We start from the raw sequence: 144,179 nt of genomic DNA on the forward strand, positions 1-144,179 counted from the left end.
AAATCATATGAAAGTCTCATGTAAGTACTTCAAAACTCAATATTGATTGATTGAAGCTGCTAGGATATGTCATTGGACTTAGATACCTGAATTTATTCATGGAAAATATTTTCTTAAAGTCCAAATTGAGTTTTCAAATATAAGAATCAAGTTTGGAACCAAAAATATTGAAAAACAAGTTTTTCTGAAAGGCAGATGACTAAAGTTAGTAGGCTCACCAATGCTTGGGTCTGTAACTACCAAAAATAATATTTATAAAACCTAACTGTTCCCAAGTTTTGTAGAAAGTGGGTAAGTCGGGTATCAATCCACGAGGATTAGAGTGCAGTTATCAACCTTTTCGAGATTAGTTTAATAAATCTTTGTATAAAAAAAGTGTAAAGGTGGGATTTTTTGTGGTGTTTCTAATAACTACTGGAAAGTACGTAAAATCTAAAGAACCTTACTCCTACAAAGCGATGTTTTGACTTGAATCAGATGTTGGACGCCTTGCCTCTGACTACACTCCACTAGTTATTCATAGAAGTACTAACCTGAGGATCTTAGGCCAAGAAGGAGAGGGTCATTCGAGGGCACAAGGTAGCAAGGGTGCACCAACTATACAGAGCATGGTCGGGAACCAGAGTATACCTTGTTTCAACGATCACGAACACCTTCGCTGTTCCATAGCCAACTACTTTTATCTGGTAGAGACTATAGTAGTGCTTATCTTTATCTATAATCTTTCATCAAAATCAAAGCAGTAAATCGAAAGCAGTAAATGAAAGCGATTAAAAGAAAGCATATAAATGAATGCAGTAAATTGAAAGCATGTAAAAACCATCCCTTGGTATTTGAGTTGTCTTTCACAAACAACTGTCCCTGCAACGGATTGACCATCTAATCTACTTAGAAAAAATGAGAGTGCCGCTGGTTGTCATAAGCTATCAAACACCTCCTACACAATCTTGAACCGGTATTGAAATCTAATCTAACTAATATACATTGACTCTTGATTACACGTCAAAACTGCGTAATTGGGCACTTTAATCCGATCTTTACGGCTTATATTTTTAATTAAGTGTCCAAATTTGTCCAATATTTTAATAAAGTTTCAAAATTATCATTCTTGAGTTTTATTGTGCAATTTACGAGTTTTTGATAATTCTTTTTATCGCAGGAAAAGTCCTAGGAACCAAGGCTGACATCTGTTCGTATTTCATGCATAAATTTTCCTTCCAAACTCCGATTAAGACAATTCAAATTTCTAGAGAAAGAGAAAAGGATTATCTACAACCTTTATGTTTTGAGTTTTGTAAGAAACAGGCTCTAGAAGAGTCATATTTGCGATGAATAGAGAATGAAAAAAAATGAAAAAAAATCAAGTTGCCGGGTCAACCCTTTCCAAACGGGTCGGGTCATGGCTACATGGATCCTAGGGCAGCAGTATACCTCTCCTATTTAATCCCTCTTTTTCCCCTATTCTGGGTGTGCCCTGCGCATCATCTCTCCCACTCTCTTCTCCTCCTTTTTTCTTTTCTTCTTCTTGTCTTTGCATTCTCTGTTATCTCTCTTTTATTTTCTCCTACTTATTCTTCCTCTCACTCTTTTTTTTTTCCCAGCTAATCTCTTCTCTCCCTCTCTAATTTGTCTTTTCTTTTCTTTCCCTCTCTCCTCAGTGATCTCTCTCTTTGCTTCCTCTTTCCCCTGTTTCTCCATAGCTGCAGTAGTCCCTTCGGCCTTCATCTTGCTACAGCCCGCACAGCAACAGTAGTCCCTGAACTCTCCCTTGTATCTCCTCTGCCCCAAACCACCATCTGGAAACACCAGTAGTAGATCCTTCTCCAGCAGCAGCTCGTCTGCTGTCTGGTCCAGATTTTCAGCCCTCCAGCAAGCTTCTTCTCGGCTAGCCACCATAGCAGTCCTCCTCAGCCGCCCAGCATGCCAACTTCCGCAACAGCTCAAGGACCAGCCTCCCATCAACTCCACAGCAGACCCGAGAGCTTTTCCAGCAGGTCCTCCAGCAGCCTCCATGGCCAGCCAGCAGAGCTACAAGCTGCCACCGCTACAGCAGGCCAGCAGCAGCTCCTCCGCCGCTGCATCTTCTCTCTCTCTCTTTTCTTTTATCTTGCTTTCTTATTTTGTTATTTAATTGGATTTGGATACAAGTTTAGGTTTTGTTTAATATTTAATTTTTATTGAAGTTCTTTCTTTAATTAAATTAAGTTTGGCTCGGTTCTAAAATAAAATAAAAGAAAAAAAAAAGTATTTCTTGTTTTTTTTAGAAATTAGAATAGTTGTTCTTTTCACTTAATTATTTCTATTCGTAATTTTGCTAAAGCTTTGATTTTTATTATCTGCACATGTGTTTAATTGAGTTTTCATTCGTGCATATTTTAGTTATGTGTTTAAAGTTATCGTTTTTTGTCAACGCGTGTTTCGATACTTGTCTGATTAGACATAGGGTTCCCGTTTTTTCGGCTATTGCAAGCATGAGTGGCTAAGTTCGGTAACTCGGGTTGTGGGTCAATGTCGTTTGTTTTCTATGGTTTATTAGTTCTCCTAAGAAATTATTGATAAACTTTTATTTGGTTGAACCCGAAAATTGAAGGAATCGTTGATAAATCGCTAGCTCTTGCTTCTTGTTTTGTTGTTGACGTTAGGCACATCAAAACCTTGATTTAATCTAGGATTTTAATCAACTAATTTTTACATAAAATTCAGTTGATGCTTAATGTGAGTTTTTTTATTTTCTTCCGTTTGGATGTGGCCAATTTACTCGATCTTTAGTGATAAATTTCATCTTATTAATGCCTTGATTGGATTAACAAGAAGAGGAGTAAGGCCTGGAAATTAGTAAACGGTGGAAGCAAACAGACGTTGAACCCATTACTCGAGTGTTTGGTAAAATTGTTTAGTTTCGGTTGCGTTATTAGATTTACATTTTTGGAAAATTGATAAAATTTCAGTTTCATTTTGATAGTTTACTCAAGCTTCTCTCACTTTGTTTACTGTTTTCAAAATCGTAAAAGATCAAAAAGATTTTCAAACCCTATTTTTCAGCAACAGGATTTCACTAAACTTGCATAAATACTTTGATACTCAGTGGTCCCTATGGAATACGATCCTGGACTCATCCTTGATACAACTTGACACTTTTGCACTTGGAAGCACAACTCAGAATGAGTCAGCTCTCAATGGTGTTCTAGGTCTGTCACTAACTTAAAATCAGCCAAAGAGGAACCAGAGTTCGTGTTCATAGAGAATGCTTATAGGCTCTAGGGTTTACAAGATTTGTTTTACAATTTAGGAAAGTTTGTAGCAAATCTCGCACACAAGATCATCACTGTCGACCAAGTCACCCCTACGTCATTCTTGTGTGCACCTTAGTCGAGACTCATGGGAAATCAAGAATTCAAATCTTCAATGTCTTCGACTGTGTTGCGCCTCAGAGTCTTGCTACTCAAGCTAATGGTCAAGACTTGTAGTATTTCAATCTTCAGTTCAGCTCAGGAACTCGACCTGGTCTCCCCTTAAGGTCTTTTGGTCGAACACTTCATCGAGGCTCTCGGTAATTCTGCTCTCAGTTTTGTCTTAGTATCTTGACATGGTAGCCCCAGAGCGTTACTTGGTCAAACCTTGCAGCATTTTGATCTCAGTTTGAACCTTGGAGTTTGCGGTGGAAGACTAAGTTGCCCCTGTGTGTTTCTGGTTGCGCCACATGGTCGATCATCATCTTCTTGTCCCTTGATGATCTAAAGCTTCAGAAGCTTGGCTAAGCCTATGATTTGAGCTTTTAGTCCTTCAAATCCTCCTTGGCTTTTCGTAATGGTTAACTCTATGGTTTTAACCTATTTTTTTTTAAATACAAACAAACCTTACATATCTTTGAACAATAATAACTCTGGGCAAATACATAGTAAAATGAGGATAAACAAAGATAAATTAGGATCTAAAATCATGCATTTTAGGGACTCATCACAACCCTCAACTTACACCATGCTAGTCCTCGAGCAAAGCAAAATCTTAGAAAACTACAAAATCCTACCTACATCCTCTTTTGCGGGAAATACAGTTGCATTTACCGTATACAACAAGACTTTAAACCCCTAGTTTGATTCTAGTGGATGAGTTTTAGTTTCGTGAGGTTTTCTAGAGTAGTACCCACAACACCAGTTCAGTGAACAAAAGATGAGAACACATGCAGCATAATTATACAATTTTACATATAGAGATATAACCTTATTACATATAGGTTCCTTTATACATGACTACTATACACACACTCCGTATCAATTCAATCATGCAAATCTCAACAATCCACAACCATCTCAAGACACAACTCACAGAGAATCAACCCATGATTATAATTCAGAGTTAATACTAGCATGTAAATCCAGGTATGAGTAGGCCACTTCACAAGGCACGTGTAAGGTATATGATTTGTCTCACTCTGCATGCTCTGGGATACCTACAGAATGGTCATCTTGACTTAGCCCCACTGGTTTATTCCCTCAAAATTCACTCAAGAAAATGGGTTCACTCTCATATGTGAGGAAGAGTGTCATGATCAAACGCCCCACATATTTGAAGAACGAACGCAAAAAAAAAAAATTGGAGTGGACTAGTCTTATTGCAAAGGAATCCAACCTTTACTGAGGTGTCAAGTCCTTCACCCTAGCATCTTCTCACTTACTCGATAAATTCAATCAAGACCATCCTAGATGAACTTATTCGCAGACTAAGTGCGAATTCAACAAGTGCATTGGTTAGTAGAAGATCCTTCATATATGTAGAATTGTGGTGCCGTATCCTTAGTGTTAGCTTTACCGTGATCCCAAGAGGGGGGGGGGGTGGGTGAATTGGTATCTTAAAATTCAATCCCTAGGTGACTGTTCTAACACCAGTATGTTCACAACCTTAAGGACAATTTAGTGCAAATAAAGTAAATATACCATAATTTAAATAAAGTAATTTAATTAACACCACATGCACCAGAAAGCAATAAAGTAAAAGTGACACACATAGATGTTATTGAGGTTTGGCCAATTGCCTACGTCGCCACCTTGGCTAACTAGCACAAGGATTACCACTATAACTTGCTCACTTAAACGGGTGGAGCGGCACTTATACAAACTAAGTCAATTCAAGGGCTGACCTTAACCATTACATACAATCCTTAACGGGCTGGATTACTGCCCCCTCAGGCCATGCTTGGAAACACTCAAATTTTACAATCAAATGGTACAACAGATAAGTGCTTTCACGTAAAGCAGATTTGTACCCAAATGTGCACAATCACATACACATCAATAGCATGGATATAATGTAAGCTCAGTGATGCAAGATTTGTTCAATCAATACTCTACACAGTATAATCAATATGAAGCTCAAGAGTATTCAGCATAATACAATTGGTATGATGCACAAGAGTATTCAACGCAAGCTAAGTCTTGGAACCTAGACAAGATATTTCAGTAGCACATCAATATTCCAAGCAGGCTAAACATATAAGCAAACTAGTTCCAAAATAGTTTTCCTCAACGAAATAGGCACAATACTAATTTGAAAAATAAATTGCTTGTTTGAAAAAACTTTGCACACCAAAAGCAAAGCTCTTGGACACATGCAATGGAATGCAAATATCCTAAGCTTTCTTGGTTTAATCACACACAAGATTTATAAAGGAGAAATCCGTGGGATAAACCTAAGCTAAACTCCCAAAGAAATAATCTCACGTACACAAACAAGAGGGAGTATTAGCAAAGAATAATAATCACATAACCACAAGGGAAACTCTCACACTTTCTGATTTTTCGAATGGATGCAAAATACGAGAGTATTTGAATAAAGGAAGATTTTTAGTAGAGAGAGTTTTTGGTTAATTACTTTTTTCTAATGATACCTCTAATCATGCAAATGAAACCATATATATAGACAGATGAAAAATTATAACCGTTCGGGATAGAATGGGTATTATTAAAAAAGTCCCAAAAGGTTAAACTCCAATTAGCCCGAAATAACTCTCTTTTACCACGGTTAAACTAGTTTTAACCAGGCGAGGTTCGGGTGGCTGAACCTTGGTTCGGTCGTCTGATTAGACACAGTTCAAAAAGTTATTCAACTAAGTTCGGTCACCTGGATAGAGGTTCGGTAGCCTGAATCAAAGTCAGTATCTACGCTTCGTGACTTTGACTGTCCGGACAACTTTTCGGTGGCCCAAACATTAGTGTTCAGTTGCCTGGGATACAGTTGAACTAAAATCATAGGGCGCCCAAGTTGGTGAACAATCCCTTTCAAGGGGCTCAGGCGCCTGAGGAAGATGTGTGTATTAAGGATTCGGTTACTTAAGGGCAGGTCAACATTTAGACTTTGAAGGTTCGGGCACCCGAGGAGTTTTGTACTCCAAAGGTTCAGTCGCCCGAATCCTCTTAACTTGCTTAGATTTCTCCAATTTTAAGCACAATTATAACACACATATATTTTATGCTATGTGTGTGAGTGTTGGATCCTAGAGTCTTGCTATGGTCTAATTGAGCTTACGCTATATCCTGTATGTATGAAATGCAGGTGATAAACATACAACCACAGCCTAGGTTACTATTACAGACCCATATAAATTATTACAGACCGATATGAATTAAAATAACAAAAACAAGTCTTCGTGGTCTTCTTGTTTCTTCAAGTGTCCTTCCTTGGGATATTTATTTGAACCTGCACAAGTACTTGACAATCATCAAATATTAGTATTTGTCATTATCAAAATCAGGTGCACCTATGAGGTTAACACTTAGCTTGACCTCTTTATATTTGTTTGGAGCAAGTGTATATTTTTGTTTTCATTTCCTCTGCTCATCATTTTTTTTCCATTTTCTTTCTTTGCATGGTCAGCTAAGACAATCATTACACTCTTATATTGGCTTCATATTTCCAATGGGAATGCAACTCGAACAAGAGTCCATAGAAAAAGTTTGTCTTTAGAGGTGGCTTAACCTTCACATCTTGAGTAAGTTACAAGACCTAGATTTATATCTCCCCACTTGATGTCACTTTTAGGCTAACAAATGCAAAAACAAAGACTAGTTGGCAAAGGAAATCTAGCAAAATAAGGAAGGTTGAGTTTTATAAACTCAGAGTTTGACATCAATAACTCGAGCAATGAACAAATGACTCAATGGTACCTCACAAGGTGTCATAGTCGCCACAAGTGTTCTCTCAGTGCTCTTAAAGAATCCTAAGTGCTAAAAATCACACTTAAGTGTGTTTTTAGCTTCATGAAATACCATGCAAATACATGAGTTTACATAGTAGTATTAACCCAAACAAACCACTAGTTAGACTACCTGGAGTAATGCCAAGATATAGGCCATGCTATATGAATTTTACACAACTAATTCACTACATTGTTAGTGAGCATAATGAAATCATGTAACTGAGAAGCCTATGCATGTAACCCTAGGTTATATAGGTGTATGTAGAGGGTATAAAATATATGTTAGCATAGCCTGAACAAATAGAGTTCACTGAAAATTTTTCAAAAAATTTAAAATGTGTCATTTTTGTGCATGAAATGTGCCATGTAGTGTGCCACTCCCAACCCCCAACTTAGAACTTCAGTGTCCTCATTGAAGTGTATAAAGAAAGACAGAACCCAAGTATGGGAGAGGATAGTGCATGGTGCCAGAAATAACAAATTGTGTACCTGCAAATTATAGTATCTAGAAACAACATACATGCAAAAATACACTGTAGCACAAAAGGCACGTAGCAGCCAAAAGCACCATGTATATTCATTTCTTTTTAACTGGAATTACATTATAGCGAAAGTCAAAAACATGGTGGAGGAAGCAAAAAGAAAAGGTCAAAAGTGTGCCACAGCAGCATAACACATAAGGGGTCATACAAAAAGGAGCTGAATAAGTCATCCTAACCCTAGCCTAATCATTCCCAGGGGTCTTGCTAGAATCATTGTCACCAAAATCACTGGACGTCGCAGAGTAAGTGCGAGGAGCACCCTCCAGGCTCACGAGAGTACCAAAAACCAACTCAGGGGGGGTAGAGGATGGTACCCTAGAAGGGGCTAGCGAGGTTGTCACAGCTACCCGAGAGCGGTGTAAGGTGGCCTCATTGGCGATATGAGGAATGGTAGCAAGGATCCTCTGCACACCCTCATCAAACTGTTCCTATAACTCAGCATACGTTTCAAGGACGAAGGATCGGAGGAGTGTAAATTCTTGATGCAACTGGCAGAGTTCAGCCCATATTTGAGACACCGAAAGGAGGGAGTGAAGATGATGGAGCATCCGTGTGTGGGGAGCGATCGTGTGCGGAAGGAGCACCAAATGGTGGTCAAGAAGGCATATTCGGGAAAAACCAAGGATGCCCTAATAGCCAAGAGTATGGAGTAGGATAAGGGTAGGCGACCAGTGTTGACTGGAGGAGGGAGAAAAAAAGAGTCGGGTGTGGAACAGGTTTTAAATGAATTTTCAGTGTTCTCGACTAGGGTGCACACGATTCGGTGCTGGTCGCCAACATGGTTGACCCTCTTGGTATTTCTAAATTTCAGCACAATTCAAGGGCTGGACCTAGTCACCCACATGCGCGATGGTTGCCCATTTAGTCGCACCCCCAACTTATCTTAAGGTCTCCTATAAAGACTCAGAACTCTACTTAGTCTACCCTAAACAACCTATGGACTCAAAAGGAAAAGAAAAATTATCAGGTTGCCTCTCAGAAGCGCTAAGTTTATTGTCTTTAGTCAGATGCACTTAAGCTTATTTCAAACTCATCCTGGTTCGAAGGTGACATTGGAATCCCCCTCTTTCTCATCACACCTGGTGTTGCATACCCCCAACTTATTCTTGGGATGGAAGACCAAATCATGATTTGCAGAAGTGCAATCATCGATGCCTCCTAGTTCAGTCATGAAAGGGAGTTCAAGCTAAAGTGCATTATCCAAAGGTCCTTCCATAGAAGCGAGGGAGCCTCTTCCCCGAAAAGTGTATCAATTAGGTTGTCGTCCATAGTTTGGGCAACTTTAAGTGTTTGTTGTGGGGCAATAAATATGTTCAACCTAAGTTGCTTATGGCCCCATGAAATGTCCATAAACCTCATCTTACATTGAATGCAAGCATTGGCTGTGGCTAGGAATGGCCATCCTAGAAGGATAGGGATAGGATTTATGGAAGACTCCATATCTAAAATGATGAAATCAATAGGGTAATAAAATCCTCACAATTACCACCACATATTTTACCACACCCCGAGGTTGGTTAAGAGATCGATCAACAAGACTCATTGTTATTGAGGTGAACTTCATTTTCCCAAGGTCAAGTTGTTGATAGGCCGAGTATGAAAGGATGTTCATGCTCGCCCCTAAATCTAAAAGAGCCCTATCAATGGTGTAACCGCCAATTACACACGAAATAGTGGATGAGCCGGGGTCTTTCAATTTAGGAATGAGGTGCCTTAGTTGAGCTCATGTGCTCGACCTGCTTAATTAAACCATCCATATGCACCCTTAACTCTTGCTCCTACATTGATAAGTCCTTGAGGAACTCTATGAACGCAGGTGATTGCTTAATGCCATCTAGGAGAGGCTTTTCAATTCTCACTTGTTTAAACATGTCCCAGATGGACTCAGTTGAGGCCTTTTTCCTAAATATAGAAGGTACGAAAGGGGTTGCAGGATATGTCACTAAGGGTCTGTGAAAAACCCTATGGGGGGAAAAATGAGGTTTGGCCTTTCCAGTTGTGGGTGTGGGACTCAAGGGTTTGTGTATCCAACTAGAGGAAGATAGGGTGCACAAATCAATGTTAGGCGCTACCCTCTATTCATCTTCATTCTCTTTCTAGCTCAATTGCTTATTGTCTTGTTTATCTATTAGCCTACCACTTTGGAGGGTGGTCACTGCCTGGGCTTGCTTAGGATATGATGAGGGACTAGCGTCCAGTTCACATTCCACCCCATATTGTCCCTTAGGATTCATTATGGGCTGACTTGGCAACTTGCCCCCATCTCTTCAACTCAAGGTAGCAGCTAGTTGCCCCAAGGTGGCTTCTAGCTTTGCAATGGATTGGGAGTGAGAGTGAAGAAGTTTCTGATTTGCTTGGCGATCAGCCTTAATATTTTTAAGGGTTCTCAACACCGTCTCTTGAAATGTGTCATATTTAGGCGAAAGCGGAGACGATTGCTGAATGGTTGAAGATCTGGGGGTTGAATCGGGATGATTTTGGAAATTTTGGTATAGGCATGGAGGCAAAGTATTATGAGCTTATGGAGGTCTTTGAGATTGAAAACCCGAAACTTGTGACCTCTAGGAGAAGTTGAGATGTTGTTTCCACCCGGGCTTGTAGGTATTCGAATAAGGGTCATTAGACGACTTATCATATCAATTATGGGTGGCCTTCACTTCCTTTTGCACAAGCTCAAGTTGGGACTGCACGTGGAGGCAATTATAACATGTATAAGAAGAGTCAGAGAAAATTGCACAAACCTCTGCACACGCCATTGTTTGCGGTCCTAAGGACAAGCACTAGTCTAATTTTTTGGATATGGCCTGTAGGGTAGGGGCTAGGTATTGGCTTATGGCCAATCGTAAACTCTCTTAGGTTTAGAGGTTGATGGATTGGGTAGTCTATGAGCGGCAGCCATATGCTGCTGAGAATTTTTAGCCAAGTTTTCAAAGAGAACCTAAACCTTATTCTCGTGCTTTGTGAGGAAAGTACATTCGCATGATACATCAACCATGAACCTATCTCTCTTAGCTAGCACTTTGTAAAAATTTTGAACTAATTGCCACTTGAGAACCTGATGATGTGGGCATTTACGGAGCAGGTCCCGGAAACGCTCCCAGGTCTCAAAGAAAAGTTCTCAATCCGTTTGTGTGAAACTTGTGATTGTCCTTCGCAACTAATTAGTCTTCCCAATTGGGAAGTACTTTTTCAAGAATTCATGCTACATGGTGGCCTAGTTGGTCACCAAGTTCGGCCCTAAGGACGTCAGCCAATATTTGGCCTTCTCCTTCAGAGAAAATGGAAAGAGCCTAAGATGAAGGGCGTGATCACTAAAATTAGGTGTGCGGATGGTGGAGCAAATCTCCAAGAATTCATCCAGATGCTGATAAGGATTTTCAATGGGGTTCCTATTGGCCTAACACGACTTTCAAACTTGTTTTGATGATAACAATAAAAGGTTGATTTAACATGTGTTGTTAAGTTATGATGTTTTAGGAATTCTCAAATGACAAAGTTCAAAATATCGAAGGAAATGCAAGTTCAAAGATCATCAAGTACCACAAAGTCATACTCATTCTCAAAGTGATCTAAAGGAAGCTTAAGTGGACTAAAAAGATTCAGAGCATTAGGAAACCTAAATTTGACTCAAGCTTCAATTCAAGAGGACTCAAAGCAAAGACACCTATAAAGACTTCAAGTTTAGACTACTTAAGGTTTTAGGATGAATCAATGTAAGTACTTCATTTTGAGAAACTGATTTGATCTTTGAAAACTCACATCTTTAATCAGTTCTGGTGATATACTTGGAGCTTCAACTTTCATATTGTTATTTTGAAGTATTATTTTTGAATCTAACGTGTACTAATATGCTCGTTTGAGGAGTTTTTCATTGTACAAGCAAATTTTTGCTGTTTGTTGTATTTTTGACAGTTTAGGGATTGGATTGTTGCCTAGCAGGAGGGGATTCTCGTTAGAGAGGCAAACTCCACATTAAGGGAGAGAGGTTGTAACTTCACTTGGTAACAACATTGGTAAAGGAAATCCTCACAGCGGGTTGCTTAGGGCAAGGACGTAGGCTGCGGCCGAACCTTGTAAAAACAATGGTGTTCAGCTTCTTCTTCCCTACTCTTTTTATTTTCTGCTAGATATAACCTGTGTGCTTGACTAAATTTTTATTATCATCTTGCTAAGTATTGAACCTTGCTGAACATATAATTTTTTTGATTATCATATTGTGAAGAAAATCTAAATTTGTTGAATATTGTGTTATGCCGAAAGTCTGAACTTGTTAAATATTGTATCTTACTGAATATTGGATGGTTGTGAATAAATTTGTATTAGCTATATGGTTGAGTTGTTGGATTAAAATTTCAGATAATCATATGACTCTAAATTTGCAAGTAATTTATCCAAGGAGAAACAAGTTGTGAATTGATTTTCCAGACTAGAGCATAAGAGCTGAAGTTAAGCAAGTGATTTGCAAAATCTGTTTTGAAAGGAAAGTTATTGCTGAAATTCAAATCTTAATCTCTATTATATCATTGAGGCTTAAAACAAGTTGCAAAATTCATTCTAGAATATATTGTTGTAAATCGTATTTATTCCAGCTAAAAAGCATATTCTAAATAAGGGCTTAATTGAATGTATTAACTTTTCACTCCATAGTATAAATTTAGATTGTGTATTAATTTCTATATTCATATCTAACAACTTGTAATTGACATAGTTTTGATTGCTCCACACACACACACATTTGGAAGATAGAATAATGAAGGGTTAAAGTAAATAAATTCCGCAAATAATTTTTAAAGAACCCAATTCATCCCCCTCATGGGATTACATCCTAATTTTAATCAGTTTATGGTATTTGTTAAGCTGTCAATCCCATCATGCATGAATGCATTATTACAAATTAAAATACTCAATGCAATTACAAATGAAATAATAGATGTCTTCTTCTTCTTTGCTCTTTTGACTTCATGGAATGCGCGTGACTTTATAAGCTTTTAAGTCCTTCAGGCTTCCATATTTCATTTCCCTTATGTCTGATCTGAAATGTGATCTTAAATATGAACCCCTTCATATGCTAAATACACACATAAGATCTTTATGCTTTATCAGTATCAAAATAGGGATCGAACTTACAAAGTCAACAAGATGGATAATCTTTCCTTGTTAAAATTGTTTGCGTAACATCTGCATGCACACATGTAATCACTATACTTCTAATTATCTACTCATTAAATTAATTTAAGATATTTATTAAATTAATAATTGTTAGGAATATAATTTTAGAATTTATTATAATTGAAATAAAACAAAAAATTGAAATTTAACTAATTAATTATAAGCCTTTAACAAAGCGAATGGATAAAAAATAAATAAATGATAATGATAAATTATTAAGGAATTTTATATTAAAAATTATTTTATTTGTAATAGAAAATAAAGTATTACCATGTTACTTTGTTAATATATATATATAGAAACAGACTATCTTATCGATACGACAGAAATTACATCTCCTATGGCTAAAGGAGATCATATATTGGCACTTGAACCAAATTTTATAGAAGTTAGCATGGTGATTGCGAGATAAATGATGAAGCAGAAACATGAGCTTAGATAATGATTAGGAAAACATCTGCAAGACATAATTGAATCAATTACATTAAAGAACCCCAAATATACATTTGGATTGGGTTTCCATCCAACCAAAAAAGACAAGACATAAGCATACATCTAATGCAAAGAAAGAAGGCTGGTCAACTTTGAAGGAAGAAATCATAATGAGCCTAGACTAGTGATTCCTCATATCCGTTATACATTTCCAAAGCCATTATGCATGATGCACCACAGACTGGAGACAATTCCCAAGGAAGAGATCGAGCTATAGAACTGTTTCAAGATTAGATGTCCATCAGTGTGGTTGATCAAGAAAAGCACCATATAGATGTTCTAAATTTGCACCACAACAACTTGATAATTGGACCGCTAAGGTTCTATCAATATATGCATTATTTGCTAAAAAAAACTTTATCTCTGGTTTAATCTGTGGCCAAAGTTAGATAGTTCATTAACAAGTTTATCTTTCTTACTTTATCTTTTTAGGGTAGTTCATTTTATCCTTGCAAAAAAAATCCATCTTAAGCCTTGATAACATTGTTGATTGCAATGAAAATGCTTTGCCAAACCTCAGTGAAGGAGATGAGGAGTTAGGACCATCAGAAGAGATTTTAAGAATGTTGGAGCATAAGGAAAAGTAGATTAAGGCATATGCAGATGGAATAGAAGTGGTGAATATGGGAATAAAGGAAGCTCTATGAGAATTAAAGATTTGTACCATGGTGAATTAAAAAATAAGGCAAGAAGTAGTGAATTTTCTTCACGAATACAAGGACATATTCACTTGGTCTTATCAATACATGCTAGGCTTAGATACCAATGTGGTGACTCATTAGATACAAGTATGACCAAATTGTAAGCGTATGAAACAAAAGCTCAAAAGAATGCATCCAAAATAGCTAGTGAAGATCAAAGAAGAGGTTAATAAATAGTTTGATGTAGGTTTGCTAGAAGTTTATAACTATTCGAAATAGGTAGTGAACATTATTCTAGTTCCCAAAAAGTATGAGAAAGTAATAATGTGTATTGATTATTAAGATCTAAACAAAACTGACCCAAAGGATGACTTTTCGTTACCCCTGACATGTTGGTAGACAATATAGGTGGACATAAGTTTTCATTTGTGGATGGTTTCTCTAGATATAACCAAATCAAGATGGCAGAAGAAGATAAAGTAAAGGCCATATCCATTACCCAATGAGACACATTTTGTTACAAAGTAATGTCTTTTAAATTAAAGAATTGTGGTGCCACATATCAAAGAGGCATGGTTACACTATTCCATGACATGATGCATACGAAAGTTGAAGTATACATGGATGACATGATTTCTCAGTTAAAAATTGATGAAGTCTCAAGTGCTAAAAATGTCATTTGAAAGATTGAGGAAGTACAAGCTAAAGCTTAAGTGCGAAAGTTGTTAGGATTTAAAGTAAGTCAAAAAGGGATTGAAGTGGAACCAACTAAAATCTCAGTAATAGAAAAGTTGGAACCTCCATCCATTGAAAAGTAAGTACAAGGATTTTTGGGAAGGTTAAACTACATTGCTTGGTTCGTAGCCCAGGTAACAACTACCGGTGAACCAATATCTATATTATTAAGGAAGAATTATCCTTATATTTGGTTTGATGAATGCCAACAAGTCTTTGGCAAAATCAAAGAGTATTTAAAGATTCCACAAGTATTGATGCCACTAGTACCTAGAAAGCTATTGATTCTCTACTTGACTGTATCAAAGGAATCTATGGCATGCATGTTATGTAAAAATGATGAAACAAAAAAGAAGGAAAGAACAATTTACTATTTGAGCTAGAAGTTCAATCAATGTGAGTCTAGATGTTCAATGGTGGAAAAGACGTGTTGTGTATTAGGCTGGGTAGGTCATCAATTAAGACAATAGATGTTGTATCACATGACTCATTTTATTTCTCAAATGGATCTATTAAAGTAGATTTTTGAAAAGCTAGCATTGTTAGGAAGAATAGCTTGGTGGAATATGCTACTATCCGAGTATGACATTATCTACAAATCAGCCAAGGGAATCAAGAGACTAGTAGTAGTTGACAATTAGCCAATCACGCAATAGAAGAAGAGAGAACATCTAATTATTGAGTTTCCCTAATGAACATATTTTATCCATAGAAGAAGAAAATGAATGGAAAATGTATTTCAATGGCACAAAAATGCTTATGGATGTGGACTAGGGCAGTGTTGGTATCACCTCGAGGGGAATAGTTTCCTATTGTGACAAAGTCAACTTTTTCTTTTACTAATAATGTTATTGAATATGAGGCTTGCATAGCTGGACTAAAAGCCACATAAGAAATGAGAATCTAAGATCTTGAAGTATATGGGGATTAAGCTCTTATCATATGCCAAGTTGTTGGAAAAATGAAAAACCAAAGATTGGAAGTTGATACCTTATCAACAATTTATGGAGAAATGTGTCCAACAGTTCAGATTCATATCTATTGAGCACCTACCAAGGTTAGAGAAAAAATTTGTAGATGCATTAGTAACTTTGACTTCTATGATAAGAATTACTAATGAAAAGATGATCCAACCATTGAGAGTAGATGTACTAAATGATCCCGCTCATTGTATGGTCATTCAAGAAGAAGCAACTGGAAAGCCATGGTACTATTATGTCAAGCGATACTTGCAAAAGCAGCAGTACATGCATCGAATAATGATAGAAAGATAATTTGTAGATTATTCATGAACCTTAGTGGGGATACTATATACAAAAGAGGATTAGATATGACTGTTGAGATGCATGGATGTCAAAGAAACAACTAAAATTATTGAGAAAGTTCATGGAGGGTCTTGCTTTACTCACCCACATAGACATATGTTGGAAAAAAGGATCCTAAAACTTGACACCATTGGAATATTATGGAGATTGACTGCATTGATTTTGTCAAAAGATGCTATAAATGTCAAATATATGTAGATAAGTTGAAAGCTCCACTTGTTCCACTACATTCCATGTTGGCACCTTGGCTATTCTTAATGTGGGGCATAGATGTAATTGGGCCAATTCCACCCAAAGCATCAAATGATTCATTTTGGTGGTCACTGACTACTTTACAAAGTGAGTGACGTTGCATCATATGCAAGCGTAATAAGAAAGGTAGTAATTAAATTCATTAAGAAAGAAATAATCTACAGATTTGACTCCAAGATACATCATTTCAGACAATGCAACAGATTTGAATAACAAAATGATGGACTTATGTAAACAATTCAAGATCCAACATCGCAATTTTGTCACTTATTGTCTTAAGATGAATGAAACTGTTGAAATCGCAAATAAGAATGTCAAGAAGATTTTGGAGAAAATGACAATTACCTTCAAAGATTGACATAAAAATATTACCATTTGCTTTACATGCTTATCGCACAACTATCAGAGCTTTAATAGGTGCAACTCCATATTCATCAGTATATGGGATAGATGCAGTGGTACTAGTAGAAGCAAAGATACATCTCTTAGAATCCTTATGGAATCTGAATTGATTGAATTTGAATGGGTACAGAACATACTGGATTAGGTAAACTTCATCGATGAGAGAAGTTTAAAAGTCATACACTATGGACAATTATATTAGCACGGGATCACCAAAACTTATAATAAGATAGTCTAACCTCACAACTTCAAGAAGGGGATTTGGTACTAGAGAGAATTCAAGCCAAAAAAAATGACCCTAAAAGAAAATTTATTCCAAATTATGAAGGGTCCTATACAGGGAAGAATGCTTTCTTGGGAGGTGTAGTGGTCTTATAGGTGATATGGACAATAAAGTGATTGACCAACCTTATACTTCAGATGTAATTAAGAAGTTCTATCCTTTAACCTTGCATTATACCTACAAGACAATGTAATATTCATTTTAATGATTAATAAAATGCAAGTTTTTCCAGTTCTTTATGTCATCTTGTGTTATGTGACTTTAGAAAAAAAAATTGAATTGTTAGCTCTAAAATTGCATCTGATATACAAAAAAACTTAATCCCTGAAAAAGGGGAATGCAGGTAGCTTATTAAAAAAAAAAATGATAGGTTTAATCCAAACAATCACAAAAATTCAGCAATATTTATATTGTATAACATAAAATCTAGCAATACCTCTTATTTTATTTTAGTTTTTTTATAAAAAAAAAAAAAAGTATAAAGAAGTTGGCTAATTTTTTTTTTACAATATTTATATAAAACAAATGAACAAAAATATATAGTTTTAACTCTATTTGTTTGCAAAAATAGTTTTATTTTATATCTCTAATTTTTTAATTATTATAAAAAAAATCGACCTTATTTCTTAATTTTTCAAATTTATATAAAAAAAAAGTAGAAAAACATCTTTTTACTAGACTTTTTAACTCTTAGTTTCCTATGAGAGCATTAATTTCGATCTTTGACTTTAATTTGTGTACATTATATATTTAATTTCTTTTTAATCCATACAAATCTAAATTCAAACTTCAAAATCCATGATTCTATGTATTACCTTACATAAATTTTGAAATTAGAAAATATATATATATATTTTTTTGTGATTATTTTGAAATCTAATAATAAATAAATAAAAATTTATTGTATGAGTAAATAAAAAACTAACTCCTTTTTTAGGTCAGTTTGAATACTATATTTAATAACATAGCAACCTAGATAAAACCAAGAAAAAAATACAAATCGACTCAAGCAAAGATCAATAATTAATTATAAAAAAAATAAAAAAAATGTATTCATTTAACATTCATATTTTACATATAGATCTAATATTGAAATTTATAGTTTTAAATAATGAAATATAGTTTTTAAAATTATAGTTAACATTTTTTTTTTAACTCTGTGTTTTATAGTAACTTAAATTTAAAAATATCAAATCACTTTTCAGTTTTTATGATGTGCTTAATCATTTGATTTGTATAAGACTTTGCAAAATTTTTGCAACATTTTAATTACTAGGCATTTTAATAATTTATTAATAATTTTAACTATATATATATATATATATATATATATATATATATATATAGAAATAATATAATGATAGATGTATGTTGCCATACTAGTGTCAATCAATTGAGATTTCAAAACCAATTTAGTCTTTGATCCACTTATTTCATCTTCAAGAAATTATAATTAATTGACCAATTTTCTTAACTCATTAAACTGATGTCATTTTCTATCACAATTAAAGAAAAGAGGCAAAACATTATTATTTTGATAAGGGTAAATGTATTTTTTGAGACTTAATAATTGACTAAAGGAAAATTTATTTCGTCAATATATATATATATATTTCTAAAAATTTTTTCTTTAAAAAGTGAAAAGGTATTGATGAATTTTACCCAATTACAAAATGGCCAAAAACGAGTTAATAAGGAATGTCCCAAAATCCGTGAATATGAAATGTTTGTTACACTAGCATCAATTATATATATATATATATATATATGCTCTTAAAATTATTATTATTATTTTGATAATTCGAGTACTCCAATCATCATCGCGCCACTTTAGATAATATGGTGCGGCATCAAAATCAATGGGATAAAAACCATCCGGCCATTGAAGCACCCTTAGTAATTCACTGGGATAAATTCTTAATGAGGAATCAAACTCGTGACCTTAGGATCACCAAAATCACAAGACACCCTTACCACTTGAGTCAACCCGAACTTACTATTTTGAAATTAAAACATTCAAAGACCCAAGAGGGGCACCCCGTCCATTGACAAAAGTTTAAATGGTTCAATAAATGAGACAATGACCGACCACTGGTCCATTAGGAGAAGGTAGACAATATAATATGAAATTAAAAGGGAGGTTTTTTGTTAATCTCGCGTAGGCTGCTGCAGTACTCGTGAGCGGTATTCACCCAACGCCCAAATAGGGAAAATGTTCCTGTATGCAGCGTATGTGATCGTACAATTCCGGTTGAACACCCCCGTGATCTCCTGCCAACAACAGTACAATGTGTCAAATCACAACACAGGAATTTAACAATTGACAAAAACCTCTTATTGGAAAAAACAAAAAACAAACCTGTGAATGTAGTACTGGTAGTAGAATACAGGCACATATAACATACTCCAACCCAGCGGAAAAGAGGAAGAGGAGCACTGGTGGTAAAAAAACCAGACTCGTTCTCTTTTTGAAACCCTTATATCTATTTCTAGTCTTTGTTCAATTAGCTTTTCGGAAGTTTCATTGTATGACTTGTAAGCTCAAATCCATGATCAGTTGCACTTGTCAAGAGGACAAGGACCAAATAGGACGCAGGCACAGAGAAGGTCAATCCATGAATTTTTCAACTAATTCCATTACTAACTCAAGCATCTAACTACATATTTAGTACATAGAAAATGAATGAAGTCGAGGAGAATGAAATCAATTTTATTACATAATTTCGTCATGCTTTCCAATTCAAATTTTTATTTCATTACTTTCCTGCTCTCATGCCATCCGCCAGTTTTTGAAAAGGCTCAATCGAGCCTCAAGGCAAGGCATGCCTAAAATGCCTTGAGGCTCGATCTAAAATAATAAATTTAGTAAAGGCTAATGCATTACGTGCCGAGACTTGTGCATTTTTATAAAAGACATGTTTTTTGCACCTTTTAGTTGAGGTTTACGCATTTTAAGTGTGTGATTCTAAGTTGGAATTGGTAAAAGAGTTTAAATAGATGTTTTATTTTATAAAAAAGAATGTCATAATATGAGTTGATTTCAAAAACTCTTAAACCTCAACTTTTCTAAAATAACTGAGAGTTGAATCTTAAATCATGAAATAGTTTGAACTTTGCAATAATATAACTATTTTTTGTCGTGATTTATGTGATGTATTCAAGTTAGCAATTTTAGAATGAATAACAAGTAGTTTACAAAGTATATATATAATTTTTCTCTTTTACATTATACTTATGATTTTCTTAATTTTCCTTATTTTTAAAATAAATATAATTTGTTTACATATTTTTATCTTAAAGACAAATTATCAAAAGGCTTACGCCCAACGCCTTAAGGCTTACACTTAACCTCTTACGGGTTAAAATGCCTCACTTTACGCATTTAACTTTTCAAACATTGCCATCTGGAAATCAAACATGATGTAAGGATTTTCCCTGAACTTGAGCTTTAATTACCCCTTTTCCTTAAAATGTTCTTGGCAGGGAAACTTCTTAAGGAGCCTTCAAATTACCTTAAACAAGCCTTTGGATGGAACTTGCATCAACACTTGGTGCAATTTGTGGGAAACATTGAGCAAAATCCATGGTTTGCCTGCGTCTTTCAAAATACAGCAATAGTAGGACAATTCCCAAGAGGTGTTCGCAACATGTTTTAACATTTACAGGCATATGATGTTCGTAACATCTCATTCGTAGGTTTGCTTGGGGACAAGAATCCTACGTGTGACATCTTACCATTCTTGCAAATGATTCTTACAAAACATCAACATCCTATTCGCATCCTCTCCCATGAGTAAGTGTCATGAAAATTTCATTGCCATGAGTCTTACTTTTTTTGGACTAAATTGCCCTCACTTTTTAGCAAGTTCAACAACAATGCCTCTATAATATAGTGTTATTGCACACTACAATTAAATTTAAAATAATAAATAATTAATTAAACAAAAATAATATTATCATCATATTATAATAATATAATATAATGACTAATATTTAGTCAGCATATTGCCCTCAATTATTTCTGTTAATAGATTATTTAAATGTTGATTTTTTTTATTTATTTATGATTGTTGAAAAATTTAGGATGTGAATTTAATTAAGTACACATTCATAGTGCTATATTACCACTTTACCTAAAAGCTAAAGTTGCTAGGTTGTCGGCCAACAAAGTATATCAAGCCTTAACACTCCCATGCACATGTAATCCAACAACACGGGAGATGATAAACACGTGATAAATAATACCCATTAGAGGGAGTACAATAATTTGTTAAACACCAAACAATAAACATGGGCAAGGAGACTAGAACCTAGGACCTCCTTAGTAACCTGACTTTGATACCATGTTAGACTACCGTTTTACCTAAAAGCTTAAGCAATTAGGTTGTGGGACAACAATGTATATTAAACCTTAACACTCAGTATTATATACACTAGTGGTATAATGATCATCTTTTTTGAACAACTGTTAAGATTTTCATGTCTAACCAAGCATTAACAAAGGAATCATGTGTACATTTATGAGAATCTAACAACATGAACCAAATAAAAATATTCCCATGAGGTAGTTATCCTAATTCATGTATAAGATTCTTGGGAATGTCAACTATAAGAATATTTTTTATACCGCTAAACAAACAACCCCTTAAAGAAGAGAATGACCTCCCTTGAATGTTTTCTCACATCTAAGAACCTTTTGCCCAAGATGGCGTGTCTTCACAAGTGTCTCCAAGACATTTGCTTACACAAGATCAATTCCAAATGATGCACGAGCAAATGAATTCATTAGCATAGAATGTGAAGGCAATCTCACCATCCAATTCCTTGCATCAAGCACGACGCACACCTCAAACAATCATTGATGCACTAGGTGAAGGAAAGAAGCCCTATAATGCCCAAGGAAGTTCAAGCTCTATAGAGGAACTTCTCCACAAATCAAGGAAGCAACTTGTCATTTTTGAGAGAAACATGTGGGCTTTTGAGATTGGAGAACGCAACCATACAAACCAGCAATGCCAATGCTAGAGCAACGAATTGAGATTCCCTTTAAGAAGGCGATAATGGATGAGCTCCTCCTGGGGTCCCGTATGCTTAAAATCTTTTGTCAGTAGTTTGGATCCCATCAATCATTTGGAAACATTCTCGGTCCTAATGATCCTTTTTGGAGCATCCAACCCTATCATGTGCAGAGCATTTGCCACAACCTTAAAGAAATCAGCACATACATGGTATTTCAACTCAAAAGCTAGATCAATATGCTTATCTTGCCACTTCATCACCCTATTTGTAAACCAATTCATTAGGAGCGGTGCACAAGAAAGACCCTTTCAAGCTAGATGGATATTCAACAAGTGGAGGAAGAGTCCTTGAGCGAATACATCAAACACTTAAATTTCAAAGCACTAGAGGAGGTGTCAAACCTTGACCAAGGAGAGCCCATAGCAATATTGATGTACAAACTTGGACCAATAAAATTAAATTTTGCATTCTCCAGAAGCTTGACACTAGCTAAAGAAAGCTAAAGGATACGACAAGAGAAGGTGGAAACACTAGAGGGAAAAATAGGAGGATAAGGAAGGAAGGTTGTGCCACAAAAGCTTCTAGCACTTATCTTGCTAAATACATGACAAGGACATATCTTGATGCAAATTTGTATTTGGGAGCAAGGGGCAACATCACTTGGACACATACAATCAATCCCATTGAGATAATGGACATGACTTAGAGGATGGCTCATTGGGTAGGATTATCCAATGAAGAGAAGCACAAAAGGAAAGAATGGAGAAAGTAGGAGAATATCTAGTATGAATTACTCATGTGATATTGGAGGACTACTTGGAGTAGACCCATCTGCATTTCGAGAAGTTCAACATGGAGTCTATTCACCACACACAAGGCGAAGAGAGCTAGTAGGACCTGCCTCACCTACAAGCACAAAGAATGTAAAATCTTTGTTTGACCAAACCTTAAGGGGCTAAAGCTCACCTATAACAAATTTACAATGCCCTAGTTGTCAACCCCACCATTGCCAAGATGTGATAAAAAGGGTTCTTGAGCATAGTGTGAGCTTAGATGCTTAGTTGAATTCTTATAGACCATCCCAAATGAACATGAGCAAAGATTGACCAAAGTGAGTGAAAATGCCCCTTGTTGTTTTCATAGGAGAGATCATTCAATCTTAGGGAATTGTGTCCCTATCAGTTTCCCTTAGGATAGACTCTAAGGACCATACCTTGGTAGACTTCCTAGTAATGAAGACACTTCTACTTATAACACTATTTTGGGCCCAGCCAATCTCAATTGTGTAAAAGTCATCATGTTCACTTACCATTTGGAGATCAGTTTCCATGAAGAATAGACTCGTAGAGCTTTGTGGAGACCAAATCATTGGCAAATAGTGTTATGTTACTGCATTTAAGAGGAAGGATATAAAAAATGAAACATTGGCAATTAAAAACATAAAGCCTTTGCTCTTAGTACAAAGAAACACACTAGTAGATGAAATGGACTCTGTGGTCATTGGTGAAGATCTTAAAACAACTCATGTTGGGTCCAAACTCATAGTGGAGATGAAAGACGAATGCGCAAAATTCTTAAAACAGAATGCAAATGTATTTGTTTGGACCTTGAAGGAAACACCCAAAGTAAGTCTAGGAGTCACCAAATACTGCCTGGATGTAGAATCAACTTGCAAACCCATTGAGCAGAAGAAAGAGTTTTCGCTCCAGAGAAAAGCAAAACAATTGAGGAAGAAATTCAAAAAATTATGAAAGCAGGATTCATCAAAGAGTAAGTTAGATGGATTGGCCTTATAATGTTGTCTTAGTAAAAAAAAGCCAATATGGCAAATGTGCATAGACTTCACCAACCTAAATCTCAGTTAAAACATCATATTTCCTAATCCTATTATCCCCAAACTTAGTGTTCCACTTTTTCGAAACTCCTTTTAAATGTTTTGAGGTTTTTATCATAATCTTAAAAACTCTCACAACCTCAAACAGATGCCACATCCCAATAATTATTAATCTAAGAATGAAAAGCCTTATTATGATCTAACCACATATTCACATAACTAAAGGGGGTAGGACCCACTTTACGTTGCTAGATTCTAACAAGGGAAAGTGGGCTAACACTGATGTAGATAAAGATGTTGGGGAAAGACTAGGAAAATCATCCGCCCACTAACTACTAAACAAGAATCCATCTACACGACTAGCCATCAGTCTATCTCCACCCACAAACCAAAATAAATCAGATTGTCCATAGGGATATCCCTCAACCCAATCCTTGATGAATCTATCAAAATTCTGCAACGCTCAAGGTAAACCTACTTCCTGCTTTCTCTTTATTTCCCCTGGAAATCTTACTCCATAAAAATTATCGTCCCAGAATCCACCTAAGAAAACAAAAATCCAACACTGCATACAACTCTTCCTGAAAAACAGAATGAAGAAGAGGCCTAGGAGGACCATAGACTGAATAAAACCACCGTTGTTCCCTACCTCTAATATCTAACAACAAAAATAAAGAAAAGAAACCTAGTAGACTATCAGAACGACTGTCCCACAAAATAATAATAACTCCAGCAGCTCCTTGAGAAGGAAAGAGCTCCCAATCCTTAATCCTACCCTCTCAAGCACTCCTATTCAACCCCCCATCTATTTTTTCGAGTTTAGTTTCTTATAGGAAAAACAAAAAAAAAAATCACGTGAGTTTCTAGTTAAAACTTCCTCAATCAAGCTCCTTTCACTAACATCCCCTAGACCTCTACATTTAAACTAATTCACTTCATAACTTAACCAATTTTCAACCCCTCCCCCCCACTTTTATCCCGCCCCCATAGTTAACAGAAGTTTTTTACTTGTTCAATTAAGGTTCTTTCATCTAACTTCCAATTCACTCCATTAATATACTTCCAAGTTAGCAGGCCTCTGCTTTTAATATTCCTCCAAAGAGTACAAACTTGTATATTATTCTGCTAGGCAATTGGGGAGTGGGATGGTAAGGTTTGAACCCTGCTCAAATGTAGAGATGAATCATATTAGTACTCTTATGAGATGATAATGCTTCCTGTCTTAGAACCACAATTCTAATTTTTCACATAGAACCTTTTGAGAGAAGCTCAGTTCAATCATGACAGAACCTCACTTCCATCATTATAAACCTCCGAACACTTTTACTAGGCCATGTACCTAAGAGATTATATTTTCAGTTAAATAAAGATGAAGTTGCAATGTAATTTTGCAACTGCTTAGGCATTGTTATTTTAACTTATTATCTTAATGCAATTATGTTGGTCTACCTGTTAGGATTAGAGATTTCTTTGAGAATATCGTATGTTAGTTTATATTTTATATTTTAAGACAGACTTTTGTTTATATATGTATAATTTATAAAGACATTTCTAGATGCTTCTAACCTTGGACTCTTCATAGCCCTCTATTTCCATGCACCTTACATCCACCCATTCTGGGTCCACTTCATTAAGTATGGCTCATGGCTATCCATGTCCTCAAAAAACGAGAATATTAATCTAACATTTTTTGTATTAAAAAAAAAAAGTCACTAAAAGCTCTGATACTGTTGATATACACGAGAATAAACTAAACGCATGCATCCAACAAATAACACTTTAGGGGAGATTTGCAACATCTTTCAACATTTCCGGGAATGTAATGTCATGTCCCTAATACTATGCCTAGGCAAGAATTTGTTTTACAAATCATCATTTGAAACCAAGTTAAAATCCAATTAAGAGTGAACATTTGCTGAAAACACAAGACATATATAAATATTTCATGAGCAACTAAAACGTTTATCATTCAGTGACAAGGTCTTTACATTGAGTTGTACGTTACATACAATATTTTTCTCATTCCCTAGTCTTCATATATAACTGCCAAAACTGAACACACTCTTAGTATCCTTAATGTCTTCCTGCCAACCTGTAATATATGTTGAAATGGTGGTATCTTGGAGAACCTAACAAGAGGAGCTCTCCTTCAGTTTGAACTTAATTTTCAGCTTCTTTTCACGTAGTTTAACTCTCCCTTTGAATTTACTACATTTTCTCCTAATTTTCTCTAATTTCCTTGATTTTCTACAGAGTTATTTCTCACTTTCTCCCCCCCTCTCTCTTTCTCGAACTAGGATTTTCAGCAAGAGTTTGTGGTCTTCTTTTCAATGTTCAGGCTGCTGTGCAAGGCTAGAAAAATCAAGACAGCAGCTGGACACATGGCAGGACCATAGCAGCTAGTGGCAACAGGGGTCCTGCAATGCTGACATTTGTGCACTAGGTGTCTGCTGCTGATTTTTTAGAACTGCTAGGTGGCTGCTGTTGGTTTGTAGTGTTGCCAGGTGTCACACCTGGTTTCAACATGCCCCATCTTTATTTTTTATTCTCTCTCTCTCTACCCCAACTCTTATGCTATTTATGTTTTAGCTTGACCCTCATAATTTGCTTCATCTAAGCGCCTCCTATCCCTAATAAGTCAAATGGAATTTCCCATATCAGTTAACACAACTGAAATAAATGAATAACGTGGCTAGTATGAACTTGCTTATTGCAAAACAAAGCAAGTCATGCTAATTTATCAGAGTAGTTTAAATTTACCGTGACCTAAAGGGTATGGTTATCACAACTCCCCCCCACCCCCTCTTAAGAAATTTCGCCCTCAAAATTTTATCTGACCTTAGGCTGCAAATAAATGAGGATATATTTTGGCCATGTAGATTTTTGATTCACAGGTCGCTTCTTCGATGCCATGGTGTTGCCATAGTTCCTTGACCAAAGGAATAACCTTTTCCCTTAAGACCCTTTCCTTCTTTTCAAGAATCTGAATAAGATTTTCTTCGTAACTGGCATCCTCCTTCAACAGAATATTGGACCATTCAAGAACATGACTCGGATCTGGTTCATACTTTTGAAGCATCGGGACATGGAAAACATCGTGAATATGAGCTAATTCAGACAGCAACCTCAATTTATATGCTGCTGTCCCAACTCGTTTTACAATTTGAAACGACCCAATACAACGAGGTTGTAATTTCCCCTTCTTCCCAAATCTAAATATCCCCATTCGAGGTGACAACCTAAGGAATACAAACTCTCCGACTTCAAATTCTAGTGGTCATCTTCTTTTATCAGTGCAACTCTTTTGTTGGCTTTGGGCTGTGAGGAGAAGATTTCATACTAGCTTAATCTCCTCAATAGTTTCTTGAATTAAATCTGGACCAAGCATTTGACTTTCCCTTATCTCTGCCTGGTGATCTACAAGGTCTCCCATATAGAGCTTCATAAGGTGCCATATTTATACTTGATTGGAAACTGTTGTAGGCAAATTCTACTAAGGATAGATGCTGACTCCAACTCCCTTTGAAGTCTAGAATGCAAGCCCTCAACATATTCTCTAAAATTTGAATTACCCTTTCAGATTGGCCATCTGTTTCAGGATGATAGGCAGTGCTGAATTTTAATTGTGTACCCAGAGACATTGGAAACTTTGCCAAAATTGAGCGGTAATTCTTGATCTCTATCTGAGATGATGGATAACAGAATCCCATGTAGCCTTACAATTTCTTTTATTTACAATTGACTTAGCCTTTCCAGTGAATTTGAAATCCTGATGGGTAAAAAGTGAATTGATTTTCTCAACCTATCCATAATAACCCACACGGTATCATGACCAAGTGTAGTCCTTGGCAACCTTGAAACAAAATCCATTGTTACCTCATCTCACTTCCATTGTGCTATTGGTAATGACTGTAATAAACTTGCAGGCTTTTGATGTTCAACTTTCACTTGTTGACTAGTTAGACATTTTGTCACAAATTATCTCACGTCCTCCTTCATACCTGCCCACCAAAATTGCCTTCTTAGATCTCTATACATCTTAATGCTGTCGGGATAGATTCTGTATCTAGAACAGTGTGCTTCTCGTAAGACTTCCTTTTCAAATCATGTGGAACACAAAGCCTACCCAAATAACAGTCTTCCATCTGAAGATTTTGTCCATCGTTTAGAGTGTGTACCCTCTTCTATACCTCTCAATATTTTCTGAAATTGACAGTCCTGCTCTTGTCCTTTGATAATTTGCTCCAATAAAGTTGGTTGTGCCTTGAAGTTACATATACAAACCTCGTCTCCTTCATCTGCAAGTTAAAAGAATCTATTGTCTCCAACATTTTCCACCTTTGAATTTTCATGTTTGCCAATGTATGTCAAGACTTCCTACTTAGTGCATTTGCCACAACATTTGCCTCACTTGGATGATAATGGAGTTCAAAGTCATAATCTTCCAAATACTCCACCCATCACCTTTGCCTTAAGTTCAATTCCTTATGAGTAAAGAGATATTTAAGGCTTTTATGGTCTGAATACACTTCAAATTTGTTCCCATACAAGTTTGAATGCCATAATTTTAAAGCAAACATGACAACAGCTAATTCCAAGTCATGCATTGGATAATTATGCTCATGTGACTTTAATTGTTGAGATCCATACGCAACTACCCTTTCCTTATGCATCAACACACATCCTAGTCCGTTTAAGGAAGCATCTGTATATACTACACAACAATCTTCGTTGTTTGGAAGAGCTAGTATTGGGGCTATTGTCAATTGATGCTTTAATTCTTGAAATGCTCTTTCACATTCTTCACTCCACACAAATTTCTTTTTTTTCCTTGTCAACTCAGTCAAGGACATAGCTATCCTAAAAACTTTTGCACAAACCTGCGATAATACCCTGCCAAACCCAGGAAACTTAGAATTTTGGTCACATTTTTAGGGGTTTCCCAACTCAATACAACCTCAACTTTAGAATAATCAACAGATAACCGATCCTTGGTTATGACATGACCCAAAAATTTCACACTTGTTGTCCAGAACTCACATTTCTCACATTTAGCATATAACTAATGTTCTCGTAATGTTTGTAAAGCCAATCACAAATGTTCATGCTCTTCTTGAGTCTCTAAATATATCAAAATATCATCAATAAAAACTATAATAAATTGATCTAGGTATGGTTGAAAATCTCGATTCATCATATTTATAAAGACAGCAAGTGCATTGGTAACCCCAAATGGTAACACAAGAAACTCATAATGACCATATCGTGCACGGAATGCCGTCTTTGGGATGTCTGATTTCCAAATTCTTAGTTGATGATAACCTAATCACAAGTCAATCTTCGAAAAATATTGAGGCCCTTCCAATTGATCAAATAGTTCATCAATCCTTGGAAGTGGATACATTATTCATGATAGTAACTCAATTCAACTTCCTATAATCAACGCATAGCTTCAAGGAGCTATCATGTTTCTTAGCGAATAATACAAGTGCACCCCATAGTGATACACTAGGTCAAATAAATCCCTTATCGATGAGATCTTGTAGTTGCATCTTAAGTTCCCTTAAATTCATTTGGAGCCATTCTATATGGGGCAGTCGATATAGGTTCCATCCCCGACACTAAATCATTAGTAAACTCAATCTCTCGCTTTAGAGGCGATCCTGGTAAATCATCTGGAAAGATATCTAGAAATTCATCAACTATGGGCAAAGAAGCTCGGGTTTCATTAACTTGTGCACTTTCTTTCATTGTTGCATGATAAATGGATAACCACTTCATTCCCAGGATTATGTCATAATCCATAATATCTATGATTAATAAGTCAACTAAGAAGTCATGTTCATCAATATATAAAATGCATTTTAAGCATATTTTGTTCACATTTATAGTTTTTCCTACAGGTGAAGCAACATGTAGGACACTACACAAATGTTCAAATTCTAAACACAACATATTAAAAAAGGATGCAGCAATGTGGGAGCATGTATAATCAAATAAAAATCTTGCCCAAGTGTTGTGTAAAAGAATAACACCTTCCACCATAGCATTACTTGCCTCATTTAGTTGCTCTCCATAATGCCTATGTTGGGATGGTGCAACGCACAAAAATCTTCCTTTCACCTTATTCCCTAATCCTTCCCCTTTCCCTTATATGAAGCTACAACCTTAGATGGACTTGTAGGAGCATTCAACTCAATTGGTTGCACTAAATTTCGAGGAAAACTCAAACTTGGGGAAGGATGTGTTTGATAAGGTTAGGACGAGAGAACTAAGTTGTTGGTTGTTGTTGTCTTCATGGTATCATAGGAGATTGAGAGGTAGGATACTCCCTCCTTATATGCCCTTCTTGTCCACACCAATAACACTTTATAACTCTACGGAAGGGGCCATTGATTTGAGCACTTTGTTGTGGAGTTGGAGAGACTTTTGGCTTCTTTCCAGTTGATCCGGATTGGCTAAATGAAAACATCTTCTTCTAGTTATAAACTTTCTAAGTGTCTTCAATGTCTTGCTCTACTAAGGCAACCCTTTATTCCACAAGGAAAGGCCCAACATCTTCAGTCGTTTTGTAGGTGGAGAAGAAGTTGTCGACCTTCCCAGTGGATTTGAACCCAATTCTCAATAGATCAGCTCTCTTGTGCCCTTGCCCACATTGTGGCAAGCCTTTGAGTCTATTATTGAGTGGTGGCTTGACAGCCAACCCACCGGTAATGAGGAAGACGAGTAAGCACATACGATTAGTACGATTAGTGCTACAGGCAACTCTTTGGATTTCCTTAAGCTATATAAAGGTAGTCCCAAAGCCTTCGTTTTGTTTGAGGATGTCGATGTGGGCCCTAACGCAAGCCTTGGCTCTATAGATACGGAGATATTTTTCAGCCTAGTAATCTCACCTGGTGACTCAAAGCCTAATCCCAACTCTTTTTGTCCCTTTAAGCTACATGATAGTCCTTCTAAAGCTACCAAAAAAGTTAGTCCACTTTGGAAAGTTCGTCCCCCTACAAGACCTCCCCTCACAGGCAGCTACAACTCAAGAGGAGACGGTTTTGGACCAAGAACCCCCTAATTCTCCAAATGATACTAGAAGAATAGTCCTTGTCCTAGCCCTGAGTGTTGGCTATAACACTTTGTGCCAATCCCAACTTTGAGGATTTGGTTGAGAGGCCCAACTTTGAAGCTTAGAATGACTTGGACTTAGATAGCATTCACTTCAAGAATTAGGTATCTATTTGGGTTCTTCAGAAGCTGAAATCGGTAAGAAAAACCATAGGCGTGTCCTTCGGAGGGCCTTACAACAGAGTATTATGGTTGTTTGAGGATATTGAAGAAAAAAACAAAAGAGAAGAGAGGAAATGGGAAGCAATCACAAAAAACTTGCGGGCAATATCAGAAAGTTGGATACCAATGGGGAATTAAAACACTTAGAATGTACAGTGAACTATGGAAAAACTGGACGATGCTTATAAATGGAAGAGGCGTGCAGTAGCCAGAACCTTTCTGTTAAATCATGTTATGAAAAATCATTTCCTAAAAAGTGAGGGGTCTCAACGACAAATCCAAGAGTGTAATCAAGCCCTTCTTAAGGATTGGAGGGGTGAGGGTGTGTGCTTGCAAGAAATTATGGTGGAATCGATGTAGCAGCTTTTGATTAATGACCTCTGGAGCCGAGTAGCTTGTGATTGGATATCCCTTGGAGCAATAGGTAGCTTAGGGGGTATCCTAGTCTTGTGGAGGCCTAGTGTTATTGTTGGACCACTCCATAAACTCCTTTTTAGTCTGTTGTTTGCTAAAAAGCACGAATGATAACTTTTAGTCAATTTTTATAGGGGTGTATCACCCAGATGAGGGATACCTCGGGCCTCTTTTTTGGAATGAGCTCTTTAAGATTAGAGTAGATGGGATGCTCCTTGAATTATTGGAGGCAATTTTAATATGATTGTGTATCTGCATGAAAGAAGTGTGGGTAGCCTTGAGACTAGTAGCATGAGAGAATTCCTTCACTTTATTAATGTGAATGCCCTCATTGATCTCCCTCTCATTGGCAACTTCACTTGATCCAACTCCGAGGAGACGCCTTCCATTTCAAGGATTAATAGGTTCTTAATTTTGATTGAATTGGAACTTCATTTTCCTCATGTGATTCAAAGTCTACTTACTAGGACAATCTCCAATTATTTCCCCGTCACCCCACGGGTGTAGTTCAATGGGGGCCAACCCCTTTTCGCTTCGAGAATATGTGGTTAAAACATGATGGTTTTGGGGAGTTAGTGAAAACTTGGCGGACTTCTATTTTGGTAACTAAAAAGATTGTTATGCTTAATGGCATAAAAGAGATTGATGAATAGGAAATAATCTAGGGTCTTGATTATGAATAGAGAGCCAAAAGAGCTATGCTTAAGAAGGAATTAAAATGAGGTTACTAATCTTGAAGAGATATCTTGGAGGCAAAAATCAAAAGCTTTTTTGGCTTAAAGAGGGGGACCATATTACAAAATTGTTTTATTGGATAGCAAACACTCACTATAGAAGTGACAACTTATTCAACATTGAAATTAGGGAAATCGCCTTAACTAGGGAAGAGGATTTCAGGAGACATTTGTGGTTTTTATAAAGACCACTACATGGAACCCTAGGCTTGGAAACCTATAGTGGATGGCATGAATTTCATCTCTCAGCTCTTCCCCTGTAGGGTGGCTTGAGAGACCCATTGAAGAAGCAAAAGTCCTCCAAGCTATTAAAAATTGTAATGAGAATAAAGCTCCTGGACTGGATGGTTTCTCCTTGGCTTTCTTTCAGGCTAATTGAAGCCTCCACAAGCACAACTTGTTAAACAAGTTCGAGGAGTTCCATAGATTAAGAAAATTCATCAATTGCATAAAAACCATTTTTTTTAGGCTACCAACATCAAAGATTTTCGCCCCATTAGCTTGGTGGGAAGCATTTATAAAATCATTGCCAAAGTACTAGCTGAGAGGTTTTAAAAAAAAAAAAAAAACAATACTAGAAGTCATTGGTTTGTATCAACATTCTTTGTGGCTAGAAGATAGATTATGATTACTGCCGTTATTGCATAGGTTCAAAAAAGCAATATCAAAAGTCATTGGTCTGTATCAGCATGCTTTGCGGTTGGAAGACAAATTATGGATGATGCCCTTATTGCTAATGAAGTGGTGGATGCCTATCTAACGGAGGGAAGAAGGGGAATAGTGTGCAAACTAGATATGGAGAAAGCATTTGATCATGTCAACTAAAACTTCCTCCCTCATCTCCTCAGGAAAATGGGCTTTAGGGAGCTATGGTGTAGTAGAATTGTTCAAAGCATAAAAACCCCAAGCTTCTTAGTGTTTATAAATTGCTGCCCTTTGATTTCTTTCGCTCCTCAAAAGGCTTGAGAAAAGGAGATCTCTTATCCCCTTTTATTTTTATTGTGGTCATGGAGGTGCTTAGCCTCATGCTGATGAAAACTATTGAAGGAGGGATTTTTAGAGGTCTCAAGGTGGGTGAAAATGGAGGGCTTACAGAAGAATCTTATCTTCTTTTCGCACATGATACTATTATTTTTTGTGAAGATAACCCCCTTCATATCCTCAACGTCCGATGCATTTTGTTAGGGTTGAGGCCTTCTCATGCCTAAAAATAAGCCTTGGTAAAAGTGAGTTTGTTCCAATTGGGAGGACTTTTCTTGCTAGTCTTTTGGGTTGCAAGATGGGCACCTTTCTCATTAATTACCTTGGTCTCCCCCTTGGAGCCAGATTCAAAGACAAAGGAGTTTGGGACCCACTATTGAAAAGTTCGAAAGAAGTTTGACAAGATGGGAAAGAAATTTCTTATCAAAAGGAAGCAAACTTGCTCTTATTAGGAGCACTTTGACGAATCTTCCAATTTACTTCATTTCTCTCCTTACCGACCTTAGTTGCTAGGATATTGGAGGGAATTCAAAGATGATTTCATTGGATAAGCTTAAGGCAGGAGTTTAGATATCACTTTGTTGGATGGGTAGTGGTCAAACAACCCGTTTGTTCGAGAGGTTTGGGGTTGAAATTCCTCCTCACTTTCAATAAAGCCTTCCTCGTAAAGTGGTTATGGAGGTTTATGAAGGATTAAGACCACCTTCGGTGGGACTATTGTTTCTAAATATGGGCTTGAGCACAATGGTTAGATAACTCACAATAGAAGGGGTCCCTACAGAGTGGGAGTTTGGAAATTCATCAAGGATGGGATGATTTGTTCCAATTTGTGACATTCCAATTGGGGAATGGGACCAATGTTTATTTTTGGCATGATGTGTGGCACAAGAACAGTAATCTTAGAGCTGCCTTCCCCCCATCTACAGCTTGGATTGTGACAGAAATGCCCTTATCAGTCATCATCTACATATCACTGATTAGGGAATTATTCGGGACATTTTACAAGGAATGTGGCAGATTGGGAACTTCACACAGCCTCTGACTTCTACAGATTTCTTTACAAATTCCATCACCAAAGCATCCCCAACCAGCCAAAATGATCTTTAGACAAAAATGGTATTTTCAATGTTAAACCTTTATTAGAAGCTCACACCGTTGAGAACCAATTGCAATAACTTCCCTTGGATTCGCATTAGGAGTACAACAGCCCCTTCAAAGGTTGCCTTTTTTGCTTGGGAGTTTTTACATGGAAATATTTTAACCCTTAACAATTAATGGAAAAGAGGGATTACAGTCATGAATCAGGGTTTTCTCTATATGGCTGAAGCAAAATCAGTCAACCACATTCCTCTCCACTGCCCCTAGACAACGAACTTGGGGAATGTGGCTCTTTCCTTGGCTGTGCAGCAGTGGATTACAGAAATTTCAATTGGACAGGAGATTTGGGATTGGAAAGGCATCATAGCCACAAAGGAGAAGCAAAAGGCTTTGAACCTCATCCCTCTTGGCATCTTTTGGTGTTCTTGGAAAAAAAAAAAATAAGAGAGCCTCCAAAGATTCATCTACTTTGCATCATACTTGCAAAGACCAATGGATTGCTGATGTCTCCAGCTGGCTTAGTGGGAATGTTAATGATAATTTTGTAATCCTTGATGTTTGCGACACTCTTCAGAGTGGTTAATATGTTGTACCACAGGTTGGCAGCCCTTTGATGCCTTGCTAATATATTTTCTCTTTGTTGATCAACCGAGTGCCTAAAATATCAACCAATCATGCATACCATATAGCAGTGTTAGAAAAAAAATACCTCTTGTGGAAAATCTCCACTCTCCATTTGGGAATTTATCAACAGTTTTGCAGCGCGATGCAATGGCGCCGGGTCTCTCTCAGCCTGCACCAAAGATTCAATAAATAAGAAAAACAATTATAATTCCAATTTTTAAAAAAGTATGAAAATATATTTTAACATGTTAAAATCCTGATAACAAAAAATAAAGAAGATATTATAAAATCTCCTTTTGTATAGATGCGAGTTGCACAGACAATCAAGCTTATCACATTACGATAATTATTAAACATTAAAATTTAAATTGACAACTGAAAACATAATGAAATTTCTATATTCCTTCGATTGAAAATTGCGTACATCCCAATCTTACAATATATAATACAATCAAGGATTCTAAATAAGTAAATAATCTCCCTACAGAATAATATACAATCTTCTACATTTACTACTTTCTTAATTTACTCAATATACAAGGATACTCAGGATTTCAACACTCCCCCTCAAGTTGGAAAATAAATATTAATTATATCCAACTTGCCAATGAAATCATCAAAGTTTTGTTGTGCTAACCTTTTAGTTAAGATGTCTGTAGTTTGTTCCTTGGTAAGTACATAAGTCATACAGATGGTTCCTTCTTCAACCTTCTCTTTGATAAAATGTCACTCCACTACTACATGTTTAGTCCTGTCATGCTGAATTGGATTGAGAGAGATATTGATGGTTGCTTTGTTGTCACAATAGAGTTTGATAGGAAAATTTCACCGAAGTTTGTAACTCTTCCAAGAGTTTCCGTAACCACAGTCCTTCACATATTCCTTGTGCAACTGCTCTGAATTTGGCTTTAGCGCTACTTCAGACCACTACATTCTATTTTTTGCTCCTCCAAGTTACCAAATTTCCCCATACAAAGGTGCAATATCCAGTGGTAGACCTTTTGTCTTCCGCTGATCCTGCCCAATCCGCATCTGTGAAGATTTCTACTTCTTTGCTTTCACATTTTTTGAAGAAAAGTCATTTTCCCGGAGAACCTGAGGATCTTATACACAGCATCTAGGTGAGTCTTTTTCGGTGAATGCATGTGTTGGCTTACCACACTTACCGCAAATGCAATGTCAGATCTAGTATGCGATAGGTAAATTAGTTTACCAACCAATCTCTAATACCTTTCTTTTTCAACAGGTGTTCCACATTCTTCGACCCTCTTTACAGCTTCAATCGGAGTTTCACTAGGTTTGCAACCAAGCATACCAGTTTCGGTTAGGAGATCACTAATATACTTTCATTGAGAGACACTGATACCTTTTTTTAATCTAGCAATTTCCATTCCCAAGAAGTACCGCATTTGTCCTAGGTCTTTAACTTCAAACTCAGAAGCTAGGACTTTCTTTAATCTTTCCATCTCCACTGTATCATCTCTAGTTAGGATTATATCATTAATATATACTATCAGAATTGTTTTCTTACCACTTTCAAACTGTTGGAAGAACATAGCGTGATCTGATTGCCCTTGTCGATATCCCTGATTTTTAATCACTTTCGCAAACTTGTCAAACCATGCTCTGGGGGATTGTTTGAGTCCATACACGGACTTCTTGAGTTTGCATACTCCGTTTTCTTCACCTTTCTTACTGAATCCTGATGGTATAGTCATGTAGACTTCTTCTTCTAGCTTGCCATTTAGAAATGCATTCTTAATGTCGAGTTGCTGTAGTAGCCAATCTAAGTTAGCTGCCAAGGACAGGAGTACCCGAACTGTGTTCAATTTTGCCACTGGTGCAAATGTCTCCGTATAGTCAATGCCATAAGTCTGTGTAAACCCTTTTGCAACGAGTCTGGCTTTATATCGTTCAATTGTCCCATCAGCTCTATATTTCACTGTGGAGACCCATTTACAACCAACTGGCTTCTTCCCTCTCGGCAAATTCATAACGTCCCAAGTTTCGTTCTTTTCCAGAGCCCACATTTCCTCTATGACAGCTTCCCTCCATGTAGGAATCTCCAAGGCTTCCTAAATATTCTTTGGAATTTTTAGACTATCAAGGTTAGAAGAAAAAGCACAATATTTTGAAGACAGACTTTTGTAAGACATGTATTTTGACCAGGGATATTGAATACATGACCTCGTTTGTTTTCTGACTACAATGGGTAAATTGATGTCATCAAGTATAGGCTTATCATAAGGGAGTTCATGACCATCTATTACCTAATCGGGATTGGGCGTGGACTCATGGTTGCTCAGAGCTATCGCCAGTTCCAACTCTCTTGGTGCCTCAGGTATGAGATTCTCCCTGTTCTTTGGGTTTGGCTTTTTAGAGTAGACAAGTATTTCTGTGTTGTTTTGCTTTTCTGCATCTCCCCCTGAGGTTAATTGATCTTTTGTACATGATAGGTCAAGAAATGATGCAATGGTAGACTCAGTGTATGGCACGGATTCATCAATAGAGAAATTAAAGAACCGATCTTCACTCCATTTCTCCCCCTGAAGAGAGGGCTTTGGGAAGTAAGGAGTGGTTTCAAAGAACGTGACATCAAGGCTAATAAACAATTTTTTTGTGACAGGATCATGACAGGATCATAACATTTATAGCATTTCTAAGTAGGAGAGTAACAAATGAAAACGCACTTAATAGCACGAGGTTCCAATTTATCTCGATTGTGAGCATGAACATGATCAAAAGCAGTACATCCAAAGATTTTCAAAGAGAGATTGGAGTGGAGCCAAGTGTTGGGAAACCATTCCTGGAGTTTTTGGAGAGGAGTGGCAAAAGAAAGAACTCGACTAGGCATTCGATTAATGAGATGTGTAGCTATTAAAATGGCACCGCCCCAAAAATATTTTTTCATATTTGTAGTGAACATCAATGCCCAAGCTACGTCAAGAATATGCCTATTTTTACGTTCAGCGACCCCATTTTGTTGAGGGGTATCCACACAGGAACTTTGATGAACAATTCCATTTTCTTGAAGACAAAGTCCCAAGATATCATTGAAATATTCCGTACCATTATCGGTACGTAAAATTTGAATGTGAGCTTGGAATTGTGTTTGAATCATGGAATGGAAATTGGCGAAAATAGAACGAACTTCAATTTTATCTTTCAACAAGTAAACCCAACAAATATGAGTATGATCATCAATAAAAGTAACAAACCATCTCGTGTGAGTGCGATTAAGAGAGCGTGAGGGCCCCCATAAATCACTGTGAATCATAGTAAAGGGTCTAGATGGTTTGTATGTGGATTTTGGGAAGGAATTACGTTGGTGTTTTGCAAGTTCACAAATCTCACACTGAAGTTCAGAAGATGTTTTATTTGAAAAAATGGAAGGAAATAAATGTCTTAGATATTGAAAATTTGGATGACCCATCCTAGAATGCCATAACAAAATTTCACTATCCCTAGAAGTAGACGTAGAATCACAAATAACAGTTTTACATTGTTCACTCACATTTGCCTCCTCAAAGTAGTAGAGTCCCTCACATTCCTTCGCACTAGTAATCGTTTTCCCTGATGATAGGTCCTGAAAAACACAATGAGATGGAAGAAATTTAGCAGAACAATTGGAGTTTTTAGTTAACTCGCTAACGGATAGTGAGTTGCACGATAAATTAGGAACATGAAGAACGGACTCTAGTGTGATGGAGTCAGAGAATCGGATATTCCCTTTGCCTGCGACAGACGAGAGTGATCCATCTGCAATTTTAACTTTCAAATTTCCAGCACAGGGTGAATATGATGAGAAAAGATGATAGGCATCGATCATGTGGTCAGAAGCACCAAAATCAATAATCCAAGGAGTTTTGGATTTAGAGGTTATACAAAAGGCTTGCAAAAAATTACCTCTTTGGGCTAAAGAACCCGAAAAAATGTGTGTGGAAGATGAAGTTGTACAATAACTAAATGAGGTCTGGTCCGCCGAACTAGGTAGGCCCTGCCTCAACATTTTCCAATCAATAAAAGGCTTTGCCTCGGTGACTTTGGGAACAGGGATGGAGATGCAGATGGCCTTCTCATCTAGCTTCTTCAGCGACTTCTCAAGGCTTATCTCTTCCTGCTTGGCCAGGTGTCACGGGCTAAGCTTGTTCAGGGCATTATGCTTGCCTATGACCGCTTATCTCGTGTGTTTGGGATGGGTTTCCATCATGTAAATACTAGTGTAGGGTTATTTTCTAGTATTTCTTTCATTGTAAGCCAAATAAGGCAGTATGACTCCTCGGTCACTTTGATGTTTCCTAGTGCTAGAGTGAGAATGGCCTAGAAAGCTCTTTAGGGGAGGGTGAGTGTTCATCAATCATTGTAAAACTCACTAGCAATTGTCAACGTGCTTAGCCTACTTGCCTCCCTCGCTAAGTACAACATGTCAACGGAGGATTTGTTAATGAATTACGTTTGCTTCAATATTTACTGCTTGGTTGCCATGGCTTTCATGAATTGATTATAATTTCCGCTGCAATCTGATTGAATGTTAATGAAAGTGTTCCGTGGATGAATGTTGGTAAACAAAAGGCTGGCTAGTTAAGCAAGAGTGCTTTAGCTAGCGCCGCACGGCCCTTCACAACGGTGTGAAAAAGGCGGACCGTGACACCAGGCAACGAGCCTTGGCCTTGCATGCGGCGGCCTCAGCGCCCTTCTCAGCATCCTCCTTGCGCTTCTTGGCAGCATGGGACTTGGTGCCCTCAGCATCGCGCCAGTACTGCTCTTCCTTCTCGCGAGCCTTGTGGTCGGCCTCAGTGGCGCTCTTGTGAGCTCTCGCCGCTTCGACTTTGCTGTTCATGCCCATCTTCTTGAGATGGATCTCCGACCAGGAGTCCATTGTCACCGATTGGACGAAGCTATTGTGAGCAATGAGGCCGCGGTGCATGCCAGAGCACTCAAGACACATGAAGATGCTATACGATACCGACACCCACCACGGGTTTTTTTGCGAGCAATCGACGCAGATCTTGTTCGCCGACTGCGATTGGAGTTCTCCGAGTCACCGCGATGCCACCATTGGACCCGATCCGAGAAACCCCACGATGGAGGTGGGGTCAGAGTCACCGTCGAGAGTTTCAAAGGAGCACGACCCTTTGCTGTTGACGGCGCCGTCAGCCATTGCTAACTAAGGTTTAGAAACCCTAGCTCTGATACCAAGAAAACATAATGGAATTTCAGTATTCCTTCGATTGAAAATTTGGTACATCCCAATCTTACAATATATAATACAATCAAGGATTCTAAATAAGTAAATAATCTCCCTACAGAATAATATACAATCTTCTACTTTTACTACTTTCCTATTTACTCAATATACAAGGATACTCGGGATTTCAACAACAACCATGCCAAGAAATCACCTTAGGCCAAGCCTATGGGCCGCATTTTACACATGGCACCCAAAGTAGTAGAATTTTGAAAGTATAGATACCCAACTACCAACCAGCAATTCAAGGACTATGCACTTGTTTGGACAAGGCAATGGTTGAAATCAAGGTCGAATATCTAAACAAACACCAACTAAATGTGAAGCCAAAAAACAAAAAAATCAAACACACATCTTCCATCTTATCAAAGGACAATGAATCATGTGAGCAAAACTACAGTTGCGATTTATCCCACTTTAGGAAAAAATAATCAATTAATCAATATTTAATGGAAATACCAAGGGAAGCAAAACTCATGACTATAGATTGGGCATTAAGCTATTCCTCAGCATATCGATGAAGTTGTTGAATCACATGTATCTGTGTAACAAAGGGTCTTAAGAGGAGTGGAGTGTCAATTCTATAGACCTTGGGGGTGAGAGAAACAGTCGAGACCTTCAGACCATGTTACTAAATATGGGTATTAGATTGGAAGCCCTTTTGGGCAAGATCTTAGAGTCTCAATTACTCTTAAGTATGCAAGAGAGAGAAGAAGACGGAACAAAGAAATGTAAAATTAGCTTTGCCTACTAATTGTATAGGAGTAAAGGTAAGGTTAAAGGGAGTAAAATGGTGACACTATAAGGATCCTGAGTTTGAAAGCTAGAGGTCTAGGAGGCATTAGACAGTGGAGGATGATTATTGAGGTTATTATTTGATACTTAGATCTTCGCCCAATGTTGTTATGTTACAAGAGGCCAAGCTTAAGTCAATGGATAAGGTTGTCCTTAGATGTGTTTGGGGTTTACATTTCAAGGATTGGGAGTAATTACCACCTTCTAGTTTTGCTAGGAATATTTTAATTATTTTGATACTCATTGCACTTCTAGGATAGACTGGCTTCTTAAGTCTTTCTCCTTGAGTGCTCCAGAGCTTAAAGGTAGGGTTTGGTGGTGGCATTCATCATTTTGGTGGTCCTTCTAGATCTAGTCTTAGTTAGGCCTACCCCCACCTCCCCCCCCAACACCCCAGGTGGGGATGAGTTGTATGTTGTTTTCAAGTTATATTTGCTTTGACGGATTTTTCCTAATTGGGGGATCTCTACTAGTGCGAGAGCTTTTGACAACTTTATTAGGTATTGTGGATTAAGAGATTATCCTTTGACTAACACTCTGTTACTTGGTTTGTGGGTGGTAGGAAGTTGGAGAAGGGGGAGGAGCATTCAGTTCTTGATAAGTTTCTTTTTTGTGGGTATTAGGGAGATGAGTTTTCCAAATCCTTCTTAGTAATTGCTTTAGATTTGTTTCTAATCATTTTGCTATTCTTTTAGAGTCTAGTAAAGTCAAATGAAGTCCCATTCTTTTCTGGTTTGAAAATGTGGTTAGCTTACAGTCTCACCATTCTTTTCTTAATTTGGTTGATGAGTTGGAGGGAATTTTCAATTGAAGGGTAGAAAGGGTTTAAATTTATGAAGAAGTTGGAAGTATCTTAAGAATATAGAAAAGTAGAATATTGGGGTGTTAAGGACTAAAAAAGGCTAATATTTTGCATGAGATTTAGTGCTTAGATAAATTGGATCACTCTGTTGATTTGTCTGAGGATTCCAGGATAGTGCCCCTTAAAAATGAGCCTGATGAATTGCTTTTGAAGAAAGAGAAGAGTTGGAAATTAAAAATAAATAAATTAAGGTTCAAGTGGGTAAGGAAGGTGATTGTGATTCAATGTTAACCATAAAGATGGCAATGGTAGGAGGACGAATTTGATAAATGTGTTGGATATAAATTATGGAAATATCATTAAAATTTGACTGCAGATGAAAATACTAGATTTTTTTAAAAGTCATTATTTCAGAGGAGATTACTTAAAGATATATGATTGAGGATTTTGTTTAATGTTCTATCAGGTGTTATGGCTGAAAGGCCTTTTGAGAAGGAACAAATCAGGTGAGCATATTTTGGGATTGATATGCATAATGCACCTTGCCTGAGATGGATTCAATACGGCTTTTTTAAAATGTTGTAGTGAAAACAGATTTATTAAAGGTTTTAGTACTACAATTATAATAAGGTGAACTGGCAAGAACATCAATTCAAATATTTTTTATCACTTAGTTCCAAAGGACTGATGTTGATTTTTCAAGGCAAATGATTTTAGGCCTATTACCATGGCTACCAGTGTTTATGTGCTTGTTTGTTTCTCAAGACTAGTTATCCAATCTCATGTTTGGCCCACCACCTGTAAAGGACAGGATAAAGATATGGGTAGAATTGTTTCTTCTTCTTTTTTCTTTTTTTTTATAGTTATTATACCAGCAAAAACCTTAGCCTTTGCTGCTTGAGGGGTGAGGTGGGGGACCAGCAGCTCCATACCTTGGACATGGGCAAAGGATCCCTCAGCCTATACAATTCCTTATTTTGGTTGCACTAAACATGGTTTATAATGAGCTAGCCAAGCTTAGCCAAGCCTAGCCTTCCTTAGCTTGAGAAACAAACATACCCTATAAGATTATTGTGGGATTTTGACTGATAAATTGTGCATTTTTTTTGGGGGGATGCCATTTCTATTTTGCTGTGTGTTTAAAGATGGGAAGGTGATATTTTGAAAACAAGTATGATGGCCAATGAGACTGTTGAGGATGTGAAATGAAGTGAGTTGGAGATTTAGTCAAGGTTTAAGATAGAAAAGATTTTGGCTCTAGATGGAGTAGTTGGGTTAGTGGTTGTTTGTCTATTGCCACTTTTTACATTATTAATGTAGAACAAGAGTTAGTTTCCATAGGGGCAACACAAAGAGATTCATTCTCACCCTTTTATATTATGCTTATAGTGAATATGTTGAGCAGGTTGGTTGATAAATCAGCAAAGAGAGGTCACGTGCAAGGATTTTCTGTAGATAGAGAAAACCCTATTATTTTTTATTTGCAGTTTGCTGATGATGGCATGACACCATTTTATTCCTGTCAGGCGATTGAGGCCAGTTTATATAATGTTCTTAGCATTATCTAAATTTTGAGTCTCTAAGAATTAAGAATATGGGCAATAGTATGGTGTGATAAATTTGAGCCTGGTGGTGAATTCAAACTCTCCTTCTTTAGCCGGTTGTGCTATCCTGCACTGGCCTTTGATTTCTTTACCAGTTTCATTGGGTGGTAATCCTTGATAGTTTCCTTTTATGGGATCCCGCCAAGAGGTGGTGTGTAGGTTTAAGGCTGAGGGGGCTTATGGGTCTCAGTAATTTGGTATCTGAAAACAATGACCATGTGGGAAAGTGATTGGGGGTGATTTCATTTGAAAATTAACTCCCTTGAGCATAAGGTGACTAAAAGCCCAGAAATAAATTTGGATTGAGAAGGAATATATGGGATGCTAATATTGGTATTATGGTTACTCGTGAGAGTCCTTGAAAACTTATTTCGTAGTTACTTTTGAGAGTCCTTGGAAATTCACTTCATGGATTTCCTTATATTGAAGACATGGAGCATTGGCAATAGTTCAGCACATATCCATATATCATAAGTTGAATATTAGAGTTACACTTCCTACTAAACTGATAAATCACAATCAACATTAACATTGACAAAGTACAGAAATTTTATGCATACCTGACCAGCATCAATTAGAGCCAGCACAGCCCATCCAGTGTTTACAATATGAGATCTGTTGCCTTCAAGATTGGAATACACCTGTATGGAAAAAGTGTTACAAGAATGGCTACAGGAACTACATGACAAAAGAACAATCAAAATTTACATACATTTCAATTTTCTCAGACTAAAGACAGTCTTAGGATTTTGAACTCATTTCTACCAAGCTAGTCCAGAGTCTTTTGATTGACAAATACAACAACAACAAAACCAAGCCTTAAGTCCCACTAGGTGGGGTCGGCTATATGAATCTTTTTTCGCCAATTTATGTAATCATGGATTATTTCTTTTGAGTGATTCAGGGATATTAAATCATTACTATCTCTTTCCAAATTATTTCAGGTCTACCCCTACCCCTTCTACTGCCCCCCATAGTAACTAACTCACTCTTCCTCACTAACGCACTATGTGGCCTACGTAGCAAGTATCCATACCATCTGTGTCGTCCATCCCTTATCTTATCTTATCTTCTACAGAAGCTACACCCAACTTACCGCGAATATGTTCATTCCTTAATTTATCTTTCAATGTCATACCACTCATCCATCTCAGCATTCTCATCTCAGCAACTTTTACTTTTTGGATATTTTATTTCCTTGTCGCCCAACATTCTGATCCATATAGCATAACTGGTCTTATAGATGTCCTATAAAACTTCTCTTTTAATTTTAAAGGTATTCTATGATCACAAAGTACACTTGAAGCACTTCTCCACTTTACCCAACTTGCTTTAACTCTATGATTACACCATCTTCAATTTCTCCTTCAGTTTGCAATATAGATTCAAGGTATCGAAATCTACAAGTGCTATTTATTTCTTCATCATCAAGTTTAACTTTGTCTCCAATATTCCTCCTACCATTACTGAAATTACATATCATATATTCTGTCTTATTTCTACTTATCCTCAAGCCTCTAGTTTCCAAAGCTTGTCTCCATAATTCTAACTCAGTCTCTATTCCATCCCTAATTTTATCAATTAATACAATATGATCTGCAAACAACATACACCATGGAACCTCCTTTTGAATACTCTTAGTTAGTTGGTCCATCATTAAAGCAAAAAGATAAGGGCTCAAAGCAAATCCTTGATGTATACCTATAGTGATTGGAAATTCTCTAATTTCTCTATCTATAGTCCGTACACTAGTCATTACTCCATCGTACATATCCTTAATGACATCAGTATACCTACTACATACACCTTTTTTTTTAAAACCCATCATAGAACTTCCCTAGGTATCCTATCATATGCTTTTTCTAAGTAAATAAATACCATATGCAAGTCCCTCTTCTTTTCCCTAAACTTTTGATTGACAAATGCATCACATAAAATACAAGATGAAAAAAGTTAACCTGGCCTCCACTTAAGATCCCAAAAATTGATTGTTTTAATTTGGTATCAGCCAGATGTCCCATCCAGAATTGAAGAGTTTCTGGGGTACTTATTTTCTAATATCTATGTGAACCTATGTCTCAAAGGTACTTAAGAGCATAATTCTTTTCTCCATGTATTAACACCAGAAATCACTCAAGAACTTGTCACATGATCATACTGCAAAATGCACAGGGTCTAGAGAGAAGTGTTCTGATCCTTCTGGAATGTAATCCTAACCTTCAGCAGTTTCACATAAAGTTGCCAGTCTCAAGACTAAAACTTCAGCATTTTCCCTTGTCTGCCTGTAATTGATGAATTCCCTATATGCTAGTGAAAGAAGAAATAGAGATAGTTTCAAGAGTTATAAGGCTAATATCACCTCCGAGGTAGTGTTATGCTATTCCTATTCTTCATTGCCAATTGCCAAATTGTCTACAATAAGCAGTGAATTGGGCGATAGTGACAATAATTAAGAGACTTGAATAAAAGCATAAACAATGTTCATTTATAAGAAGAATTTGACATCACATTTTAAGTTCAAAATGAAGAATAATTGTTTTTAAAAAAAAAAGACATTTAATTCCTTATAAAGTGTTTTATTCATTTACAGGTTATATTGACATTTACAGTACCAGGTAATAACTAAATATTTTGATGACACGTGAAAGAAGAGAACATGTAAATGCATGGAGACGACCATGTAAACAGTTTACACGACCTCAGCCCATAATATGTTTAATGTCCTAGTATGTTTAGGCTCCAAATTCTAACTTACATTCAAATTCAAAACAACTGATATTCAAAATAAATATAGAAAGTAGCCCACTTTAATGTGCAGGTGGCATGTGTAAACGATGTTGGAATTAGAAAGCTACAGAAAGAAGATAAATATTGTAGAGGAAATAAAAAAAAAAAACAAAATAAGCCATCTAATAGTGTTCTAACTAAAAGTAGCACCTTAAAAGCAAATGTATAGTACTATGTTCGATTAATTTTTTTTTCCTTAGAATTGCTGGAAAAAAGTTGAAAAGTGCATGTATCCTTTGCAATGTATGTACAGTGTTGCATAAAACATAATGTAATTAAGTTTGCTATATATATCAAACTATACTCTATTGGGTATTGCAGGAAACTCTTCTCATCACATGTCTTTGACAACAAGAGGCATAAGGAGAGCATAACAAATAAAGAGCAATTTTTACAACAGCTTAGAACCACAGATTAAAATGTTCAAAGACTAATAGTCTTACAAGAATGAAAGAAATTGCTAATGCAAATCTAACAAACTTAACCTTGTTCTGGCAAGAAAGATAGCTCTCCCCCCAACCACCAGAAGGAAGCTGTTTAGACAGCAGAAAATCACATGCTCTACGAATGCTAAAGCAATTACTGAAGTTCTTTCCAGCAGCCACCAATCCTTTTATTCCAAACCATGTAGCATAGGTAAAGCAGACTCCCCAAGAGCCATACCTGGTCAAGATTTTTAGATACCAAGTACATTTTAACAATGTGCCAAATAAAAACGAAAATTATAGTAACTTGAAAAGACCACGAATGGTGATTATACAGGAAAAACAGATATGCAAGAAAATGGTAATCAAAAGAGAACAGTGAGATGAAATGTACAGGCTAACACAAATGGTCCTCTGAAGAGGGTACAAGGAAGAAAAAGCTAACCATGAACCATCTGATACTTGTTGCTTTTCAATGAACACAGCAGCCTTTCTAATGCAATCTTCTATTTCTTCCCTCCGATGCCCAGGATATAATTTCCTAAATGATGATAAGGCTTGAATTGCTGCTGAGGTACATTCCACATAGCTACAAAGAAATTGTTATAAACAATAAATCACAAAGTTTCACAAAAAGGAGATTATTAAAAATATCATAAATCAGGAGCTAATATCTTACGGATAGTCAATAACAATGTCACCAAAAGTTTCAGCGGGGTTGATTTTCTGAAAACAGGAAAAAGATGAATTGAAAAGAGAGAGAGAGAGAGAGAGGTTCCAATATTCAAGATTGCACAGAGAAAAAAACTGAAGGCCAGTTTGATGACAATTGATTTTGTAAACTCAAACAGGATATTATGTATTTACTGCTAATTGCCAACAGACATCTACAATATATAACTTTTCCTCCAAAATCATTGTAGTTACATAAATGGCATAAAATAGAAAATTTCTCATTCTTTATTTGAATAAATGGCAGTTGCACTATCATGCCTACCTGCATGATATGTTGGAAACTAAACTCAAGTTCATTCCTCTTTTAGTATTTTTGTGATTATGTGAACACATCTTTTAGCATTTTCCGTATGTGCAATGTGCTCAACTACTCAAGTATTTGAAACGTCCTAGCTTTAAAGTGTGTGCTATTCCAAATTTTTCTTCGCTTACATGTATCAAAGCTGTCTAATTTTTTCCAACATTGTAGACCACGAACCTGTGAGCAAATTTTTTAGAAGTTCTATTACTTCATGGAGACATTGACATGAAAGAGAGGAACTATTTCATCTCATTATGTATAGCAGTATAAGACTTCAACAATTTCAACAATAATAAGGCTTATGTGCTTTGAAGAAGTCATATTCTAAATTAAATAAGAAGGCATAGATTACTTGGTTAAGATAGAGAAGCACAATGAAAAAGTTATATAGTTCAAATTAGGCAGCAACTACAATGTAAATAGGTCAGTTAGAAGCTGAAAACACTGAGCTCATTTGAAACCACAAACAATAAGAATGTATTCGCAATAAAAATATAAAATAAATATATAAATAAATAAAAAGGAAAAACAAAAAATGGATCTGGTTACATGCAAGTACAAAGAAAAGATCAATTGAGAATCAAGAACCTTTCAATCAAGTAACATTTGCAGTAAGATAATTTGAAATAATAAGGAGATTTTATGAAAGTCAATTGGTAATAAACACATTATAGTCTTTCATAAGGATATGACTAGCAGGTAATATTTTATTGACCACAAACAACTTTCAGGCAACATACGGAATCCATAGAATTAACTAGCTGAAATATAGCAGGCACAAGCATTTAATGCACGTCACCTCCAACCAAGGGTAGGACCTTGTGAGTTCGTATGTTGCTAAACCACCATCACCATTCTGCAATAAAACCAAGAAAATGTGCTAATCAGAAAAATCACAATATTCTCCTACAAAAATATGTCACTGTAAGGAAACAATCTGAAAAAAAAAAAAAAAACAAAGAGGTAGAACATCAAAGCTAAACTTACAATTAATTGATTTAATAGAAAATGTAGTGAAAAAGAAGCTTTTTGCATACACACAGACATTGGTGTTCACATGCTCAATGTCAAGTTTTAAAAAACATCAATTCTTACAACAACAGCCTTTGATTAGTAATAAGCTGCTCCAAACTTTAAAAATGAGAAATTCCCAAGTTGGAAACTCAGATATATTTCATTTAATAGTGTTTCCTATCAACAGAATGCTATCCACTCATGCAGCAAGAGATGTAGTCTTTCTTCAGATTCCATACTTCACTTCCATGACAGACACTTTGAACTCAGTTAGCACTTTCAAATGAACCTATTTCACAGAATCAAGAAGATAAATAATCTTTTCATTAAAAAATTTCAACTTCCAAGAAACCACCTAGATTAGGACAGGAGGTAACAAGTAGCACAGAGCTACCAACTAATTTATTTATGCCACATGAACAACTTCATGATATGTTCATATGTTTATGTCATCCCTTGGTTACAAGATTCACCTTAAGTTGTTCAAATATTGTCTGGTTTGCATTTCACGCAAAACAGTCACACAAACCCAACTTTCTAATTTCCTTTGTGTGAATTAACTAGCAGTCATGTCAATCAACATGCCCCCATTCTCCAAAACTTGAATGATAACTTCATGAGGATTTAACTTTTTACACACCACACAGTGATATGGGTGCTTGGAAACTAGAAAGCAATTATCCGTAAACCTTGTTCAAGTTCATGAGTTAAATATCTTTCATCCAGAAACATTGACTTGGAAAGCTAACTTCCCCAAAATTAAAATTGTGGTATGCTAAAGGGGTGAATAACAATGGATGTGGGAAAATAACATGTTATCAAAACAGTGTCACCATAGCAGCCAATTATCTCCATAACTAAGTCTAATGGAGTGTGGGAAAGTGGGCAACATCCCCATGGTCTAAAGATAGTTTCTAACTTCCATATCCCCCCCTCCCCCAAAAAATAAAAAATAAAAATATCAGAACTCATCTACTTCCCAAAATTAAATAGGCATCCACCTTCATGCAAGTCATCAAGGCATTCAGCCTAATTGGGAAGAAAACGTTTTTTTTTTTTTTTTTAATAGACAATTTAAGAAATATGTCAACATCAACCCAATTCTTCATATCCTATGATTTCATCAGCATAGAACAAGCTCGCTCGCTTTACATCAAAAGCATTTAGTTACAACATAAACCGAAATCCAGCTCAATGAAGCAGGGCCAACTAATCCTGCTGCAGATCTTCCAAAGAAAGGGGAAAAAGAAAAAGCCATTAGCCGACACCCACAGTGATCCAAGATAAAACATTCTACTCCAAAGCAAGTCATTAGTGGACACCTTTGAAAATTCTAGCTTTCCTCTCCAACCAGATGCACCAAATAAGCCATAACAGAGCATTGCCACAAGGCTTTCCTATCCTTTCCATTGCCAAAACCCCTACAAGTGATATTACATAAAGCCTTCAAATTAGAGGGGAAAGCCCAGTTTTCTCCAAACATACCAAATAATGTTTTCCAAAAAGCCAAGTAAAAGAGCAGTGAAGAAACAAATGAGAGCAAATCTCTCCACTCCTCAGACAAAAGACACAAACATCGGGTGACAGATTCTTAATAGGCCTTCTCTTCTGAAGCATTGGTATGATCCTTTCAAGTATCAAAGTCCAAATTAATGATTTTACTTTTGAGAAAGCTTGAGCTTTCTAGATCAAAGAGTACAAAGAAAAAGGATCCGCATTAGAATCATGAGAAAATAAAATATAAAAAATAAAAAAAAATATTTACAAGACAAATCCCAAGAAGGATTTAAACTCCGCATCCTTTTATCACTCTCCAAATGAACATGAAAAGAATCGAGCAAACTGGTTAATAGAGCCAACTCATTAACCTCCATCTCATTAAGGTTGCTCCCAAAACGGAAGCTCCAAGCAATACCATCCCCTCGCAAAAGAAGCAAAGCAGAGAGGGGTATCATGAAGATTCGAAAACCAAAAAAGACAAGGAAAATTGATAACCAAAGGCATCCCCCCCACCCAATGGTCCTCTTGAGGGGATGGCAACCAGTGGTACAAAACATCAACCACTCTGTAAAGTGTCACAATTAAAATTTGCCCACTAAGCCAGCTGAAGACAGCAGCAATCACTGGACTTTGCAAGTTTGAAGTGAAGTAGTTGAATCTTTGAAGGCTCTCTTATTTCCTTCTTTCCAAGCACACCAAAAGATAGCGAGAGGGATGACGTTCAAAGCCTTTTGCTTCTCCTTGGCGGCTCTGATGCCTTTCCAAGCCGAAATCTCCCCTCCAACTGAATTTGCTGTAACCCACTGCTGTCCAGTCAAGGATAAAACCGAATTCCACAGGTTCCTAGTCCAGGGCAGGGGAGAAGAATGTGGTTGACTGATTCTGCATCAGCCATACAAAGGAAACACCTATTTGTGATTCTAAATCCCCTTTTCTGCAGACTGTCAAAGGTTAAAATATTTCCATGCACGGAATCCCAAACAGAAAAGACAACCTTTGAAGGGGCTGCTGTCCTCCATATGTGAATCCAAGGGGAGTTCTTGCAATTTGTTCCCATTGATGAGAGCTACTTGTAGAAAGATTTAACAGTGAAAACACCATTTTTGTCCAAAGCCCATTTTGGTTCTTCAGGAATCTTTTGGTAAGGAGTACTAATAGAGAATTCTGTAAAAGTCAGAGTGCATGAAGTTCCCAATCTGCCACATTCCTAGTAAAAGGAATATTCCATAAAATTCCTAATCGGCGATTTGGAGATGGTGACTAATAAGGGCATTTTTTTCACAAGCCAAGCTGTATATGGAAGGAAAGACAGCTCTAAAATTACTGTTCTCACGCCACACATCACCACCAGAAGTAAACATTGGACCCATTTCCCACTTGAAATATCAAAAATCGGAAAAAATTATCCCATCCTTTCCTAATGAATTTCCAAACCCCCACTCCATAAAGTATTTCTATTGTGTGTTCTCCAACCATTATGCTCAAGCCCATATTTAGAAACAATAATATCCCACAAAAAGTGGTCTTTCTCCTTCATAAACCTCCATAACCACTTCCTGAGGAGGGCTTTATCGAAAGTAAGAAAGGATTCAACCCCAAACCTCCTGAACAAATGAAAGAATAATAAATATGAAAGAATTTCTTGGAGACAAAATTCTAGAGCATTATGGCTTAAGTAAGGCGAAGATAAGACCAAAATTTTTCAACAGACAACCAATGCTCAAAGGAGATACAACACTTCGGACAGCATCATCATGGTGAAACTTTTGATGAAAAGGAGAGATCAGAGAAGGTATTTGCAATTTCTACATAACCTTTCCTCCAAGCCTTCAACATGTAGACCTCAGATTAAGCGGTTCAAATTCAACAGAAACCGTGCATTGGGTCACTGCTGAATCTGTGGGTAAAGAAATCTGGGCTTGGAAGTGTATTTCTGCAAATAGAGAAAGGAAAAAGCTTTGTCCTTGTTCCCTCTCACCATCGTTTGGATCATGCGGAGAGAAAGAAATGCTACAGCTCACAAAGGAACTCCCACTTCTCCCACAATCTCAAGGACCGATGGCTTTCAATGCATGGATATAATGTCACTTTTGATTGTTCTCTTTTGTTTTGTTTTTTCTCTCTTCTCTAGTTTGTAAATGGGTGGCAGTGGCATCCCCTTGTTGCCCTTTTAATGAATTCTCTTTTTTCTAGTCAAAAAAAGGAATATTAGGATACAACCTAGGAGAGAACAGGCCATCCTCAAAAAGGAGAAACCAACAAATGAAAATACCAAAAAAGGAAAATAATAATAATAATAATAATAATAATAATAATAACTAAACTAGAAAACCCCTATATAAACCCTTTCCATTGTAATTCATAGAGCACTGCAAACCCTTTCCACAATTCCTATATCTTTTTTCTATATTACTCTTCCTCTCTGCTATCTACAACAGTGAGGGATTTCCATAACAATGGTGATGGACAATTCTCTTATCCTCTCTTCTCCCAGTCAACAAAACAGACTGTCTCAGGTGCTGCTGCCAGATTTGTTCTGCCCTTATCTGCTGCAAGCACAGTGGCAGCAACATGGATCTGCTGCAGTTGCTAGGTTCAGTTGTTTCCAATTTGCTGCAATAATTGAATTGTCATAACAAGAATAGATAGGTTCCTTGTTGTTGATCTGCTGCAATTGAAAAGGGCTTTTTCATTCTGGATTTTGGGTGGATCTAATCTATTGTCTTGGTTTGATTTTGGACGAATCTGCTGCTTTTTTTAGAAGATGTCATTTCAATCAGTGCAATAGGGATTTGAGGTTTTGATTCAGGGAACTGAGAAGAAATTGCAAGGGGATTGGGTTGATGATAGTCCATTTCCTTGCAGATTGATTGTGGGCAAGGTTTCTAACTCATCATGGATGTTGTTTTACGCAGAAATAGAGAATGATAAGAAGGGTTCTCCTCCGTGGATATGGAATTTCAATGCATTTGTGATGCAGGGGGCAGCATCAAGGTTCTGCAGCCAGGGGAGAATTTAGAAGAAATAGAAGAGAGGAAGGAAAGGGAAGGGAGGAGAAAGGAGATACCTGGCAGGCCGGTAGGGGGGGTGAACTCACATTCAATTAACAATTCAAATTCATCAACAACTGACTCATCATGGCTTTCATACACTATTTATAAGAAAGCCTCTAAACCCATGAAATTACAAACATAACCCTAAAACTACATTGCATTACAAACATATCCCTAGAATACACAATTACTACAAACAAGTCCCCAACATAAATAATCCTAATACAAGCCAACTACACACACATACATAAACAACTAACTAAGCACATATGGGTTTCAGACCCAATAAACCATTCACACTATTCTAAGACTTAGGCATCCCAATTGGGTCGAAATGACCCATCCAAATAGTCGCTTCTTGTCCTACATCAATTCCCTCCGTCGAATTAGGGAAAGTACCAAAGATTCCATCACCATGAACAGTGTCATCTCATTTCATAAGAAAGGAACCAACAATATGCTTCAACTTGGTGAGTAGAAGAATTCGTGATGGCATCAACTTATACTTCTTGTTGTCAATGGAGAGGGAGTAAGAGTTCTCATATCCATCATGCTTCACCTTCCTATCAAATAACAATGGTTGACGCAAAAGGATATGAAAAATTTCGAGAGGAAGGATATCATAGTGTATTGTCTCCATAATGGAACCAATCTTGAAGGTAAACAGCGATCATGGACCTTCAAGTTGGTATTAGTCACCTAAGAAATTTTGTATGGTCCAAGATAAGGCAACTTCCAAATTTAACTTCTTCACAGCTTCTTCAGAAACTACATTTGTGTAACTACTAGGATCAATAACCAAAGTTAAAAAGCTGTGTTTGGCATAACACTTAGAGTTTGAAAGATGTTAGTCTGCCTCTAATCCTCTATCTCTTTGACCTTGTGGGAAGAGAGCATATGTCGAAGCACTAAACAGGTTCTCAAATTGCCATCATCATCTAAGTCACTTGGAATTTCTGTTTCAGCTTCAACTAAAGTATCATCATCAACTTCTTCTTCCTTTTCTGCAACAACCATGAATTGGTTAGGACATTGTGAAGCTCAATGTCCAAAACCTTGACATTTAGAGCTTTTTGAGTGATGGTTGGCTCTTAGAAGTTTTCCGGAATGCTCAAGAGTCTTTCAAGAGGTATTAGTCTGAACACCTTTACCCAATTGCTCAACTGTCTTCTCTCATACAACTCCACTAGTACTCTTCTCAAACCAAAAGGCTGATGTAGCTCTAGGAGTTGTTCCGGAATGCTCAAGAGTCTTCCAAGAGGAATTAGTCTAAACACCTTTACCCAATTGCTCAATTGTCTTCTCTCATACAACTCCACTAGTACTCTTCTCAAACCAAAGGGCTGATGTAGCTCTAGGAGGATTGTGTTGCATGTTCTCCTTAATCTGAGTGGCAACCTGTGCTGCAATCCCCAACTGTGATGAGACAACATGCAGCAAGCTTGGAGGCAACAGCTGGCTTCAACCCTTTCTTGTACAAAGCTATCACAACGTCCTCTTTCCATTCTATATCGACACAAGTAGCCCAATGATAGAATCTACTAGTGTACTCCATCACTGTCTTTTCTTCTTGCTTCAAATCAAAGAGCAGGAGATGAATACGCTGCTGATAATTGGGAGGCACAAATTGCTCCTGCGTGGCTCATTTCATCTCATCCCACATTGTAATCCCACCAAATCTCCTTCTAAAGATCTCCCTTTGTTTAATCCACCAAATTCGAGCAGTTTCCTTCAATTTTGATTCAGCAAAGTACAACTTTCTAGCCTCATTCATGTCATGCCATCAGAAATAGTACTCCAAAGAATACACCCAATCATCAAATTCATCAAGAGAACCATCACCATTAAAATCTGAGACTTCTAGTTTAATTCCCTTAAATGATTATTTCGGCCTTCACACAACGCAAAAGCATGAGGGACAGCTTTCACCATCTAGGAAATTCCATGGGCCTTTTAACTAAGGCTGCAACTTTGGTTAGCCTATTCAAAGCACAAGTAATAGTCTCCAAAGCATTTTCCACATTTTGTACCCTACCAAATAACAACACCACCACTGCAGACAATTCAACATAGGTCACCATGATGCAACTATATGAAGCAAATCACAAACTTCACATTCAATTATTTAAGAACAATCAAGTCACCTTTAATCTTGAGTATCACACAGAAATGAAACAAATTCACTAGCAAAACTTAAAAATTGTAGCAACAAAACCCGATGTTTGATGCTGGCAGGGCAATTTTTTTCTTCTCGCAGTAAATTATCGCGCTACTTGCACAATTTCAAGTTATGAATCAAAATATCATGCTGAAAATCAAAATATCATGAGAAAACACCAATTTCTCATGGCTGGGAAGCAAATTCTCACAATTCTGGCAGCAGGAGGGGAGTAATGCAGAATCCCACTCGCAGTCGCCGGCACGTGGGGCGCGTGAGTTGCCAGAGGCGACTTTCTGGCAATGATTTTATGTTGAGTGATGGATCGAAGGGTGGTGAGTCGAATGGTGGTGGTGGTGTGTCAAAAAAATCTCCAGCAATGGTGGATTTTGAAGGGGGCGGCAGCTGGAGAATTTCAGGTGGTGCATGGGGCTTCACCGCTGGTTGGTTGGTGATGAAATTTTGAGGGTAAGGGTTTTGGGGGATTCGGTTTTTGGTGGTATGGTGGTGTTTTGAAGAATCGAGAATGTAAATGAGGATTTCGAAAAATGGGACATGACTGGAATTTCTGAAAAGGTTCAGAAAATGCAGAACTTCTTTTCAGTTTTTTTTTTTTTTATAACTGAAATTTCAGAATAGAAAAGAATCATAGAAAGAGAATGATGAGAGGAAAAGACAAGAAGGAAGAATGTAGAAGAAGAAGGAGAAGAAGAAGAACAGAGAAGGACAGAACCGAGAAGGGAGGGTTAATGCAGAGCAGAGAGTGAGAGAACAGAATAGAGGCAGAGTGGAAAACCAAAGAACAAGAAGAGAAGAAAGAAGAAGCAGCAGTAGAGAGGGACGGAGAAGTTACAGAACAGAGGAGGAGAAGGAAAGAAGGTGAAGAAGAGAAGGAGAAGAAGCAGCAGCAGAGGGAGATAGAAGTTGCAGAACAGTGGGGGGAGGAAGAAGAGAAGCATATGGAGAAGAAGAAGATTAAAAAGAAAATATAAAGGAATTGAAATGGAAGAAAGAGATAGTGGTTGGGCTCTGATACCAAATGATACAGGAGCAGCATCAAGGTTCTGCAGCCATGGGAGAATTTAGAAGAAATAGAAGAGAGGAAGGAAAGGGAAGGGAGGAGAGAGAAGACACCCAGGGGGAACTCATGTTCAATCAACAATTCAAATTCATCAACAACTACCTACATCATAGCTTTCATACACTATTTATAAGAAAGCCTTTAAACACATGAAATTACACGCATACCCCAAAAACTACATTGCATTATAAACATACCCCTAGAATACACAATTACTAAAACAAGCCCCCGACATAAATAATCCTAATACAAGCAAACTACACACACATACATATACAGCTAACTAACTAAGCACATTTGGGTTTCAGACCCAATAAACCATTCACCCTATTCTTTGACATAGGCCTTCTAATTGGGTTGAAATGATCCCAACAGCCGCTTCCCGTCTTACATCTATTTGTGTTCAATTTTTTTTTATTTTTTTGTCGAATACAATCTGTGTTTAATCACTGGAAAGTGTGAAAATAGGGAAAAAAAAAAATCCCTTATTTTTGTAATTGTTAAACAGGGGTTACATATTCAAAAGTTTGAACAGCCCAATGATCAGACAGATAAAAAGGATTCAGGGATCTAGACATTAGTTTCTCAACCAGTCCATCAATTTATAAGTTCATTCATTCTTTGTAACTCAATACCTAATTTTATCAAAAACCCCTCAAACAAAATTTCCTCAAAACATGTCTGGTATACAGCATCTTTCAATATTGTCGGTGTTAGAAGAGAATATGTTATTTCAGTAATTAGGTTGTGTGTGTGTGTGTGTGTTTTGGGGGTGGGGGTCTTTAAGACTTTTTAATTATGACTAATATATAAGGGGGCAACCCTGCAGCTCCAGGAAACTGCCACCCCTTCTTCTCTTGCTTTCTTCTTTTCTTCTCTTCTCTACTTTTCTTCTTCTCTGTTCCATTTCTAACTTTACAACATGGTATCAGAGCATTGATCTCCTCCAGATCTGAATTATAAGATCTGTTCTTTTAGACACTTTATATTTCATTTTTTTCCCTTATCTTCCCTAATTCTCAAATCTAAATTTTTTGGTTGATCGGAGAGTCATTTAGGGACCTCTTTTGACCTTGGTTAGGCTGTGGGGCATCCTTGGTAGGATGCTGTGTCTTTGTGATGGTTGCTGATTTGAAGCAGTTATTCTCTGTTTTGGGTATACTGCTGGTGCTGTTCTACTGTTCTGGCTGGTGTTGGCTTAGTGATGCTGTTTTAATTCTGCATGCTCGTTGCTTGCTGGCTTGCAATCTTGTATCGGTTGCCAGTGGCTTCGATTTCTTGCTTTGCCCAAGTTCTTTTCTCTCTAGTCGCTGCTGACAACAATGCTTGCAGCTGCTGCGTTGCCATTTTGTTTACTAAGAGCCTGTGGTGCTTGTTGTTATCGCTCTTCTACTGTGTAGTCAAGTAATTCCTCATAGGATTGTAGCTTCACTTTATGGTAAGAGCTGCCTCTTGAAGTTCTGAAGTGCTGGTCTGTGTTTGTGTAGGGTGCTGATTATACACGGTTGCTGTGTTTTAATTCCTCATACTGGTGTGCTCTCATTGTAATGTATAGGGGATAGTTTTGATGGCCTTTATACATAGAGCTTTGGCTGATCATGTTAATGTACAGATCACAGCCATCAAATTGGTAAAATCCTCCAACTACATGATGTAGTCTTAGGCAGTGTGTGTGCATATTAACACGAAAGGGAAGTCCTAATATTTGTTGCATTCTCCTCCATCTCCAGACTCCAAGTATTATGAAGATAGGATGAAAAAGAATGACATATTGCTTATGTGGTTGTGGAATAGCATGAATCAATGAACTGCTGCAAACGTGATGTTTCACAGAACAGCCAAGGGTGTATGGGATGATCTTCGAATCAATTCCATGTTTTTGGCCTATATGAGAAGTTCAAATATGACCAAGAAGGTACGTCCATTAGGGAGTATTATACTACTTTGAAGGGGGTGTAAGAGGAAGTCAACATCTATCACCAGTTAGTCCTAACATTGAGATTAAAAGGCAAACGGCAAAGTTTTAGGCAGCCAAGTTTCTTTGTGGGTTGAGTTCTAAGCTTCAACCAATCCACAATCAGATTCCTGACAGTGAATCCATACTATCCTAGAATGAAACATATGCTAGAATCCAACAGATCACCAAGATGGCTCTCAACCTTCTGCTCAAGCTTTTTCCCATGATAGCTCAGCCATGTTCAGCACCACCTCCAACCATGGTAGGGAAGTTATGGAGGACGAGGACACAGTTCGGAAAGCGGCAAGACTAGAAGCTTGTCCTGGCAATTCTCACATTTGCACACATTGTGGCAAGGAAAACCACATTGTTGGTTGCTATTGGGATCTCCATGGAAAACCAGCCTGTGCCAATAGTCTGTTGCTAAGGGTTATTCCATTATTGAAAGTGAAGTTGAGTATATCACCTACCATGTTGTCCGCATGGTTCAACAACTCCAAACTCATTCTTCTAAATCAAATGCTACTACGGCAGTGTGGCCCATTTCGGTTCAGGCCCATTACCCAACCAGGCTTCTTGCCATCCTCTTCCCCTTGGGTTATTGATCCTAATAGGTAGTCCTAATATATTTCATTCCTTGAAAGCCACTACTTTATACTCTAAGGTTACTCTTGTTGATGGTTCAGTTAAATTAGTTTTCGTTTGTGGCAATATTCTCTCATTTCCTTCCATGTCTTTTCGTCTCTGTTATGTGCCTAAATTTCCCTTGAACCTATTGGTAGTTAATTTTGATTGGCCCTTATACCAATTGGATGTGAAAAGTGCTTTTTTGCATGGAGATTTGCTGGAAGATACAGATATGGAGCAACCTCCTGGGTATGTTGCTCAGGGGAGGATGGCAAGTATAAAGTTTGCATAAGGTCATTTATGGTCTTAAGCAGTCTCCTCAAGCGTGGCTTGACAAATTTACTGTGGTGGTCTCTACATTTGGCTTTATCCAATGCAGCAGTGCTCTTCTGATCATTCATTCTTAATCCTCAAAAAGGAGGAGTGTGGTAGTTCCTATAGTTTAGGTTGGATGATATCATCATCATTGGCAATGACCAGAGTGGGATTGCACATGTTAAGCAATGGCTTCAAGCTATATTTCAAATCAACGACTTGGTACTCTGCATTACTTTCTTGGTATTGAGATTGTACAGTGTAGGAAAGGGTTGAATCTCTTAATGAAAGTATACCTTGGACTTGTGAGACTGGTTTGTTGGGAGCTAAACCAATTCACACTCCTAGGATCCTAACATGAAGTTGTCTAGGGATGTCGGCTTGACTTTGACGACAAACATCAATATAGGCAGTGGGTTGGCAAGTTGATCTACTTGACTGTCACTAAACATCAATAAAGGCAGTTTTTGAAAAATCAAAAATGACCATACTAGGATGCTATTTGTAGGATATTGCAATATCTCAAAGGCTCTCCCAACAAAGTTTTGATATATATAAATGTAATAAAAACTATGAGATCATAGGATCCTCTGACGTAGATTGGGCTATCTCTTTTGATGATCGAAGGTCTACTACAAGGTATTGTTTTTTTGTGGAAGGTATATCTTGTTACATGGCATAGTAAGAAACAAACAACTGTGGCAAGATCCAGTGCTGAAACAGAATACTGAGCTATGGCTCATATTGTGAGTGAGCTTATGGGGCTAAAGTCTCGTGTCAAAATATTGGATTTTTGGCAATGTAGCCAATACCTATGTTTTCAGTAATCAAATTGCCATTTATATTGCTAGCAATCCATTATTTCCAGAGAGGACAAAAGCACACTGAAGTTGACTATCATTTTGTGAGGGATGTTGTGTTGAGGAAGGTCGTGAGGATTCCTTTCGTGAAATCTGTGGACCAGTTAAGCGATGTTTCCAAAAAGCCTTTATTTAAGCATGTCTTGTCTAATGGTTGTAACAAGCTGGGGTTGGATGAAATTTATACACCTCCATCTCAAGGGGAAGTGCTAGAAAAGCATATGTTATTTTAGTAATTAGGTTGTGTGAATGGGGGTATTTTTGTCCTCAATCTTTTTTTATAATTAATACATAAAAGGGCACACCTGGAGTTGTACGTAAGGCTCTAGGAAGCTGCCACCTCTTCTTCTCAAGCTTTCTTTCTTTTTTTCTTCTCTTTTTCTCTTCTTCTCTGCTCTATCTCTAACTTCACAACACTCGAGCATGTCATGTCCATAGCATTCTATTTTTTATGTTTGCTTTAGACTAGAATTTGACGTGGCAATAATCTTATATTCCCTGGGAATGAAAGATTCTCACAAAATATGGGAATCTCATTCCCATGCTTTCCCATGGGAAAGTTTTAGAGAATTCCATTTCTATGGGTATCCTATTATTGGGATTAAACTGCCATCATTATTTTGGCCAGTTGGTCATCAATGCCCTGATAATATAGTATTATTTCACGCTATTATTATATTTATAATAATTAATTAATAAATATGAATCTAATGTGTTAATAATATAACATAATGGTCTAACTTTTGAGACCATATTGTCCTTATTATTTTGGTTAATTGATTATCATATGTCCAAAAAGATTTTTTAAATTATGGTTTAAATTTTTTGGACGTGAGATTTGAAGCACGTATTCTTTGTAGGTTTTTGCACTGAAAATATGATTATTCTTCTATATTGTTCATATACGGGTTGAAAGCAAAATGATGATCTTTTTGAAATATCTACTAGGATTTCCATGTTGAACTAAACACCAACAAAAGCATCCTACGTTCATTCCTAGGAATCTTATCATGCAAAAAACAAACAAAAATATTCCCATAACGCAGGCATCCATTCATGGCTTTAAATCATGGTAGCGGGTAGCGTAATGTAACAATAACGGGTGTAATGAAAAGTGGAGTAGCGAATGTTACATAATGGGAAACAGGCGTAACAGCCGTGATTTTTTTCAAACATACACAACCTTGTGCATATTAGTGTTTTTGCATTTTTTTTTTAAGCTTTTAAGCCTTCTTAGAAAGAGTTTTAGTGTATTTTGGATCCATTAGTTCAACTAAGTTGTTTGGTAAGGGACAAGAAATTTACATTTGTTTTAAACCACCATTGATAGAAATATTACGTGTGCGTGCGCGTATTTATACTTTCCCATTGTTCTTATGTGTGACAAATTAATTAATAAAACAAAATAAATTATACACTCCATTAATCTATTAGACACAAACGACACACGAATAATACAAATATACAATAACTAGAAAAAGAAAAAAGGTTCATGTTAATATTATCAACATAAAATAGTTTCCTAACAAATTAATATTTTGTGTTAATTAATACATCTCTTGTGAGTATTTAAAAAAATAGAAACTTTTGTATCATTATCATCCTCATTATAATCTTTTTCCCCCTCTCACCACATAGCATATTGAGAATGATTTATGAAAGGGGGGAAAAATAAAAGTGGAAAGAAAAAGTAAAAAATAAAATAATTTTTTTGGTGTAACAGTCTTGTAGCAGTTACGTAACAGCCATAGTGGCCTTTACATATAACGGTTGCGATCTGTAACAGCCGCTACGGCTATGATTTTTCTTCCCACCGATTTCACGTTATGTAACAATATCAGGAACCCAAAAAACTGTCATGTGACGACATTATGTAACGGTTGTGACTGTTATTTAAAAACCATGTTTCCAGGAATGCGATCCTTGGGAATGCAATTCTATGGGAATATTTTTAATCCAATGAACCAAATGGCACATAAGAGATTACTACCTTAAAAAAATGGGAAATAGAAACTGATGAGGCACAAACTAATAACCTCAAACAACGCATTTTAAGTTACCATGAACTGTTTTTCTATAAGCCAAAAAAAATAAGATGATAATTTAAGTGCAGATAGAGGTTTAAATGAAACTAAATTAGCATTTCAAGGAAAACTTTTTTTTTTTTATAGTAATTTATAGAAAAAGAAATTCATTAGATAAAGAAAGAAAGTACAATCAGGAGAGAAGACATCTCCTTAAAGAAATCTGGGAAATCCCAGGAATAGCAAAAAAGAAAAACACAAAAAATAAAAACAACAAAAGAAAATCAACATGCCCTAAGAAGAGACTGCCAATCACGCTGTCGCCTTGAAATTTTCATATCCCACCACACCGTAAAGAAGCCATAAAAAGAACCTTTTCCCACACCAACCAATATGGTACCTTCTTCCCTGAAAATATACACAGGTTATGTTCCTTCAACAAGCCCCAAATCACTGCAAATAAAGCACAATTCCATAATGCAATTCCTTCCTTCTTCCTCCCAAAACCCACAAAAGAAATTGCCATGAACTCCTCCACCTTCTAGGACAAACCCAGCTTTCCTCAAAGTAATTGAATAACTTGTTCCAAACCTTCGATAATCGCAGTGCAAGAAAAAACATGAAACAGATTCTGAACAATCAAAACAAAGCATACATATATCAGGAAGGAGAGCCTTTAAAGGTCTCCTCACCTGCAGCAAGTCATTAGTATTTATCCTTTAAAGGTCTCCTCAAGGATAACTTTACACTCTAAAAATGATCATTATCAAAGATTAAATATTGAATAACTAATGGAATAGATAACTCTTGGATACATTGTGGGCTTTTCAGTTTTGACCCGAACTTAGGTGATTAAGTTGCAAAATAACAACAACAATAAAAATAATAATAAAGTTGGTGGATTTATATGATTTAGCCCATAATATTTTCGAATCTTTAGGGATGAGGAATAAATCTACATAAACTATATACTAGGGCTGTAGAGGGGTGAGGGGATGAAGATTTAAATGATGAATGATTATCAAGCCATTTGCAATATTTTCCATCTTATTTCCTCTTTCTTTTCTCTTTCTTCTCTCTTTTCTAATCTAAATCCCAATTTGGCTGTTTTTCTCTTGTTCTCTCATTTCCTCCCTCCTATTCCATTCTTCACCCTATTTTTCTCCTCATGTCTTTCCCAAAATTAACTGTAACCTCCTCCCCATGTTAACCAGGCAAGTACAATTCTTCTTGCCAGGAACCTCACAGTTCATCCACCTCCCACTACCTTAAATGTAGAAATTTCATTCACTGATGACCCAAGTTCACAGGATGTTGACCTCCCTCCAATATGATAACAAGGGCAGTACTCTAACATAAAAGACATCATTCTCCTAAAAAAGCAACAAAATATAGTGCAAAAAAATCTCAATACAAGTATCCCAAATAATATTTACAATGTTATCAGCATAATATCCTCTGTATTAAGCTGTTCATGTTGAGAGGCCCACCCAAACTGTTTCCTTGCCACTTAAAAAATTAATATTGATGCAAAAATAATTGCAATGCAAGTGGCAAACAAACTACAATAATTATCTAGTCTGGATGATTAAGATGCCAATTACCTGCCAGGAAAGGATCACATTGACAGCATCAAACATCCGCTTCACATCTAATGGTTCACCAACAATTTCTGATGGAATTTTGGACAATAAGAGAATAGCCTGGTAATGGAACAAAAAGAAATTATAAAGTGAACATAGTCAAATAAAATATTAAAATGCGGTCAACAATTACTTTCAATCCTTCTGCTGTACAGTCTGAAATGGGCCACCCATGGTCTGCAGTTGAAAAGGGCCAACAACCTTTGGAAATGTGACGATACCAGGATGCAAGATCACCCGGGCAATCTTCTAAAACCTTCAAGGCACACACGAAAAGAAAAGGTTCAAAAATGAAAAGCGTGTGATTCAATTATTAAAAACACTTGAAACGGACCTATTGAAATAACACTCAAAAATTAAGAGATGACTACCTGCGAATTTTTTTATGAACGTGTGTGCTTTTCTAAAAGTTGGGCTTCAAAAATTAAGAGATGAAAAGGTACCTGTGAATTTTTTATGAACGTGTGTGCTTTCCTAAGAGTTGGACCATATTCTTCAACAAGGTTTGTAGAGATAATTGCTTGAACAGCAAAAGCAGCATCCCATAATTGGCTTCCATTATACCCCTGCAATATAATCATCGCATATCATAGATGAGAAAACCACCCCCAATATGCACTGCAAATACATGTAGTCATCACCAGTAAGTCGATCCAACTATTATGAACTTTGCCACAGAACTGGCAGAAAAAAAAAACCAACCCTGAAAATAATTGAAAACTGGAATGGGACTATTACTGGACCTGCATTTTCATGCCATCTTCAGCGATCCACAGATAATCAAAGATTCTTGGAAGATGTAATTTGAAAGCTTCTGAGTTTGGATCTTTGACCCAACAGCAAAGCATATTTAACACCTGAAGCCACAAATTTATCAGTGTAGCTATCAGAAGAACAGATAAAGTGCTACATCACAGAGAAGGAGAAAGCAAAATGAAAAAATGAGGCAAGTGAAGATGACCCAAATAATGATCCTGGAAGCTACCGATTAAATGAAAGAACAACTGATTCAATAGAAACCCTGTGGATTTTAATAATCCTCCTCAACAGTTCTGAGTTAAATGCTACTAATCCAAAATAGTTCCACAGGTTCTCTCTTTCCTGCATGTGTATGCATTTAGAATTTTTATTTGAGTACCTTGTTCACGGGCCCTATGCATATATACCGAGTATTCTCATCTTCATAATGTATGTGCTCAATCACCATGCGAAGAGCCTTCTCCCTTAACCTTTTCCCGGGCCAACGCATTAGAATAGGTTCAACAACCTTGTGAAGAGATGCCCAAAGTATGTCTTGTATTAAGGGATGTGGATAATATAGATCTTCCTGCGAAAAACAAAAATGAAAAAAATGAAGTAGATAATGGAGAACTATGGCCCACATCTAAATAATTCACCCACCCACACACACACACACACACACACACGAGCAGGTTTCTATCTATATTGTCTCAATGTCAATAAAGTCAAACAACTAAGTTTTTTTTTTTTTTTTTTTTTCAATAGTTGATTAGCAGTGGTGATTTTTTTGTCTAGGATTTGTAGGCTTAATATTTGTTTTTTGTGTTTTCATTCGCAAGTCTTGGAACATAAAAAAATTTATTCTTTATTTTTTATCTTTTTGTTCAAAAAGTACTATTGCGTGGATTTTAGTCTAGCTTGGATGCACACTCAAAGTTTTATGTCCTAAAAAAAAATTTAATGCATTGGATTATGTGAGTAGTTTCTACTAGTTGTAAGGGGTAACTTAGAAAACTATTTTTGTGAAATAAGTTTGCTAAAAAAAAAAACGCAAATGTGTTCTTTGCTTGTGTAACGCAGTCTTTGTACACACAATCAGTCCCAAGCCCGGATAAAGGAGTAAGATTGTGTTACATAGCTGGCAACCAACGTAAAACTTTATCAGATCTTTTTATCATGAATTCTTACCAAAATCACCTAGATCAAGGGAATAGACCAGGTCAGTATAAAAGGGAGAGGGTTAATAAGTTAGTACAAGAAACTAAGATAAGATTGGAGACTTGGAATATAGGGACTCTTATGGGAAATAGCGGAAATAATGTTTAGAAGGAAAATAAATTTAATCTGCCTTCAAGAGACAAAATGGGTAGGAGAAAAAGTGGGGAAATTAAAAAATCAGTACTTAAACTTTGGTACACTGGCAAAGAGAAACATAAAAACGGGATTGGTATTATTGTAGATAGAGACCTAAAAGATAATGTAGTAGATGTTAAAAGATAGGGATAGGATCATTAGGATCAAGTTAGTTTTAGGGCTAGAGATAGTGAATGTCATTAGTGCATATGCTTCCCAAATAGGCTTAGCAGAAAATCTATTCAAACAATTTTAGGAAAATATGGATGATATTTTTCAAGGGATCCTGATGTCTGAAAAGACATTCATAGGAGCTGATTTGAATGGTCACATTGGAAAGATAATATAGGATATGCGAGGATACATGCAGGCTATGGATATGGAGATAAAAATGAATCCAGGGATACAATTTTAGATTTTTTCATGCCTTATGGTTTGGTTATATTGAATACTTGTTTTATAAAAAGAGAAGAACACTTAATAACTTTCAAGGGTGAGTAAAATAAAAGCCAAATAGATTTTTTTTTAAATAAGAACAAGGACTGCCTATCTTGTAAGGATTGTAAAGTTATCCCACGTGAAAGTTTGGCTACACAACATAGAGTCATAGTATTAGATATACATATTAAAGAATGGAAAAGAAGGAGTAGCATAAATCAACACAATAGGACTAGATGGTGGAACTTAAAGGGAGATAATATAGTAAAATTCAAAGATAAAATGAACAAAGAGCGTGATTGGACAATAGAGGATAAGGTTGATGCAAATATTGTTTGGAATAAAATGGTGAATTCTATCATAAGGATAGCAAAAGAGATTTTAGATAAGTCCAAAGGAAGATACTTGGGTAGTAAAGAAAGTTGGTGGTAGGATCAAGAAGTCCAAAAAGTTGTTAAGACAAAAAGAAATTGGCATAAGATATGGAAAAATTGTAAAATATAAAGTAAGAAAAAATGCAAAAAAGACTATGAATGAAGCTAAACATAGAGCTTACGATACTTTATATCCTAAGCTAGATATGAAAGAAGGATAAAAACACATTTATAGACTTTCTAGAGCTTAAGAAAAAAAAAAATGCAAAGATTTAGGTTTTGTAAAATGTATAAAGGACGAGAATGATAATGTCTTAAATAGAGAAGAAAACATAAAAGAAAGGTGGCGGAGATACTTTGATAAGTTGTTCAATGAAAACAAAAATGAAAGATTGAACTTGGAAATGACAAATGAAGAGAAGATTAAAAATAGGAGCTTTATTCATAAAATTAGAGTCCTTGAAGTTAAGATGGCATTAAAAAATGAGAAGTAGGAAATCTATAGGACCAGATAAAATATCAATTAAGTTTGGAAATGCTTAGGGGAGAAAGGAATTATTTGGTTAACTAATCTATTCAATGATGTTATAAAAACCTGGAAAATGCCAGAAAAATGGAGGAAAAGTACGTTAATACCTCTACATAAAAACAAAGGCGACATTCAAAACTATAATAACTATCATCGAATTAAGATTATGAGTCATACGATTAAACTATGGGAAACAGTAATTGAACATACAACAAGATTAGAAACGAAGATTTTAGAAAATCAATTTGGTTTTATACCTGTGAGATCAACAATAGAAGCTATTTATCTTTTAAGAAGTTTAATGGAAAATTTTAGGGAAAAGGACTTGCATATGGTTTTTATCGATCTAGAGAAAGCTAATGATAGAGTAACTAGGGAAGTGCTTTGGTGAATATTAGAAAAGAAGGGAGTTTGAAGTAGATATATAGAGGTCATTAAAGATATGTATGGTAAAGTAGTGACTAGCGTCAGGATCGTAGGAGGAGAGCCTAGAGAGTTCCCAGTCTCAACAGGTGTTCATCAAGGCTCTACTTTGAGTCTTTATCCTTTTACTTTAGTAATTGATGAAATTACTAGGAATATCCAAGATGAGATCCCTTGGTATATGTTTCTTGCAGATGATATCGTGTTGATTGATGATAGTAGGAGCGGAGTGGAATCTAAGCTAGAACTTTGGAGAGTCACACTAAAGTCTAAAAAGTTTAGGATAAGTAGGAATAAGACTGAATATATGAAATGTAATTTCAGTAATGTAAAGAGTAGCAACAGAGAGAACATTAAATTGGATAATCAAGAGATTAATAGCATTGATAGATTTAGATATCTTGGATCTATTTTGCAATGTAAAGGGGAAATTGAAGAAGATGTAGTACATAGAATTAAGACAAGTTAGGTAAAATGGAGGAGTACGTCAAGTGTGTTGTGTGATCGTAGAATACCCTTAAAATTAAAAGGGAAGTTTTATAATAAAACGGCTATAAGGGCAGCTATGCTTTATGATTCAGAATGTTAGGCAACTAAGAAACAACATATACAAAGAATGAAAGTTGCCGAGATGCGTATTCTAAGGTGGATGAGTGGTTTAACATTAAAAGATAAAGTAAGAAATTAACATATATGCAAAAATTTAGGCATAGCAACAGTTGAAAATAAGATAAGGGAGGGGCAACCTAGATGGTTTGAACATTTAAAACGCGAGCCTAATAAAGCACCTGTGAGGAGGAGTGAGTTAGTTATGGTTTCTGGTATGAAAAGGGGTAAGGGTAGGCCTAAAATTGCTTGGAATGAGGTAGTGAGGAAGGATTTATTAGCTCTTAATCTAATAGAGGAAAATGCTCTGGATTAGGTGGAATGGCGGAAAAGGATTCATGTAGCAGACCCCACCTAGCGGGACTTCAGGCTTGCTCTTGTTGTTGTTGTTGTTGTTGTTGTATCTATCTTGAGAACATATATTAGAAAAACCACATCACTGACTTCATAGCAAAGAGATAATTTAGTTAGATAAGATATACAGAACATCCAAACGGTCTGCAAATAATAAATCTAAGAAGCTTATACAACATAGAATAAAGAAAGACCAAGCACTATTCAAACTTTTATTAGCGTTTCAAATGCAAGCAATGGACGTTTACAAAAATATAAGTTGTATGTTATGTGATGAAGAAATCTTGAAATATGAAACTGCCCTAAATGTTTGAAAAGCAAACAATCAAACCTTAATAATCATGCGTACACACCTTTTCAAAATTGACTCTGACAACATATAGGCTAAGAAATTGCAAGATCTAATAAGTGAGAAATTCAATTGTTTTCAAGCACTCTTACTGAATGCTACATAGAAGCCTAAAAGTCCTAAACCCAATAGTACAAATAAGCCAGCTTGTCATAAAAATGTGACAAAAACACTTCTAACATTAGGGTAAGAGGAATTTCAACCCCAGAAGGCCCAAAAAAGGACAATAAAATTTTACAAGGAAAGAGTCTGGGTGAATCAAAAAATGGAGAGTGGAAACAAACTTGACTTTCTTGAAATAGGATCATAACTTTAAAATTTTATTATACACACTTCTAGGTTACATTTGGTTTGTGGAATACCTATTCCTAGCAAGAGATGAAATATGGTGGGAATGTAATATAAATATGTAGGAATGTAATAATTTAGAAAGAAGTGACTCGTGCACATGCTTGTCTTATTCCACCTAACATGGAATAAGATAGGAATAGGCATTCCCAAAGAAAATTTTGAGAATAATCATTCCTTGTCTACCCCATGGTATGGATGAATAAAAAATTTTGCAGTGTGATTTTCCTTATTGTAGTATTAGTATAGGGTCCAAATTTTTTTTTTAGGGGGGGCATTTTAGTTTACATATAAAACTCTTTATTTTTTCAAAGCGGGGGCAACTGCCTCACAACAATCATTTTAGGTCCTCATTGCACACATCCTTTTTAGAGACCCCAAGATTCATGTTTGAATGGGTTTAAACATTGTCTGCTGATTTTGAGTCAATGTAGGGTCTTAGATTACCACTTTACCTAAAAGCTTAAGTTATTAGGTTGCCGCCAACAATGTATGTCAAGCTTTAACAATCCCCTGCACGTGCAGCTTAATAGCACATGAAGAGAAAAGAAAATGATAAATAACAACCATTACAAGAAATACAATAATTTTTTTAACACCACACAAACACAATAAAATGCAGGCAACAAGAATAAAACCCAGGACCTGCTGGTAAACCAGCTCTGATGCATCGTTAGATTAACACTTTACTAAAGCTTAAGCTAGTAGGTTTTTTCCTATCAGTAAAAGAAATTTATTGAAAGGGCATCAAGGGGATGCCGACCTGGAGTACAAACAGACAACCATCTTATAGGGTGTCATAGAAATCAAAAATTGCATTGTATTCATTCCCTACAGACCCCCTATGCAAGGTGGTAGCAGCAGTAATCCACTGCTCTATCGATTTGAAGCGGTGTGGTCGAATTTTTGAACACTGTCTTGTTTCTTTCTTTCCAAGTGCACCATAAAATTGCAAGAGGGATGAGAGATCATGCCTTTCTCTTCTCCTGCTTGCCTGAATCCCTTTCCAGATGAGCTCCCTTCCCACAAAGTTGGAAGTAACCCACCATTGTACGATCAAGTTTAGAGCCATATCTGAGGTTCTTAGTCCGGGGTAGTGAAGGAGGATGTGCTCAACTGATTCTACATCAACCATACATAGAAAACATCAGTTGGCGACAGTAAACCCCCTTCCATGCAAGTTGTCCAGGGTTAAGATCTTTCCATGTGCTGCATCCCAAGCAAGAAAAGCAACCATTGTAGGGGTAGTTGTTTTCCAAATGTGAGTGCAAGGGGAGTTACTGCTGTTAGATTCCAAAGGAAAGAGTTTCCTATAGAAGGATCTGACAGTGAAGACCTCATTCTTATCAAAGGTTCAAATTTGGGAATGAACGGGTGTCGGAAGTTGTTAAGATTGCTATAGAAATTGGTGAGTTGATGGAGTGCCCAATTTGCACGTTTATAAAGAAGGGAATATTCCAGAAGACCCCCTGATCTAAAATTTGAAGGTGGTGACTGATGAGGGCTTCTTTCGCAGGCCAACTTGCAAACGGCTGGAAATAATACACTTTGCCTCTTGCTCCTGTTACACATCATGCCAAAAGTAAACGTTATCCCCATTCCCCACTTGAAATCTAATAAAAGGGAAAAAGTCTTCCAACCTTTCTAGATGAAGTTCCACACCCATACACTGTATCGTGACTATAGTCCTTTACCAGCGTAAGAATTCCAATCATTATGCCCTAGCCCATAATTCGAAGCAATGATTCGCTGCCAAAGGTGATCTTTCTATATCATGTCCACAACCATTTCCCAAAAAAGGCCTCTATTGAAAGCGTGGAGGGACTTCAACCCAAAACAATAGGTTGCTTCACCATGCCCATTTGACAAGGTGGAACATGGATTCTGCACCCAATCACCCTCAAAAGAACCTCCTCTGAATTCCTTTGAATCTCTTGGCAATAGAAGCCAACAGTGGAAGGAAGGACGTGAAATAGATTGGAAGGTTTTTTAAGGTGCTACTAATAAGAGTTTACAGCCTACTAGTCTTTTCCATCTCACTAGTCTTTTTTTGAACTTCTCAATAATGGGGTCCCACACTCCTTTATCTTTGAATTTGGTTCCAAGAGGGAGCCCAAGGTAATTGATAGAGAAAGTTCCCATCTTGCAACCCAAAAGACCAGCAAGGAAAAAGGCCCTCCTCATCGATTCCCAATCGGGATAATTTCACTCTTTCCGAGATTTACTTTCAAGCCCGGGACAGCCTCAAACCCTACCAAAATGCATTGCACATTGAGAATGGCGCAAAAGGTCATCCTAATTGAAAAAAAATGATAGTATTATCCGCGAGCAAGAGATGTGATAGACCTGCTATCCCTACCAACTCTAAGACCTTTAAGAAGCCCTCCTTTGGTAGATTTCTTCAGCATGAGGCTCAACACCTCCACCCCCACAATGAACAAGAAGACCCTACCAAAATGCATCGCACATTGAGAATGCACAAAGGGTCATCCTCATTGAAAAAAAATGATAGTATCATCCGCGAGTAAGAGATGTGATAGACCTACCATCCCTACCAACTCTAAGACCTTTAAGAAGCCCTCCTTTGGTAGCTTTCTTCAGCATGAGGCTCAACACCTCCACCCCCACAATGAACAAGAAGGAAGACAAGGGATCCCCTTGTCTTAGACCTCCAAAGGAGCGAAAAAAAAGATCATATGGGGCGGCCATTTATTAGCACTAAGAAGCTTGGAGTATTGATGCATTGGGCAATCCAACTACACCAATGCTCCCCAAAGGGTTGTACCCATAATTTGTTTTCTGGCCACAAAGGCACAAAAGAAGTATGCTCTAGACCTTTTAGATGAGATTGAGCTGCTAGGTTTCAAAATTTATCAATACACCCACAGATCCTAACAGCATGTTAGTGCCAGATGTGGGTGATTAGTTGACTAACACTGTAAAATAACAAAGACTAGTTGCAAAATAGAACTATCTCATAATCACTCAATACAATACCTTTTACAACAAGTGTTACGAGCCAAATTCTTGCTTCTCCAAGAAAGTTCATTGGATTGCAGTCATTCGTATCTTTTACATGCCTCAAAGGTAACCTGGGATAGATCTCTTATATGAGGACCAGGGACACACTAATGGTCTAAGATATACATATGCAAGTAGGGCTAGTCACCCTCCAACAAAAGACCCATATCTAGGTATTGTGTTTTTGTTAGGGGTAACTTCGCATACTAGAAAAGCAATAAACAAACTATGGTGCCCCATTGAGTTCTAAGTCAAAGTATCAATCCATGGCCCACACTAAATGTGAGTTTATTTAGATAAAGAACATATCAGAAGAACTTAGTTTTACACATTCTCGACCTATGGAGTTGATGTCTGATAATCAAACTGGTTCTTATATTGCCTCGACCCAATCTTCCATGAACGGTAAAAAACATTGAAGTTGATTGTCACTTCGCCAAACAAAAACTAGTGTGGAAGCTCATTACAATGACTCGTGGATTTCTTATCATTCTATAACTTTATCTAGAATTTTCCCGTGCTTGTTAAAGGAGAAGAAAGCAAGTTCAACTGCTTGCTGCTTGTTCTCAAAGCTCCATTTTGCAAGCCCTAGCAGATTCGATTGTTCCCTACTTGTTCCAGAAGCTCAATCTTGAAAAATCTAGCAAGTTCAACTATTCAAAGCTTCATCTTCGAAGCTTCAATTTGTTGTTCTTCTTCGAAGTGAAGGTCATCTTCTTCGAACACTCGAAAGTTGTTTGAAGCTTTCAAATAGCAGGTTTTGCACATGGAAAAAGGTGCAAACAAAAAGTTTGAAAAAGCTTCATCTCACAAGCCCTAGAAGGTTCAACTATTCCCTGCTTGTCATCAAAGCTCCATCTCGCAAGCTCTAGCAAGTCGATTGTTCAAAGCATCATCTTCAAAGCTTCAACTATTCTTCTTCTTTGAATTGAAGGTCAGCTTCTACAAAGATTCAAAAGTTGTTCTTTGAAGGCTTATTCAAAGTTCTAGCAAGGTTCATACTCCGAAGCTTCTTCTTCTTCTCTTCAACAGATGCAAACTTCAAATACTTTTAAAAACCAAAGGATGCGCATCTTTTTATCTAATGCAACAAATCTCTCATCCTCACATGAACACAACCATGGATCTATTAGCAGGAAGCAATGTTAAAGCATTCAATGTAGATCGAAGGAAAATCCTTCAATCTAAGATTAAGATGGGGGAGACCCTTTACTGTGCATGCTTGAGAATAACGTTTCTCGAGATGGGTGGGTTAGATTCACAAAGGAGGCAATTTCCTAGCTCTTCGATGGTTTATCAAATTTAGTTCAATTGGAAAGGGGCTCCAGAAGCATTTGCAAGGAAAACCTTCATTACTGGATGGCAATTAAATCGAAGAGGGTGGAGAAGTTTTTGGAATTAGGGATGAGGGGGAAAGGTATGAATTTCATTGTTCATTCCTAAAGGAATAAAAGGAATTGGATGGCAAAGCTTTGCAAACGAGTTCTATGAATTCACGAAGAAAAGTCATCAGGATTTTGAAGGGGCAAGCATTGCAAGCACTTTAGCTCTGAAATCGTGAAGTAAAGTGGTGATGGAAGGAAAGATAGGAGAAGGCTGCTCAAGTAGTCCACAATAAATAAATAGAAATTATATCTTAGGTGTGGGGCTGATCTGCGATTGAAGGAATTAGGGGTGCCATTACCAGATTACAACCCCATGCAATTACAAGCTAACATCCATAAGGTTTAGGGAAGTAGGATTACAATAGTTGTTGGTAAATTTGCAGAGGCGACTAGGTTTGTGATAGCAGACGACAAGGCGACAAAGTCTGGGCCTAGTCGTCTGGTACTCATCTTGGATCTAGGCTAGGTTTGTGAGATAGGTGGTGCTTCTTTTGTAACAAAGTTGGGCCGTTTAATAGAACAGACCCAATGTTTTGACAAGAATGTCATGGGCCTTTCTTTGGGTTCAAAAGAAGACTCTATTAGGGGCTTTCATAGATGGGCCTCGTATCTAAAAAGGCCTAGTGCAAGGATATGGGTGATCAAGCCCTTACCTTGCATGACCTATTTCTAAACAAGCCCATTTTCCCAACCAAAATTTAAATATGGGAGAGGTGGGTTTTCAGCAAGTTGGTCACAAAATGCAAAATCTCCCCTGCTCTCCAAAATAAGCATAGAATGGATCAACATTTAGAAAATAAATCAGGATGATTTTAATTTGGTTTTGAAAACAATTTGTGAAGAAAATGATGAAAATAATGCCAGATTGGTTGTTGATTCTGGTTTCTAATGGGATTAAAGGTTGGTGTCGCAAGGATAAAACAAAAAAGAAGTCGGATTGGGTAAGAAATCGGGTGTTTTAGGATTTGATTATGAAAAATCCAAGGATCCTAAGGTGTATGCTCATCGGAAGGTTGCTCCGATGGGTGTAGAAATGAGGAAATTATATGAAGCAAGGAGAAAACATTTTGGTGAGAGAAGGCAAAGGATTATAGGAGAGATTCTAAAGGAGAGCTGAGCATTATGGAAGATACACTTGCTAACATTAAGGATATAACAACTGATGGAGTTAACAAGGAAAAGGAGGCTAAGAAATGGGGAAATTTTTCAAATAACGATAATGATGACACCATCAAGTTTGACTATGAAGGTGGTTTGTTGTTGGATAAGTTTTGGAACAATATGGATATGTTTTTTATTCCTGTGATGTTCTCGGGAGCCTATCATATCTACATCCTACCCCGTTAGAAGGATTAGAGGGGGTTCCCATTTTTGAAAACAATGGGTTGGATGATAAACTACAATGCAATGATGGAGTTTTACCTAAACCAGTGGAGGTGATTTCTAAGGACTTAGAAGCCCAAGATATAATGCATAAACTGGATTTAAAAATGTGTGATGCTAGTGGAATTGAAGTGCAATTTGATGGGGGTAAGTGCAAAGTGAAGAATGGTCAAAGGGAGCATGCAAATTCAAAGTGCTTGGTGAATTATGACAGAAAAGGATTGAAAAGGGGTTTTCAAGTTTAGGAGTCCTATTCAGTTATTTTTTATTTTTTATTTTCATTTTTATTATTATTTTTGTTTTCTTTTTGTTTTTTTTATTTTTTTAGGGGGACCTCTTGTCCTCTTAGGTTGTGAATTCTCTCTCTATCTAATATACCTTTTTTATTATCTAAAAAAAATTACAATGACTCGTCTGAATTCTAAATTCCAACTTGCTGATTTATTCACTAAAGTCGTAGGAGGTGCTCAGGTTAAATCCAAAACAACAACAACAAGCCTTAAGTCTCACTAGGTGAGATCAGCTACATGAATCCTTTTCCAGCAATACATCTGTATAAAAATATATGGCACAATTCATTTATTACACATCATTGAGAATATTAAACTTGATTTGATTTTTTAAAGATAGTTTTGAAATGTCAAAGACCAAAGCATGGCCGGGGAGTGAATGTAAGGATGTAAAAGCAAAAAGTGCATCCTAAAAGCCTAGTTTTTGACAAAAATAAAAAAAGCAAAACGTAAGAAAAACCATTATAACCTTTGCACAATGATTGCGTGCCTGATTCCAGTCTATTTCATGATAGGGGACAGTATATAGTTCCTTTCTCAAAGACAGAACTGTTGATGTAATTGGACCAACAAACCTCTTCCCATATAAGTATGACATGGGCAAATAGACCATTCGGCAGTGACACCACATCCTTCCTGCACAGTTTGGAAATTTCTAATCTTATATAACACCCAGGAAATTCAAAAAATTGACAAACACAAACAATGTTCACTGGAAAAATCAACAACCAATCAAGTTTACCACCTAGTAACAAATAATATTATTAAAATCAATTTTACTGGGGATAACTGCTTTTGAAGTTTCAACGCAGATTACAGGATATAGTGCCTCGCAATTAGAATAAAAATCTAAGGAGAGCCAAATATCTTAAAAGATTAACCAGTTCCATTGGGAAAAGCATCATCATATTAATTGAGGATGTCATATAAGGACTGAGGGCATAGGATTCAAGTACATTAATGACAAAGCTGAAACTCCACACAAATATGAAACTTGCCATCCTGACTCCTGACTGGCTCACACATCATTACTTTTGGTCCTTCAAAATAAGCAGTGCCAATCTTTTACATAAAAAGCTTTGAACGTCATATTTTCATTGAATTTAATAAGTTTATAGATGTCCTTTCTTTCAACAATTGGATTGCCCAAATCTGATTAGAATCTTCACCAATCAAATTAGAAAAAATTTCCAATCTCCTATCTGTAACTATGTTCAATGGACTAAATGGTCAGATTTATCAATCAATTATAAAATTTGTTGATTAGCAGCTTGTAGAAAGTGTGGTAAGGAATATATTTGCTCTTTCTAATCCCAAATACATAATTATATTTTATTATTATTAACCAAAGAAAATATTTACATAAAAAAACAACAAATAAATGGGCAGTAACCTGGATGGAAAGGCAGGACATAAGGCAAAATCCATATCTCAGGGGGCAAGGGGTTATTGCCAGACCATTCAAATGCTCCAAGTACCTGTTATCAAAACAGAAAGTAGAGAGAATCAAACAAGTGTCCCAGGTCATGTCTTAAACCAACAGGATAAAGGTTAATCTCTGAACTGAAAGCCACATTTTCCCCCATGATATTATTGCAGTAGCACCACCATGTTCCAAAATCCATGTACGCCCATCCTCCATTGCCCCATTTCCATCATTAGCTTCTTCACCAAGCAACCTTAAAGTCACATAGTTCAAGACAGTACCAAACATGGTGCTCGGCCCCTCGATGTGTAAACCCCACCCACCATCTTTGTTCTGCAGTTATAGGTCAAAACATAGAAAGTTTTATCATTACATGCGCTAGAAAGTAGAAACACAAACAAGGATTAAACTACAACAATCATTGAAAATTATAATTTGGAAAGAAAAAAAAATGTCACATGGCAGAAAAAATACAATAGCTTTTCAGATGACAGAATTGTGGAAACTATACTTGCCTGATGATTGTAGAGATAACGACACATCTCCCGTTTATGTTCTTTTGATAAGATTGTGTTTAGTGCCCCGGTAATAGAGAGAGTAATGACCTGATCCATTAAATTAGTTGGAAAAAAATATATATAGGTCACATAATTATTTCTTCCTTGAACCAAATTGCAGGGGCAATTGTCAAAACTACTAGCTCCCATTGCATGATGGGGCCAATCATACATGTCATGAAGGAAAATGCAATTGTACTCAAATACATTTTACTCCCCTTCTAGACCAATTACATGGTCCAGTACATCATCCACACGGGGCAACAGTGGCAAGAACAGCACATACCAAGCCAGGCAAAAGAAACATGGGACCTCCATAATCCCCTGGCCAGTGTCCATCATGCGCTTGGAGAGTTGAATGGAAACTGATGGCCCTTCTTAATGTGTTTGCTACTGCCTCAACTGTAACATCTTCTGTATCCTTTACTTTGACTTGAGGCAAGACTTCACCATCTGCAATCTCCTTGCCAAACTACATTTTGGGATGGAAAGGCAAAAGGTGCAAATTATATAGATTCATATAAAAGAAATCTTGCACTATACATCAATTTTATGCCATAATTTAAGAATCTAACTGTCTCATTCACCACTTAATCTATCAATTTTTTTTTTCTTTTTTTGTTCTTGTTTTTCTTTCATTGGTAAACAACAAAGATTCATAAAACAAAAAAAAAATACCAAGATAAGAATTTTAAAATGCAAAAGAAACTCATTTCAAACAAACATCAAATACCAACACTGAGCATAATGAAATCTTGTCAAAATTTTATGTGCCAGGAGCATTATAAGAATGCCATAGACGGGATTGAGGTCTCCTATATACATTAGTGTGTGCATGTGCATATTTGCAACTGAGATCAGAAGTATGAACTGCCTTGTTGTACAAGTGTGACTCCAAATGCTCTACTTCTTTATGTCATCATAGCATTCATTTATACTAAATAGACAATTTTATGTGTTATGGATTTAAAATATGGATACAGGAGATTTTTTATCTGTCATAGGACACCGATGTACAATAAGCCACCAAAAAATATTGCACATAAGGCAGTTCTAGTAATCATCTGTTTTCGCACCAAGGCAAAACCCTTCCAATTAGATTGGTACCTGCATCATCCATACCTGCTCTAACAGTTTTCCAAAGTCCCTCAGCTTAATACTCGCTGCGCCTATACCTTATCTGTTATTTTTTGTCCATCTTATCATGTGCAATGGGGCTATTGATAAGGGCAGGTGTTTGCCTAATACGTAGTGTTGGCTGATTCCACATGTTTTGGGTCAGCTTAGGGTCTGTTTCTTATCATTTCTCTTTTCGTTTCTCTAAATTGAAAAAAAAATAATAATAATAAGTAAATAAATAAATAAATAATAATAATAATAATAAGTATGAAAATGCGTTTGGTTAGGGGCCATTTGGTATCATTGCTAAAAATTACAAAAACGAAATCAAAAAAGTAGAAACAAAAACTAAAAACCAGAAACCAACAACCTATTTGGTTAATATTTATAAAACTAAAACAAATTAAAACTTAATTAAAAAAATGCTTATTTTTGTCTTTAAATCAAATAATATGATAAGAATATTATTAAAATAATAAAATTGCAAAATTACACACATTTAAAGATACTATAATAAAAATAAAAATTATTATAATTATTTTATTTAATCGTTATACTTTCAAATTTTATTTTACAATAAAAATTTTATTGCACAGAACAATTGAAAAATAATAAAATTATATCATAATTGGCTTTTTATTATTTTTGAAATTTATCTATATTTTTATTTTATTTTTTATTAAATTCATATTTTCATTTTATTTTAATTTTAATTTAAAAGTGTGTAAAATGAGTGATTTAATACAAAATAATTATTTATAGATATTAAAACTTCTAGCAATAGGTAACCAAAAAAAACTGAAAACCATATAATCTAGTTTTCAATTTTTTTGGCAAACAGCTGAAAACCAACAACAAAAACAAAAAACTAGCAAGATAAAAAATGCATTTTTATAATATGTTTCTTCATGTGCAAAAATAGAACTAGAAAACAGCAACGACAGCAAACAACCCCTTACCTTGCTAGTTTTCTACTTTTGTTGCCAATTTTTAGCTATTTTCAAAAGTTAAAAACCAAATTTTGTAGTTTTCAATTGTTCTAGCAACCTATTGCCAAAACCTAGAATATTTTTAATATTCAGAATTAAATTTGTCAATTAAAGCATTCATTTTATACATAATTTTTAATTAAAACTAATGATTATATGAATTTAAAATATAATTAAAATATAAATTTTCATAAATTTCAAAAAAAAATAAAAAAATAATAATATAAGCCATTTAGAAAATATGTTAATTATTTTTTATTGTCATGTACAACAAGATTGTTCTTGTAAAGTGAATTCTATAACTTAATAATTAAGTAAAATAATTATTCTTGAATATCTCGGCAAAATGGAAGACCTTACCTTAATGATAGGCCTCTCCCTCTATTTATCATATGAGTACATATTGTTAGATTACCACTTTACCTAAAAGCTTAAACTGTTAGGTTGTGGCCAACAATGTGCAACAAACTTTAACACTCCCTTGCAAATGCAACCCAACAGTATATGGAGAGATAAACACATGATAGTAACTCCCATTATAGAGAATACAGTTATTTTTTATACACCACTCAACAAATGCGGGCAACAAGACTAGAACCCAGGATCTCCTGGTAACCAGCTCTGATACCATGTTAGATTGCCACTTTACCTAAAAGCTTAAGTTCTTAGGCTGTGAGCCAACAATGTATATCAAGCTTTAACACATACCAAAAACCATAATACCCCTACTAACTCACACTTACTAGCATAACTCTAGCACATACTAATAATGCTAAATAAGCAAAATAACCATTAAAACTCCCCCTCAAGCTAGAGCATAGATATTGTTGTAAAGTTAAAGATGGAGGAGAGAAGAAGAGAAGGAGAGATAAGGAGAGAAGAGATGAGAAGAAGAAGAGAAAAGGAGAGGAAAGAATTGAGCGCAATTTTTCAAGAGTCTTACGTACAGCTCTAGGTATGCCCTCTTATATAGTCACAATAATAAAAATCTTAAGGGCAAAAAAAGCCCTACTCACACAACCTAATTGTTGAAATAACATTTCACTTCTAACACTCCCCCTCAAGCTCCTAACAAATCAATATCACTTAGCAAGTCCAAGGTATACTTTCACTGAGAAAACTTAACCCTTTCCTACACCGTACAATTTCAATACCAAGAAAGTAATGCAAAGTACCCAAGTCCTTGATTTGAATTTTAGCTTGAAGTCATTGCTTAACATCTGCAATCTTGCTCTGCTCATTGCTAGTGATGCTGTTATCATCAACATAAACAACTAGAAGTGCGACACCTGCCTCTATTTTGCAAACAAAGACCAAACAATCAAAATAGCACTAGATGAAGCCAAATGTAGGGACCACCACACTAAATTTCTCAAACCAGGCTCGAAAGGACTATTTAAGACCATAAATGGTCTTATGCATCCTGTATACTTTACCCTCCTCCCTCTAGGCAACATACACATGAGGTTGCTCCATATATACCTCATCCTACAAATCTCCTACAAGAAGGCATTCTTCACATCCAATTGATATAAGGGCTAATCAAAGTTAACTACCAAAGAGATCAATACACGAACAGAATTTAATCGAGCAACCGGAGAGAAGGTCTCAAAAATCAATATCGTACACTTGGGTGTACCCCTTGGCACCCAACTAAGCCTTAAGTTGTTTGATTAAGCCATTAGGAAGATATATGATGGCATAGACCCAACGGCACCTAACCAACTCTTTACCAGAAGGAAGAGCCACCAAGTCCCATGTCCCTCAAGTGGTCAAGGATTCCATTTCTACTTCCATTGCATGTTTCAACCCAAGGTTAGCAAGTGCTTCAACATACGACAAAGGGTTAGAAAATCAGTAAATAAACAAGGCAAAAGAACGCATAGGACTAGGAAGGTGAAGAACTAAAGCATAATGAGCAATAGGATAAGCAACTAAGGATTGTTGAGCAGATGTTTCGGTACCTTTCCGATGAGCAATGGGCAAATCCAAGTCATGTTGAGATGGATATCTAGAACCAAAAGTTGAAAAAGCGATGGGCAGAGGAGGTGCCTACAATGTCAATGCTTGCTTTCTATTGTTCATAAACCTTCATTTGTTTCTCTGGATTACTGATGAGTGGACTTGGAAGAGGGGCAAAAGATTTCTCAAGAAAGATAAGGGTAGGAACAGGAGTATCAACACAGAAGGGGGAGCATAAATCGTTGATGGAATCAAAATGAATTCATCCAAGGAGGACGTGGCACTGGAAAAATAGGGTGTCCCCTCAAAAAAAGGTGACATCAACACTAACATATTCTTACAAGTGTGGGGATCATGACATCTATATCCTTTATGAGTTCACAAGTACCCAATGAAGACACATTGAATAGCACAAGGAGAGAACTCTTGTCCTAATAAGTATGTGGAATATGAACAAAACGTGTGCACCCAAAGACAAGAGACGCAACCGAAACATGGTTGTTTCTAGGTACACGATGGAGAAGAGATTTGTCTCCCTAGAAAACATAAGGGCATCCTATGAGCAAACAACAAGCTATAAGAAGAGCATTAGTCCAAAAGGTTTTAGGAACATACATATGAAGGAATAGAGACTGTGCTATGTCAAGTAAATGTCTATTTTTTCATTCAGCTACTTCATTCTGCTAAGGGGTATGTATACATGATGCCTGATGAATAATCCCTTTGGCCAAGCAAAAAGATTGAAGCTTATTTTGAACAAATTCAAGTGCATTATCAGATCAAAAACTTTGAATACTGATGATGCCAACCTGAGTTTTTATTTCCTAGTTGAATCGAGTAAATACATTCAAAAATTCAGGGCTATCTTTTAACAAATAGATCCAAGTCATACACAAAAAATCATCCACAAAGGACACAAAATATTGATGACCAGCCAAATTCTTGTCTCTACACAAACCCCAAATATCTGAATGAATATGAGAAAACAATGATTTACTACGAGACTCAATTCTAGACAGAAAATATGTCCTAATATGCTTTCCCAACTGACATGCAAAACAGTCAAAATGAGAAAGGAACTTGAACATAGGAAAAACGTCTTGCAGTTTTTGAAGTGATGGATGACCCCAAATGAGCATGCCACTATTCAAAAGAAACCCCATGAGTAGAAATTGAGGAAGACATATGACAAGAATTGAAATCTCCATGACCACCATCAAAATATTACAGGCCACCCTTCTCAAGCCCTCCACTAATCCTCTTCTTCACCCAGAGATCCTGAATAACACAATCATAAAGAAAGAAGTCACGAAACAGTTATGAGACTTAGTTAATTGACTAACTAATAGCAGGTTCAAGGGAAATTTTGCAAGAGACTTATTGGCCCAAGCTGGTTTCCCAAGGAGACCCCAACAGCAATTAATGGTATGATTTCCCTTGCCAAAATGTGTGAAAATGCGAGCATTGCCAGTTGCCACAACAAACTCCTCATCATATTACACAACTGCTCCCATAACAACAACCCAAACCTCATCCTCCAAAACTTTCCCTACTAAAGTTAGAGGTAGTATCCATGGCTCACTTATCGTGGGAAGGAGATTGATTAGTCAGGCAGCACACACCGACACAAACATCACTTTCAGGACTTCCAAAAAAAAAAACCCAAACTTATAACACTTCAAACTCTCCAAAATCCAGAAAATCCAGAACTTCAATAGGCAGCTATGAGAAGAGAACTGAGCTTACAGTATCCAATGAGGATATACTTAACCACCAAGGACAGGGCAGATCACAGAAAATACTGCAGGCATTTAATAAACAATCTTGCAGCAGCTCCAGGCATTACAGCTGGCAGCAACTGGAAACGAATGCAGAGAAGAACAGGAAACAAATATCTGAACACCAATCTAAACCAACCAGCAATTGGTAGACGATTGCAATCCATCACAAATACACATTGTCAAAACAGCATCATCAGCAAACCACAAACAGAGTGACAAGTACACACTAGCAGGCTAGCAGCAGCATACAAGAAACAGAGTATAACTGCATTCACATCAGCAAATCACCAAGAAAACACACATCTTCCTGCCAAGGATGCTTCACAAATTAACCTATAAAGAGGGTGTCCTTAGACGGCTCTCAAACCAACCAGAAATCAGATTTAAGGACTGATTATGGGTAAGGAAAAAATCTAAAAACAGAGTATCAAAACCAATTCAGATAAATCAGATTTGAAGGAGATCAATGCTCTGATACCATATTGTAAAGTTAGAGACAAAGGAGAGAAGAAGACAAGAAGAGAAAGATGAGAAGAAGAGAAAAAGAGGAAAGAACTGAGCGGCACTTTTACTGGAGTCTTACGTACAGCTCCAAGTCTGCCCTCTTATACATTAATAAATACAGAGTATCAAAACCAATTCAGATAAATCAGATTTGAAGGAGATCAATGCCCTGATATCATATTGTAAAGTTAGAGATGAAGAAGAGAATAAGAGAAGAAGAAAAAGATGAGAAGAAGAGAAAAAGAGGAAACAACTGAGCAGCACTTTTACTAGAATCTTACGTACAGCTCCAAGTCTGCCTTCTTATATATTAATAATAATAAAGGTTTTAAGGACAAAAATACCCCCACTGACACAACCAAATTGCTGAAATAACCTATTCTCTTCTAACAGATATCATATGCTCCTAGCTTGCTACAAATGAATTAACACAAGCACCCTCAAGGCTTTAGTGAATAAATTAGCAAGCTGCAAATCAGACTTTACATGAGTGGTTCAAATTAGCTTCTACACCTTAGAACAAAGTGGCAATAAACTTCGTTATCACACACGGCAATATCATGAGCGTTTCTCTCAAACAAAGTGGCAATCAACTTCAAAATGGTTTGTCCGCACATGCAAGACCAGTTTTAAGGCAATATGAAAGGCAACTTGGTTATCACCATGGTCTTAAATTTCCACGAAATTGTCGAAATTTACGTCGAAATTTCCGATTTCTGTCACCTTCGAAATCAAAATGGCAGTCGATTTCCGTCTTGCATAATTTCCATTAAAATCTCAACAAATCATCCGAAATTTATCGAAATCTCAAAATTTCAGCAAAACTTGTCGAAATTTGAACTATGCAATGAAATTTCCTCCAAATTCAAATGAGAGACTTAGGAGTGAAATGAAATTTTTCTTTTAAGTTATTTTATTTATTCTTATTGAAACAAATGACTATTACAAGTGCTTTTGAAATTATATGAAAAAATAAACTTACAACAACACTTTATTTAACTATTCATTTCTAAATTATCATTATTTGTATAATAAATAATATTTAAATTATTTATGTATTTCACTTGTATTAATTGATTCACTAAATATGTTTAATGTACATTATCTTACAAATATGTCTGACTCACATATTATATTACAACTTCTCCACCTTATACACAGCATAGATGTATTTACTTGTAACATATTAGTCCCAAAACTTACATTATTATGTCTATTAATCATTTCTAAAGCTTCATAAAAGAATTCAATTTTTACTAATGATTTGCATTATTTTTTCAAATCAAAATTGAAATTGACATCGAAATTTCCGTACTTTCGGAGCTTCGAAATTTGAGTCGAAATTGAAATTTAAGACCTTGGTTATCACACATCAACTCCATAGACCAAGAATGTGGAAAACCCAGCTCTTCCAACATGTTCTTCAACCAAATAAGCTCACATATAATGTGAGCCATGGCCCTATACTATAACTCAGCACTTGACCTAGCCCACAATTTGTTTCTTACTCTTCCAAGAAACCAAATTAGAGTACTATGTTAGACACTTCACCTAAAAGCTTAAGCTGTTAGCTTGTGGGCCAACAATATATATCAAGCTTTTAACACTCCCCTACACATGCAGCCCAACAGCATGCGGAGAGATACAAACGATAAATAACATCCATTACAAGGAATGCAATAGTTATTGATTAACATAGAATAAACGCAAGCAACAAGACTAGAACCCATGATCTAATCATTAACTCCGATACCAAGTTGAATAAGTGGGTAAAGTGGAAGATCTTATCTCAATGACAGGTCTCTCCCCCTATTTATAAGCATCTACATACAAATAACCATAAAACCCTTAGTAGCTCACACTTACGAACATAACTCTAGCACATACTAATAATGTTAAATGACCAAAATAACCATTAACAGGTCTCTTTCTCTATTTCTTGCTAGTGAAACATAACTTTGGCTCTAGTAGAAAGGGAGGTGTTTTATGGAGTGGAATAGTTCTCACTATCTTATGGACTCTTTGGACAAGAGGAACACGATAATTTTTAAGGGCCACACATTTAGTCCTAAACTATTGTGGGATGGGTGGCAATTTATAGCTTCAAAACAGGCCCACTCTTTTAAAGTCTTTTGGGGTTTATTGCTGTAAGATATTCAAAGGGATTGGATGGCAGCTTTCATGTAACCTTTCTAGTTGTAGCTTTTTGGTATGTTGAGGACATCTTGTCCTCTTACACTGTACATTATTTTGATTTTTAATATAGTTTTCTTTTGTCCCAAAAAATAATAATTTTTATTATTATTGGAGCTCAAATATTTATTAGATACTATTTAATTAGTTAGTAGCATGTTTCTGTTCAATGGCTTGTTAACTTGACAATAATGACAATTATAACAATATACTGAAGTTTATCTTGTTTTACTTATTGTGAAATATGACGTAAAGATGTTGTATTGATATTAAACTTGTTGATGATTGGGTTCTACTAGACCCTCCATTAAGGTGTGATTTGTTTCATACTCAATGGCCTTTGAATAGAGGTGGTCTCAATGGATTCACAAATCAGCTCACTAAATAAATGAGGATAGAAATTAGAGCATTTGGCGGCATCTCTTAATTTCCCAAAAAAATGGTTTGACTAAATAAGACATATTCCCATGTCTATTGGTAAGTGGGAAATTTTAGAGTATCCCTTGTTAAAAATAAAAATGATAAAAAATCCAACATGCAAATGAAACCCTATTTCCCTCCCACAATCCACACCATGAACAAGAGGCTACAGCTGCCACACATCTAGCATCTTCAACAAAGAATCTCTATTGACCTAACAAGGCTTAATCTCGTTTTGATTTTGACAAACTAAGGAATCTAACTATGCTTTCAAGTGAAGTTTCAGGCATAACATCTTTGCAAGAAAAATGGTTTATACTTAAAATTCAAAAGGCCTAAAGAAGTCAAAGCTTGGATGAAGTTAAAGCTCCATTACATGAAGACTTAGGGCTTAATTCTTTTTAAATGTATTGAAAGTCTCATGTAAGTGGTTTTCAATTTTAACTTTGTTTATGAAGCTCTTAGGATTAAATACTGGACTCAGAGACCTGTTTAACAACTTGGAAAATATTTTTACAAAATCCAAATGTCTTTTCAAAAGAATACAAATACATTTTGGAATCAAAAATATGAAAAACACTGAATTACAGAGTGTTCAGGCACCTGAGAAGTATGCTCAGTCTACTGAATGGCTACTGCCAATGTTAAAAGATCAGACAATGTTGGTTCAAGCAACTGAATGATTATTTAGTCACCCAAACAGTGTAAGGCGACTGAAGAGCTACTGCCTGTTCAGGAGCGTATGTTTTCAATTGGCTCAGGCGACTGAACTTCTAGATCAGGTGACTGAAGATCGCGATATAAGTTGCAAACTGCTCGATTTCTTTCCTATTTTTGCAAGATATCGTTTCCAAAACTTGGGCAAATGATAAGATTTCTACCCTAGCTATATAAGGCTAATTATTAACGTATTAGGGCACGATAATAGCTTGCATATACCTTGATTCATTCTTGAAAAAGCTGCTGTGCGCAAACCCTCTACTCTGAACTGATTTCTGATTTTTTACTCTTGATTTTCACATCTTTCAAACCATAAAACCCTAGACTATTTGCTGAGCTTCGTTGCAAATTTATTGTTGAGAGTTCATAGTGATTTGATATTGTACAATCACTATTTGAAAGAGTACTCTGATTGTACGAAAATCTGTTGTTACTTGTTTTGTAACTTGACGATTCGAGGATAAAATCGTTGCCTAGCAAGAGGGGTGTTCTTGCTAGAGAGGGATCTCCACCTACCAACGGAGAGAGGGAACTCCACCTATTGAATGGAGAGAGTAAGGAAAATCCTCACAGCAAGTTGCTTGAGGCAAGGACTTAGGCAGGACGCCAAACCTTGTAAAAAATCTGCAAGTTCTTCTTCTTTCCTTAATCTGTTTAATTTTCTGCAATTATAATTTGACTATTAACTATTGTGTATGTTTTAAATTTGATTGGAAAATTGTTGAATGCTGAGATTGACTTAAGGATATTTTGAATGCTTAGATCGATTTGTGAATGTTTTGAATAAATTAATTTTGCGTTGTGAATCAAACGTTGCTGAAATTGCAAAGTCTGAATTAATTTAATTGGCTGAGATTACTTTATTTTAGTTGATTAATTGTTCAAGTATAAAAAGGATATTTGCTTAATTAAAATTGTTGAAGATTGTTTTATATAGACATGTTCATTGTTTAAACTCAGGGTTGATATTTAAATCTTCTGAAAGTAAAATAAAGCTTGTGTTTTAATTACATATATACATAGGATTGTTTATTGGTATAGCTGTTCGCTGATTAGTTATTTGTGGTGATTGAGCTCATTTAAAAAAAAGGGGACGTGATAAATAAGTGTTAAAATAAATCAAGCTTCCGCACAATAAATTTAAAATACCCAATTCACCCCCCCTCTTGGGACTACACCGTTACTTTCAATTGGCATCAGAGCCAAGCTTTAGCAAATCCTCATAGGCAGTTACACAAAGATCAAAATGGCAAAGGTGTATCCCCATTCGGTGAAGGACAATCCTCCACTAGACCCCCAACTTTTGCGGTGTAAATTACACCTTTTGGAAACAAAGAATGAGGATATTCTTACAAACAATGGATTGGAAAGTGGTAACCCAAGGGAACTATGTTTATTCTAAAATGAGTGAAAATAAGGAAATCCCTAAAGAAGAAAACGAAATGAATGAGGCTGATATGAAACAAGTGCAGATAAACTCTAGTGCAATGAATGCCCTGTATTGTGCATTAGATGCTAACGAGTTCAATAGGATAATGGGTTGTAAGACTGCTAAGGAAATTTGGGATAAACTAGAGGTAACCTATGAGAGAACCGTAGATGTTAGGGATAGCCGAATAGACATGCTCACTAGTGAGTATGAAGCCTTCAGGATGAACCCCGAAGAATCCATATCAAGTATGTATACTAGGTTCACCCATATTATAAACTCCCTAAATGCACTTGGGAAGAACTACCCAACTTACGAAATGATTAGGAAAATCCTTAGAGGACTTCCACATGTATGGGAACCCAAGGCCACTGCTATAACTGAAGGCAGGAACTTAAAGGCTATAACCTTAGATGAACTCATTGGGTCACTTCTCATGTATGAGATGGCCATCAATGGAAGGTCAACTGAAGTTGGCAAAACCAAGAAATCCATAGCACTCAAAGCTTCCAAAGAAAGCTCGAGTGACGAAGAAGAAGAAGAGATGGATGATGAAAACCTAGCTTTATTCACTAGACGACTAGGTAGATTCTTTAATAAGAATAAGAGAATTGTTAGAAAATTTAGAGGATCTAAAATGGACAAAGGTGAAACTAGAAAGAAAGAAACAAAGGCTGAACCTCCAACATGTTATAACTGCAAAAAGGTAGGCCACATAAAACCTGATTGTCCACAGCTTAAGGAGTCTAAGAAGGAAAAAGAGAAAGCAATAAGGCCACAACTTGGGATGACTCTAGCTTAAGCAGCTCGAAAAGTAACTCGAGTGATCAGGAAGTGGCAAACCTCTGCTTCATGCGTTAAATGATGAGGTAAATTCTTATTCCAATTCATTTAATGTCTAAAGTGATGAATCTTGTAATGAATCCCATGAAAGTATGTCATCTTACACTGAATTACAAATAGAGTTGTTTAAAGTGCATAAAAGCTTTGTTAGGGTGTCTAAGAGAAACAACACACTAAAAAGCAAAAATAACTTGTTAATGAATAAATTAGAGTCAACTCAATCTGATGAAAAAGAAAAGGACTCGTATTTTTCTTAACTAGAGAGTAAGATCAACAGAATGTCAAAAGAGCTAGATAATGTAAAATTGCAAACCAATTCTGAAAATGAGAAAGACTCAAAAATAACTAGTTTAGAAAGAAAGATAGAGGATCAAACTAAAATCATCTATAACTTTACAAAAGGAAAGGAAATTTTAACAAACTGGTTGGATCTCAAAAGATGTCCTTAGACAAAGAGGGAATAGGATTTAATGGAATTGAAAACAGGAAGAAAAAGAACCTTTATATGGGGTATTTTGTAAAAGCTTCTAAAAACTATGCTAGCACCTCCTCAACGAATGCATATACACACACCACATGTTTCTTGTGTAAGAAAAAGGGACATATAAAATTTGAGTGTTCATTTAAAAGAAAACATGTTAAAACCAAAAAGGTGTGGAGAGTCAAAGAAACCACTAATAAAAGGACCTAAGAAGGTTTTGGTACCTAAAGTAACAACTTGAATCCTTTTGTAGGTGTGTTTTAGGTCCACCCCTTCGAAAGACAAGTGGTACTTGGACAGTGGATGCTCAAGGCACATGACGGGAGATAAGTTCAAGTTCACATTGTTAACCCAAAAGCAAGGAGGACACATCACTTTTGGAGACAATGCTAAAGGTAAAATTATCGCAAAGTCGGTAAAGAACCATCTTTAATAATTGAGAATGTATTATTGGTTGAAGGTTTAAAGCATAACTTGCTTAGCATTAGTCAACTTAGTGATAAATGGTTTGACATAATCTTTAAAAAGGAAAAATGCATAGTTGAAAACACCAAAAAACATGAAATACTATTCATTGCAAACCGAGTTGAGAACGTATATTGCATAAACTTTGAAAACTTGGTATCTCAAGATGTAAAGTGTTTTACAGCCTTAAATGAATCCAGCTGGCTATGGCATAGGAGACTAGGACACGCTAGCATGGACCCGTTATCCAAGTTAGCTAGAAAAAACTTAGTTAGGGGTTTACCCAGCACAAAGTTCACAAAAGACAAGGTCTGTGATGTTTGCCAACTTGGGAAGCAAATCAAGACAAGCTTTAAGAAGAAGCAACTGATCTCCACTGGAAGGCCATTGGAATTAATTCATCTAGATTTGTTTGGCCCTACTAAAACACAAAGCCTAGGAGGAAAGCAATACGCTTTTGTAATAGTTGATGATTACTCTAGGTCCACATGGGTGTTATTCTTATCCTCCAAGGATGAGGTGTGTAAAATGCTCAACAACCTGTGTAAGAAACTTCAAAGTGAAAAAGCGTATGGTGTTTTACACATAAGAAGCAATAGAGGTGGAGAGTTTAAAAATAAAGATGTTGAAAATTTTTGTGATGAAAATGGAATTTCTCACAACTTTTTAGCACCACGAACACCTCAACAAAATGGAGTTATTGAGAGAGAATAGATCACTACAGGAAATGACTAGGACTATGTTAAATGAGCATAACCTGCCTAAATACTTTTGGCCTGAAGCAGTGAACACCGTCTGTTATGTAAATGAACAAAGTATCCATTAGGGCCAACCTGAATAAAGCCCCCTACGAGCTTTGGAAAGGAAAAAGACCAAACATTTCATACTTCCATGCATTTGGATGTAAATGTTTTGTCTTAAATGACAAAGGGGGCCTAGGAAAATTCGATGCAAAATCAAATGAAGGAATTTTTCTAGGATATGCTCTAAATAGCAAGGCGTTTAGAGTCTACAACAAAAGAGCATTATTTGTGGTAGAATCAATACATGCCGTATTTGATGAAGCAAATCCATTTTCTATTTAAACTACTGATGTTGATGATCAAGATATAAGAAAGAGCTTAGAAGACCTAGCAATTCATGAAATCAAAGATGAGAGCATTGAAACCAAAGAACCATCTAATGATGACTCTCTAGAACAACCTGAATTGCCTAAGGAATGGAAATTTGTGAAGAATCACCCTAAGGACCAAATAATTGGTGAATCGTCATGAGGGGTGTCCACTAGATCTTTACTAAAGAACCTGTGTGATCATTGTGCGTTCCCATCTCAAGAGGAACCTAAGAACACTAATGATGCAATCAATGATGATTCATGGGTATTAGCCATGCAAGAGGAATTAAATTAATTTGAAAGGAATAAAGTTTGTAAGTTAGTTCCTAGACCCACTGATCATTCTGCGATTGGCACTAAATGGGTTTATAGGAATAAAAAGGATGAAAACGGCATTATTGTCCGTAACAAGGCTAGATTGGTAGCACAAGGTAATAATCAAGAAGAAGGCGTTGACTTTGATGAAACCTTTGCTCCCGTAGCTAAAATGGAAGCAATTTGTATGCTACTAGCCTACACATCCCATAAAAACTTCAAATTCTATCAAATGGATATGAAAAGTGCATTCCTAAATAGATATATAAATGAAAAAGTATATGTAGCACAACCCCTGGTTTTGAAGACTTCCATTTTCCAAACCACGTGTTTAGATTAACAAAAGCCCTATACAGATTAAAACAAGCTCTTAGACTTTGGCATGAAAGATTGAGCGGCTTTTTGTTAAACAATGGCAAGAGGAAAAATGGACAGTACCTTGTTTATCAAAACTAAGACTGATGATATGCTTATCATTCAAATTTATGTTGATGATATCATATTCAGTGCTACAAAAGAGAATTTATGCACAAAATTCACTACATGCATGCAAGATGAGTTTGAGATGAGCATGATGGGCGAACTAACATATTTTCTTGGTCTTCAGATCAAACAAGCTAAAAATGGAACATGTATTAACCAATCTAAATACATAAAAGACCTGCTCAAGAAATTTAATATAGAAGGTAGCAAGGCATTGGGAACCCCAATGAGTACCTCTATTAATCTTGATACAAATGAGCAAGGAAAATCGGTAGACGTCAAATACTTATGAGGTATGATTGGTGGTCTACTCTAGTTAACAGCCAGTAGATCAGACATAATGTTTAGCATTTGTATGCATGCTAGATTTCAAGCATCATTTAAGGAATCACATCAAATTGCTGTTAAAAGGATTTTAAGATATTTGATAGGTACTACAGACATAGGTTTATGGTATCCTAAGAATACATCCATTGAAATGATCAGTTACTCTGATGCGGATTATGCCGAATGCAAAATTGACCGCAAGAGTACAAGTGGCACATGTCACTTCTTAGGACGATCTCTGGTATCTTGGTTCTCCAAGAAACAGATTTATGTGGCTTTATCTACCGCCAAGGCTGAAATGTCGCCGCAGGAAGTTGTTGTGCTCAAGTGTTATATATGAAGCAACAACTTAAAGACTATAATTTGGATTATGAGTCTGTGCCTATTAAGAGTGATAATACCAGCGCCATTAACATATCTAAAAATCCAATATCTCATTCAAGAAAAAGCACATCGATATCAGACATCATTTTCTTCGAGATCATGTGCAAAAAGAGGACATTAGTCTTGAATTTGTAAGCAAGGATGGACAATGGGTTGATATATTCACAAAACCTCTTCAATAAGATCGGTTCATATTAATAAGATGAGAATTAGGCTCATTGCATACTCGGGAAGTGGTTTAAGAAGAAGTTATTCATTAACTTAAGTGTTCGGGTCAAAATTTTAAGTTAGTCAAAATTTTCACAACTTCAGGCAACTGAACCTCCTCTTCAATCGACCAAATGGCTAATGGTTTAGGCATTTTTAAAATCCAGGCAGTTCAAGCGACTGAACGTGTTGTTCAGACAACTGAACCGCGCAAGTATAAAATTTGTTGTTCGCAAAATACCCTAACTTTAAACATTTAAAGCCACCCGAACCTTGTTCATCTCTCACTTCGCTCTTCACTCTTCGAAGCTTCCTCATTTTGATTTTGCTCCAAAACCTTAGATCAAAGCTTCAATCTTGCATCTTTCCCTCCAATTTGTCAGTTTGTCTGCACTCCCTCTTCAAAATCATGCCAAGGACGAAGGCCATGGCTAACAAGAATCAATCTTTAGGCAAAGATGACAATGAACTTATTCATCGCTGGCTCATGACTCCAGGAGCGAAGAAAATATACAACGAACATCTTCGCTCAATCGAACCTATTCTTGATAAGATTCTCAATATCCCCTTCATGGAAGAAAATTTTCAAAATGTTCATCGTATGTTTGGTGCACTAGGTTGGGATAGGTTTATCTCGTATCAACCTAGAGGGGTTTACCCAAATTTGGTTCTCCTATTTTATGCGAACTTAGGAGAGGATGGAAACATATATACCACTCAAATCATGAATAAATCCTTCGCACTCACCCCACAAACCATAGCGGAGAGACTTTGAATTCAATATAGGGATTTGAATGTCCTAACTTAGGGCAATCTTGGATAATGGAACACAAATTTACCCCCCAAGAATATTTGCCTCTCATTTTGACTGAACAATCAATCTATTTTGGTCATCCACAGTTGTATAGGCAGTTGACCCTTGAGGCGAAGATCATTCATTTGCTGATCACGTATAACATTCTACCTAGGAGTGGGTCTCGTGACCATATTTCCTAATTAGAGTATTTCGTTATGTGGTGTCTACATAAGGGCATAGTCTTGATCTTCCAACCCTGATACTCAAGTGGATGATTTCCAAGGAAGAGTCGAGACGAGTCATTCTACCTTATGGAGGAGCTCTGAATCTCATCTTTGAGTATCGCAGTCTTACTCACTCATTTACTCTATTCATTAAACGAACATCCCATGATAAATTTTCGTCAACCATTGTGAAACTCATCGGATATGAATTTGCTGGTGTAAATGGTTGGATTTCCAAACACCGACCACCTCTGAGAGAACAAATGGAGGAGGGACATGAACATAGAAATGATCCATCCCATGAAGTACCACCTACTCCTGCTGGTGCTACTAGTACTACTCCTTCTTAGTTTATGGATTTCCGTCGGGACATGGATTCACAATTGAGTGCCATTCGTGGAGATACAAACACTATATATAATGCAATCCAGTCCACATTCAGCTCTTTTGATCAAAGGCTCGCACGAATTGAAAGCAATACGGGCAGTGTTTCCTCTTCAAAAGGAAAAACTCCCATGGTAGCGAGTTCGAATGATGAGAACGACGACGATAATGAGGAGGACGAGACTTCATCTAGTGGTGATGATATTGATGAAGATTAGATGTTCATTTTCTATTACATGATGAGAACAATTTTTTTTATCTACTTGTACTTTGTTGGTACTTATCTTTAGTATTTTTTCTTTGAACAATTGCTTTCACTTATTCGGTCTTCTGCATCTATTGAAAACAGCTCTTTATGGATGCTCAATGATGTTGTTGTGTTCTACTGGTTATGATATCCTGAATATTGTGAAATGCATGCTAGTTGATGATCTTATTGATTGTGAGATCATTGATGGTACCTTATTGATTGAGAATTGTAAGTTGATTGATGGTACTCTATTGATTGTGAATTGCATGCTGCTTGATGATCCTATTGTGAACTGCATGCTGGATGTTTGATACACAGATGTTGTGTCATACTCCTTTAATTCTGTTGAATCTTTTTTTGCTGATGTCAAAAGGGGGAGAAGAATAAGCAAAATGCAAATTGTAGTCTATGCATGATATTAAGGAAGTTATGTATGCATGATATTAAGGAGGAGAGTAAGCAAAATAAAGTTATTCTTGTATTCTATTTTCAAAAAGGGAAGTAACCAAAAGGGGAGAATAACTTGAATATGTACTTTCAATGTATTACAAAAGGAAAATTTTTTATTATAAAAGACCTTTTGAAGGAAATCTTTCTAAAAATGAGAAGATTAAATCACAAATAAGCTTGAAAAATTATGCATACATTGATTATCTATTATGTTTTATGCTTATTGTGAGGGGGGGCCTTATCAAGGCTACCTCATTTTGGTCCTTATTTTTCATCATCAAAAAGGGGGAGATTGTTGCCCTAACAAGGCCTAATCTCGTTTTGTTAATGACAAACTAAGGAATCTAACTATGCTTTCAAGTGAAATTTTAGGCATTACATCATTACGAGCAAAATGGTTTATACTTAAAATTCAAAAGGCCTGAAGAAGTCAAAGTTTGGATGAAATTAAAGCTCCATTAAATGAAGACTTAGGGCTTAATTATTTTTAAATGTATTGAAAGTCTCATGTAAGTGCCTTTCAACTTTAGGTTTGTTTATGAAACTCTTAAAATTAAATACTGGGCTTAGAAACCTGTTTAACAACTTGGAAAATATTTTTACAATGTCCAAATGTCTTTTCAATAGAATACAAATACGTTTTGGAATCAAAAATATGAAAAACACTGAATTACAGAGTGTTCAGGCGCCTAAGAAGTATGCTTAGTCGACTGAATGGCTACTGCCAGTGTTAAAAGATCAAGACAGTGTTTATTCAGGCAACTGAATGATAGTTTAGTCACCTGAACAGTGTCAGGCGACTGAACTAGTTCAGGCAACTGAAGAGTTACTGCCTGTTCAGGAGCGTATGTTTTTAATTGGCTAAGGCAACTGGACTTCTAGTTCAGGCGACTGAAGATCGCGATATAAGTAGCGAACTGCTCGATTTCTTTCCTATTTTTGCAAGATATGGTTTCCAAAACTTGGGCAAACGGTAAGATTTCTACCCTAGCTATATAAGGCTAATTATTAACGTATTAGGGCATGATAATAGCTTGCATATACCTTGATTCATTCTAGAAAAAACTGCTGTGTGCAAACCCTCTACTCTGAACTGATTTCTGATTTTTTACTCTTGATTTTCACATCTTTCAAACCAGAAAACCCTAGACTATTTGCTGAGCTTCGTTGCAAATTTATTGTTGAGAGTTCATAGTGATTTGATATTGTACAAATTCGCTCTTTGAGAGAGTACTCTGATTGTAATCGTTGCCTAGCAAGAGAGGTGCTCTTGCTAGAGAGGGGTCTCCACCTACCAACGGAAGAGAGGAACTCCACCTATTGAATGGAGAGGGTAAAGAAAATCCTCACGGCAAGTTGCTTGAGGCAAGGACATAGGCAGGCCGCCAAACCTTGTAAAAAATCTGCGTGTTCTTCTTCTTTCCTTAATCTCTTTAATTTTCTGCAATTATAACTTGACTATTAACTATTGTGTATGTTTTAAATTTGATTGGAAAAATGTTGAATGCTGAGATTGACTTGAGGATACTTTGAATGCTTAGATCAATTTGTGAATGCTTTGAACAAATTAATTTTCTGTTGTGAATCAAACGTTGCTGAAATTGCAAAGTCTGAATTAATTTAATTGGCTGAGATTACTTTATTTTAGTTGATTAATTGTTCGAGTATAAGAAGGATATTTGCTTGATTAAAATTGTTGAAGATTGTTTTATATAGACATGTTCATTGTTTAAACTCAGGGTTGATATTTAAATCTGCTGAAAGTAAAATAAAGCTTGTGTTTTAATTACATATATACATAGGATTGTTTATGGTGATTGAGCTTATTTAAAGAAAGGGGACGTGATAAATAAGTATTAAAATGAATCAAGCTTCCGCACAATAAATTTAAAATAACCAATTCACCCCCCCTTGGGACTACACCGTTACTTTCAATCTCCTCCGACTCATAACAACTTCCCCTCTCAGACTATCTTCTCTAGCAACAAAGTGCACTAGCTTCCCCTTTTTAACGAGTAGCTTACTTTTCTTTATAAACAAAGAAAAATTATTAGAGAGGGCAGAATGTACAAGAAGAATAGAACAAAAAGGGAAACAAGAAGAATAAAATCCTACCTTCACATCAAAAGTAAATAATTACAACTTTCCCATTCTAGGCCCAAAAACCAAAATCAATGCAAGAAAGCCAACCAGTCCCACTGCATCTCTCCAAAGAGATATGGCAAAAAAACCATTTTGCTAACACCCAGAAAGATGAAAGATAAGTCACTCTACTCTAAAGCAAGCTATTAGACAAAGGCACTCCTTGAAAATTCTAGCATTCCTTTCCATCCAAACACACCAAATTATAACCATAATAGACCATCAGCATAAAGCTTTCCTATCCTTTTCCTTTACCAAAGCCTCTAAATGTGATGGAACAAAATGCCTTCAATGTGGACAAACACACCTAGCTCTCACCAAATATACCAAATAATTTATATTCCATATAGCTGACGTGTAAGAACAATGAAGAAACAAATGTGCTCTAGTCTCTTAACTCCTCAAGCAAAGGACATAAATATCAGGAGACATGGCTTTACTGGGTCTTCTCTTATTAAATCTTTCAAGTACCGCAGTCCAAATGAAAGCTTTTATTTTTCGAGGGAGCTTTGGCTTTCCAAATCAATGGATACAAAGCAAATTTATCCGCAGCAAGGCCACAAGTCAAATAAGAGAAAAAGGATTTACAAGAGACCTCCGCAAAAGTGTCTAAAAGCTCCAGACCCTTTTGTCACTCCTTGATGATTATGAAAAAGAATCAAAAAGCCTAGTCAAAATGACCAGCTCATTAATCTCTCTCTCATTAAGATTTCCCCCAAACTGGAAATTCCAAGAATGTCTTTCTCCTTGCAAGAGAAAAAAAAAAAAAAAAAGCAAAAATAAGAGTATCATGGAGATTTGATAAATGAAAAAGACAGAGGGAATTTAGAAGACAAAGGCCTAACCCCCACCCAATGGTCTTCCCAAAAACAAATTCATTCCCCATTACCCACTGAACACTGGACCTTAGGAAGGAAATAATCATAAATCTGAGATACAAACTTCCATGGACTCAAATAACTAACATCATCTCCCACTCAAGCATCTCACCCATTTTGTAGTATTCCAAATTTACTCCGAATTATCTTCTATCAAAGATAATTCAATTCTAGAAAGCATCATAACCATTTTCTAAGCAAAGAAATGTTTTGGGCACCAAACTACCCAAACCAAACCTCCTTCCCTTTTAGGCCTACACAGTCTCCCACCCTACAAGAAAATCACTAGTCCCCTCTCCCCTACTCGCCCAAAAGAAATCCCTCATTAGATTCTCCAACCTCCTTGCAAAAAGTAGAAGATAGAGAAATCCTCCGTTGAGCATTGCTTCTTAACTGTTTGTGGCTTATTGAAGTTTTAATTAGTTTTTCTCACCACTTGTCCCTATGAAAATATTGCACCATCCATTCTCAATAACATGAAGACCCCAGCCACCATTGGTTCTCATCCCAACTTAATTTGGGATATGACCTCATTGCTTCTCAACAACGAAATAATTTACTAATTAATTAATTAATAAGCACCTTTCAATTTCAAAAGCCATAAAAACTAAGTATAAATAATTAAAATAATATGTATTTATATATAGGCAAAAATAAAGGAAACCTAACATCTTTAAGTGAGAATCTTTAACTTGAAATATTGTCAAAATTAAAATAATAAATTTCAGTTTGGTCTAACTAAAAATTTATATTACTTTTATTCATAATTATAAATAAATATATATATATATATATGACAAGAAAAAAAGCATTTATACCAACTTTAAAACTTTGATTTTTACAATTACTTGCTAATTTACCAAATAGTTTTGCTCTATATGGTTGAAAGGGTTAAAATTAAAAACAATATATATTCAAATATTAGATACCAAATAATTAAACAATAATTCAACATTCAGATTCAATGACTAGTTCATGTTTAAATTCATCTAGAATTAGATTTGAATTCAAGGTAGCAATCAACACTTAAGGGTCATTTGGTCGCGGCATCAAAAACATTCCCATGAAATGACGCTCCCGAGAATCTCATTCGATCATTCCTAAGAATAGGATGTTTGTTTCATGGGAATACTTTTGTTTTGTTCTCATCTTAAGACTTCTAAGAATGTACACAGGATTCCCATGTCAACATTTGGTTCAGAGTGGGAATTTTGACAGGTACTTTAAGAAGATGATCATTACACCCTTGACGTGTGTGTAACTAATATATGAAGAACAATTATATTTTTCAGCTCAAAACCTACTAAAAATACATACTTAGTTAAATCTATATCCTAAAATTTTTAACAATTATAAGTTTAAAACATTTAACACTCAATAATTGATTAATTCAAATAATTGAGGGCAATATAGTGCCTAATTATTAACTATTAAATTAATTTTTTATAAGACAATAATAATATTACTTTTATTTAATAAATTTAAAATGTCAATGAAAATGTTAATTAACATAAATATTTACACTGTTAATATACAATGAAAAACAATTATATCTTTAATTGACATTATACGTGTAATAACCAGAACCCAAAAAATAAAATAAAAAATAAATAAAAGAAAAAAAAGGAAACAAATAAAGAGAAAAGAAAAATTTAAGAGGGCATCACAGCAGGGCTTTGTCGACGAGTGCCCTCCGCTCGTCAACGAAGAGATATCAAGAGCTAGAAAAATTCATATTTAAATGATTCGTCGACGAACCAGATGTTCTCGTCAACGAATGTTCTTCTTGGGTTCGTCGACGAACCTTTTAGACTTGTCGACAAACACCAGTCTATAAAGAGGCCCTGGATCCATTTCAGCATAAAATTCTCTCCTCTGTCACTCTCTCTCTAGGGTTACGGTTCCTTCCTCTTCTCTCTTCGATTCTGGCCCAAATTTAGCCTGATTCGATGATCGGAAACCACCACGAGGTTCCTGGGGCTATTCTCTCCAAGTTAACCGGAGCATAAATTTGATTTGGAGTTCTTGGGCACCACTCCAAAATTAGGGTAAGTAGGATATTTTTAATATTAAATTAATTATTGGGAGTGTGTGGGCCTAGGAGATGTTAAATAATAAATATTATGGGATTGAACTGATTAAGTTAGGATTTTTGGAATACAGAGTTCCATTTTCCGTTCGTTTTAGGCAAAACTACAAGGATCGGGTAAGGAGAAGAAATTATACCAAGCTTTTTATTAAATTGAATCGGTTATTTTCGAGTATAGGAACCGTATATATATAGTACGATTTTTCTGAACGGATTAGGCATTTAAAAATTATTGGTTTTGATTATAATTCATATTTGGGAAAAACCATGTGACATGAAAATAATCCTTCATAATTAACTGGTTGTAAATACTGTACGGTTGTGAATATTGTCTGCTTGTTAATGCTGTTTGGTTGTGGATACTATCTAGTTGTGAATACTGTTTGGCTATGAACACTGTTTGGTGGTGAATACTGTTTGATTGTGAATACTGCCTTTTGGGTGGATACTATCTGTTGTGAGTGTAAACGTGCAGTGAAATACATAGCTGCCCAACGTGGGCCACGTACTGAGATAGTACGCAGTAGTCCTATGTGGGCCACGTACTGAGATAGTACGCAGTAGTCCAATGTGGGCTATGTACTGAGTAGTACGCAGTAGTCTTATGTGAGCCACGTACTGAGATAGTATGCAGTAGTCCTATGTGGGCCACGTACAAAGATAGAACGCATTAGTCCTATGTGGGTCACATACTAGGTAGTACGCAGTAGTCCTATGTGGGCCATGTACTGTTGTACGCAAAGGCCCTATGTGGGCCACGTATTGCGAGGTATGCAGTTGCCCTGAGTGGGTCACGTACTGAGATCAATGGAATGTATTGTAATTCTGTATAGTCGTGTGGTGATGTATTTGAACACGTGCATTTATGGAATATGCTTGATATTGGAATATGTGTGAATACTGATTTGTGAATTTTATTACGTGAATATTTATGGCAAAGTAAATCTCTCTGCCCAAGGGCTTATTGTGAAATGTGAGTGCTCTGATCGGTATCAGTTGTAGCCACACCCGAATCAAAGGGTACGGTTACAAACGGCATCGGAGCACAGGGAAGGTACATGTATGGGCGTGTAATCTTCCCAATCCTCGGGAACTTTAGCTATAAATATTGGGTTGTTTGTGTGACTATAGTCTGTATGCGTCTTGCCAGTCGTTGTTGAATAATTGATGAGTTTATTTTGTATATATATATATATTAAAACGCTTCTGCCACACACTGCTATAGCTTATTTCTTCCTTACTAAGAGGTGTCTCACCCCAGCGAATTATTATCTTTTTAGGTCCTTCAGGTGATCGAGCTTAGAAAGCTCCGGGGCAGTGTTTAGAATTTTGGTAACTTGTGAGTGATCGTGAGAACTGAAATATGCATAATTATGTTTTTAGAATTTCTGGTTATGTAATATATGTGGATGGATACTCCTTTTTGGGTTGTATATAGTACTCTGGTATTTTATTTGAGGTTGTTCATTATTTTCCACTGCGTGAATGGTATCAGAGAGGGTAAATGGTCTCATCACACCCCAAGCCCCACTAGGCGGGTTTCGGGCATGACAATACGTATCCGATTAAAAATAATTAATATTTAAACTAATTTAAAATTTTTACTTTTATTTTGTTAATAATTTTTTATTTTAAATATAATAATAGAGTGTGATTACATAATGTTGTAGGGGCATTGTTGTCCAAGAGCCAAAATTGTGAAGGTAATTTGGTCCAAAAATTAGGATTCCCATGAGAATGGGATTCCCATGAACCTTATCCATGGGGGAGGTGGGCATAGGATGCCTATGTTGGAAACCTTTCATCCCCACAAATGTGAGCAGTCTCACCACTTCAAATTCCCATGCTCAAACAAACATGGGAATGAGATGTCATGGCCATCGCATTCCCAGGATTCTTGAAAGATGTCGCGAACCAAGCACCCCCTTAAGATGATATTTGTTATGTGAAGTTAAGTAATGTACTAGGATTGAGACAATTGTTTAAAACAATGTCATTCATATACAAAATCTGACTAAGAAAATTTTATTGTAAATTCATAGTTTAAATTCATAAGGAATGAAACCTCGCAAAGACCTCATTCTCTTAAAGAAATGGGGACAGAGACGGCAAAATCCTAATTTCCCACAAGGATATAGGGTAGGTATTGGATAGTTTTTCTTCAAGGGTATGACAGGGGAGAGAGGCAAAACAGGCCCCAGCCTGTTTCACAAACTACAACAGCGTGCAAACAAAGAGTGAGGTAGTGACGGCATGCAACAAGATTTGTCATGATGAAGCATGCCCCAAGAAGGGAAGAAGCTCTATTGAATATAGGAAATAGTTCCAATAGTAGCATAGAATGGTGGTACTATTTTTTTTCGATTTTTCTTCTAATTTATTTTTCCCTTTATTTTGAGGTGGAGAAATTCAAAAGAGCCCTTTGTGGTTTCGGATTCAAGATGGGAGACAAGAGGAACAAGACTGAAAGGATCCTTTGATACAGAAGGGACATAAGGGACATGGGACAGATTTGAAACATTTGGTGGGAAGCTTTGTCACTTAGAGATTTAAAATTTTAGAACTTTCAATTTTAGTAAAAGAAATGGTTCATGAAAAAAAAAAAAAGCGCTCTAATACCAATTGAAATGTAATGGGAAACCTCAAAATCTTAAATGAATCCGGGATGCTGCAAGCCAGGTGCCCAGCCACTTTGTTCGATTCCACTAAAGGTTCTACTGCAGCAGCAATTCACCTAAACATTCCTTTCTTCAAAGTTCAAACAATAGGAGTGATGTAGAACTAAACCCCATAACAAACCACCTAAAAGTGACCAACACTTGGAAATCATAACCTCAGAAGTAGACTAGGGTTAAAGCCACTCCCTAGTGACCTTGACTTTTCAAGGTCATTATGCCTGGTGGAGAGTCAATGAATCCCATGAATAATACTTGAGCCAGCATGAAAGAGAACTTCTGAAGGATGGCATATAATGTCTAACTCCAAGGGCTAGCGAAACCCACCAAAGTTAAACTGAGTATACATCCCTAGACTTGCTATAAATCAAGACATAATCGAAGTTGATGACTGAAAGCTACTGATAAATAGGCATAGGGCTTTGTTTATTGCCCTTGTAAAGGTACTAAGAACATTAAATAATTCAAAAGGCAAAACCAATCATTCAGATAATCAATTTTGGGTCATAATAAAAAATTTTCACAACTTCTTACTAGTTTTTTTGTGGGTAAAGTTAACTCCTTGCCTAAACAGTTTGGGATAGATAAACACATGATAAATAACCCTCATTACATAGAATGTAATAATTTTTAAACACCACAATAAATGCAGGCAACAAGATTAGAACCCAAGACCGTCTAGTAACCAACTTTGATAGGATGTTAGATTACCACTTTACCAAAAACTTAAGCTAAGGTTGTGCACCAACAATGTATATCAAGTTTAAAGATCAAAATGGTACCCGAATCCATTTACGATCCCGAGTTTCCCGACACATTGTACTTACGCTCGGATTGAGGCTGCCACTTAGCCCTAATACAGATCAAAGAAGAGTGGGGAACCTCTAGTTGGTTTTTGGAATTCGACATCAGGAACTGGAAATGTTCTCACACCATTGACCGACATCAACTCATCCCACTTTCAGCCAGATTCCCCTAAAAACTATATATGCGGGTCTCCCCACATGCGGCTCACTCCATTTGAGGTGGCCCAGCTCAGCATAGAAACAATGATAAATGAGGTTTGAACCCAACTCATACGTCATGCGTGATGCGCCCATTACCAATAAACCATCCCATGATCTTTTCATTGAACTCCCTAAAATTATCAATATAGGAAAGCCTCAAAGCACAACACAAGCCTTTAATAACCCACTTGACCTAGAGAGAGAGAGAGAGAGAGAGAGAGAGAGAGACTATCCTATATTTTTTAAAATTAAAAAAAAAGGCACAAAGCTTTCAAAAAATCCAGGAAGCCCTGGGACCTTTTTCGAATAAAAAATAACATTAATAATAATAAATTAAACTAAGATGAGAAGCCGCAATATGTTTATGTTGTTGTGCCTAGAAGATCACAGGCACGCAAATAGCCTCTCTAATTGTGGACCTTGGGCTGTGTACACCATGCCCTCCTCAGACCCTAAATATGGCGTAGAAGGCTTGTGCATGGGGTGTTATTTTTCCATTTTTTTACTTTTTGCGCACACATGATTTTTCCAAGAATTTAGGTAAGAAGTAATTAATCGCTTTTGCTTCTTGTAACCTTAACCCCCATTCACTTTTTCAACTTTGTTGCTTCATGTGAAAAAATTAAGCAAACAATAATAAACTCGTGAACCAAACTAAAAAAATACTAGATTTAATGCTGAAATGTGATCAAACCAAATACATTTATATGCTGTTTCTGGACCTCTGCAAAAATTGGAATTCCAAACATAGAAAGGGTCAACTCATTGCTTACAAAAATACTTTGACTCATAACACTAATTAAATAACAAGGTGTCAAGCTCAAAAAAGTAAACAAAAGGGATCAAATTGGTCTCATTTGAGACATAAATGTACTCATAGAATTGCACTTTCTAATAGAAAAAAATTGATCAAAATTTTTATTCTTCTTTCTTTTCTTCTGAAATCTGAACGCACAAGTTAAGTTAAACCTACCACCCCAATAAGAATACTAAATAACTAGCTCAAGCGATTGATTTCACAATATACTAATTTGTTCTGTACTCGTAAAAAATAAAAAATAAAATTCACTGAGGATTATTCTTGCACAGCTTTAATGTTGAAAACCAACATCATCACAGAAGGACGAAAATTTTCAGTTAATTACTCATTTACGTATTTGCTCTGCTAAAGTATGAAAATTAATACGAAAATGCACGCACGTAATTACTCATTTATGCATTTGTTCTGCAAAATACAAAAAAATAAATGATAAATTGTACACATGCACACAAACAAAATACTTATTTTCAACTTCCAGTGTATCTATGTGTTCAAGAGGCACCAATAATGTTCAAAGTCTAACAAGCCTCAAAATGTGTAACATCTGAATTCCCAAGCTCCAATTACACAGCATATTTCAACATGAACCATTTCCCCGAACTCCACGACTCCAAAACAAGTTGATTATGGGAATAATTCAGAGTTAGAACTCCATTGCAAATTAAAGAAATGGTCAGGAAAAATAGTCGCTAACGGCCATCAACAAAAAGAGCCAACAATATTTGTTTTGGATAAGCAATGGTTTATTGATCAGAAAATGGAACAAAAGGCAATCTGAGTGTACACGTGGTATGAAAAATCAGCTTCAGCTTAACAACAGCAGCAGCAACAGAATTATATCTGGTGCAGCAACAGTTTAACAGAATAATAACCAAATTGATTCTTCATCCGTATAGTAGCAACAACAAACTAATTTTGTTTTTTTTTTTGTTAGTTAATTAGTTTTCTTTATTCAGCTTCATTCGTTAAGCTAAATGTATATATACATTCTTTTGTACTGTTATTTTAATTCAATTGAATGAAATCAGTTTTCCTCATCAAGAGTCATTTCTTATATGGTATCAGAGCATCTTGTTCTTCATTGTTCTCTTTTTCGAGTTCTTCTTCTTCAGTTACCGTGTTCTACAAGCTTCTTCAATGGTGGAGACAGCAGCCAATACTTCCAACACAGAGGCTTCATCTTCTTTGCAAGATTCATATAATATTGGTGATCCTCTGTTCTTGCATCCTAGCGAAAATCCTGGAGCAATTCTTCCTTCTCAACCATTGATTGGGGAAGAAAATTATCCTGCCTGGGCAAGATCAGTAAAGAAATCTCTAATTGCCAAAAACAAGTTAGGATTTATTGATGGATCATTAACCATTTCTTCACCATTGGTGAATTCTCCAAATGCTATTCAAGCATGGGTTCGTGCTGATAATATGGTAAGTACATGGATCATTAATTCTGTTTCACCAAAGCTTCAAGGTAGTATTATATATAGAGATACTGCTTTAGAAATCTGGATTGATCTTCGAGACACTTTCAGTCAAGGAAATGCGACCAAGATCTTCAATATTCAGAAGCAGATTGCTGAGATTCATCAGGGATAGATGTCACTCACTAAATATTTCACTCAGCTCAAGATTTTGTGGGATCAATTGCAGAATTTGAACCCATTTCCTCAGTGTACTTGTGGTCAGTGTGTGTGTGGAATTAATCAAAACTTACAGAATCTTCAAGCTAAGGAGTCCACTATGAAATTTCTCATGGGAGTGAATGATATTTTTTCTCAAGTAAGAACTCAAATTTTATTAATGGATCCTTTGCCTTCTGTTAATAAGGTGCATTCTTTGTTTATTCAAGAAGAAATGCAGAGGTCTGTACATAATGTTGTTAGAGTTGAATCTACTGCTCTGGCAACCAAAAATTTCGGAACCAATTTTAAAGGCAAAGAAAGGCCCTTATGCACTCACTGTGGAAAATTTGGTCATACCATCGACAAATGCTATAAGCTGCATGGTTTTCCACCAGGTTTCAAGTTCAAGAACAACAAATATCCCACTGCTCATCAAGTTTCATCTAATATTGACTTCGTTCAAAGGAATAATTCTGTTGGATTTAATGATTCTGCTTCATCTCAATCTGTTTCTCAAGCTCCAGCTTTCACTCATGATCAATATCAACAACTTTTGACACTAATTGGTTCTTGTTCTTCTTCACAATTGCCTAAAAATTCAGAACTCCATGCTGCTAATGCTGTGACTGGTCCATCAAATGTTGTTGCAGGTAATTGCAAGCATTCTGTTCTTTCTGCAAAAGCTGTTAACAGAAAAGCATATGATCTTCATACATGGGTTATTGACACTGGTGCAAGTGATCATATAGTGTGTTCCATTCAGTTATTAACTTCTTATACTGAGGTCTCACATACTACGGTGAAGATGCCTAATGGAGAAGCAGCTATTGTTACACATATTGGCAACATTCAACTTTCTTCCCACATAATTCTTCACAATGTTCTTTGTGTACCTTCTTTTGATTTTAATCTTTTGTCAGTTAGTGCATTAACCAAATCTCAACCCATATGTTTTGTTTTTCTATCACAATTCTATTTTCTACAGGACCTTACATGTTGGAACACGATTGGAATGGGCAAAATGCATGATGGTTTGTACTTACTACAAGCTTCGAGTCTTCCTCAAGCCACTGCATTTTTTCCTAAGTAGAATCTTAAGGCTTTCTCTGCTGCTTGTTCTTCTTCTCTTTCTTCGAATGTATTTTCACTTTGGCATTCAAGACTTGGACATCCTTCTGATGTAAAAATTCGTTCTTTGAGCAGTGTTTTACCTTTTTTTAAGAACTGTTGTAATAAAACTTGTACTGTGTGTCCTTTGGCAAAACAGAAGAGAATTCCTTTTCCTTTCAATAACAATAAATGTGCTTATCTTTTTGATCTTGTTCATATGGATGTTTGGGGTCCTTTTTCTGTTTCAACCTCTAATGGTCACAGATATTTTCTTACTATTGTTGATGATGCTTCTAGAGCAACTTGGGTTCTCTTACTCAAAAATAAATCTGAAGTCAGATCACTCATTGAATCTTTCTATCACATGATTCTTACTCAATTTGATACTAAAATCAAATCCATCAGAACAGATAATGCCCCAGAATTTTGTTTTAATAATTTTTACAGCTCCAAAGGAATTATTCATCAACTAAGTTGTGCTTACACTCCACAACAAAATTCAGTTGTAGAAAGCATCAACACATACTTGCTGCTGCTAGAGCATTACAAATTCAGTCCAATGTTCCTATTTCTTTTTGGGGTGATTGTGTCCTCACTGCAGTCTATTTAATAAATAGACTTCCATCTCCTTTTTTAAATCATAAAACACCCTTTAAACTTCTATTTCACAAACCTCCTTCTTATTCACATCTTAGGATTTTCGGTTGTTTGTGTTATGCTACCAATCTCAGTCCTCATAAACATAAATTTACTCCTAGAGCCAGAAAGTGTGTCTTCCTGGGATATCCCTTCAATGTCAAGGGTTATAAACTCTTTGATCTTGATTCTCATACATTCTTTTTATCTAGGGATGTTGTCTTTCATGAGTCAAGTTTTCCATTTGCTTCAAATGATTCTTTTACATGTGATAATCTCATTCCTTTACCTATTTTTCCTTCCATTCCCTATTCTAAATCTCCAGTTGTTTCTTCTCCTCTTTTACCTCTTTTTAATGACACCATTGTTCCCATTCATCAAGACCTTGATGATAATATTCATGATTTTCCTGATATACATGGTGTTTCTAATACATCTAACCAGCCTATTGTTCCTAGAAGATCTACCAGGCATTCTAAACCACCATCTTATCTTGAGGCTTATCATTGTAATCAAGCTCAATCAGCTTCTACTTCAAAATCTTTCTTACATGATTCATGTACTTCTCATCCCATTCAGTCTTATTTGTCTTACAATAATTTGTCTCCTTCATATAAATTTTTTTGTTGTGCCATCTCTTCCATTTCTGAACCTATCTTTTATCATCAAGCTGCTGGTAATCCTAAGTGGCAGGCAGCCATGGATGCTGAGATTTCAGCTTTGGATGCTAATAATACTTGGACCATAACTTCTTTGCCACCAGGTAAGAAGCCCATTGGTTGTAAATGGGTATATAAAGTGAAATACAATTCAGATGGTTCAGTTGAGAGGTACAAAGCCAGGCTGGTTGCCAAGGGTTTTACTCAAAAGGAGGGACTCGATTATCTTGACACTTTCTCCCCAGTTGCTAAGCTGGTTTCTGTCAAAACTCTACTTGCTGTGGCTGCTGTGAAAGGCTGGTTTCTCAGCCAACTTGATGTCAACAATGCATTCCTTCATGGAGATTTGAATGAAGAAGTTTATATGTCTTTTCCACCAGGTTTTCACAGCCAGGGGGAGCAATATCAGATTGTTCACAGCCAGGGGGAGCAGGTTGTTCACAGCCAGGGGGAGCAGCAAACTCACTTGGTTTGTAAGCTCAATAAATCACTCTATGGGCTTAAATAGGCTTCTAGAATGTGGTTTTCTAAGTTTTCAAATGCCTTAATTGATCTTGGCTTTGTTCAATCCAAGGCTGATTATTCTTTATTCACTAGGCAACAAGGAGATTCATTTATTGTGTTGCTAGTGTATGTTGATGATGTTCTCATAGCAAGCAATGATCAAAAGGGAGTTGAAGATTTTAAAATACTGTTAGATCAGAAGTTCAAGTTGAAAGATTTAGGGAGTTTGCGATATTTTCTTGGTTTGGAGGTAGCAAGAACAACTAAGGGCATTTTCTTGTGTCAAAGGAAGTATGCTCTAGAAATTTTGGAAGATATTGGCTTACTAGGATGCAAACCTGCAAAAGTTCCTATGGATCCTACTTTAAAACTTAGCAAACATGAAGGTGATGTGCTGAATGATCCAAGTCAATATAGAAGATTGGTTGGCAGATTGTTATACTTAACTATTACTAGGCCTGACATTACATTTGCTGTTCATAAGCTCAGTCAGTTCATGGCACAACCTAGAAAGCCTCATTATGCAGCTGCTCTTAAGGTACTTCATTACATAAAAAATGAACCAGGGAAAGTAGTATTTTTTTCTGCAAAATCAGAACTACATGTCAAAGGATTCAGTGATGCATATTGGGCATCATGCTCAGACACAAGACGATCGGTTACAGGGTTTTGTATTTTCCTTGGTGATTCATTGATCTCTTGGAAATCAAAGAAGCAAACTACTGTGTCAAGATCTTCAGCTGAGGCAGAGTATAGAGCTATGGCTGTAGCAACTTGTGAAATTGTGTGGATTCTTTATTTGCTAAAAGATTTGCAGATTAAACACGATAGAGAAGCAATATTGTTTTGTGATAGTCAATCAGCCTTGCATATAGGATCCAATCCAGTTTTTCATGAAAGGACCAAACATATAGAGGTTGATTGTCACATTGTAAGGGACAAGGTCTTGGCTAAAGTAATTAAACTGAATCATGTAAGAACTCATTGTCAATTGGCAGATTTATAAACCAAGGCATTGGGTTACAAACAATTTTCAGAATTGTTATCCAAGATGGGACTGATTAACATTTGTTCTTCATCAATCCATCTTGAGGGGGAGTATGAAAAATCAGCTTCAGCTTAACAACAGCAGCAGCAACAGAATTATATCTGGTGCAGCAATAGTTTAACAGAATAATAACCAAATTGATTCTTCATCCGTATAGTAGCAACAACAAACTAATTTTGTTTTTTTTTTGTTAGTTAATTAGTTTTCTTTATTCAGCTTCATTCGTTAAGCTAAATGTATATATACATTCTTTTGTACTGTTATTTTAATTCAATTGAATGAAATCAGTTTTCCTCATCAAGAGTCATTTCTTATACGTGGGGTTATTTAAGCTATGGTGTGAGAGTTGTTCGCTAGTTTGGGAGTATATATTTAAATAATACAAATATAGGAATTGAAGTAATCAATGCCGTTGTTGCATAATTTAATAGTTTTAATGGCCCGAAGTGCTTCAGACAAAAATTTTATGGCCTCGTCCAATACAAAAAAATCCGCTATGGTCTTCATATCTTACACCATGAAATCGAGAGTGTGTGCATTAATCATATAATAACAGGGAAAAGAAGAACACGGAGCAGACGAAAGATCTACGAATTAACAGCATTATACCGACAAATTTACTTAAATTAACATTATGTTTTCAAATGAATTTCAGCCAGTGATAAAACTTCAAATCAAATCAATTACTCCCAGCAGCAAACGAAATAGAGAGGGTAACCAAAAAAAAAAATCAAAATCAAGAGAGAGCGAGAAAGATACCTGAATGCGCATGAGTAGATCTGAACTGTGCTTTTGGCGGAAGCGGTTGTTGGCGAAGGTCTCGCGGGCCTTTTCTACCTGCGCGAGTTCTTCTGGCGAACCGAGCTTGGGATCGAACTCCCAAACCTGTCTTCCGACGTGATTGTTGGTGGTGCGAAGCCACGGATTGTCTCCTTCGGCGGTCTTCAGCTTCCACATTTTGTTACAGTGCTGTCCAAGTCAATGCTTACTCTGCGATTGCCTGCCGAGAAAATGGCAGAGAAAGATGAGAAGAGAAAATGCCTATGAATGGAGAGAGGAAAACGCCATATTCAGGCAATTTCTGATAGATTTGAGATGGAAAAGAGAAATGGGAAAAATGACACGAGTGGTGCAGATAGCAAAAGAGGAAGGCAAGGCTGCTTTGTGTTTCCCTGCAATGTGGAAGGACTGAACGAGTAAATGTGCGTGGAAAGGACTGAACGAGTAAATGTGCGTGTGCGAGTATGCAACAGTACGTCTGTCTTAGCCGACCGGCACTGAATGCAGAAGCAGAGAGAGAAGAGAGATGAAGAGGTTCCATGTGATGACCATTAACTAATAGCCTATGGTAATTGAGAATAAGTTGGGAGTCGTAACATTTATTTTACAGTAATCTTATTTTGATTCTTATCAGTGAAATAAAATTTCTTTTTTAATTGACATTTTAATTTCTGATTCTTACTTTAAAATTAAATCCAGACTCCTAAAAATACAATATTAATTATAATATAATAATTTATATTGACATAATATAATATGTATTACATAAATTTAAAAAATAATATTAATATTATAATATTACTTTCAATATTTAAAACATTGTTATATATTTTAATATAAATATTAAATTATCATATTAACATTTTTATTATGTATAATAATATTATAATATATAAAAATTAATAAAACAACATTAAATGTTAAAATATTATGATATATTTGTGGTATGATTATTGATTTATTATAATATTATTTACAATGTCAAAAACAAAGTAAAATGATTATTAATTATTATCATCAATTATAACAATAAAATCTAATAAGGTTGTAGCATATAAAAAAATATAATATTATTGTATTTTAAATATAGGCAGGCACATATATATTATAATGTAATAATATATATATATAAGGTGAGGCTATTACTTATGTTCCTTTGTAATCAATTTTGAAAGAATCTGTTGGTCAATATGTTGATGATACATATTTATTGTCTAATAGCTTCCAATTATTTTTATTATTATGAATAACATTAACATTTTATCTATCTTTTAAATATTTAAAAAATAAAATATCCTTTTGAACCTTTTGCATTTCTTCTAACCATTCAGCTTTTATTTTTTTCCCTTTCTTCTTTATTATATTTTGCAAAGAATTTATTTCGATTTTTTTGATTAAGTTTGTTTTTGTAATCTTCTCTAAGAACTTGCATATTTGGTTCAAAAACTTTGTTTATGACTAATAAATTTTTTCTTTGATCTTCTTCTTCAAGGGCTTTTCTTTGTTCTTCATCAAGTGTGTAACAACCTGTTATTTAACTGGTTTTTTTTTTTAATACTGCAAAATTTATAATGCTTTGATACCTACTAGATTAAACAAATCCATCAACTTAAGCAGTAAGAAGCGGAATTCATATAAACACAAGCAAGAGAATATACAATACCAGAGTGCTAAAAAGTTCCTCAAAATATACATATAAGACTGTTACCCAAAATACCCTCAACTGGGCTAGGGCTATACATAATTACTCTAAAAAATACTCACTCTACTGATAGGGCAGTAGTGAAACCCCTCTATCTGCGAGCTTGATCTGCTCGCCTACCTGGATCACCTGAAAAATATTAAAGTAATGGGATGAGTCAATGCTCAATAAGACGAAATATGTTATTGCTAGTGTGTGTCAAATGAGTTACAATACTGAGAATATCTATTTCTATATAAACACATATAACTGAATTTGAAAATAAAGTGCAAATAATATAATAACCATCATCCCATGTTACTTAACATAACTATATTTTTAGGTTTCTATACATAATACTTATACTACACATAAGTACGCCCTCTGTTACTATAAAACTGTATATACATATAATAGCTGAAAACTTCCCTAGATGGTTGTATGTCATGATTGAACCCCTCATGACAGGGTTGTGCGACCCGAATGCAGGATCTACTCTGGCTGGCCAACCAAGAATAAACCACTATACTCCATCAATCTGATCAGCCCTCCTCAACCCATATCTGATGGGGAGCTTGTCCACTCCTAGGCATTTGATCGACCTACATACCATGTATTATCTGAATAGGTGGTTACACTCTGTACTAAATATTTGTATATAGCAACGGTACCGTGCTCTACTAAATCTGATCCATCAGGGTCTGATACTAAATAATACATTACTATATACAATCTATCTGTTTTATCATGATTATGTAATATTTGTATTAACTATGACGCTGTGATAAATTGTATCTGTATCAACTGTATTTCTGAAATGAACTGTAAAACTATATGTCATGGTACTGAAAACTGTATAATCATGGCATCCTAAAAATACTATAAAACATATTTCCTATCTGTATAATCTATAAAACATAATCCTGAAAATACTATAAAAACATGTTTCCGTACCATATCCATATTCTCATACCACATAGAAATTTAAAATATTTTAAACGTATTTGATAAACTGTATAAATTCCTATTGTGAAATAATAATCTGGTAAAAAACATATAATTTATACTGAAATCATACTAGTATTACCTAGCATAGCATATTTCCCTTACTTGATTTCTGCTAAAATCTCCCTACTATGAAAGGTCCTACACCCGCAGGGTTCTTCACTCAACACCCTGAAAATCATAAATCCCAGAACAAAACATCATTATTTCTACGTCTATTACATTTCCTACAACTGCTACTAAACTAAATTTTACTTAAAAGACCTTACCCTGAATTTGGGATGAAATCCAACTTCGTCCCACCGATGATCCGCTCCAGCAAACTTGGAGAGAACTTTCCCAGGAGCGTCGTGGTGGCCTCAAATTGTTGATTCGGCAAACGACAAGGCCAAAATCGAAGAGAAATGGAGGTGGAGCCGTAAGAGAGAGAGGGAGTGAATTTCTATAAATTTTCTGCGTAAAAATCCAACTTTCAGCTATTTATAAAGTCAGGTTCGTCGATGAGTCCTGTAGAAAGTTCATTGACGAGACAAATTTCAGACTTCCAAAAATCCTTTCTCGGTATCTTCTCGTCGACGAGACGGAGCTTCGTCAACAAGATCCTGAAGAACCCTCATCGACGAAACCCCTGTGTTCGTCGACTTGGCTTAGGAAATTTCTTGAAATTATCACCTCCAAAATGCGATGTCGTCAACGAAGTCGGCTGCCTCCTTCTGTTATTGTTTCCATTTTCCTCCCTCTTTATTATTTAAATATCATTATTCTTCGAATTGTTACAAAGTGCTTGCGACAAAGTTGGTAAAGTTGAATCTTCTGAATTTTCTTGATAATATCCTTGAGGAACTTCTGGTTCAAAGTTAATTCTTTTAAGCTTATAACTATAATATTTGTTTGGTTCCGTATAAACACTTAAAATACTTTTTCTTCCTAAATCTTCTGATACTCTTGAGCTTGAAGATTGTCCTACAATTCTACTTCTAGTTAATAATGACTCAAAATTGATTTTAACATTTCCTCCTTGATCTTGAATAATACCTGTAGCAATAGTGTTTTGAAAACTTCAAATTTTTTCTTCGGTATTTTCATTAAGATTATCAAATTCCCATTCTCCTCCAGTTTGGATCTCATGCCAAAGAAGTTTCTTTGGTTGAAAAACTAACGAGGTTCTTTCATTATTAGCTTAAAGTAAAAGAGTTTCTCATTTTGGACTTCCTTTGATTGCATTTGGAAATATTGTAGATGTCGTTACTTTGTAATAAATTCTATAAATCATTTCTAAATTTGAAGACCTACTATCCATATTATAATCCTTTGCTTGGATATCTAATGTTAATAATTTGTATATGGATTCATCATGAAGATTGACTCTTATGTTTGGATAACATTCAAAATAAATTGGTCCTTCTGCAATATTTGACTCAAGCATTCCTAATAATGAGTCATTGAACTCATGATGTATGGCATCTCAAAGTAAGATACAGACTAGTTTATTAAGATTGACTCTTGTAAAAGGAAATAGTCTTACTTAGATCATTCCTATATGGATTCTATCATATTTTGATCTAAAGGCTTCTAAATCTTCTAAACTTTTTTTTTTTTTGCTAAAAGACGGCGGCACCTCCATTTATTTATTAATATACCCTCACTTTTGGCGGAGGAATACCGTGGTTACAAGTTAAAACAAACCAACCAAATTAGGACAAATAAACCGAAACATAACTAACAAAGGTGATAAAAACATAAAAACAACCAACATCAAAACGAAATACACCAAATGAAACTCTAGAGTTGAACTAACGACGAACGGAAACGAGACCCAACCTATCCATCTGAAGGATACCTTTCAGATAACGTGGTAGAAGGTGTTGTTCTTCATAAATTACATTGTTTCCCATTTCTCCTTCTTCGACAAGAAAATCAACCGCACTATTGTCTTCCCTATATTGATGCATCACAATGATAATCACTCCTTCTAACTCTACCACGAGCTCCTCCCAAAATTCCCAAAGATACCACAAAGTACATCTACCTTTCCAAAACCAATCAACTACAATTCGTGAGTCACTTTCAATAATCACATTAACATAATGCAAACGTTTGCACAAACGAATTCCTTCCCTGATTGCTTTTAATTCCGCACTATTATTCGTACAATTGCCAAAATAACTTGAAAAAACCGCTTTTACCATGTCATGGCAATCCCGAATAATTCCTCCACCTCTTGAAGTACCCGGATTGCCCCTACAACTCCCATCACAATTAATTTTTATCTACCCTACTGGAGGTTTAACTCACGAAATAATTTTTCCAAGCTTGTCGCAAACTCCCTAATGCTTAATTTGAAACTCATTCAAAATCTTAATGTCTGACTTCTTCAATTTTTGAAAAGAATTGGTGCTTTCAGCAATAAAACTAACCCAGAATCGAACACTTCTCCACATCTGATCTGCACTTTGATAAATTCCTTCCATTCTCGCTTTACATCTTCGATTCCAGAGGCACCATGTAATCAAACATGGAATCAACCCGATTAAAATACCTTTAATAGACAATTTTTGAGCATAGTGGAACCAATTTGCCATTTTGTTTTTCCAGGGAAGAGATCGTTGGAAAGGAATCCCCAACGCCATACTAGCCTGATGCCAAACCTCTGAAGCCACCTCACCTAAAGAAAGAATATGATCAATGTTTTCCCGACTTCCCTGAAAGCAGCAATCACAAGCCGAAGCCATCAATATTCCTTTGGCCTGAATTCTGTCATCTATAGTCAAGCATCTAAATCAAACTCTCTATAAACACATTGAGATTCTTCTGGGCAATGAAGAATGCCAAAACTAGTCATTCCATAAAAAATTATCACCTCTGCTACTCACTACCTCCCAAGCCGTTTTTGTAGAAAAATTACTGTCCGAGACAGGCTTCCAAATAAAAATATCCTGCCCACTTTTACCCGTCGGCACTTGGTGCAAAATTTCCCTTGTTTTATCAGCACCAACCAACTCCCATACTAAATCAGAGTTCCAATTATTATTTAGCAAGCAATTTTTAATACACAGTTTCTTGTTTAACATATCCTCAGTGCTCACAGATAACAAACCTGATGACAGCCACCTGTCGAACCAAAAAGAAGAGTTTCCACCTCTCACCAAAATTTCAACATTATCCATAACTTCTGGAATGGTGGCCATAATTGATTTTCAAAACCGAGAGTCATATGGTCTCCCCTTCCTTATTAATAAATGATCATTTTTGTAATATTTAGCTCTGAAAAAACCTGCCCACAGATTGTTAAACGTGAGCAATCTGAAAGCAAATTTCATGAAAAGAGATTTATGAACTTCCTTAACATCTCTCAGACCCAGACCCCCTTCCGAGGTAGGTTTACAAATTTTTCCCCAAGAGAGCCAATGAATCTTCCTTTTATCTTTCACCTCTCCCCATAAAAAATTAGAAAGAAGAGAGTTAATACAAGAATATGTGACCTTTGAAACCTTAATAACAAACATCAAATGAATAGGCATGCTAGACAACACATGTCTTAATAAAATCAATCTTCCACCTAACGAGAGAAACTTAAATTTCCACCCTGCAATTTTCTTTCTAATCTTCTCCACAAGAGGCTTCAATGTCCTGCAAGACAATTTTCCAGACACCAAAGGCGCACCCAAATATGTAACTGGGAATATTCCTTCCATGAAACCTGTGATTCTCAATAAACCACGCTTCTGAGCGGGAGTGATGTACTTTGAAAGGAATAACGCTGACTTAGTCTTACTAATTCTTTGACCCGACCACTTCTCATACCTTTCCAGAGCGTAAACTAAATTTCTAATAGACCTCTTCCCACCATTCACAAAAATAAGAATATTATCCGCATATAACAAATGCGAAACCAATGGATTCCCAATTGGATGATTAAATTTACCAATCCGACCAGTCTCATAGATTCTCCTAAGCAACCTTGTCAAAACCTCCTCCATTATGATGAATAAATAAGGAGAGAGTGGATCCCCTTGCCACAAGCCTCTCGTAGATTGAAAAAACCCTTTAAAGGTTCCGTTAATCAAAACAGAAAAACCATGGGGACTCCACACAATTTTTTACGAGCTTGCAAAACCTCTAAGAGAAACCAAAAGCCTTAAAAACCTCCAGAAGAAAATTCCAATTCACTCTGTCATAAGCCTTAGTCATATAAATTTTTATCATCACATTGCTGCTAGCTATTTTTTTTGTACAAAGACTAAACCGTTTCTTGAGCCAGTGTAATATTTTCAAAAATACTTCGCCCAGGAATAAAAGCGCCTTGTTCATGCAAGACCAACTTATCAACAACCTCGGTTAGTCTAAAAACAATAATCTTGGAAAGAATTTTATAAGCCACAAAGCATAAACTAATAGGCCGAAATTTATCAAAGCTAAAAGGATTATCCACCTTCGGAATTTAAACAATAAATGAAGAGGAAAAAAACTTGGAAAGAGTAGTGTCATAAAAAAAATCCATTGCCGCATCCAAGAGATCTTTTTTTACAATGTCTCAACAAGATTTATAAAATTCAAAGCCAAATTCATCCGATCCAAGACTGCTTTCTTTGGGAATAAAGAACACCGCTCTTTTAACTTCTACTTCTGTCGGTTCGGAGTAGAGGAAATTATTATCAACATCTGAAATTTGCCTTTGAATTAACTTGGAGAGATCGCATGGTTCAACCGTTGAAGACTCAAAAAGAAAATTCTGGAAAAATCCAGTTGCCTCATTATGAATTGCTTCCACACCCTCCAATATCCTCCCATCGTTCAGAACCATACGGTCTATATGACTCTTATTCTGCTTTTGATTGATAACTGAATGAAATAATTTAGAGTTTTGATCCTTCTTCGCTAACCTTTTTTTTTTTTTTCGCAATTTGTCCTAGGTGAGATGCTTCCCTCTTTTCCCACACCTGAATCTCCAACTTAGTAGTCAAGTAATAAACTTCGACGTCCTCAGAAAAACCTGCTTATAGTTGATTTTCTAGATATTCCATCATTTTCTCAAGAGCTTTTAAATTTTCTTCTACTCTCCTAAAGACATTTTTATTCCATGCTCGTAATGCAACTTTAGTTCTCTTAAAGCGAATAGCAAGTTTTAGAAAACCCGAGGCCGAGTCATTCCTGATCCAGGCATTTTAACGTATGAAAAAAACATATCATGCGAGCTCCACATATTCAAGAACCGAAATAGGGTAGGGCCATACTGGGAGAAAGACGTATTTGTATACACCACCATAGGACTATGATCTGATGATTTCCAACTCAGATATTTGAATTGAGCCGAACCATATAGGTTGGAAAAACCATTATTAATAAGAACACGATTAATCTTAGCCCAACTACGAGCCACCCCTTCATGGCGATTGCACCACGACATTCGTGAGCCTGTGTTTGATAAATTAAAGAGACCACAATGATGTAAGCTGTCATTAAACTCCATCATAGGTAATAGTGGTCTTGGGTTTCCACCAATTCTTTCGATATTCGTTCGAATCACATTAAAATCACCCATGACCAACCAAGGAAAATCTGATTGGCACTCCTTCAGTTGCCGCCTTAACCCTCTTCTTTCAACATAAGAACATTTGGCATAGACAAAACTCACCAAAATTCTTTGTCCATCCTTAAAAAACCACTCGAAAATCTTTTAAGTCATGATTGAACTCACCTCAAAAGCATTTATATCCTTCCAAAATGGCTACAATTTACCACCCTAATTTTCATTAGATATAAAGTGGTGATAATTCAAAAAATTACCTAGCATTACCATTTGCTCCTCAGCCATAAACGGTTCTGAAATAGCAAACAATCCAACATTAAACTTTCTAATTAGCTTCTTTAACCTACCTCTAGACCTGCCCAACCCCCTAATATTCCCGAAAAGAATTGTATCTATCATAAATTTAATTTATGTGGTCGGATGAGAACCCTTTGAGATTTCCTCACCAATTTTTTTATGGAAATTCATCCCTGCCCTGTATCAGACTTATACATTTTTTCTTTGCCCTTTAAAACTGATATTTCACCTTCCTCCCTCTTAAACGAATAACCCCGAGCCAATTCCTCTTGTTGCAAACCTAGGTCCCCACCTTCAGTCAGTTTAGAACTATCCATGTGATTCACTTCCTTTTGAGATAAAGGTTCATCATTTGAAACTCAAGGATCATCATCACATCCGACTTCTTCACAATCCCCTTCATTCCTCTCTATTGAATTTTCATGCCCATTATTTTCTAATCCTCTCTGCGATATATCAGAGTTTTGCCTTGCATGATCACTTTTTCTTGAACCACAGGAATTTCCGCTATTTCAAGACCCCTATCATTAATATTTTTCATCATAGGCACGTTACTGGGTCCTGCTTCTTGTACCACCTTCTTTGCCCCTTTATCCATGTCTGTATTGGTTTCTATTACATCGTTATTAGTCTTTGGTTTCCATATTTTTTATCTTTATATTTTTCATCCTCCCTTTGCTTCTCTCCCACCCTGCAAACAATCGAAGTATGTCATTGCCTGCAACATTTAGAGCAGAAAAAACCTATCTTTTCATATTTGGCCTCTTGCCAAATACATTGTTTCAAAGATAAAATAAGAGGAAATCCCTTTACCGGCTCCATTATTAGGTCAACTTCCACGCAAATACGTGCCCCTAATGCTCTCGTACAATTGATTGTTGCATTACTAGTTCTGAGATAATGACCAAAACGAGTAGCTATTATTTTGAGAAAATTTGTTCAGTAAAGATGCATTGGTAATCCCGGTAAGAAAATCCATTGAGGAGCCAATGAAGATTCTTTTTTGATATCAAAATCTTTCGTCCACTTGAACATCTGAAAAGAATTGCCTTCCATAGTTCTACCTTCCCTTGCCCAACCATGCAAAAAGTCACGTTCGTTTTTCATGTGAATTAACACGTGATAATCATTCATAACACTAATCGTTGGAATTTCTGTCAAACCCCACGTTTTCACAATCAAAAGCCAAATTTTATCAATAGATGGCCGATTCCTCAAAAATTTCATTACTAATGTAAAACGAAATTCTTCCTCAGCCTTAACCATCTCTGCTTCTGAAAAAATAAACCCCAATTCCCCATTGATATTAACGGGCAATCTCATAGGAATTTTGAACGCAGGCATCTCCACTTTCTTACTCACAATTTGCACATACGACTGTACCCCAGGACTCGCCTGGATGGCATTCCGAGCCGACGGTGCAGCTATCGGCGGGGGATGACACTGTATTGCAATATATTGAGATTCAAGCCAAAATTTTCTAAATGGAAAAGAGACTGACCTGCATTGTTTGGCGACTCCCTGAGTAGTGACGGCTTGTAGTTTCCGTGATCTGTCCTCGATGGCGATAGCTTGCAGTTTTGGGCCAGATCGTTGTTCTGTGCTACCCTTTGTGTGTCTCCTCAGAAAATAATAAAACCTTGAGTCTTGGCTTTCGCTTCGCAAGGAAAAGCGGTGACGGCAACAGGAGAAACGTAGTGGCGGCGCTGGGAGGCACAACGGCTAGCCGAGCTAGAGAGTGAAGGTCGTCAAAGGTGTGGATTAGGTGCCAGCCAAGCAGTTGGAATTGGTGTGGAAAAGGGTGGGTTAGAGAGTAGGCCAAGGTATTAGTGGTGGGAGGGAGGGTGGGCGTAGTGGGGGTCAACTCCGGTGATGGAGGTGGGGGTCGTCAGGGCGGGGTGGAAAAAAGGCGAGGTTAGAGAGGAGGCTGAGGTCATCGTGTAAAGGAGGGAACTGACGATGCAAGCTCTTCATGGGTGGGGGCACAGATACTGGCTCTAGTGACCATGGTGATTCGCCAGCATGTCAAAGCTTTTGCTGCTGTGAGGATCTCGTCGATGGAGAGGGAACCAACGCTATTAACACGACGGTGCGATGGGCGTGATGATGGCGAGGGGGCGATAACAGTGACGAGGTGGCAATGGGCGCGATGGCATTGGGCGCAACGGTGCAGGGCGACAACGGTGGCAAGGTTGCAATGGGCACGATGGCTTAGGGCGCGACGTTGTCTGATCTCTCTTCTAAACTTATGAGTCTCTTTTGTTGTCTAATTTCATTTGTTACTGATGAAATGGACTTATTAACAATTTTGACAAGATAATCTTCATTGACTTCTAATGAACCCTTTGGTTTAATAATTTGTGATTCTGTTCGAGTCATCTCCAAAATTTCTTTTGCCTTTTGTTTTGGTAAATCTTTACCATTCTAGTTTGCTAATCTTTTCTCAATTTTTCCTAGTGAAATTTGAATTTCTTTTTTGTCTAATCTTTTGCTTGAAGTAGATTCTTTCTGCTCCATTTTTACTTCCTTTAAAAACTTTCCTATTCTTTTAATATTTTGAACCAACTTGTCCATAATACTTCTTTATTTTTCTAATTCTTGCAGATCTTAAATTTCTAATCGGGGCCACCACCGAGACCACCCTCATGCTCTCTTAGCAAACCGGCTGACCATCAGATTTCCACTGGCTGACCAACGCTTAGGGGAAATTAAAACATACAATTTATAGAAAATTAAAGATAATTATGAACACAACTTGGCTCTGATACCAAAACTAGTAGGATCATTATTATTAAAAGTAAATAATTATGAAACAACCAGAAAATGAAAACATCATGCAAAATCAAAAAATTTCTGATGCAGAGGATCAACCAATAGGTTGCAATTGTAGAGCATACTTATAAAAATAGTGCTTATGAAAAAAAAAATCATTCACAAAACATTCAAACTTTATTGGAAACTTACTTAAATTTGATTGACCAAATTTTATATGACAGAAAACTAAGGACGAAATATAAGAGAGAAAAGAGAGAGAGAGAGAGAGAGAGAGAGAGAGAGAGAGAGAGAGAGAGAGAGAGAGAGAGAGAGAGAGAGAGAGAGTTGAGTGGAGCTCGGGGCTCAGGCTTTCCCTAGAGGAAATTAAACCCTCAACTTGGTGTGTCTTTACAAAAGAAACGAATGCATATTTATAGACTTAAGGCTTGAACTTCAAACCATTTGTGATCCGAGGTGAATTAGTGCGGGTACTCTTTAGGCCCCATCGACCACAAAATTCAACTTTGGATCCATTACAAGACAGATGGGCCAACACAACTGGACAAAAAACTTTAATAATTAAAGGTGACACTACATGGACGACTGCATTTGTGTGGGAACCCACTGAAAACAAAGGTGTAGTTCCAAAAGAGGGGGTGAATTGGATTTAAAAATTTTTCTCTTAATTCCTTTTAAGACTTCTTAACCTCTTTTATTTCTTTTAACCAATTCTTGACTTGTTTGTTTAATTTATTAATCATACAAGAACTTAGTTCCTTTAATACAATCAACGACATAACTATTTAAACAATCAAATAACCAATTAATCCACCAAACCAATTATCCAATCAAACACAATATCCAAATCAAGATATATAAGATACAAGATTTCAGCTTTTGTTTATTTGCAGCCCTGTTGTTAATGCAATCCCTTTGATAGTGAATTAGCTTTCTTAAAGTGATTTTCAACAAAACATTCATACTTTTTCCAAAATTCAGAATTCAAATAAACTCTTAGTTAATTTATCTTTGGGTGTTAACCAAGTAACGTACTCCCTTATGATTTCCACAAGGTATGGTTTAACCAACGTACTCCCTTTCGGTTTCCACAACCCAAATAAAAATTAGACTTTAATTTTACTTGATTTCCAAATATACGTAGTATATATGATTACAAATTAAATCATCCACGCAATTTATATGTGCCGAAAATAAAGAGTAAGGGAAAAAGAAAGTGAGACCGGGATTTTTACGAGGTTCGGCTTATACCTAGCCTATGTCCTCGCCTTTGGCAAACCACCGAAAGATTCACTAAAATCAGTTCCTTTTCCAGGTGGAACAACACTGTTTACACACTCCTTCAGTAGGCTAGAGCCCGCCTCTCCAAACGATATACCCTCGTTCAGTCATTCCTTCAATTAGGCTATTGTAGTCCCTCTTTAAGCGATATTCCCTCGCTTAGCCAACGATCTGAACACCTATAATCATCCAAGAACTACAAAAGATATGAAGTAATCTCTGCATACAATAGCACTTTCAAAATATAGTAGATTAGTACAATTCCAGCTCTAGGTACTTTAACAATTTAAATACCAATAAGAAATAGAATTGAAGCTCAAGGGTAGAATTCACCAAGGGTTCCTTTGTGATTTAAGAAAGCTTAGTATGAGAACCTTAGGTTGGTGTTTCAGCAACAATTCAAATGATTTCCTTCCAGCAAGAGTATGAGTAATATGAAATTTTGAGAGAGATTGAAAGATTTGATGGAAGTATGCTGTGTGATTACTTGTATATTTGAATTCTTAGGATTAAAGGATTATTTATAGGCAATTTAGGATTAGTTTCCTTGTTCCCCAAGTGACTTGGAGTGTCCACCAAGTTTTTATAACGTCCATATTTGAAAAACCAAAATTTGAAATTTTCCCGTTGGAGTTTAAAAATTCAAAATCCTTGGAGTCAGTCGGTTGGACAGGTGACTGGGTAGTATATTTCCACAGGGTCAATCAACTGGACTGGCAGCTGATACCCTTCTATCTCCTAGAAATTAAATTAGGAAATTAGTTAGTCGGTTGGTGTGACACAGTTCATTTTGGGTCAGTCGGCTGGGTACTTTCAGTTTATTAAGTCAGTCAACTGGACAGTTATTTCTGCTCGTGTTTCTCTGTCAGTCGGCTTACTGAACCAGAGTGTTTCTGGTCAATCGACTGGGCAGACCTCTTACTGAATTTTTATTTTTGGTTTTTCAATTTTAGTTTTGCTCACATGATTTAATCTTTCATAAAACATTTTTTGGGGTTTCAAAATAGGTCTCTAAGTCCATAAATATCCCCTAAAGAGTTTCAACAATATTTCAAAAGATATTTAAATATTAAAACACTTACATAAAGACTTATAAACTATTTGTCATTCTTAAACACTTAAGTCTTCATGCTTTGGTCTTCTTCTCGTCTTCAAGCTTTAAGATACTTTGAGTTTTTCATCGAGTTTTCTTTAATATCCATGCTCTCATTATCTTCAAGCTTTAGTCTTTGAATTCATGTCATTTAAGCTTCATATGATCAACATTCTTTGAAATATAAGCTTTTAGTACATTCTCTTTCTTAAACCCTGAAATATCATTACTCAACAAATATGTTAAGTTTTACTTTATTTGTTAGCATCAAAATAAGATGTTAAGCCTTGTAAAGCCAACAATCTCCCCATTTTTTATGATGACAAATAATGAACAAAAAATATGAGTATGCCTTAAAAAGACTCTCCCTTTCAATAAGTATCATCTTTAAGATCAAGATTACTATCAATATCAATTTTAAGATCATTCAATATCATGCGTATCAATACCAATTTCAAGGTCGTTCAATGTCATGTACTTCTCCCCTTTGTCAAATACTTCTCTCTCTTTTGACATCAATCAAAAAGAGTAGGATATAAACAAAATAAATCATATTTTTGAGCATATGAATATCAATCATGCATATAAAGTATATGATACTAATTTAGATTTTCATTAATTCTAATTTCTTTTCTTGGGGACATAATTCTATTCCTTTTCCATTTTTTTAATGTATAATGCTTTTTTTTTTTGTGGGATTTCTTTGCTAAACATCCGATTTCCCAATTTTCTTTTAGGATTTTATCACAACATGTTTGCCTTCACTAATTTTTGCTAGTTAATATTTAACCTATTTTTGTGCTTTTCCAATTAAGCAATGTTCAGTTAGATTTTTATGACCAAATGACATTCTCTTTCTTAGAGAATCAACATCTGATAGTTTTTTTTTTCAAAAATTCAACGTAATCTCTTTCTAAGATTTTTCATCTTGTGGACTTGGTAACTATGCAAATATTGATTTAACCAATGAGGCATTTCCTAAAGTTCCAATTTCCAGAAGTATTTTTTATAAACTTTAGCATGGTTTGTGCAATAACACATATCACACAACTTAAGTTTCATTGAAGCATAAGTTACATCTTTTTGATATTGATAAGTAGAAACCATTCCCATAAATGATTTTTAAATCATAGCTACAAACCCATTTAGGATTTGTGCAAAATCATTGAAAATAACAATTCAACATTTTCTTCAACTTTTTCGTATATGAATTTTTCCAAACTTTTAACTAATTTAACACATTCCTTGTGAGGTTTTAGCTACATAACCTAAAATTATTCTTTAGTTCTTGTGCTTTTGTAATTGGTTATTAGAATTGACAATTATTGCACCCAATTATCTATGGTTCTTTCAAAGTTTCTAGAGAGAACTTTTTTTTAAGTATTAATAAATTTGATATATTCTAACATTAAACTGATTTAGATTATCTCTTCTTGGTAGAAAGGGTTCTTTCTTTTTTACATGTACTTCATCTAGTAGTCTTTCATAATCTTCTTCAAAATAGGATTTATTACTTTTTGGATCCATTTCTAAAAGATTTAGATCATCAACTTTTCTTTTCCCTAAGGTGTTCTTTTCTAAATCTTTTTTTTTTTGGATCTCCCATTTTAGTATTTGTTTATTCATGTTTGACTCTGATTTAAACTCTGATTTTGCTCAAAATTCCTCATTTTTTTGTCTCTACGCCCAAGTTTAGGACATAATCATATTTTTAAAAAATATTTTCATTATATTCATAGGAGCATCATATCATGTTTAAATACTTATTTCTTTCTTCTACATCTTCTTCTTTGTACCTATACTTCCAATATTTTATAATCTCTTTATTGGCTTTGAAGTCGTAGTAAGTTTTATCCTTCCTACAATCCATCATTATAATTTTATCAAAAATTAATTTTCCTCATTTTTATGACATCATACTTTCATCATGTAAATTTATATTTGAGGATTCACCAATTTCGCACCTTTTTATTGGCTACAAATTCGAAGATTTTTTTAAATATTTTTCTAATAGGTTTGTAGACTTTATATTATCGATTTTATTTATTTTAGACCCTTTTATTTAGTATGTTCTATACCATCATAAATATTGTTTATAATAAAATTGAACACAAACGCTATTCCACCACTATTACACTCATTACTGTTAAATGGACAATGTGTTGATATATACCTTTCTTATTTACCTTGCCAAGAAAAAGTCTTGACATTTTTCCATATACCAACATCAAAAGGTTGAATATATGTTTTTATACAACCTTTCCAATAGGTATAATTTATTCCACTAAACAAAGGAGGTCAATTGGTGAATTATACTTACGCAAAATTAAGGTTTGCCATGGGCGCCAAGGATCTACTCTAGTATACGATTAAGATAAGCATACAAGCCTACTTTGAAACAAAACATTGTTCCATATATGGCACCCAAGGAGGCATTGAACATGTAGTTTGAACAATTGCATTGGCTTAAATTTTTTCCAAATCAAATAGTAAATTAATAAGTATTCAAGTATAGACATTGAAAGCAAATGCGATTTACCACACAGATAATAACGAAATCACATAATGAGTCACAAGCAAAATAGACTCATAGATTTATAGTGGTTTTGTCAACAAAGCCTAAATCCACCAAAGTAAACTTGCTTAAAAATTTTCACTAATTCAATTAACTAATTACATTGAGAACCACTTAATTAGGACAACTACTCTCTTTTATTTTCACAAATTCTCTCTCGGCATCCAACCAAATACCCTATCCCCCAAGAGGATACTATCTCAATCACAGAAAAAAATAATAATAATAATTTAGAGGTTTTCTTCAAAATCGCTCAAGAATATTATTGTTCAAAATCAGTGAAACTAGAAAAACTTAAGATAGTCTCAACCTATTTAGAAGATATTACAATTTGCTCAATTGTAACAAAAATACCATAGAACAAAGCTCTTATAGGGTAGGATTGGAGAATACTTTGCTTAATATTTGTATTCTACTTTCTTATTCTACTAGATGGCTTCAACTACCTATTTATAGATAAAACATGATCAACATTTGAACACCAATTGCCCTTTAGTTAATGCTCAATGAACAAATTGTTGATAGTCGAATTGTCAACCTAACCTGCCTTTAAAATAGTTGAATTTTGAAAAATAATCTTGAGTTCCAAAAGAATTAATTAGTCAAAAAATTCAAATGTTGTGTTTTAATTTTAAATTCTTAAGTATGCAACGAAGTTTAAAATAAAACACAGTTAGTCTAAGAAATAATCATGATTAATGCTTCCATAATCACTTGTCAAATAATTATTGATGACTAGAATATATTTTACCAATGTAAATTATTAGACTTCTTGTGATCCTTTTGGTGAATCATCTATCAACGCTTCTTATGAAGCATATATCAAAACTTCTATTAAAGCTTCTATCAGAGTTTCTATCACCACTTCTATTAATGTTTCTACCACAACTTCTAATGATGCTTCTATCATACCTTATAAATCATCTCATCCAATAGTTTCATTACAATACAAGCATAATTCCATAATTTAGCACACAATAACTATTTCTCATGCATCCTAGTTAGGTTGGTTACTGGTGTTGGTTTTTTGGGAGGGTTTTTCTGTACTCTCCCTCCTGTTTTATCTTGTAACCACGGTATTCCTTTGCTAAAAGTGAGGGTTAATAAAAATTAATCTAATTTTCCTTCAAGAAACTAGGGTGGGAGAGAACGTTAGAGAAATTGAAAGATCAAGATTTGAACTTTGGTGCATTGGAAAAGAAATAAAAAACATAAAATGAACTTTACTTAGGCAAAAACTCAAAAGATAGCATTGTAAATGTCAAAAGATTAGACGATAGAATTATAAAAAAAATGGGATGGTCTTAGGCCAAGAGATAAAAAATGTCATTAGCGCTTATGACCCCCTACGTACGCCTAGTAGAAAACCTTAAGAGCAAATTTTGGGAAGATATGGATAGTATTATATAAGGCATATCAAGGATTGAGAAAATATTCATAGGAGTAGATCTAAATGAACACATTGGAAGAAATAATAATAGTTATGAGAAGATACATGGAGATATGGATATGAAGATAAAAAAGAGCCTCGAGAAATGATCTTAGATTTTTTCATGTCATATGATTTATTACAATGAATACTTGTTTTAAGAAAAGAGAAGAACACTTAATAACCTTCAAAAGGGGACAAAATAAAAGTAAACTAGATTTTTTTTCTTATCTAAGAGGGTAGATCATTTATCGTGTAAGGATTGTAAAGTTATCCTAGGTGAAAGTTTAACCATACAACATATAGTTTTAGTATTAGATATATGTACTAAAAAATGAAAGAAAAAAGATAAAATAAACCAATGTAAGAGAACTAAGTGGTGGAATCTAAAGGTGTTGGAATTGGTGTGATCCTAAGAGGGAGGATGAATTGGGTTTTAAAACATTTTTCACTAATTTAAACAAACACGCCGATTCACCACGTATCATATCCCATTCAATATTAAATGCGTGTATGTAAAATGATTAGGCTATTGGTTCATGTATACATATGTATCTCATTCAATGTAAATGTGTGCATGCAACTAAATATAACAGTAAATAAATGGACATACATATACTGAATTTAAAGTGCAGTAATTTAAATGAGATAGGGAGAGAGAGACACAAGATTTGTTATCGAGGTTCGGCCAAAACCAGCCTACGTCCCCGCCTTGGGCATACACTCTAAGGATTCCACTAAACCTGTTCACTTAACCTGATGGAGCAAAAGCCTTTTACATCCTCTCCTTACAGGGTGAGAAAAACCCCAACTCAATTATTAGGTTGAGCCAAACTAGTCTCACTTACGGGGGCTAAGACTCCCCAGTTCAATTCCGGGCTAAACCGAACCGATCTCACTTATGAGGCTGAGACTCCCCAATTCAATTAATAGGCTGAACCCAACCGTTACAATAAAACTATTTTTGTATATGAAAGTGCTTTTGAAAATACAAGCTGAGATGTACATGTTTAAACTTAAATAAATGCACTCTAATATGATATGCAATAATGCTCAGTAGAGTAAGAGTGCTTATCTAAATAGTATTTTGCAATCTTTGAAAAGAACGTATATCATAAAGAGTTTCAAAGATTTAAACCCTACAAAATATTTTCTCCAAATAATATTTTTCAAGAACGAACTGGAGAACCTAGGGTTTTGGTTTCAAATAAGTTTGCAAAACAAAACAAAATATAAGCTTTTATATATGTGCAAATCAAAATGAATGGCCAAACTAAAATGTTCTCTTCAAAAGGTTTTTCAAAGTAATGAGTGGAAGAGAATGGTGAGCATAAAAAATAACCCCATAAAATATTTTGCAATAAAAACAAGTTTTGGGGGAACTTTGATTAGGATAAAAATTATAGAGAAAATGGGCTAATCAAAGTTACTAATCTTGGCTTATAAAGGGGTATATATAAACCTAGGGTAATTTTTTACCATTGAGGACATACTGGGTATTATTAGAAAAGTTTAATTAATTTTTAACCCTAATTACCCCAGTTAAAAAATTGCAACCCGAGAGTTTCAGTCGCCCGAACCATAAGTTTGGTCACCCAAGCACTCACAAAGAGAAAAGGCATTTTTTAAGTTTGGGTGCCCAAGTCTTGGTTCGGTTGGTTGAAAAAAAGTCAAAAACATTCGTTCGTAGGTTCGGGTGCCCGATACTAAGTTCAGTCAACCGAATTGACCAATTCGGTCACCCGAGGTCTGATTTGAACGTGAAAGTTCGGGTGCCCGGGTTGATGAAAAGGTACTTGACATGAGTTTGGTCGCCTGGGGAAGATCAGTTCAAATTGGTTCGGTCGCTCGAATCAAGTCAAACTTTTGACTGGATAGTAGTTTGGTCGCACAAGGCAGTTTGAATTGCCTTGATTCGGTCGCCCGAAACCTCCAAGAATGTCCTATTTGGTCTTTTGAACCTATTCAACCATGTGTGAATAAGTTATTGCATTTTGTGCAAAGGGCTAAGGGTCCTAGGGTCAGACTATGATCTAAGCATTTTAATTTATCCTAAAATCCTAGCGTTGGTTGACCTTCGGTCGATCAAAATCTTTCCTACGGTCATTTGATTAACCTACGGTCTGACTACAGCATTGTTGAGCATCTAAGCATATCATGCAAATGCATGCAATATTACATACTAGAATAAAAAATAAATGCATTACAAATGATATAAACAAATGTCTTCTTCTTCCTTTTGCTCTTTAAGCCTTCATGGAACGCGCTAGAATAATGATAAATTTGAAGTTCCTCCTGCATTCCACTTCCCCTTATATGTATTTTGAATTATAACTTGTTCAGTCACTAGAATACACACATAAGTAACACATGTGTTTGTCAGCATCAAAACAAAGATCAGACTAAAAAATCCAATAATCTCCCCCTTTTTGATGATAACAAACGCACCAGAGCAAAATGGGTACAGCCTGAAAAGGCTCCCCCTAAGAATATGTATAATATAAAAATAAACATAATAGCTCAAGCATATTCATGAAAGGAGACACAAAGAAGATCATGCATTTAAATTTTTTACATTAAAGCTTATGCTCAGACAATTTTTCCTATGATTTCCTCTATGATTTGTCCTTAACAATTTCCCTTTCGGTCATTATCATTTTGCTTAAAACATTCTCCCCCTTTTGGCATCAGCAAAAAAGGTTAAGTTAAGTGGAAAACATTTTATCATTTAACACAGACTTAGCAAAGAGAACTCCCCCCTTTTAAAAATAATTTTAAAGAAAACTCTCCCTTTTTTTTAGTATGGATTATAGGCATAAAAATTTAAGTTGTTTTAAAGTTATAACCATTAAGCATATAAAACAGTTTAACTAGTCATTTAAAATATTAAAATGACATGTAAAACATGGCTAGACCATAAATATATACAAACCACTGCAGTTGAAACATGTCATAAGACCCGTGGAAGATTTAAGTTAAAGGCACATGACATATGATACCAAAAGACGATTTGAGCATAAATATGATCTAACTAGTTCACATGCATTTCACGTAAGTCAATGAACTAGTTACGTAGCACCCTTTTAAAAATAAAATTTCATGACACAAGATTTTAACACAAAAAAGCATAAGTCATGAAAACATTTAAGCACACAAGCAAGACATAAAATATATTCTATATAAGTCAAATTCTAGCTTTTATAAATGTATATATATATATATATATAAAATATATCCCCTCAAAATTTTTGATAAAAAAAAAGGGGGCTATGCTTGCTGAAAATGAAACCTTAATTTAAAACTCAAACAAGCATTATTTTCCTGGTTTATCATTTAAGCACAAATCACAAAGTACCAAAAAAATGCAACCATATAGACCTAAAAATATTAAATAAATTTAAGAATGAGGATCATATGGCAAAACCTAAAACATTGTGGCAAACAAAATATTTTCATTTATAATATTCAATGAAAACATTACAATTAAGCACAAGCCACAATGAGTTCAAAAACTAAATTTAAGCAAGAAATGTTGTGAGCACAACAAGATAGAAAAATAATTCCTAGGTGCTCCCCTTATCAATTTGAATTTGTACTTAGATTTATTTCAACAACTTATACTGATTTTAATTTTAAAACAGTCATTTAGAGTGAAGATAGTATAAGTATTATTTTCCATTCCTAACAGATTTTTCTAAATATACGTTAAACGATTTGAGTTCACCAGTAAAACCATTTCTAAACACACATGCACCAAAAGTCTAACATTTAAGTAATGTGCAGTGTTCATATGTATCAGAAACAATTCATAGCAAAGATAATTCAACATAAACAGGATATGATGTTCATGGTACCTAGAAAACCTTTGGACTCAAAAAGTAGAAACAACGAGTATATGAGTCCAAGGGCCAAATGATTCTAATCCTTTCAAGGATGTGGCTTAACCTCCCTAGTATAATCTCAGCACATATAAGTGTGTTTATGCTTAAGCATAAATTTCATTCAAGCACACTTAACACGTGTTCATCCTTCTAAATATTATTTATCATGCAGGACATTATAGGCATTAAGTTCATTTTTATTAAAAGTGGGGCTTAAACTCCCCCTGTATATTTGCATGCATACATATTTGCATCAAGTTCAGGATGATAGTCATTTAAGAGCATTCCTCAAAAGTTGATCCTTTCAAAAGGATTTTCAGTATGCAGCAAATAATAAGCATTTAGCACACAACATGACATATTGCATTTTAATTTAAAGTGTAATAGCCAGTCAAAGCTATACTTAAAGGTAATGCAATAGGGGTTCAATATAAGAATAACACAACTCAAAGTACACAATGAGTGTGTGTGATGAACACTCCCCCTAAGTCCTGTAATTGCTCATAGTTACATGGACTTAAATATTATAACATGATGATTGACCATTTGGGTCCTTCATGAAGTTCACATCCCAAGGTTAGGGCCCAATGGTGTCCATGAACTAAGTTTCTCCTAAGTCCATAAAATATGTACATGTTTTTAGTTCAGCGCAAACCAATAGGATTCTACATGTACGAATCTATTTAATTATCTAGCAACCTAGGAAATGACATGAAGATTGTGCATGTTTTTCTGTTAAGGATATATCATTTAAAATTTAACATGCACAAGTGGACGGTTCAACATGCACCTAGAACTAAGGATGAAAAATAATATTCGTTTATGATTCACTCATCCTTTCAAAAATATTTTAGCATGCATTATATTATTATCCTAATACATGATTTCATTTTTGGAAAAATTCTACCGAAATTTTGGCAGTATTTCATCTGTAAATTGAATATTTTCCCATTTATACCATGTACCCAATACTTGATAGATTCACGCAATCAGCAGATAATAATCCAGTTTAAGCATGCGAGAACCTATTTCCACTACCAGCATACAATTCTCATCAACTGCATTCGTCATATAGGAGGCATTTTAGACTAAGCATGCAATCAGGTAGTTCAATTAATATATCAAATAAAATATAAACTATCCTTACAAAGATATAATCACTAGGCTAGTGATGGATAGCGGCATTCACCTCAAAGCAAATAAAATTTTTTTAAAAAACTATCCATTCATCAGAAAATGTATTCATTTAGCACACATGGATATTTGCATTCAGCTCAACAACAAACCATCCAAAAAGTATACGCACAATATATATTGGATGAATTTTCTAAAATCTGCCGCTCCCCCTCAATTATGTAGCCAAATAATTATATGTATAATTAATTGTATTTGGCATAATGAATATTTTCAAATATGAGGATGAACTTATGAATTCCTTGTGTTTAATTCATCATTTGAAAATGATTTATCGTTTAAGCTCAATTATGAGTTTAGGATTATATATTACATAGCATAAGATCAATTTCCTAAAACTCAATACTGTGTGATGGACAAAGATATGCTATATTTGAGACATTCATACTAAAGCATATATAGCATTATTAAAATAACATTGTCCATTTGAATGAGATTTATTTAAACATGTTTATGAAGTTTAATTTAAGAACTAATAATGATATAAGCATGCACTAGCCAAAATTATCATATATTAACCAATCATAGTTATATGTATATATATTAAGCTTAGATTGGATAAGATCATTAAAACTCACATGTTGGCTAGATTTCCTTTTCTTAGTATAACAATAGTGTATATTAAGGTTTAAAATTTTAAGCATTATACGTTATTTAGGCATTTAAAGTATTCTAACCATATGTATAAAAATTTCTAAAATCTTATGAGTATATGAAATTTCCTTGTAGTATTTCTCATAAGATGACATGCTAGCAATATCCAATATATCATGATTCATAAAAATTTAATACAACACAAGTCATACAAATCATGACATAGAATTTTCAATAAAGTTGAAGGAGAAAGATATACCTTTACAATTTACTCCTCCATAATAGTTCATGCTTAAAGCGGTGTCTTTTTCTCTTTCAATTTTTCAAAATCCTTATGATTCCCAAAATCCTTAGCACTAAGAAACAACAAAAACTTTGCAAGAATGTTAGTAGCTAAGGCACATAAAAATGTATGCATGGCATACAAATGATATGCATTGAAACACAAGTCATACAAATTCAATTCATTTTCAAATTTTGGGAAATTTGCATTTTAAAATTATTTTCAAAGGGATATGAAAAACATCAATAAACTCTTTCCAAATTCTCCAATCATTTGATTTCACAAAAATCATTTTCAATATTCAAACAGTAAAATCTATGTGATGAAAACAGTGGAGGAGTTGCAAAGGATTGACCCTCAAAATCGGGATACACCGAAAAACAAGCCGTTGCAATCTTTATGCAAATAGTGGTTAATTTTATTGCAAGCAGACTCTGATACCAATTATTAGAATTGGTGTGATCCCAAGAGGGGGAGGGGTGAATTGGGTTTTAAAATATTTTTCACTAATTTAAACAATTATGCTGATTCACCATGTATCATATCCCATTCAATATTAAACGCGTGTATGTAAAATGATTAAACTATTGGTTCCTGCATACACGTGTATCTCATTCAATGTAAATGTGTGCATGCAACTAAATATAACAGTAAATAAATGGGCATACACATACTGAATTTAAAGTGCAATAATTTAAATGAGATAGGGAGAGAGAGACATGAGATTTGTTATCGAGGTTTGACCAAAACCAGCCTACATCCTCTCCTTGGGCATACCCCCCAAGGATTCCACTAAACCTACTCACTTAATTAGGGAGGAGCAAAAACCTTTTACATCCTCTCCATGGAACGCGCTAGAATAATGATAAACTTGAAGTTCCTCCTGTATTCTACTTCCCCTTATGTGTGTGTTGAATTATAACTTGTTCAGTCACTAAAATACCCACATAAGTAACACTTGTGTTTGTTAACATCAAAACAGAGATCGGACTCAAAAAGCCAACAAAAGGGATAAAATATAATAAAATTTAAAGATTAAATTATCAAAGATGTCGATTGGACTATTGAGGATGGTGTACACACAAATTTTGGGTGAATTAGTAGGAAGATTCTTGAATAGTAAATAAATTTGATGGTGGGTTCAAGGTCCAAAAGTTATAAAGACAAAAAGAATTTGATATAAAACATGAGAAAAATGTCAAAACATGGAAAACTTTAGAAACAAAATAGTAGGAAATTTACTAAGACCTGCAAATATTGAAGCAATGAGCCATAAGTTTATTATTTTTGTTTCATTTTGATATGGATGTAAAATTGAAGGTTGATTTCCATTTTATAGAGATGTCTCTTTCGTTTGGAAGGTAAGCAACGTGAAATGAGCTTAATAAGGGTTAAAAAGGAGAAATATTTTCAAAGGCAAACGAACCATGCTACAATATGTAATTAAGGGGACAAAATATTTTCAAAGGCAAATTGTACCATGGTGGTAGCATATAATTGAAGGAAAAAATTAAAAAAAAATATTTTTATAGACATTATATAAATAAGATCAAAAATAAAAAAAATTCAGCCACATCACTTTTAGGAAGCTAGTAGCTCTTGAGGGTTGAAAGCATAATTGAATATATATTTAACTTCCATTTGTACTAACAGAAAGTTGACATGAGAAGGTATAGGTGTTTATAGATTCAAATTTAAGTGGAGGTCTGTGAGATTTTTAAAACTCAGGAGAGGTTCTTGTCTTTTTGACAAATTTGAGAGAAATTGAGTGTCTTTTGTCCTAAAATTAACGGTCAGTCAATACTGCTTGTTGCTGGTTCAAGGCAATTCAGAACAACAAAATTATCAGTATGGCCTTGGCGTGTCAGCTTGAAGCCCATTTCCCCCTGTTAGATAATATATATTTAACTAGGGGCATTTTAGTCTATGTAGATAATATATATTTAATCAGGGGCATTTTAGTCTATGTACATATATTAGGTTTACTATTATGTATTCTTGTGAATAGGGTTGTATAGTAAGATTGCTGTCGACGCTGGTTTGGTGTGCAGCATCTCTCTCTTTGTGATTGTATCTTGCATGGAATATGTACATTAACATGGTATCAAAGTAGCTAATCTTCTTCGTGAATATTCAATGCTAGGTGTTTGGTCATCGTCGTTGCTGCACCATTGTTAATATTGTCATTGTTCGAAGCTCTCCCTTCCTACACCATCGTCGTTCGAAGTTTGCCGTTGTTGCATTGTTGACATCGCCATCATTCGAAGCTCTCCCTCCCTGCTTCATTTTTTCTTGTGTTTGTCCCCGTTCAGACATCACCATTGCTGTACCTTTGCTGATATCTTCGTCGTTCAAAGCTCTCCCTTCCTGCACCATCGTCGTTTGGAGTTCTTTCCGATAGCATGACATCATCTCTACTTGGCTGCCCTTGATTTCTCCTGCTCTCTATCCTCAATCTCTGAAGAGTTTTGGCTCAACCTGCTTGCTAACACTATTGCACACAAAGAGCTCTCAACCATAATATTGCCCATCCATTGCTTTTTTGCACTACTACTGATTTCTCCTAATGGCCTACAGGAGGAAATATTATTCATGGTTGACACTGGTTCTTGACTTTCTAGAACAGTACCTCAGGTAAATTAAATTCAAGTTTGAAAATTGTGTTGAGATTCTTTGAATAATATTGTTTTTAGAGATTTTGAATATTTGCATTTGAAGATGGTTGGTGAAAGGGACGATTCTCTCCGAGCCATTAGTGCTAAATTGAATCGAAATAATTATTCATATTGGGCATATGTTATGAAGAATTTTTTTATTGGAAAAAACTTTTGGAGATATGTTTCCGGTAATGTGTCTATGCCTCGGATAGCAAGAAGGAGAATTATGCAAAATTGTTAACCATTTGGGAGGTGAATAATTCCAAAATTATTACCTGGATTAATAATCCTGTTGACCAGTCCATTGGTATGCAGCTAGCCAAATTTTCTACAGTTAAGCAAGTTTGAGATTATTTAGCAAAATTATACACGCAATCCAATTTTGCTAAACAATATCAATTAGAGATGGATATTAAAGCAACAAGACAAAGAGATGAAAATATTCAGCAATTTTACACTTTTATGACTAGTTTTTGGGATGAATTAGTACTAACTAAATCTTAGTTTGAATAAGTCTTACTGCATTTATAGAGAGGAACAACTTGTTCAGTTTTTTGATGGCATTTCGAGATGAATTTGAGGCATTTCGTGGTTCTATCCCTCATCGGAGCCCTCTTCCCTCTTTTGATTTAGTTGTTGGCGAACTAATGGTAGAGGACGTGCGTCTCAAATCACATGTGAGTTTAGGTCTTCTCCCAATTCCTACTCAGACTGTTTTAGCTTTCTCATCTAAACAACCTTCCAATGGTCAAAATCGACATTAGAAAATTGTCATTGATGAGTGTAATTTTTGCAAGCAGAAAGGTCATTAGAAAGCTCAATGTTTACTGTTATTAAGTAAAGGACAACAACAAACTTCAAAGCATAGGTATTATCACACTGCAACTACTACATCATCAGAAGAATTGTCTTCCACCGTGCCTAGACTATCTTTTATTGTAGATTAGTTGCAGAAGCTTCTTTTTACATCAAAGCATAATGCCTTACCTATTTCTCCCTCTATAGGTTTGTCCTCCTCATCTACTTCAAGTATATCTCTGTCCACATGGATATTTGATTCAAGTGCTAATCATCATATGTCAAATGATATCTTTATGTTTACATCAATATCATCTATCTTGATGCCTTCATCTGTTTTGGCTGCCAATGGTACCCCCAATGCCATTGGTAGGTATTGGTTCCATTATTTCTTCTTGTTTGTGTCTTTATGATGTTTATTGTATTCCTCAACTTTCGTTGAATCTGATTTCTATTAGTCAACTATGTAATTCTGGATACTGTGTTTACTTTAATCAAACTTCATGTTTTGTGCAAGATCCACATTCCAATAAGCTGATTGGGATAGGCTGTAGGAAGAGGGGATTGTACATGTTAGAAGAGCTTTGGGTCAAAGATTTTGCTGGCTCTAGTATTGATTTGTATTCTTTTCATTTGAGTTCAAATTATTCTAGTTTTTATTTATGGCATTCACGCCTTGGACATGTTTTTAGTTCTCGAATGAGATTTTTGGCTTCCACAAGTTTATTAGGAAATTTATCTTTTCACGATCTTTCTGATTGTAGTGGTTGTAAACCTACAAAATTCTCCACTTTTCCCTTTAATAAAAAGTACAAAAGTGTCTTTTACACCCTTTGATCTATTTCATTTTGATATTTGGGGACCAGCTCCTATTGCCTCAAGAGGAGGGTCCTGATATTATGTTTCTTTCATTCATGATTATACTCTTTTTTCTTGGATATATTTTATGAAGAAACATTCTGATTTCATTGGCATCTATAAAATGTTTCGTGCTTTGGTTCAAACTGAACATTCAACTATCATTAAGTGTTTTAGGTGTGATTTGGGAAGGGGGGGGGGGGGAATATAACTCTACTGATTTTTCCACCCTACTCACCTCTGATGGCACCATACACCAATCTTCATGCACAGACACTCCTGAGTAAAATGGTGTTGCTGAAAGAAAACATTGGCACATCGTTAAGACAACTTGATCCCTTCTCCTTTTTGGTAATGTTCCCAAAGTTTTCTGAGAAGAAGCAGCTCTTATTGCCACATATTTGATTAACATAATTCCTATTGCTCTTAATTTGGGAGTCTCTCCTTATGAAAAATTGTACGAAAAGGCTCCAGAGTATTTTCATTTGTGAGTATTTGGTTGCACATTCTTTGTCCTTCGTCCTCATAATAAATGTTCTAAGTTGTCTTCAAGATCCTTGTGTGTATGTTTCTTGGTTGTGGTGATGGACAAAAAGGATATCGTTGTTATGATCTAAAAACACAAAAGCTTTATATTTATTGTCATGTTACCTTTCTTGAACACATTCCTTTCTTCTCTATTCCAATAAGTTCTAACATCTTAAATGAATCTAACCTTGTAAATATTGATCCATTTACTTGTGATATTGATACAAAGTCTTCTCCAATTGCTCCCATTTCTTCTACTTATCCTTCATGGTCTTTTGCAGGTACAAATTCCCCATCCTCCTTGGCAGACTCCTCTTCATCTTTCGATAATGTGGACCTTGTAGATTCTCGTTATCCAACATGACTTCGTAAACCCCCTACTCATCTTGATTCATATGTTATTATATCTAATTCTTGTTGTTCTTCTAGTTTTGCTACTTTTTTAGTTTCTCTTCATTCCTATTATGAGTCTAATTCCTATAAGGAGGCAGCTCTTAACCCTCTATGGCAATAGGTTGTTGGCTTTTTGAGTCCGATCACTGTTTTGATGCTGACAAAGCACAAGTTACTTATGTGTGTCTTTAGCATGCGAACAAATCCATTATCTTAACACACACATAAGGGAATGGAAATGGAAGCCAGAAGGAATGAAAAGTGTTGACCTTATAGGTCATTCCCGATTTTAATAATGAAAAATACTCTTTGTATTTGATGACTTTCAAGTTTGTGTGTAGGATTATACTAACTAGATCACATTGATAACATGCAGCCACTTGAAGAATTATGAAGACCTAGCGCATATATATCATTTGTTGTAATATTATTGGGTTTGTAATAATTTAAGTTCAAGCGTTTGTAATAATTAATGACTTAGCTACATGGTAGGATAGATAAGCTCAAGACCATAGATGGACCTTAGGGATGTTGACCGATACCATATTTTTAAGGTATATGCTCAAAGGCCTTAGATCGACCATAGGACCCACAATATTGCATGAAAATGGTTAGTGTTGATTATCATGTGAATATGGGTAACTTTATAAGCAGAAAAAGACTAAAATGCACAAAAAAGGGCATGTTCGGTCGATCGAACTTCTACATGTAGAACTCTTTGGTTGACCGAACCTGCACCGAGTTAACATTTTGACCCTTCGGTTGACCGACCAGAAATTTTCTACAATGCCCTAGTTGACCGAACCTCCCTTGGGTCAACAATTGACTCTTCGGTCAACTGACCAAAAAATAAACTCCAAGGCTCTGGTCGACTAAACATCCTCGGAAGAAGCCCCAACTGCCCGGTCGACCGAACCTCCTAGTTCAAATTAATCTGGTCGACTGAACAACGCGGATTTGGAAAATTACCTTTGAAACCTTCAAGTTCGGTCGACCATCCTTCTAGTTCAAATTTCCCCCGATCGACCGAACCCAGACACTCGGTCAATAATTCCTCAGAGGTGTCTATATATACCCCCTCTTTTGCAAAGATTAGTTGTAGATTAGCAAAAACAACTAGAAAATTTTCTCTGATTTTCAAAAGCTTTATTTCTCACATTCAAACTTCATTTCTTCATTCTTACTCATCCTCATTGCAAACCTTGCTAAGTAAGAGTGCTTTTGTGAGTTTCTAGTTAAGCTTACACTCTCATTAGTTCTAGTTGATTGAAATATATTTTTATCTGAGAGTAAGCTTGAGTTTTTTTAGGAGACTTCATTAATAAGTTTTCGTAGGAAAAATTCATAGAGCTTGTGAGTTTTGCATCATCATTGCAATACTCAAGAGCTCGTATTGCTTTTTATTTGTGAAATAAATTTTTTACGAACCGTTTTCAAATATCCCTTATGCTTATTTTTGAGAAAAATATTTTTGGGATTTTTTCTTGTGTTGTGAAGATCTTTGTTGCTACATCTCTTGATTGATATTATCATCTTGACACAAAGATCAAATAATTTTTACAAACTATTTTTAAATATCTCGTGTGGTTTATTTTGAGAAAATTATTTGTTGAGACATTTGAAGCGTGCTTGTGATCTTTATTGCTGCATTGTGATTGAAATTATTATTTTGACATAAAGATCCTATCACCTACACTCTCACGTATTGATTGTAATATTTGCACAAATCATTGAGAGTAGACACCAAGACTACATTGATCTTATCAAATCTTATCATTCGTAAGTGCATATTGATTTGTCATATTGTGCGTAGTGGTACATATCTGCTTGTGTAAGAAGTATTTCCTTGTATGCAAAATTTCATATTCGTTGTATTCCATGCATGGGCTTGAAGAGAGAGACTAGTCCTATTGAATAGTCCCGGATTGGCTTAAACCCGGTTAGGAAAGCTAGGTGCACCATCCTAGTAAGGTGTAGGTTGAGGTCAGCCTCGTGAATTGACCTAGTTGTAAACGGTGCTGCTCCACCCGTTAAGTGAGCTTATAGTATAATCCTTGTGCGGGTGTGCCAAGGTGGGGACGTAGGCAGTATTGCCGAACCCTGATAACATATTTGGTGTTGATTTTATTTTTCGCAATTTACATTCTGCATCTGTATGTTTACGTTTATTATTTGAATATTTGTTTGGGATTGTGAATACATAGAAAGACCATAGGTTTGTGAAATACTGTCTGTTGGATTAGCTAAACCAACAAAGAATTTTTAAATTTCCAATTCACCCCCCTTTCGGGATTGCACCAAAGCTAACAAAAGCTCACATCATTTGATGTTTTCCATGGAGTCAGAAGAGCAAGAAGAAGAAGAAGAAGACATTTAACTTTGATTGTAATTACATTTAAGTTTATTACTTTTTTCTATAATAATGCATGCATCTGCATGATATGAATTTTTTCTCAAATAAGTCATAGATAGACCTTAGGTTCGGTCGACCGACATTGGGTTTTTGGGCTTGATTAAAAATCTTAGGTCATAGAATGACAATAGGAACCATGACCCTTGCACTTGAATGCCACATGCTATTTCATCAAGGTTGAAATTGAACAAGAGACCAAAAAGGCCATTTTTGTGATGTTTCGGGCGACCAAACCTTGGCAATATAAAATGCCTCGGTCGACCAAACTGGCTAGAGATCAACAGTTGACCATGGATCGGGTGACCGAACCTAATTTGAACTGATTGTCCACGGTTGACCGAAAGCCCAAAGTAACTTTTTCCACTGTCCTCGGGCGACCGAACCCTAAGTTCAAAATAGGCCCAGGCGACCGAATAGTGAAGTTCAGCTGACCGAATTGTTCACTAGAAGATCGAACCTCGAGCGTTTGAAAAATTGCCTTGACCCAACCACCCGAACTTTCCTTTGGGCATCCAAACTTGAAAAAGTACATTTTCTCTTTGTCTCTGTTTGGGCAACGGTCCCTAAGGACCGAGCGACTGAACCTCTCGAATTGCTAATTTTTTATTGAGGTAATTAGGGTTAAAACTCAATTAAAACATTTTCAAAATTCCTAATTTGTCCCCAATGGTCATATTTTGTTGAAAAACTATAAATACCCCCTCATTTTCTTTGATTAGCAACTTTAATTAACAAATATTTTCTTTTAAATATTTTTAACCTCTTGTTAATCAAAGTTCCCCCAACTTATTTTTTATTGCAAAAACTATTTCTTGGGGCAAATATTTTACTCTTCAACTCTCTTTATTATTCTTTGGAAAATATTTTGAAAGAGAGCATCTTTATTTTAGGGCATTTATTTTTGCATCCATTCTTTCATAGAAAAAGTTTTATATTGCCAAAATCATTTGAAAAACAAAAACACTAGTTTCTCCGATTATTCTTCGAAAAATATTTTTTGGGGGAATATTTTATTAGGGTCCAAATCTTTGAAGTATATATTGTATATACTTTCTTCAAAGATTGAAAATATCACTTTGAGAAAAGCACCCTTACTCTACTAGCATAAGTCATATCATATTAGGGTGTGCATTTTATGAGCTTAAATGTGTACATCCCAACTTATTATTTGAAGCATGTAATATGTACAAAAAATACTTTTATTGTATCGGTTGGGTTCAGTCCAAAATTGAACTAGGGAGTCTCAGTCCCAAAAGTGAGATCGGTTGGGTTCAGCCCGTTAATTGAACTGGGGAGTCTCAGCCTCGTAAGTGAGACCGGTTCGGTTTAACTCAAAAATTGGTTTTACTCGCCCCGTAAGGAGAGGATGTAAACGGCTTCTGCTTCGCCCATTTAAGTGAGTAGGTTTAGTGTAATCCTTGGGCGGTATGCCCAAAGCGGGGACGTAGGCTGGTTTGGCCGAACCTCAATAACAAATATCGTGTATCGCTCTCTCCCTATCTCATTTACTTTATACACTTTAAATTTCCATATGTGTATGCTTATTCATTCATAGTTCTAGTTATTTGCATGCACACTTTTATTTA

General features: G+C 35.8%; 1 protein-coding gene and 1 non-coding gene across 4 annotated transcripts; one reads left to right on the forward strand and one right to left on the reverse strand.

Moving 5' to 3' along the window:
- The first annotated feature begins 10,787 nt into the window (after positions 1-10,787).
- LOC131167137 (small nucleolar RNA R71) lies at positions 10,788-10,893 on the forward strand. The gene has a single exon (XR_009139998.1). It is a non-coding gene; the product is annotated as a small nucleolar RNA R71 (small nucleolar RNA).
- Positions 10,894-18,933: 8,040 nt separating this feature from the next.
- Positions 18,934-111,881, reverse strand: LOC131165361 (cycloartenol synthase 2). Of its 3 annotated transcripts, none has more exons than XM_058123081.1 (19): positions 111,808-111,878; positions 111,311-111,551; positions 77,811-77,996; positions 77,483-77,572; positions 77,106-77,300; positions 76,935-77,019; positions 76,011-76,177; positions 65,086-65,274; positions 64,691-64,804; positions 64,391-64,513; positions 64,081-64,203; positions 63,909-64,007; positions 48,515-48,571; positions 47,359-47,405; positions 47,125-47,268; positions 46,740-46,917; positions 44,028-44,108; positions 35,104-35,187; positions 18,934-19,304 (listed from the first exon to the last, which is right to left on the reverse strand). In XM_058123081.1, the coding sequence occupies exons 2-19, from the start codon at positions 111,506-111,508 to the stop codon at positions 19,182-19,184; spliced, it is 2,283 nt and encodes a 760-aa protein (XP_057979064.1). In that variant the 5' UTR covers positions 111,509-111,551; positions 111,808-111,878; the 3' UTR covers positions 18,934-19,181. The 3 variants fall into 3 exon arrangements, with proteins under 3 accessions (XP_057979064.1, XP_057979066.1, XP_057979065.1); XM_058123083.1 differs by lacking the exon at positions 111,808-111,878 and adding an exon at positions 111,674-111,795; XM_058123082.1 differs by having other exon boundaries at positions 111,311-111,881.
- Between the last annotated feature and the right edge of the window lie 32,298 nt (positions 111,882-144,179).

This window comes from Malania oleifera, chromosome 10, assembly GCF_029873635.1.
Source record: "Malania oleifera isolate guangnan ecotype guangnan chromosome 10, ASM2987363v1, whole genome shotgun sequence".
In the NCBI taxonomy this organism is placed as follows: Eukaryota; Viridiplantae; Streptophyta; class Magnoliopsida; order Santalales; family Ximeniaceae; genus Malania; species Malania oleifera.

Excerpts from the sequence above, each read along its gene's own strand:
- LOC131165361 (XM_058123082.1), bottom strand. The coding sequence starts at position 111,508 with ATGTGGAAGCTGAAGACCGCCGAAGGAGACAATCCGTGGCTTCGCACC. Across the intron at positions 64,805-65,085 it reads GCATAGGGCCCGTGAACAAG|GTGTTAAATATGCTTTGCTG; the intron begins GTACTCAAATAA and ends TTGTGGCTTCAG. Across the intron at positions 46,918-47,124 it reads CAAGTATCAGATGGTTCATG|GTATGGCTCTTGGGGAGTCT; the intron begins GTTAGCTTTTTC and ends AATCTTGACCAG.